Here is a 121,896-nt window from a genome sequence, read left to right on the forward strand (position 1 = left end):
GAGGGGGCGCAAACTGTGATAGAAGCCACTTGCATATGGGGAGGTGAAAGAGTTATGCAGTGTGGCCAAAGACTATGGGAGAGGGTCACAACATTTTAATGCAGGCTACCTTCTCTGCACATGCCTTGACACCCCATGACATGTGATATGTGATGACTATGACTATATATTCTGTCCCCCATGGAATACACCCTATAGGAAGGGGGGGTGGAAGAGACAATTGAACCAACTATTGAATAATTGTGCCAGGGACCTAGCAAGAGCACTACTAACCATCAACCACTTAGGAAGAGAAGGACCATATAGCCAGGCTGAGGACCAAGCTGAAATCCTCTGTGGACAAGTGCTAGAGGACATTTAAAACATGGCCAGAAAAGCACTGATTCAGGTGCCTGATGGTAGTACACCAATTCTAGACTTTGCTGACATAAAACAAGGGCCTGATGAACCATACCTGAAATTTGTGGACAGACTCAAAAACAGGTTGCCGATGAAAGGGACATCATTCTAAAGAAGCTGGTGGTGTCAAATGCATCCCCGGAATGCAAAAAGGCATTGTGTGCTCTCCCATTTGAGCCAGAACCATCTTTGACCCAGATGATCGAGACTTGCTATCACCTTGGGACACCAGAACATTTCACTGCCTCACAAGCACAAGCCATTGGACAAGGCATTGCAGAGCCTTAGCCACCATGCAGGTCACCCTACAAGGACATTCATGTCAAGCCCAAAGACTGTGCTTTGAGTGCGGAAAACCAGATACTTTATAAATAAAGACTGCCCTCAGTGAGGAGCAAAACCTGCTTCTAAGACCTGTGGGTGTAAAGGACATTACAAGAATAGCCAGTCTCACCCAAGATAGGGGAGCCACAACAGACACCAGCAGGAAACTTCCATTGAAGCATAGGATGACTCCACATGATGTTACAAATTACCCAGCTATTGATGCCTACCATCATTGAAGGGCAAGTGGCCCAGAGCTTAAGTGCACCATTTCAGGACTCCCATCAATCATGCCCCCAGGTGCCAAACTGGATGTGGCAAGTACCAAGCCAGTAATGTTAACAGATGTTATAGCCCAAACTATATCTATGGGTCAGCTTTGGCCCAAAGATCAGCTTTTAGAACTCCTAATACTAGGTAAATGCAGGTCAACAACTGAAGTATTTTTTGTCCTACTTCCAGTTTTGTCTGTAATGTCTGGACAAGAAATGGCGGTATTGGTTACGTGTCCCGATCCACCTTGCTTCATCCCCAAAGGACTAACAATTGCTCAGGCAATCCTGTTCCCTAAGTATCATCCCTGGTGATGTCAACCAAAATAATTAGTAAAAGTCAGCCTAGATTAACAGTCAAACTAAATAACAAGAAGATCACCCTCACAGGACTCATAGATACAGGCACAGATGTGACAGTAATTTCACAATCTCAGTGGCCTCCTGATTGGATGCTAACACCTGCTACAGGAACATTACTGGAGGTTGGAGGCAACAGTGACAGCCTGAAGAGTGTGCAGCTCATCAAATCTGAGGTACCCAAAGGCTGCATTGCTACCACCAGACCCTTCGTAGTGAGACCCCCCAAAATTCCACGGGGAAGGGAAATTCTATCTCAATGGGGGATGAGGCTAGCAATGGGTTTTTAATTGGAGGCATTGAGCAGCATGACACCCCTAAGTTAACTTGGAAAACTGACAAACCCATATGCATAAATCAATGGCCCCTACCTGCGGAAAAGCTTGTCGTGCTCGAGTCTCTAGTCCAAGAACAAGTCCAAAAATGACACATCACTCCCACCATGCCCATGGAACACACCCATCTTTGTGATCCAAAAGCGTGACAGTGACAAGTGGCATCTCTTTCAAGACATATGGAAGATCAATGATGCAATAGAGGACATAGGCATTTAACAACCTGGATTACCGTCACCTGCAATGATTCCCAAAGATTGGAAATTGACTGTCATTGACTTTTTTCATATCCCTCTCTGTGATGTCCTGTTTTTGGTTTGTTCCAATTTTCCCCAGATTGTATGAAATGGTTTGCCCTAAAGTTCCCTCCCTCTGTCAGTTAAATCGCCCCTCCTATGTAACTATGGTTTTTTGAATGTATCCAAGTTTTCCCCACCCCAGTTCCCTTGTCTATCACCCGGCAGTCCAGCCTTTTCTTCTAGATTCTTCTCTCCAGGATGTCGGGTGATTGGGCGGGAGCTGGGGGCCCCTCCTCTGTTCTGTTTTAATTCGCTAGATAAACTTGTCACTCAGGTTAGATATGTTAATTTACATATCCTTATTCGCTGTTTGGGGTTTACACCCCTACCCACCCCCTGCCTTTATAAGTTACTGCATTCCAGTTTTCTCTGGTCTCAGGTAGCTCCCCCTTCCCCTTGTTGTTCCTCCTTGTTCCGGTTTCTCGCCTTGTTGGACAATAAATCCAACGTTTTCCATACTGCTGCCTGAGCCCCTCCTTCCTATCCGCGCGCTCCTTGGCTTCCGCCCTTGTGTGAGGCTGCGACCCACAGGTGCAGACCTGACTCCGAGTCAGGCAGGCACCCTCAACTGCGAGCTGGGCTGTGAGCTGCCGGGTCTCCGATCACTAGCACGGCCGCACCTCTCCAACCTGATGATGGTCCACGGTGTGCATTCTTCATTCCCAGTATCAATCGGCAAGATCTGCTTCAGTGAAACTACTGGACAGTGTTGCGCCAGGGCATGAAAAATTGTCCAACCATCTGTCAGTGGTTTGTAGCCAAAGTTTTAATGCCTGTTTGCAAAGAACATATGCAAACTATCATTTACTGCTACATGGACGACATCTTCATTGCAGCATAAACTGACTCAACCCTAGATGTTGCACTACAACCTACTATCACAGCTGTCCAACACACAGGGCTCACCATTGCAGAGCAAAAATACAACAAACATTGCCTTGGAGATACTTGGGATTTAATATCCTCTCCCAGACCATCCAACCACAACCAATACAATCAAACAATCCAGAGATGCTCTATGACCTATAAAAATTGCTTGAGACTGTCAGTTGGGTTAGGCAAATGGAATGACAAATGGAGATTTGGCACCATTATTTAATCAGCTAGAAGGAGACAGACCTGAATTCACCCACACACCTGACCAATGAAGTAAAAGATGCTTTAGAAAATGTGTCTCAAGCCATTTCAACTTGACAGACTCATTGAATGGATCCAAATTTGTAATTCTTGTTAGCCATTCAATGTGAGAATGTGAGAAATGGATTAGTAAAGGATTCTTAAAACCTGATGGATAGCTCACGCAGTCTTGTACATCTGTATGCAACCTCTGAGATAAAGTGTGCTGACTTAGGAAGGCCATGGAATAGAGATGATAGTGTTGAGAGAGAGATTTAACTAGAAACAAGTTTCAAAAGCTGGCCTTGCAAAAAGACCAGATATTTTAGAATATTAGAACTGTGAACGATGCATTTTAACAAGATCATATGGGTATAATAATAGGTGATTGATGTTAGAAGTATTAGCAGCATTATGTGGCAAAAGTTAATAGGCTGGAAAACATTTATAAGACATTGTAACAAGAGAATAGGTTGGCTTCTGATAAAATGGCACTGAGTTTTACATCTTTTATGTCTCACCCTTCTGTGAGACTGATAATGAAATAAAATCTTTCAAAACACCTCTCAGTTGCCCCATCTCTGTAGAGCTGTGATTTTCCAACACTCCCAGACCATACAACCACAACCAAAACAGTCAAACAACAATCCAGAGATGCTCCATGACCTACCAAAGTTGCTTGAAACCATCAATTGGTTTAAGACTTTGCTTGGAATTACAAATAGAGATTTGGCACCATTATTAAACTGCTAGGACACACAGACCTGAATTCACCAAGACACCTGACCAATGAAGCGAAAAATGCCTTAGAAAACATGTCTCAAGCCATTTCAACTTGACAGGCTCATCAAATGGATACCAATTGGACATTCTTGTTAGCCATTCTAGGAAAGGAACTCCAACGTTATGCCTTAATTTTTCAGTGAGATCCTGGTTTACCTGACCCTTTATAAATCTTAAGATGAAATTGCTTACCACACAAACTGGGGAAAACGTTTTCTACAAAATTAGATAATGACCCAACTTGTTATAAGAGCTCAGTCACATCCAAATCTTCTTTCAAAGATTTTTCTATAGTATTTTGAAAGAAATTGAAATTGCGTAGACCCTTTTTATTCTCTCTCTCCCCCTCCCCTTTTCCATTTTTCTTTCTTCTGCTCTGTATTTTCTAGCCCTTTTTAGTAGGATGACTCATTTTTTTTCATGTTTTGTTTCTCATTATCACTAAACAGTTCTCAGATACAATGTTTGTCTCAGTTCACCTAATTTCATTCCTGACCATCTATTTTTAAAAGAACTGCTTGCAGTTCCCCACAGTGGAATGCAATAGCTGGTTCCAGCTAAGGCTTACTAATTTTTTCAGGAAATCATCTCTAATTTTAGTGAATCAACTGACAGATTCAAGTAACATGCTTAATATTAAACCAAAAAACTTCGTGCTGTGAACAGAATATAGGTAACATATTAGTCTTGTGTGAGGAGAGATAGGCTAGAATTGAGTTACAGACTGTGGGACGCATCTGCAGAATGCCATGGCACCACAAAGAAACTTATCTCTGCCTGACCTTGGGGGCAACATGGTGCCATGTGGCAGAACCCTGCAGAGAGGAGCTTGGTGGAAGCTGACAGGCCCCTGAACAGTGCGTGATCACCCCATATAAGAACATTAAGAAAGTGTGTTGCTGACATTGTGATGTGTGATAGATGAGAATTATCATATAAAGAAATACTGAGTCTTAAAGGACTGTACAAAACCAGCTTGTTTCTTTGAATAAAGGATTCAGATTCTTTGCCAGTCTGACTCAATGCCTCTGTCATTCACAGTCTTGTACTTTGATTTTTAGCCTAACTTCAAGTGCTCCTGGGAAAAACAATATACTTGAAGGATATCTGGTGTATCTAATCAAAATCATGTGTCATTTAAAAATCTATGAATACCGGGAAACCTATGCTAGAATTTGTCCATGTTATTTATTAGATGTTAGAAGAAGATTAATCTATTCTGGAGCGTGTTGCTATCTAAGAAATTCCTTCTTTATTGTATAAATTTTCTTGCATAGAATTATTTTATTTAACTTTTCAAAGTGCAGTTCTAAACTTTAAAAGTGAGCAACCTCTCTCAAGACAATAGTAATGCAATCAGGAGTAACAGAAAGAAAATAAATGGCTTATAAAGAATTGAATTTTCATTTTATGTCTAAATTCCACCACATATACAAAATGTGCATCTCAATCATATCAGTCTAACATATCAACACCACAGCTAACACAAACACACTGAGATAATGTACGGATTTATAAATATAAATAGGCAATTACAGTACTATTCCACTGGATCATATAACTATAACATCCTTAATCAAAGCATTTGGCATGAGAACAAAAAATATAAAAGAACCTGTAATACATTCCATGAAAAAAAATTACAGCATTTGAAACAGGTATTTTTAATAATTTAGTAGTGACACTGATGAACTGCAAGGTTTTATGTTTCTTCATATGTTAACATGAAGCATTATTTACAATCAATGGAGGAAACTAATGAAAGTGTTGAAATAGCACAAGTATATTAGTGTGAAAAACTATCATAGGGATCCATAAACTCTGTTTTATCTTGTGAAAAGCTGTGGGAATCCTTAAAATTAGAGGATTTTGGGAAAGTTGCAGAAGGCAGGCCTTAGAGACAGCAGAACTGTGATTGGAGCTAAGCAGTAGCCATAAGATTTGTCAGCAGAAAAATTATATACAAATTAGAAAAATAAGGACAAATAGAACAATGGTCTTTGAATTAACGCTTGTCTAGAATAACTCCCTAAGCTACAGAAAAGTATATCTAGCGAGATACTAGGAAGTTCTAAGCTTAATAATGGAGCTCTGTGCATTTTGTTTTAAGGCTCACAAGCAGGTATTGTATTCAAAATAAGCAAGCATTGTTTTAACCAAAGGTAGATGTGCTTGTAGTGGTTGGATAGAACTACTGTCAATATGCTTTTGCTTTGTGTGATTAGTCAAAAAAACTTTTAAATTAAGTTGTAACATTAAGGTCATTGTCTGCAGCTTGGGATGTGAGCTGCTGGCATCTTCCCATTGTCATAAACATGTAATGAGAATGATCCTAGAGAATAAACAGCTTGAGACACGTTCCTCAGCAGTCCCATCCCGTTCGTGATTTGTACATAGACAATAAATGGTTCTCCTCAGTGAGGAGGCCTAAATGAATATAAAAAATTAAAAAAAAAACCATTTAATAAGATTTCACTTCTTACTTTCCATCTTATATTGCAGGAGCAAGAAAAGACCTGGCCCTGCTCTGGCTTGTATGCAGTATTGTCATAGATACACTAGCATGGTCCATCACTTCCACCAATAAATAAACAAGATTCTCAAAGACTGCTTGGCAGGATTTACTAGCTTTGTAGTATTGTTAGCTTCATAGATCTTTAAATAAGTAAATGCTTTTTAGCTTAAGAATAATATTCAGGGCTGCACTGAGCATGCATATGTCATATTGCAGAGTCACAGAATCAGCAGGATTGGAATGTACGTATTTTCCATTGGAAAAATCAAAGGGTAAAACTGCTACAAATCTTTACTCTCACCACTTTTAAAGCCAGTTCATCTTTTAATTTTCTTTTTCAGAGGGCATTTGTAAATTACACAAGTGATCATTCTATTATGTAGTAAGGAAATTGATATAGTCACCTGCTAAATGCTACAACAAATGAGTATCATTACATACCTGAGAAATAAAATGCAATTTGTCCCTTAATTAGAAAAGAGGTTCTTTTAATGTGACACCTCAGTGTTTGGTGGTATTGTCAAAGGTGTTACTGAAACAAAATCCTCTCTCAACACAAAGACCATAAAGATGAAATTCAGTCTGAATAACCAGCCCACATGTCTACAGCTACAAAATTTTTAATTCTAAAAAATCAGCATTTATATTGACGAAGAGATGTAGACAAAACCCCCAAGCTTCTGTTTCAAGATGTAAAAGCACAGATAATTAGGAATGCTTAATTTAGTACTTTTTGTTTTCCCTCCTCAGTGACTTCATTACTAATGTTCAAAACCTGTACTGAATTCATCCGTTGCCTGGAGAAGTCATAAACTGCTGTACCTGTTCTTTATTTTTGGAGCTCAAAGGTGTTTGATTTCAGTAAGGGCTAGAGAATATCTCAAGGATCTGGCCCAAAGTACCTTATAATCAAGCACAGGTATTTTCCTGCTGAGTTCAGGACTGTCCAACACCTCCACCAAGGATGGGCACCAAGTTTCTAGCAAGCAGACTTCTTCTCAGTATATGAAATTTGATTTGACAAATATTTTGCCATTGGCACTCAACTGTTACAGCATTTACTGAAAGCAAGTAGCAGTAAGACATGAGCTCAGTGTAAGTAGATTGCTATAATGAAAGGCTGTTGGTGAATCTGGGTGTTTGTTTTTACTGGTTGGGCTTTGCTACTTAAGAGGTGGCATCTCAAGTCCCATGTCTTGTGTGTGACAAGCCATATGAGCTCCTACAGGCATTGGCATCTTTCCTGTTCTTAGAAAGCAATTAGCACACTGGAATGCTCAAGGAAATAAAAAATTACAACAATTAGTGCTATCTTCTCTTTTATCAGTAACTCTCCAATATGAGAGGAGTCACAATGCAGTTATACCTCTAAGGATTACCAGTGCAAGTAAAAGCTCTGGGGACATACTCAGCTGTTGCAGGCCATGGTTCTGAAAAATACAAATATCTTATGTTGCTAATTTATGTGTTTAAACATTTGAAGCTCCATTTCAGGGCAAAAAAAAAAAAAATTGTGAAGGCAGCCAGAGAGCCAGGGTGTACTTGCAGAAAAAAAACAGCAGCAAGTATTGATTTGCTATTTTTCTCCCAAATTAGAGCTGAAATCATTACCTTTTTTTTTTTTTTAAAGGGAAAGAAAAGAACAGAAGAAAAAAGATCACTGCCACTATGCCTTCTAAGAGAGAACAAAGTATAAAGATACACCTCAGAAATCAACCTTTTTTAGGTAACAGACTACTACTTTTAAGGCCTAATCACAGGTACTATTTCCATCCTTTGCAAAATAACACTACAGCTGGTGAGCAGGCACCACTCCTTCTCCCTCAGACAGTATGTATGGTCTGCAAAGCTATGCTTCAAACTATGCACCCTGTACTGAGAGAGTTAATTTAAATTTGATAACAAATAGCTCTGCTTTTGGAATGAATGTAGCCTGGCAACTTCAACTGAGAACCATTTATAGGGCCTCAATTCTGTATGCAACCTCTTTGCGAAATAGTTTCACGTATCTGACCCAAGGCCTGTGATGCTGTTGCCATGAAATAAAACTGTACATAGGCACTGGTTTATTTCTGTGGAAGCTTCTTGTTTCTGTATTCCCCTGCCCCAGGTATACACATAAAAAGACCACACAAAATTGCTTATTCTGGACTGGAATTTTGCATTTCTTTAATAATCTCATCCACTATCATCTGAATAAAAATTTAACACACCTTATTTTTGTATCAACATTTAACCTGCATGCTCAGGTTTTATTTTTTTAGGAATTCCAGCCAATCTGCCTGGCTACTTTGATCAAAATTGCCACTTGAAACCAGAGAGGAAAACAATGGTTTAAACACCCACGCCATTTCATTTAATTTTTTCCTCTCTCCCCCAAAATGGCTGCTTTGTCTGCGCACGTGCACCAATAGCAAATGTCCCTCTATTATTGTACAACCAATTTGATGTGTCAAGTCTTCATATGCTAATGGGGGTACAATTTCTCCATTTTTCACAGATACATGGCAAGAATTGCTACAGACAGTGAAACACAAGAATAAACAGCTTTTATTTCAGATGTGATAAATTACTTTTCATTCAAATAACATGCCACACATGCTATTGATCATTATTAATTGTTTCTATTAATTGCAAGTTAGCCTTCTGTTTTTCTGTAAGAATGGTTAGAAAATGTTTAGCAGATATAGCTAGAGTTGATGAAAATAATTTAATTTCCTTATTTTGCATCATGATGCAAAGATAATTTTTCTTCAGTGTTCACTGGTTATGAAAGTTTTTGGGCATAATCATTTTTCCCTGTGAAGCATATATAATTTTTTAAAGTGCAATAGATGAGGTTTTGAAACTTGGCTATTTCCCTTTATGTGTCAACAAAATATGCTATAGTATGGATGCCTAGAATCCATTACTTTGAAATAATCCTGGCAAAGGATTCCCTACACATAGCACAAAGCATGAAGAAAGAAAATAGCACCCAACATCTTTTTATTCTGTTGAAAGATCAATATCTATTCAGAACCCCAAAAAATTATAATTTAATTATAATTATATAAATTATTATTTGTAAATTATAATTAATTATAATTTATATCTAAATTATAATTTGTATCTTACACCTGGAGTAAAAAAGTAAAATTTGTATTTTATACCTGGAATAAAATACAGCCTCAACTGTTTTTAGAGTCTGTATTTTATAAATATAGAAAAAATATTTGGCATGGGAAAAAACCAAACATGTTTGTTAAGCAAAGACTATTATTTAAAATCATAAATATTGGTTTGCATTTTTACAATTAAATATATGTGGGTTTATGTAATATAGTGAAGGATTACATCTGTGTCCTTGATTTGGAAATGAAAATACATTTATATAATTATGTTGTTCCACAGTCAATCCATAAATGTAAGGAAATTCTGAGTTAAACACAAGTGAGAGTCCAGATGAACATCCTTAATTTAATTAGCCACTGTCAGATACCTGTGCCACCCCACTGAAGTCCATTCTAAGTCAGTGTACCCTGCCCCAGCCCAGAGACAAGAGTATGGTCACCTGCAAATAAATGACATGCCTAGGAGCTGTGTATGTTGGGAATTTTCCTTGCCTAGGAGCTTTGTGTGTTGGGAGGTAGAAGGTAAAATATCAATTCCAGCTAAATGTTCACAACATTAGGTCACTGAAGACATAGAATAAGGAATTAGGCAATGCAGAAAATAAGGTCCTTTTATATGCCATCAGATAATTTATAACATGTCACTCTGTGTACTTATGGAATAATTTTAATCAAAGACTAACTTTACATTGGATCATTTCTTTGAAATACAAAGCAGTGTGAAATCCTACCAATTCATAACAAGCAACTGTTTGCTGGGAGTTTGTGCAGTAAAACTTCATTTAAAAATACATGAAATATTTAAAATAAGAAATACATTTCTTATTTTAAATGCACTTTATTAAGATTGCACTAATCTTGAGGATCAGGTACTTCATAAAAGAAGTTATGGACAGGAGTTGGTCAATGTGGTAACTGAAGAGGGATATTTCACATCATACTTCAGGCAAAAGTATTAAACTGACAATCATGAAAACTGCAAAATTACAAGAGAAATGAGGATGAAAGCCTTTGCTGATCAGTTGACATGTAAGTCACTCCTTTTCTGCTTCATAACAAAGCAATCCTTACAAAAAATCATTGCCCAGGCAGAACCCTCAAAATTAAATGTGTATTTGTGGAGAGATGCATCCATGTACTTTTAGCCTTCCAGAAGTACAGACTCTCAGAGTAAGCTCTCCTGTTCTGCCTGCCCACAACTGGACTTTTTATAAATACTTTGGTGTTGCTGATATCCTCCAGGTGTTACCCAAAAAGAGTAATTTTCTGCAACTTCCTTTTACAAAGCAATTGTGCTGATGTATGTGGATGCCAGACTGAAAAACTAATTAACCAGACCACTCCTAATTTCCTCTGAGAAATTTTACAGGTGTCTGAAACCACAATGGTCAGAGCACAAAGAAATGTCATAATGTCAGGAAATGTGAGGAAACTGAAGAGAAAAGGGCATTTGGAATTTTGGTGTCTGACCATGTTCCAAGTAGCAGCTGCAGAGCTATCTACACTGCCCTCAGGGTGTAGATATGACTCATTTTTTCATTCCATGCTCTTGCAGTCAAGCTTATTAAAGGGCCTGGTTCTGCAAACACTTTTGCACTTGCTTGACTTTGAGTATGCAAGCAATTTTATTGGGGTAGGTAACTAGTAGTTACTGTAGGTAATTAATTTGGGGAGCAACAAGATTGCCAACATTTTGAGACTAATACGAGAACAAGAATGAAAATCTTAAAGCCTCAAAACTATGTTGAAAACTGCTTTTCAGCATTTGGAGTTTGGTTCCCAGCTGGTGTTAAAAGAAGAACAGTTACAAATTGATTTTTAAACTCATGCTGAAACTTTTTATTTTATTAAGATGTGAGCATTAACAGTAATGCTTACAGTAAAAGCAGTAACTAGTGATACGAATACCACGGATAATATTTTTTTCTGGAACTGGTGAGGGATCAGCTCTAATTATTAGGTAACAATTAAACAAAGTAGCACATGCAAGAAAATATTTTAAAATCATTAAATTTTAGTTAAAACTTCAATTAGCTATTACATAACAACATGAAATACCATAAATTCAAATTTTCCAATTTACTATGTAAGATGAATTAAAAGCTTCCATTTTTCTTAACTTTTTTTTCTGCTAGTAACTTCTTGTTATCTATTCAAACGCAATTTCATACAGTCCATAGTTTTGAACTCAGTTCTCTGTGTTCAAATTCCTGCTTCATTGCAATTAGCCTCTTATTGAAAATATGTAAATGTGCACTTTATTTCCAAATACAGCAGTTGTCTTCTATTCTAAATCTTTTTATCTCTTAACATTCAAGGAAAAATTTGTTGGCTGTTGGGACTACCTTTTAAAAGGAATAGTTTAATATGTTATATTGAACATGAAACAGTGGCTATGAGGTATCTTGAGTCATCTCTATGAGCTATTTGATCTCCCATATTTAACTAATGTATATGAAAACCAAGCAAAGTGATCTGTGTTCATGTAACAACACTCTGTCCTCAGCAACAATATTTTTGTTAAAAGTAAGGTCTCAATTAAAAGGAAATAAATTGAGACCAAAGTGTACCAAAAGACAGGTAATGGACTGCAGCCTTTAGGCCTTCATTCTTTTTTCAAAAAGGCGCCGGTTCTGCGTGTCAATTACAAAACATGAGAAACTTACCTTGGAAGTAAAAGTTTCCACTCATTGCTAAATACAAAAAAGAAAAAATACAAGAAAGACATATGGTGTTGGATGGCCTTAGAGAGTCTTTCACCTGAATTCAGATTTTATAAACCATACATCTCATAAAACAAAAACCAAAGTTTTCATCTGACTTCAGACATAGTAATGCCACATGTGACAAGAAAGAAAAGAAATGAAAGACAGGATGTTAGAATGGGAAATGAGAAACACTGAACCTCTGGGTCTCCCCAGGAGAAATCATTCTCCTTGAAATGTGACCACTGTTAGCATCTCCCCCACTGCTCTGTAAGTGAGGAGAGAAGACAAAGGACTCCCGCATGATTCAATGTGAATCAAGCAAAGGCCATTTATTGTGCTTCTAAACATTGTTTATATTTACTTCTTATCTTGGTCTACACAATCACGCATTGTTTCATTGGTAGCTCCACTTTGTCCACATGTCTCTTGATTGGCTCTGCTTTGTCCATGAGGCAAACATACATCTTTTTCTTAATCTAATTAGTAGATGCTGTAAGTGTCATTTTACTCAGGTTGACACCCCTATGTTTGTCAGCAACTTTTCTACTTCTTTATTCTTGCAACATCAGCTTTTTTATCCACAAAAATGACCTCGTTCCTTAGTTCCAGAAGGTTAGGCCAGTTCATTTAGTACATGACCACTGTCCTGTAAATATGATCCTACCCTGTAGCATGTAAGGATGCTACCTGAATGATAGGTAAGTTCTCTTAGATTACTTGTATTCACCTTTAATTTTGTAAGCGAAGATCTTTGGCATACTTTTGAATAACAAGAAAACTAACAAAAAACCCAGTGCACTACTTTCCTGAAGGCCAGACATGAAAGGGGCGAACTTATGATTCTAGACTTTTAATATTGCTTTTTCCTAAGCAACAGGAAATAGTGCTAAATTGTACTTCTCAGTATTTCTCTAGCATGTAAAACCATTGGTGTAATATTTATAAATTACTGGCAAAATTATTAACTTGGTCTTTCCAAGTGAAAATATGAACCATCTAAAGTAATTTTCCTCAATTTCTTCTAAACAGTATTTACACTGTTTGGCTTTAGAAAATTAGTTTGGATGTTTTAAATCAACCCTATAGATATTTAACACTTTTCATTGACTGCAGAATCAAAATACTGCTATGTTAGGTGTGTTGATTTATGTCTGAACCTCATGCTGTATGAGGCCTTTTCTTCAGAATCTACCAGCAGTGTACCCCAATAATTCTGTCTCTTTGTTTTTTTATTTAGTAGATTTAAATCCAAAATTCAGATGACCACAACAACCAGGACACATAGTATCTGCTTGAGATACAGACCTCAATGAGGATCTGGAGCCTGACGCTAAGAGGTGGGTGGACCTAGTCTGCCGTAATGATTTGGGACCCATTCTTAACCCGTTTCACAACCCACAGTAGATTTTTTGTACTTCAGTCATCTCAAGCTTGGTGCCAGTGGAAAGGCTTGTGGTATGCACCTTCTGTAACCCACCAGGAAAATGTCTCCAAGGGTACCATTTGGTGAGACTCAAAATAATTAGTTTCATTTTCTGTTTTCACTTGCACTGCAGCTGCTGGAAGAATGGTAGCATAACTTACCTAAGATTGAGACCATCAGCACTTGCTTGGCAAGTGCTCTTACTATATATACTAATAGGTTGCTTTTCAACCAATTACTAGAGTCTTGTTATTGGAGATGAGTAAATAAAAATGTGTATATAGCATGTTCATATGGGAAGTGCAATATTCCTTTTTTAATGACTATAAGTGAAACTATTTTGTGTGTGTGCCTGATTTAGCTCATTGATTATTCTTATAATGTGCTTTACTGTGTTTCCATGATGGTTTTTTTTTTAAAGAAAGAAAAATACCCCCCCCTGTTTGATGATTTACAATTTCATCTTTTGCTTAGAAGCTGCTGGTGCTGTTGGAGTACACGGGTCCTAGGCGACAACTGTTACAGATCATCCTCAAATGAATGAAACTTGGGACTGTGCAAGGTATATCTTGCAACAGCAGTATACCTGCTAGGTCACTCCTCAACAAAGTCCTCATTTATTTGTATTTACTCAATACAAGTAACATTTTTGCACAAGATGTCTCAATATTTGCTGTATATATTATGAAAAGCTTTTGCCAAACACATCTGTTCTGTCACATTATCAAGTTGCTCTCCTCTCAGTCAAAAATGATGACATTTCCAACTTAAACATCCCATAGTTGAGGGTCTCCTCCTGGGAGGAAGCAGACACTTTGCCCATAGATTGTCCAGGAGTAATTGCAATATGCAATTAATACTGCTGTCATGAAAAAGGCCATAATTAAGCAACAAAGTCAGAATTCCATTAAAATAATTGCAGAACCTCACTCCTTTTATAGTGGTGTTGTGACAATTCTGGTATAGGAAATATATCCAATATAATCTGAGTATGTAATTTTATGTTGTAAAGACTAATTTCAAAGAAGAAAATCAGAACTTTTTTCCCCAAATCTTCTCCTAAGCTTCATCTTATAATATTTCCTGCATTGTATTCATACCTGAATTTTATTATTTCTGTATTTAGATCCATTTCTTTGTTCATATTCATGGGTGGCAATGGAAGATCAAAAGGTGAATATTTTGAAATACTCATTTTTCTCGCTGCTGACAAATGGAGTCTTTAGCAGACTGCAGTATGATGTAAATTTCATGAGCCAATTCGTCCTATCAGAGTAGTTTGAATCTAGCCTAATCTAAGCTAAGCTAAAGCATCCCACATAGCTTCATTTGTTCTCTACTGGCAGAAAACCTTAATGCTTACAAGGACAGTCAATGTACAATACGCTTCAAAAAAAAACCCAACATGGTTAGTATAATGGTTAATATAATGGTTAGTATAATGGAATCTCTGAGCATGACACCATAACTAAAGATATTAAAACATTTATGAAGTGGAGGTAGTTCTTCATCTATGCATAATTTTCTGACCCAAATTGTTACCAGACACTTGAGTGCTGTAGAGAGAGGGGAAGGAAAGAAAGAAGGAAAATAATGTCATTTTGCTCTATTTATCTTGATCTACTTTTATTTTTCTTATATATACAGAATGTACATTTTCCTAGCTATAGAATATCAACTCTGCAAATTCTGGATGGAAAAATAATTTCCCATTTTTATTTAGTTCCCATGCAATAACATTCACTGTATAAGGTCTGGAGCTGAGACCAAAACATTCAGGAATTCTGGAAGGACCAGAAAGGTAGATGGAGAAAATCCTCTCCAGCAACATCTCCAAGACATGTTTTGCTGCCACTATGTAGAATGTTCAGCCTCTGAAAACAGAGAATAGTACATACAGTGCAATGATATCACACTGGGTACTTGCAGATGAAAAAAAAAGAAGAGATTTTCAGCACTGTCATCCTTGTTATGACCCACTTCCATGAAAAAGGAATCAGGATAAACCAACAAAAAAGTGAATTACTAAGTTTCACAGGAAGTCTGTGTAATGTTTTTAATCTTATTTCTTCAGTTTCAGAAAACCACATAATTGTAGTTCTTCATGTTTCTATAAAACTGCACAGTTGTCTTTAAAAAAATCATTTTGAAATTGAATCTTCCTTTTCATTGGAAATATCAATTCTGCTGCTCACTACACAATTGTCATGGTTAAGTGACAGAAGGAATTACCTGGAAAAATTGAGTGATTCTTTGCTTCAGCTGACAGTGCACCTTTGCTATTGAAAATCCAGATTTTATCTTCCTGAAAAAATCACATTTTTCTACCACAGGCAATCTAGAAATGGAGCTCCTGAGTCTACCCTGGCTGAACGCTTCCATTATGCAACCTATGGCTTAAATTTGATTTGCTAAGCTTCTCTGCAGTTACATTTTATTTTCCTTTAAATCTTTTCTTTATCCAGCTGGTGTACATATGATATTAAATTAATATAGAAAATTATGTTGCTATCTCTGCTATTTTGTATATATATGTCCAAAGAAAAGTAAGGCATGACAACTCTAACAAAAGACCTGTCCCTGAAAAAACTGTGTTTCACCAGATAAGTTCTCCTGGTCCCTGGCATTTTGTGGGATGCACTACTCCTTTTAGGTGGTATTGGAAAAAGGAAATAAAAATATATGTTATACATTTGTGAGGCAAAAAGACAACTCTTTCCTTCCAAGAAGATTCATAATTATTCCAGATTATGTGTTTCCTACTTCACTTTATTCTCTGGTCAAAATACCCCTCATCTTGCTGGATTAAATTTCAGAGATGTGTTTACTTACCTGTGTAGTGATATCACTTTGTTTCATGAGCTCAATAGGAATGGAAACACTGATTCCTGAAGTGAGAGGAGAGATGTAGATGAGCTGGGGATGGGGACAACATGCATTCTCGACTTTTGGACTGCATCTGGAGCTAAATGGTCCTTATTGTTTTCTTCAGCATGGCCAACTGATGTTAAATGTTTCCAGTAACCTGACACTACCGTAAGTTCAATTATCCCATGGCAGCAGGATTTATCCCCTGGTCTGCACATGGCCAGGGAATGCAAGGTGATCTCTGTGCCAGACTTGATCTGTGATTTAGTGGAAGATTGGAAGATTACAATGTATGATCTATCCATATTGATCATATTCATATAGATTTTAACCAAGAGCCTGATTTGTGATGTGCCCGACTCTCATGATTTGGCTGGCTTTGGACAATATTTCAGGCACTGTAGAAAGAAGTGCAATTCTGGAAACCAAGTGACTGTATGAAAATAAGAACTTTGGAAATTACCAGAAGAGACAACCCTTTTTTTATCTTAAAAAAAAGGGTTTCTAGTCTTTATGGCTGCAAGGAAGAGCTGGATAATGTACCCAGATACAGTCTAGTAACTTGAACTCTAGATAGAAAAAAAATTGAATTATATTTTTAATTCTAAATTAATCTTTAAGATCTTATAATAAGGAATTAAGAGATAACTGATTCCTGAATTTCAAAGTATCCATTACCACTATTGGCATGTTTTCTCCACTCCACAATTTTCCAGAGACTACAAGAGGATTTGAAGAATCTGCTGCAGACTTTCATTAAAAACTTTTCCAGTCAGTGGAGAAAGATGACCCAGTTTTAAGTGTGTCCTTGCTCTGAAGCACCTCCCACATCCAGGGCACAGTCAAAACCAACAAAGGCCCTATAACAAACAAACAAACAAATAAACAATAAATAAATAAACACACACCCACTCCCAAAGTTATAATTCTGAAAAGAGTGGGAAACCCCAATATTTCAGATTGGGTTTACTTGTTTTAAAGCACTTCTATGCACATATTGTCATCGATGAACCAGCAGAAGACAGATGTCTTTATAGCCTCCAGAGAGAGGATGGTATTGACTCTTAAGAATGTCACAGACATCTTTTCATGAAAATCCTTTCCTTAGGATTTTTTCCTCCTAAGAAGCTGAGAGGCCTCAGGAACAAAATGTAAACAATGGTTATCTGCTGCTGTGGAATGCAACAGGTGGATCTTTGACTGGCCCATCTTGGATGTTTATAATTAATGGCTAATCACAGCCCAGCTGGCTCGGACAGAGAGTCTGGGACAGCTGCCTTTGTTATCATTCTTTCTTTTCTATTCTTAGCCTAGCCTTCTGATGAAACTTTTTCTTCTATTCTTTTAGTATAGTTTTAATGTAATATATATCATAAAATAATAAATCAAGCCTTCTGAAATATGGAGTCAGATCTCCGTCTCTTCCTTCAACATAAGACCCCTGTGAACACCATCACATAAGAATTAAGTGCAGGGAACTAGATGTCCTTTGCCTGATCACCTGGCTTGACCCACAAAGTTTCAGGAGGCTTGCCAAGGCTGTGCTGTAGTCAAGGAGAACTAGACTGAACTGAACATGAGCAGTCTCCATGACACAAAATTACATCTAGATTTCTTATCACTGGGGAAAAATTGAACTTCATCACCCACAGCACCAGATCAAATAAGAGCATGTAGCCATGCTAGCCATGTAGCTCTCATCAGAAAGCTGAAATTGCTCTACGGAAAAGGTAAGAAGGACTGTGATTTTTGTCTCCTCAGTATCACTACTGATGATCCTCAAGGACTAGACCCTTCATGAGAGAAGCAGTGGATGTCCTGGCTTTTCAGGACATGGGGAACTGTGGGAATCCTTAAAATCAGAGGGTTTTGGGAAAGCTGCAGAAGGCAGGCCTCAGAGACAGCAGAACTGTGATTGGAGCTAAGCAGTAGCCATAAGATTTGTCAGCAGAAAAATTACATACAAATTAGAAAAATAAGGACAAATAGAACAATGGTCTTTGAATTAACGCTTGTCTAGAATAACTCCCTAAGCTACAGAAAAGTATATCTAGCAAGATATTAGAAAGTTCTAAGCTTGATAATGGAGCTCTGTGCATTGTGTTTTAAGACTTACAAGTAGATATTGTGTTTGAAATAAGCAAGCAGTGTTTTAACCAAAGGTAGCTGTGCTTATAGTGATTGGATAGAACTACTGTCAATATACTTTTGCTTTGTGTGATTAGTCAAAAAAACTTAGTAAGTTGTAACACTAAGATCTTTGCTGCGGGGATGTGAGCTGCTGGCATCTTTCCATTGTCATAGCCATGTAATGAAACTGATGCTAGAAAATAAAACAGCTTGAGACACGTTCCTCAGCAGTCCCATCCCGTTTGTGATTTGTACATAGCCTCCCCGGCCGGCTGTGATAACATATTTTAAGAAGAGAAAATATTATTGTGCAGTTACAGATATGCTGAGATAAGAGCAGAATGAGAATATATGAGAGGAAAAACTCTGCAGACATCAAGGTCAGTGAAGAAGGAGGGGGAGGAGGAACTCCAAGCACTGGAGCTGAGATTCCTCTGCAGCCCATTGTGCAGCCCATGGTGAAGCAGCTGTGCCCCTGCAGCCCATGGAGATCCACCTGCAGCTGGTAGAGGAGCCCCACATTGGAGCAGGTGGATGCCTGAGAGGAGGCTGTGAGCCTCTGAGAGGCCTGTGCTGGAGCAGATTCCTGGCAAGGACATGCAGACCTGTGGAGAGAGGATCCCACACTGGAGCAGGTTTCCTGGTAGGACTTCTAATCACATGGGGAACCCAAGCTGGGGCAGGCTGCGTCTGCAGGACTGCACACTGTGGAAAGGGACCCATACTGGAGCAGTTCATGAAGACCTCCTGTGGAAAGGACCCCATGCTGGTGCAGGGAAATGACTCCTCTCCCTGACCAGTGGCAGAAACAACCTAGGATGAGATGAACATAACCCCCATTGCTGTCTCCCTGTGCCACTAGCAGGTGTGGAAGTGAGCCCTGGAAGGATGCAAGGGTTGGGGGAAAGGTGATTTTAAGATTTGCTTTACTTCTCATTTCCTGTTCTGATATTGATTGGTAATTAATTCAGTTAATATCCCCAAGTCAAGTCCATGACAATAATCTGTATGTGAATCTCTCCCTGTCCTTAGCTCAAGTCAGGAACACATTTTTCCTCTCTCCTGTCCACTTGCAGAGGGGAGCCTAGAGTGGTTTTGGTGGGTATCTGGCATCCAGCCAGGGTCAGCCTACCACACCAAGGCAATTACACCCTCAAAAACAAAAAAAGAAAATCCCCACTTGTGAGTTTTACTTTGCAATGGATTTCAGAAGGTCCAACTTCCAGTGAAAGATACTAAACTTGAAACTAGCTCCAGTTTTAGCATAATTCCTCTGTGGGTAGTTAGATATCTCAAAAACACAAGCCCAAATTACTTCCCCATGTAATAATTGAAAAGCGTGCCTTTCCTCTGACGTTGCTTTATCTGTGATTAAAAAAGAGCTTTTCACTCTAACATAGAGTATCAAATATTTTAGTTAAGCATCTGGTTACTTTCTTAACAACAGTGTACTTTCTCAACACAGACATGGTTCAATCACCTTACCCCACTTCCCTTTTTAAAAATCTAAAGAACAGTAAATATTTGGAAAAATAAAGAACTATGCACAAACTGAGGAGAAGGAGAGGAACCAACAACAAAAAATTAAATATGTTTCATGTAATTAACAAAGTTATCCTCCTGAAAAGTTTTTAACTAGCTAAAGATAAATGTTTCCTCTGAAATACCATTTTTATTTTTGACAGAATAGTAATTCTTTTCCAGTAAAAGAGAAAATAGTACTCAATCTCAATCATCTGTTGTTTTCTGACCAAAAAGTTAAGAAAATAAGTTGCTTTTTCATGTGCATGATCATTCATAGTACCTCTAAAAAAGTTCATATGAACTATGACAAGAAGAAGAAAATATAAACAATTTATAAGATTGTGGAAATAAAAAAGATTACCCCATTCAGACAAATTTCAATTAAAATCTTTTTGAATAGAAAGGGAAATTGTAGTTTCTGTATATTTTGCATAATAGAGAAATGCTATTATACCTAGGAAAAAAGTTGTAGTTCATATGGAATAAACAATTTATTTTTAAAAGTTTAATAATTCAGGAAAAAGTATACAAAGCTTTAAATTTTGCAACTAAAAATTTCACCCAGAAGCAATTATTTTAAAAGGTACAGAGACCTCACTGTATACCTCGGCATGTATAGATTACCTCGCAAAAAATCGAGCTGTCTACTGTGTAGGTGATACCTCAATTGCTTTCTTTTTGTTTTAACAACTACTTGAAGGATGCTGAAAAAAAGTTTAAAAATACCCTCTTCTACATGGCTCAAAGAGTTATTGCAAATTAAACATTATTTAAAGAATTTATCAGAAGCATGAAAAGATTTCAAGATTTTTTTCATTTTGACTTCACTATCTTTTCATGGGGAAATATGAACTCATAGAGGAAATACCAAAATATAGGCAATTTTATGATATTTAAGAGTAGCATCTATTACAATTTTAATGTGCTCACTAGTTGTTCGGGGGGTGGATGGGTTTCTTTCTTTTTTTACTTATAGATTTTTTTTCCCATAAGTTGCTGGGAAACTAACTACTGGGTACTTATGGGTACTGAAGAAAAAATAAGTGGTCAAGGTTGGGAGGAGAGTGTAGCATCTGGCTACACTTCTTTTTCTCTGGGAGCTTCTCTCCGAGGAGTAAGATACCACAAGATTTGGGGCAGATAAAGGATGGAACTGGGGGCAGCTGAAGTCTCATTTTCTCTGGGCTTCAGAGGATGATGGTCGGACGTGCGGCTTGGGGAAAGGAATTTGCTGTCACCACCATAACCCAGCTGAGAGCTGCCTTTCTTCTCTTGCTGGGCCCTGCATCCCCTGCCCTGCCAGGACGCCCCACAATTCCAATTACTGCCACGGAGTTTCTGATAGATCTTGTCCACCAGCCAGGGATTTCTCCTCATTCCTGCCGACCCAGCTTGCTGCTTCTGAGAGTCCTGCTGGGGCACTGGGATCGACTGCCCCAGGGGGTTTGGGAAGCAAAGCCTCTCCTCCATCCCTTTCTTTTCTAGGACAAAGCTGCCATTAACACGTCCCTCCCAAGCCCGCACTGGAGCGCCTCCTGCAGCCATGTGGGGATCACTGCACCTGCCCTGCCCACCGGGAGCCACCAGCGCCCCTGTCGTCTGTGACCGGAACTGCACCAATGGGGAAAGTGCCGGTGGCCAAGAAGGACACTGTTACTGGGTTTCTGGTTCTGTTTGTTGTTAGTGACATAGTCATTGTTGTTTTGTTTGCCTTCTTATACATACTAGTAAAGAATTGCTATTCCTATCCTCATATCTTTGCCTGAGAGCCCTTTAATTCAAAATTATAATTCAGAGTGAAGGGGTTTACATTCTCCATTGCAAGGGAGGCTCCTGCCTTCCCTAGCAGACAAACCAAGACAGATTTTGGCACCCAATGTGAGGCCCAAGGGCACTGAGAGAAAAAGGGTGACAAAGGAGTAACAGTTCCTGAGTAACCTATTTTTTTGTGTGCTGGATATAGAAATCTTGTTAGGTGGAACCATGTGGTCTAGCTTACCCTGGTTTGGGTAGCATCTGATCACGGCTGTATTTCTCCCATTTGCAGCCCCTTATCTAAATATGGGTCCTATAACTAAGGCCAGTGTGGCTGTTATCAATTTTGTTTTATGGTTGATAAGGTGAGGAATTTGTGAATTTTTAACTTCCTCTGGAAGGTGGGCATATAGATACATGGCTGCAGACTAAGTGTATGTTTTTGGGATCAATTAAAGACTGGTACCTACTGTGAGGAAATGACAGTGGGGAAGTTTTCTCCCAACCCTTCAAACACTTCTTTGTGCCTACTCCACCAGCTTTTGAAGGGTTTGATTTTCCTCTAGATACTAACCAAGTGTTGCTGATAGGCCTAGTCTATTTAGCATTCAGAGATAAGGTGAGGTCGACTTGGATAACTACACAGACATGTTTTGACTATTTAGAATTCAAAGAAGAAAAATAATAGAATATAGGAGACAATTGTATATCAGGTAAAGGACATAAAATCTTTCGCACATAAACAGTTTTATCTAATCCCACTTAACGTAAAATCGTAAAATCCAAAAATTGCTTGGCCTATTGAAACATGGGGAATGATCAACACCTAGGCACAGAAAAACATCTGCAGTTTTTGTGAAACATATGCTGAGCCATTATCTGTCCTTATATGTGATGAAACACCTACAACAGAAAAGGCATGGCAAAAATGATGAATAATATCCTAAGCTGTTTCACCTGCCAATGCTAATGCAACCCATGACATGAGCAAAGATGTCAACTGCAGCATAAACAGAATTTAAATGGCCAAACTCAGATATTTTTATAACATGTTTGCCCTTCTTACAAAAGGAGTAGGTCTCTAAGACTGGTACCATAATATTATAAAATATGAGTCATATAACAATCAGGACAAGAAGAAATAATTGATTTTTTTCACTTTGTGACAACTTAAGTTATTGCCATGGTGCCTAAGCACCTTGGAAAAAAATTGACAAAATAACACATTAGGTACCATTTTTATTGCCAAAGCAGCCATTAGGGAATCCACATTGATCAATTAAGGAGATCTTTGTGAATCATAAATTCATATTCCCAACAATCATCCTTGTTCCAAGGTACAGCAACTTTTCCAGTTTTTCCCCAATCCATCTGTAAAAACTGTTGTACCTTCCACTGGAACAGGAGAACAAATTTGTTTCCCCTAAAAAGGAATGTCCCTAGTCAAAGTCAAAATAGGATGAGAAGGTAAATGATACATTATTTAACCAGTAAAATAAGATAAAGCAGATTGCAATTTATTATTATTTTGAAGACCCCATTCAAAATACTATTATTATACAGATATCACAATATTTACAGGATCATGGCCTAAGATTTTATGACAACATCTGACCCTTGATAATGATATCTGCAAAAACCTCATAATCCTGAAACTGTTTTTCAAGATCTGAAAGATAAATATACCCATTCTAAAATATATAATTTATCTTCCCAATCATCATTCCATTGACACAATAGACCACATTATATTTTTGTTCTTTCACAATAAATAATTACACACCAACAGAAGTACTTATCCTGCCAACAAGTTTTCATGGCAAGGCTATTTCAACTTTTTTCATGACCTTTTTTTACTATATCAATCAAATATCTCTCATCAGTAGAAGTAATCCCTGACAATAATTCAAACCGAGGTTGCATCTGATAATAAGTTATTCCTAAATATGACCTAATCCAAGCTATTGCATCAACCAATTTTTATACATCAGTAACAGTTTTTACTTCAATGTCTAATTTTACAGATTGAGACATAATCCAAGTATTTGTTATTATCAACCCCAAGTATTTCCAGGGCATCTATTTTCATACATTCTCTGAGGCAATAATGAAATCTAAAAGTTTTCAAATTCCAAATTTGTTACAGCACATTGTTCAAGATCTCACAGCTGTTATTTATTATCAGAACCCAACAAGACATCATCCACGTAATGATTGCAATAGTAATTACTAAATTGCTCTTGCATCTTTGATAGGCCTGTGCCACAAACCATTAGAACTTTCTATTGATGTTTTTTATTAGATTCAGCATGATTTAAACAGGCATGGTAAAAGCAAATTTTTCCTTATCTTGTTCAGCCAATGGAATGGTAAAAAAGCAATCTTTTAAATCAATGATAATCATCTTCCATCCCTGTGGAATCATTGTAGGTGTTAGAGGACCTGGTTGTAAAGGTCCCATTGTAACCATTACAGCATTTATCTGCTGTAGATCATGCAAAAGTTTCCATTTTCCTGATTTCTTTTTTATCACAAAAACAGGGGTATTCCATGAGCTAAATGACTCTTCAATATGTCCTCACTCTTCGATATGTTCTGCTACTAATGCTTGCAGGGCAGTAAGCTTTTCAATAGGAAGCGGCTACTGGTCAATCCAGACAGGTTTACCTGTTAACCATGTCAAGGTTACAACTGGACGCTTAAGGCCTTGCATCACAGCGGTCCCTACTAAAAATCCATAGTAATTTGAACACCCCATTGGGATAAACAATCTCATCCCCATAAGTTACATGGGGCATTGGAAACATAAGGCCTGATGTTAGCTTGTTAGCCATAAGCATTTTTTACATTAATCACAATGGCAGACAGACCTCCTGTAGCAGAGCCACTGAGCCCCATGATTCCAAAACCTGCTTGAGTGAGAGGCCATGGCTGAGGCCAAAAAAGTTGTGAAGGTCTAGTTACATCTGCTCCCATGTTATTAAAACCTGTTATTATTGTGGTATCTGGATAATGTTCCTTGGCTGTAATAATGCATTCCTTTTCCAAGCATTGATCTGTCACTTTTTGAGTCCTAAATACTTGAGGTAGCCCTGTAGATCAAAGACCTCCTTGGTCCAGGTTCTTCTATGTGGAGCAGCAACACAGAGCTCTGAGCAGCTCCCAACACTTTTGAGAGATCTGAGAGAGGTCAAAGGCAGCCATCAGCCAATGCGGGGGGCGGGGGTTGGGGAGGTGGGGGTGGGTAGAGAAAAGGCACAGGATGGCTCCAGCCCTCCCCACGGACTTCCTCCAACTGCAGCAGACATGGCCCCCCCCATCAAGGTGCAGCTCCCACCCCCTTTGCACAGCTTCTGGAAGGGCAGCAAGGATGAGGGAGAGGTCCCGGGGGTTTTGAGGGGGGCCCGAACAGTGTTGTCTCTCCCTCACACCCACAGCACCCTGTCTTGGGTGTCGGCAGCCACTCATCGCAGGGTGGGGAGAGGGAAGGGTAGAGGCTTCTCCAGGAAATCTTATCACCGGCATTTCAGGCAACAAAAAATTACAGATTTAATTAGTCCATTCTTCAGTTCAACAGGGAGTGGGGGGGACAAACATCTCAGCTTGTTCTTCAACTTGTCTCTTCTGTGAATGCATTTTGGTAGAAGTAACATGTTTTAACTTAGCATTCAGTTCGATTAATTGCTGTGCCAAAGAAAGACACACAGGCTTAATATAGTCCTTCAGAGACATACCGAGGAGCACCACCTGTCTCCCATGACAACAGACCCCAGAAAAATCCCCACAAAAGCAACTCCATCAGACTCCTCTGGTAAAAACACATTCTCAAGCTGAATCCCATCTTTCTGCTGTTCCCCATTAACTCCCATTTCTTGTTCTGTCTTCCATATTCTGACACTTAATATTAAAGGCAATACTAGCATCACTTTAAAAGTCCTATGATTTTTCCACAACAGCACACCATGAAGGGCACGATTAAAAGCTTGAAAATCCTTCTTCTTCAGCAAAACTTTGAAGCAGTTTCTCTTCTCTTATTAACTGATTCTCCATTATGTTCCCCAGTGGCTCACTTTTATTACAGGTATCAAAGTTCGGTCTAGACCTACAGCAGCTCCCCATGCTGCTTTACAGTTTACTGGAGATCCCCATTGTTCCCAGTGGCTTACCTGCATTCCAGGTGTCAAAATCAATTTTGTCCAGACTAACAGCATCTTCCTGCTGCTCTCAAAAGCTACACTGGGGGCCTGTCTCCGGCTGTGCCTCACCCCACAACCCAGCTGTTGCAGGTCTCCCAGATGCCATCAGCCCTTCTCAGCTGCTCCCCCATCACTTTGGCTGTCACCATTTGTTGTAGTTGAGACAGTCATAGTTGACATGGAGACAATACAAAGCAACACTCCATTTTCAGAAGGCTTCAAACCTGCTTTTGTTCTAGCATGCATGCTTTTTATACATTCTTAAAAAAACTCCTAAGTTTGCACTTTACTCATTGGTCAGAAGAGACAAAGTGCTTATTGGAATAGACAGTTGCAGGTTTCTCTTATTTACCCTTCTTTCTTGGTTTCTATGTCAACAACATTGGTAGGAAATTCTTTCAAGGGTAAACATGGATCCTCTTACCAAACTTCTTTCTGGCTCACAGAAGTCGTTGTAAAACCTCTTTATACACCTGGATTTGGTGGGGGTTCTGCTGAAGGAGATACATGAGATGGGACTTCAGCAGGTCGTGGGAAATCCTCCCCTTGCCTCAAAGAGGGAGAGTGTAATGGTGGAGCAGTGGAACCCACAGACACTATAACCATACAGGTTCCACCTGTCCCGCAAGAGCAGTCGCAGCCAGCTGCAGTCGCCCCTGTGGAAAAGCAGAAGTCTAAGATCAAACCAGCACATCCAGTTAATAATGATGGGAAACGAGGGAGCTCACAACCCACAGGGGAGCAGGAGTCTGAGATCATCATCGGGTCCCTGTTGTATGACAGTCCCAGTAGTATGTGAAAAGACATTGTACAATGGGGACGTGAGGCTTATTCAACCTGGTTACTTCAGGTCTGGGACCTTATGGATACAGGTGGGCAACTGAATGGTGGTGAGGTAAAGAATTTGGGACTCTTGACCCAGGACTCAGGTATGAATCAGATTTCTGTAAGGGAGCCAGGCTCCCTCTCCCTCTGGGAGTGGCTTTTAATGAGTGTAAGAGAGAGGTTTGTCTACAGGGAGAGAATGCAGGAGCACCATCATAGAATGTGCTGGAAGAGCCTTGAGGAAGAGATCCAACAGCTGAGAGAAGTGGCAGTATGGGAGGTACTCTTTGGGAGGAACAGGCAGCATGATAATGACCCTGACAAAGTCAAGTCACAACAGGGCAAATGTTGTGTAACCTGGCAAAGCTTAGGGCCATCCCAATACACCACTTCAACAATTACAATTAATGCCAAGGACAACTGAGAGACAGTGGATTCTGTCACCAACAGGCTCAGAAATTATGGGAGTATGATCAATGGCCCGATATAGGTTCATGTCTCTGCTGTGGTTAAAGGACTTCAAAGCAAAGATGAGGGAGATGCGGGAGGAGATGAGGGAGATCAGTGCTGCACCAGGGCAAGTTACAGGCCCCAAAGTCAGAGCCCAACATTCCCCAGCTAGAGACACAGGGTACACCTCACAAGCTGACCTGTGGTTCTATCTGCGCAACCATGGGGATGACACGAGAAGGTGGGATGGGAAACCATTTCTATCCTGAAGCACAAGTGTGTCAACTCAAGGAGGGAAACAGTAACCAAGAGAATTCCACTAAAGTGAAGGTAGCCTCCGCCTCCCATGACTGAGCTGCCAGGTATTACAGAAGGGAGGATGATCTGTTGGATCCCCTTGAAGGAACCTCTTGAATGAATGTTGGAAGTTGAGGTGAGCCTGACTGGGAAGGAGTGGCAGAAACATCCTATTGTGACCGGCCCAGAGGCCCCATGTATTCTGGGCATAGGCTTCCTCTGGAATGGCTATTACAAAGACCCAAAGGGACTTAGGTGGGCTTTTGGAATAGCTGCTGTAGAGGCAGCATTTAGCAGTTGAACACCTTGCCTGGACAATCAGAAAACCCATCTTCAGTAGGACTCCTGAAGATGGAGGAGCAACGAGCACCAATTGCCACCTGAATAGTGCATCACTGGCAGTGCTGGACAAATTGAAATGCAGTGATTCCCATGCACAAAACGATCTGTGAGCTGGAGAGCCAAGGGGTGGTCAGCAAAACCCACTCTCCCTTCAACAGTGGCATTTGGCCTGTGCACAAGTCTGACAGAATGGAGACTGACTGTGGAATATCATGCCTTGAATGAAGTGACTCCACTGCTGAGTACTGCTGTGCTGAACATGATGGAACTCCAGTACAAGCTGGACTCCAAGGCAGTAAAGTGGTATGCCACTATTGACATTGGTAAAGCATTTTTCTCCATTCCTCTGGCAGCAGAATGCAGGCCTTAGTTTGCTTTCACCTGGAGCGGCATGCAGTACACCTGGAACTGACTGCCCCAGGGGTGGGAACACAGCCCCACCATCTGCCATGGACTGATCCAGGCTGGACTGGAAAAGGGTGAAGGTTCAGAATATCTGCATTACATCATTGTGTGGGGGAATGCCATAGATGTTGTTGTTTTTTACCTTGCTATACATACTAGCAAAGAACTGTTATTCCTATCCTCATATCTTTGCCTGAGAGCCCCTTAATTTCAAAATTATAATAATTCGGAGGGAGAGGGTTTACATTCTCCATTGCAAGAGAGGCTCCTGCCTTCCGTAGGAGACATCTGTCTTTCAAACCAAGACACTGGTGTAAGTTTACCAGGATTTCTGTTGAAAGGTTGTCTTTTCAAAGATTCTTTGTTCAGAAATAATACTGGATTTGTAGTGTGTCTTGGACATGATATATTATAGCACTTTTGTAGACCATAATGTTCTTAGTTATATATTGAAAGCTTGATTTCTTTTTGATAGTTTGACAGTGATACTACATTTTTATATTATTCCTAGTATTTCACAGATTTTTTTCCTGGAGCTGCCTAAATGCAAGCAACTCAAATCACTGGATCAGAGCAAAATTTTTTGAGCTAAAAAGCTAAGATACTCAGGCATGAATTCAAGATTTATTTTTCAATTCCAAAGCAGAAAAGGCACACAAAATGAGCATAAAAACTGCAGGAAATGTTTCACTTTCATAACCCTTTGTTAGATCCCTTCACAATTTAGATTGCTGCATGTCTTGCCTCCATGAACCAGCACTTAACAAATTCAAACAAGTTTTGCTTGTGATCCTTAAAAGCTTTCTACTGTGTTTTCTACAGGCTTTTTTTGTCTCCCTCCCTATCATGCCTTTCTGCATATTTCAGGTTCAGACCTGGTTCACTGGGGCAAATGGAAGAGTTCAGTCACATGGAAGCTGTTGCACAGTAGTTCCCTTATTTCCCTCACTGTTTGAGCTAGGCTGGCTTAAAAAGGAGCACACCTTAGCTTTTCAGAAAAAGATAATTGAAGTTCACCTGTTTTTTTTTTTAATATAACTGGACCCACCCCAACTTTTCATTTTAGACCATCTTAAAAACGCACTTACACTGTAATTTCTACATCAGAAGATGAAAGCAGTAGTTTTCACTCATGTCACATTTATTCCTATTTTTGTGCTGTTTTCCAGGAGAGTATGCTGTATTTTATTATCAGTGATACCAGTTAATAGAAAGGATTCCTTTATTGTAGGTCAATTAACATGCTGTCAATTTTAACTAAGCAAAAAAAAAGTTACGCAACAGTGAGAAAATAGGTTTTCAGGGATCTCCCGAAATTAAATTCTTCCTTGAAGCAAAGCTATCTTCATCCATGTCACTGGTGAATTTTTGTTGCACAGAGAGCCTGTACAACATCCTGAACACTTACATACTCCTTATTTTCTTCAGTAATATGTTTATTTATATTTTGTCTTTGACATTACCTAAGTTTCTTTAATCATTTTTCCAGGTGAGATTCCTTGTGATGTTTCATGGCCAGATCACTGAAGCCTTATGAGTCAAGGACTGCTCTGCTCCAACTTTACCTCTGAAGGAATACTGTCATTCTCAGCAGGCTAGATAAATACAACAATTTTTTCACCTACTTTTTACTTTAGGTTTCACAATTTCTTCTTCCCTTCTCAAAGAGAAGATGCCCAACAGCCCACGACCTTCTGTTCTTTCTCCTCTTCCTTGTGTGAAGAAACCTTAATTCCCAGTCCATTCCTGAACTAGATCTATGAATTTTAACAGAGGTACTTTCTCTCCTCAGCACCTGTCAGAATAGCCTGATGCAAGAAAGCTGAGACTCATACAGAAAACGTGAGGTACATGTGCATCTGTGTTCTGGTAGGATGCTGAAAGTAGGAGGTCATATTCTTATTAATTGCATTTATAGCAAAATTATCATTACTGAGCAAAATTATTATTAAATAGTCATGTTCCACAAGTCTGTCCGCAGTGATTTTGTGTTTATCAGGGCTTGACATTGGCTAGAAGACAGGGACCCATGAAAAACCAGTCACTCATTCTCCTCTGCAATAGCTGAGCAGAGAAGGGGGAAAGAAAAACCAAAAGGCTTATGGTGTGAAATAAGGATTAGGAGAAAACGCTCTAAGGGCAAAACAGGCTCAAAACTTAAAAGGTATGAAGCAAAATTTATTAAAAGAATTAAAAGAGGATAATGAGAACTAAAATAAACCTTTAGAACACCTCCTCCTCCTCCCCCCCCACCCCCCACCCCCTAGCCCTTCTTTCTTTCCCACTGGCAGTGCAGGGAGAGAGACAAAGCATGGGGGTTTTACTCAGCTTGTCACTTCTAAAAATCTTCAGTTTGCTTAGGAAGAGGAGTCTCTTCTGTTATATTGTGGAGAGACATGGGAGACAGTTCTTTGAGAGCTTCTCCAACGTGGTTCTAATTTTCAGGAGTAGCAGTCCTGCCCAACCTGCTATAACGTTAGTCACTCCTATTGTATTGTATTTTTGTATGTTTCAGTTGTAATGGTTTTTACTTTGGTTTGTTCCACTTTCCCCCTGTTATAATGGTTCTGCCCCTGTTGCATCCACCCTCTTTAGTGTCAATCACCCTGCCTCCTCCCCCTGTTCCCTATAAACTGCGTGTCACTCCTTCAACCCCTCCCCAATGTCCTGTCTGTCACTTGACAGCCCATCCCCTCCCTCTAGAAACTTCTACCAAGGGCATCAAGTGATAGGTTCTGGCACTGGGGCCCCTCCCCCAGATTATCCCCATTGGTTTCCCTAAATGCCTGTTCCCCTGCTTCCCACACCCTCCTGTAACCCCATTAGCAGATGGGTGAGTCCCTCCCCTGTTTACTCCCTCCTTTATAATATCGTGCACAGCCCAGTCCAGCATCTATTGTTGACTGGACTCCTTGGGTTGTGGATTGATTTGGTGCTCTTCCTCAATAAACCCAGACTGAACCCTCAACAGAAGTCCACTCCTTCTACCTTTCGTTGCACAGAGCCTCGCCTGTGCAAGGCGAAAACCTTAGTCGGCCTCCCGAGGAATGGGAGAGTGTCCCTGCTGCTTCCTGTGTTGGAGCAAGCCAGGGTGACTCCAAGGGGACACTCAGAGGGCCGCAGTGACACACTCTCATGGGCAAAATAGTCTTTTCGAACTACGTGGTATGGGTCAGTTCATGGGGTGTAGTTTTTTAAGGATGAATTGTTCTGTTTTGGAAGCAAGGGTTCTCTTTCTCTTCTCTCTCTCTGTTTGAGTTTCCCACTAGATTACAGCTTTTCAGCATCCACGTGCTTCAGCATGAACACCTTTCCTCACGGGCTGTGAGTGTACCTCTGCATCCCCACATGTACTTCACAAATTACAGGGAAACGTTTTGTTATAGTCCTTACCATGACTTGTAGAAGAATCTCAGCTCTGATGCCTGGAGTACCTCCTGCTCCTCTGTCCTTTCGCTGACCTTGGTGTCCCCATGTTGCTCTCATGTGTCTTCACCTTTTCCTTTTCTCTGACATAGGAAAGAATTGGGGTCCGTAGGTTTGGTTGTTATCAAGTTCTGTGAGTTGAAAGATTCTTACAGGGTTGATCCCATCCAAGCTCTGCATTGGGGAATTGCTTGTCATGACTTTTGCTGCTGGCCATGTGGTCCTTGCCAGCACAGCGCAGGTGGCACCAACCGCCGCAGTGCCAGCTCTGTTCAGCACCTCTCTTCATGTGGGGCACTGAAAGGAGCAGCTGCTGCTGCTGCCTCTGTCCTTATGCCCTCAGCATGGCTAGTTAAAACAGCCAAGCAAGCACAGTTTGCTGTGGACTGTGCTGAGATAGCCCTGGCCACATGGGCGCTCCCAGTGCTGGCTCCAGCTGCATGGTCCAGGCTGTGTGGCAGCTTGCGGCACCAGGATGGCCCCTGTTGGCATGGCCCCTGTGGCCACATTGGGAAGGGCCCTAGTGGCCGCCTCACCACCCCTTGGAGGAGAAGAAAGAAGAATTGCATGTGATTTTTTTCTTTCTTAAGTATGTCATCACAGAGGTCTTACCAACTGCTTTAATTGGGTTAGCAGCATGGTTATTTTCAGAGCCAGCCTGTGACTGACTTTGCCAGGCACGGAGGAAGCTTCTAGCAGCTTCCCACAGAAAAAATTACTTCCATGGTTGGTTTCTTCCCTCCTTGCAAAAAAACCAAGTCATGCAAAACCACAACCAGTGTGCTACACTACCATTTGCTATTTCTTATTGTAGGAGTGGTTGGTTAGGGAGGAATCATGACCAGACAGGTAAGGCAAGGTAAAATACTTAGGTATTTCCTTTTCTTTACCCAATGCAGGGGTTCCCACTGGATAGGCAGAGGTCATTGAGATCATCTTCAGGCTGATCTAAGTCATACCAAACCTATTACAGTCCCCAGACAGTTTGTAGCCGGGGCTGTGCTAGGCTGCCTCATATTTTATTCTAAATTTGCAATTGCTGCAGTTGTGGAGATCATACCCAATTGTTTTGTTTGAAGAAAAGCTGAAATAGGAAGTGCCATTCAAAGTGTGACTTTGAAGGAATCACTATGCAAGTGGTAAAATGGCATTACTTAATGAATTAGGAAAAAGGATTGGAGACCTAAAGTCTACTCCAGGACAGGGAGAGACAGACCATTAGCATTTGGATGTCTTCCTCTTCAATTTTTCATGAGTAAATAGAGGAATTAATCCCAGAGAGTTGAGGTGGTTAGATGTTGAAGTGCGCTGTACCACGGTAAGAGTCCTGGCCTGGAGAAAAGCACAGGAGGATATTATAAACTGTGGAGAGTTTTGTGGATAATTGGCTAGCTGAGAAAGGCCACTTCGATGTGATACCGTTGGATAAGGATAGGGGAAACAAGCTGGGGATTAAGTAACCAGTGTCCAATCACTGACAGAGGTCATGGTGACCTTCGCTGAAACAGGAAGATGGGGGAGAAAATCGCTTGCCAGAAAATGAAGATAGCCTAGGTAGAGAAGCTATAAGAATGTAAACATAGAAACAAAATAATCATTAGAGCATAGAAGTAGGTGTGGTTGATCTAAGTGTGCTTTAACCAATAATGAGCTCAGCTTTTGCAATATGTATAAGCTTCATTAACACCAATATAAATATGTGTGAGCTATCAATAAACTTCGGGATTTGCTGTTCACGCATATTGTGTGAGGCAATTCCTCCGCCGATCACAACAATAAACAGCTGAGACAGTCCTCCAGAAACTCCATTCATCTTGTCCATTGACTGCTGCCCAGCCTCTACTCCAATGAGAGCATATCATGGGCCTGAAAATGGCAACAGGATAAGAGCAAAGGTTTTAGTAGAGCAAAGATTTTAGAAAACAAGATAAGAGCACAGCAGGGAAGAACATGACTGGGCATGATGGAGAAGGAGGGAAGAACCCCCAGTGGCAGGGGGGTTATACCTAGATGCTCTTTAAGGTCCCTTCAAATTCAAATTATTCTGTGATTTCATAATTCTAAGAACTTGCTGAATCCTCACATGGAGTCAACAACAGAAAGACATGAAGCTGCAGAAAAGGCAGAAAAGACTGTAAAATCAGCACTTGAAAAGGGAACAGAAGCACAGTAATACTAAAGAGGTAAAAAAATAATATTTGAAAAGACATGCAGAAGAGAGAAATCACTTGGCCTTCTTAATTCCATGGCAAAAAGAACATGAGACTTCAGAGACAGAAGATAGCGTTTCTGATCTCACAGAAGGCAAAAACTAATGATGAAATGACCAAGAGTTTACAGTATAAAAGACCCTATAACTGTAGACAATAATCCAAATACATATTACACTGTCAGAAGTAAACAGTAAAAGCATTGCAGAATTGAGAGACACTGTCAAATTGCAAGTCTTGGGAGGGGCACAATTGCCAGGTGGCGATCAACAGGGAAAAGAGATCTGGTGTGGAAAATCACAAAGAAGGATAAGTTCCAACTGGAGGTGAGGTTGAGAGCACATCACTGGAGTAAGATGTGAGAACCAATGAACTATTTTAGGACAAATGATAATATAAGGAGTAGGAAATAAGAGGCATGCTAGCTGACTTGATGATTATAAAACTAACAAAGGAGATATTGCAGGACCCAAAATTAAAGGGGGTGTGAGCAAATCAAATCAAAGAGGAGTTAGAATAAAAGATGTGTAGTGATGCCAGCCACAATGGAATACAATCAAAACAATTAAAATTCAGTCTTTACAAAATTATATTTTCTGACTGCTTCTGCAATAAATGTTTTAATCCAAGTCACTCTTTTACATTAACTGAAGATCACAACATCTTATTCTTGTTTGACAGATAGACATCTAACATAGACAGGTTGTCAGAGCTACTTAGAAGGCAGAGAGGTTTGAGGTGAAAGTGGAGACTGGCTGGCTGAAGAACTGAGCACATTGGCCTGGAACTCTCAATTTTCTAAAAACTGCCAAACAGTTTACCCTTGTTAAAAGGAGATAATTTAAAAATATATATGTTTTGTTTTGAAATGCTAAATGTATGCTAATTTTAACACAGTCTTTAAAATTATCCTTATTCTAGGATTTTTACCCTATGCTAAACTCAGATCTAGTATGAGATGCAGAGAATAATAGAGAAATCTAGGTTGGAAGAGGCCTTTAGAAATCACCTGATCCAACTTCTTAGTCTTTAAATTAGGTTATCCAGGGCCTTGTCAAACTAAGACATGAATATTTTTAACAAGGTGGACTCTACCACTTCCCTGAGCAAACCATTCCAATATTTCAGAGTGTTCTTTGTATGTTTTTCTTCTATCCAGGCAGCAGTTTGTACCCTTTCCCTCTTGTCCTGTTACCATGCATCACTGTGAAGCAAGAACAACTTTTACTCTATAAATACCTGTTAGATACAAGATTCTTGGATCTTCTTAACTTCATCATGCCCTGGCAGAGCAAACACAATTCCTTCAACCTTTCACCATATGCCAAGTTCCCCAGCACTATGATCATCTTGTTCCCCCCAAACTGGATCCGCTCCAATTTTCCAGTGCCCCTCAAAACTTACAAAAATCCTTTTGAATGTGAAAGTGGGAACAGATTGTCTGCTGTGAGTTGATGAAGAAAGGATGCCTTTGTATTCTAATCCCAGTAATTCTTTTTGATATCTCCGGTAGCAATCTGCTTCTTCATTTTTACCATCAGCTGTGAAACCCCATAGCTTCTCCATGTCCTTTCTGAGTCTTTTCTCCTCTGATAGCACAGTACATTGAGGTTTCCTGGCACTGAAGTCCCCTCAGTGTTTACTTACATCATCATACCCCATTCTTTACTCAGCTTTGTTTCGCATGTTCAGCTAAGATGCAGCATGTGCTGAGTCTAATGAACAGCATGTTAGCTTTCTTATTTCCTAAGGGGTACAGAGTGCTTCTTTTCTTTGCAGAGAACTGTTTGCTTTAAGAGTTTGGAGAAATAAGTTCACACTTGGGAGAAGATTCCTTTCTCAAAAGGTTCTTTATTGGATAAATGTAAAAATGTCGGCAGTCCATGAGAGTTAGAAATTAAAAGGTTAAAGGTGAAAGTAAGAGAAGACAGGAATGGTGGAATTCTAGCAGAAAGCACCATCTGCGTTCATAGCAGCTAAGAGAAATTGTCAGCAAGAATCCAAATCTATAGTTCAAAAAATATGATATCACAGGATACTTGTGTCTATGATACTAGTCATAATCGATTGCTCTTACTGATGACCTAAAGAATATGCAGAAACCAGGGCAAAAATAAAAATAGAAAAAATGGAAGATGGGGGCATGTTCTAGGTTAACCTTCAGCAAGAATTTCTTTTTATTCATTATTTTCAGAGCTGAGATTTAGAAGGAAAAAACTGTGCACTGGGTACTTGAGTGGACTTTGAATGGAAGTAGGTTTTCTTTCCAACTTTTGGGCATCTTTGTTTAAGAGAAGCTGTTACAGCTGTGATTAAGCACAAAATGTAATGCCAATGTATTCACAGGGCTGTTTCCCAAGACAACTAAATGCATTTGTTACCCATATTTGGCACAATTTTAATACAGATAGGAAATCTAGGTTTGTCCTGGTTCAGAGCAAATTTGGGAGAGAATCCCCAAAGGGGCTCCTCTAGGAAAGCAGATTCAATCGGTCCCTCCCCGGGTTGCAGCTGAGCTCACTCAGTCTCTGATCAGTCCCTCCGGTGCTGGAAATGTCGCAGGCCAGGCTCGGCCTGGGCCACAGATGCTAGCTGATGGTGCTCTTCTGGGTGTTCAGTCCAGAGCAGGTTTCAAGAGGTCCAAAGAAAAGGGAAAAAAGAAAAAAACCCACAGTCCAGGGAACTTCTTTGCCTCAGCTAGCTAAACTAACTAAAAGCCAAAAGAGAGCTCTATCCCGCTGTCTTGTCCATCCGCAGACAACACAGTCCAGGAGCAGGATTGTGGAGGAGTGAGTGCAGTGTCTGAAAACAAACTGTGTGCTTCTTCTCTCCCCCCTTCACTCTCCGGAACAAGGCTTAAAGGTGCAAAACTTATTATTCAGCATAAACAGAACAAGATGATGGGGGATAAAAGCATCATATAGTCAACCCAGGACAAGGTTCAATCAACACAAGGTTGTCAGCCTACAGAGGAAACAAGAAGTGATCTGGAACTGGATAATAAAACAGACTAAGATGGAAACGTAGAACTGTGTATATCTGGAATGAGAAAATGTAATTTAAGATATGAAGAACTGAATACAGAGTTTCTTCTTCCTTATAAACGTGTGGTTTTACAGGGAGAGTTACACCACTTTAGTAAGCATACCAGGTCAGAGATCTTCAATGCACAGAGCGATGCTCTTATTTAATACTATGATCTTATAAGAAGTGACTAAAGGCTGCTGTGAAAGTAGGTAAGCCCATATGCTGCCACCAAACTCAAAAAATAGACAATGAAGCTGAAGGCAGCTCCAAAGCCAAAGAGGGACTTACAGACCTCTGATGTCCTGGAACATAGAAGAAGAGAGTTTTCAAGGAGTGTAGAAAAAGGCATTTAGAGTGACTGCCTAGAGAAAAAGAATGAGGGTATTTTTTTCTAGGTTCTAGGAAAAAAACATATCAAAAATAGAAGAATCACGTGAGACAGAACGTTTTTTTTGTGGATTGTTAGCTTTGTGATGAACCTACACTACATATCTGTATTAAAATTCTGCCAAAGCAGAAAAATTTTAAAAGGCTGAAGGTGGAGATGTGAAAGTAATATATTTAGTGTAAACAAGAGTAAAAAAGAAACAAAATTGGAATATATGGTAGGATAATTCATGCTATTAATGTATGGTATAAAAGTTTGTAAAAATCCAAACATATGTCTCTGATCACCTCGGCCGAGAGCAGCTGTCTATTCAGATTACAACAAATTCCCAGACACAAGCTAAGATAACGATCGATGCTTTAATGTAAGAACAGAAGCTTCCAGGGCGATGATCACCGGTATCTTGAGTCGTTGGGAACCACCTAAGAGCGATTATCGCCTTGCCAATTGCATCAATCAAGAGCCAGCAGCGCCGAACTTACACATCTGAATACACGGCTTCCCTGGAGCCCACTAATGCTGACTGCACACCTGGAACCGACCTTTGTCCAGCTCTGCACATTGAAAAGAACAGCGATGAATGTGAAGAGTTACAAAAGAAATTTGGTCACCTTTGCCTCAGGCACAATAAACTGTATAAAACCTCACCATAAGAAGAGGCATTCGTGAACGGGGGAGACTCTGACACACAAGGGGTCAGGTCCAGGTTCACCCAGCACCGATCCCAGGCTCGATGTTGTCGCTTTGGCTGTGGTGGCATTGGAGACCGAAATTCAGTCGTGCAGATAGATTAATAAATCCTTTTGAAATTTTTGATAATTTGACTCATGATTGATCATTTATAACAAAATGACCACTTTTTACCTCCCAAAACCGGGAAGCAGTAGATTCTGTCCCCTATTCCTGATGGTTAGTAACTTACAGAAGGTTTTCTGTTTAAGTCTTAACTTATCATCCAATGTAAATAAAGATGGCAAAATTAGACCGTACTGCAGTATTTTCCTAGATTTAACCTGCAATCCTGCAACTACTGTACTCATTCAGGTATATGTACTGGTGTATGAAGAGGGCTGTGCTGGTGAAACCATGGAAAGATTTGGTGCATATGAAAATATCTCAGGATTGTTGGTAGAAGGAGAATGAACAATCTTCACAGTGAGGGAAGATAGCTGAAGTGTCTGTTTTAGAAGCTCACTGTGTAGCAGAAGACAAAACATAGGGTACTCTGGATATACAAGCCTGATATTCTAAGCTAGGCTTCTGCAAGATCTAAAAATATTTGACTGTGCGCTTGAGTAATATCCGTCTAATATTTTTACCAAACTAGGTAACTGTCTCGGTTTGAAAGACTGTCCGTAAAGGAAGGCAGGAGTCTCCCTTGAAATGGAAAACATAAACCCCTTCCCTCCAAATTACTTTAATTTTGAAATTCAGGGGCTTTCAGGCAGACATATGAGAATAGGAACAACAGTAATTTACTACTATGTTTAACAAGGTAAACAAACAACAACAATGGCAGTGACCACAAACAGAACCAGAAACCCAGTCCCAGCCTTCTCGGCTGCAGGCACTTTCCCCTTGGGGCAGTTCGGTCACAGCTGGCAGGGGCGCTGGTGGCTCCCGGTGGTCAGCGCAGGGGCGGTGATTCCCCCACGCCTGCAGGGGGCGCTGTGGTACGAGCTCATGGAGCACGCTGTAATGGCGGCTTGGCCCAGAGAGGAAGGGACAATGGCGGCTTTGTCCTAGACAAGAAAGGGATAGAAGAGAGACTTTGCTTCGCAAACCCCTTGGGTCAGCCGATCCTAGTGCCCCAGCAGGACCCTCAGAAGCAGCAAGCTGGAACAGCAAAAATCCCTGGGGACAGTAGCTGAGATATATCAAACTCCACAGCTGTATCGGGAACCACTGGACGTCTTGGCAAGCAGGGTGCGGGGCTACAGTATAGCGAAAGCCTGGAGCAGTGGCAAAGAAGTGGCGGGGGCTGACCAGCGGCAACCCAGCTCCCAGCAGGGCAGGGAAAGGCTAGCTCTGGATCCCGGGATTTTCCCCTGACGCACCTGAGCAGATGATGGTAAGTCCCTCTTTTAGTGAGGCAGGCTGTTAATAAGGTTCCAGTACAAAAGCTGCTTTTAAGAGCAGAGCTCCGCTCGTGGTAGAAGAAAGGCAGCAGGAGACGGAACCCTGCAGTGGTGACGAATTCTCCCCACAGCGACCGACTGCAGCCTCTCTTCCCTCTGAAAGCTGAGAGCCAAGGGACTGCACTCAACCTCATTTTCCCAGTCCAAATCTCGGGCCTGAGCTCTGACAGCTTCTTTTGTCTCTCTTAAGTATCCAGTCATTATTGTCTCCTAGCAACATGTAGGAGGAAAATTCCTTAAGAGGAAAAAAAAATCAACAAAAGTACAACTCCTGAAACCCAGCAATAACATAATATATGACCACAAATGATTAGGGACTTCTTGAGAAAGGAGTTTCCCCATCTAACCCTGCATTAACCTAAAGTTTGCCTCTCTGGAACTTCTACATACACAGCACCAAACAGTAAAACAAATGCTGTGAAACCGTAGCTGTGCTGGGATTCTGCTGTCCTACAAGACATACACTGGCATGCATGAACACGTTGACATGTTTAATGTGCTTGTGCTGACACATCCAGGAAAGTGTATGACATCTGTGATTTTAGCCCTCCCTCACCAGTTATTTGCATATCGTTGTCTGAGGTCATCAGGAGTGTGCATGAATTCTATGTATTTGCTGGAATATACAACACACATAAGGCTTCTCAGATGCACAATGGGGAGTTCACCAGCTACACATGATTTTACATTTTTTGTACCAATTTTAGAGTTTCAAATAAAACAAAATGGATTAAATAGGACACTGGATCAATTTGTGACTACAACTGAGGAACCTGGGATCCATAAACCAGTGAATGGATATCCCTCATCCATATGCAAATTCCAATTTCCAAGTTTCTGGGAATATTTCCAATGATAGTCCCTCTTAAATAACAGCAATGCAAGTATTCAATACAGGTCACTAATAGCTACTAGAATTTGCATTATTTTTAACTCTTTCAATTAATTGTTGAGTAATTTCAATTAAAAGTCAAAAGTGGAATTGCTAGGAGAAAACAAAATGCAAGTTTTTCTTTAAAGCAGTGTATCTTTCAGTTAAGAGGAAAGAATCCCATTTCAGTAATGCAGCCTTTACTTCACTGAGCATTAATAATACTTGACAAAAATCCTATGAATCTGATTCAAGTTTTGGGTCATGGATATTAAATCATCTATATATCTGCCAAGTTACACCAGGATAAAAAAAAATCTCTAAAACACACAGAAGGAGCAAATGTGCTTACAAGGTGCAGAAACATAAAGAAATTGTGTAGAAATCCGATCTTATGAGAGATTTTGATATGCAATGTTATTTCCCAAATAATCCTAAGAAAATTCTGATGCAAATCTGCCATGCTATTCACCTCACTAGAAAATTTAGTCCCTGAAACAAACCAAATAATAATTGTATGTGAATACAAAACAATTGAAATTGTTCACAGATACTTTGCATTTTTTCAAAACAATTTATTGTGAGAAGAGTTAAGATTTTAATTTCTTCTGGACAATAAACTGACCAAATTAACAGACAACGTGACCATAGCGTTCTTTTAAAATGCACGGAAAGATTGGTGACAAATGTATTTACTTGTTCATCTCACATGGTGATGAAATAATTTCAGCAAACACTATTTATTCTGAGATATTATGTTGCTTTCAAAGTCAATTTTCATCTATGTTATATCTAATATGCAGAGGACAAGGACCATTTTCCTGGGACTGGACAGATCAAATAATCAGTTCATGAGTGGAACACCAATAATATACAAAGTCTAACAGTGTATGTGGTACACACAGAGAGTTACAGAATTTTTAAGTTCATCTAGAGCATCAGCAAAACTGACATACTCCATAAATTTCAGCTTTTTTTGCACTAGTGCAAATTTTCCTTTCTCTTTAAAGATGTTTACCCTAATAAAAAGCTAAAATTGTATCTTGCTGCTCTGTCATATGCTTATTCAAATGTAAATCAAGCGTTATTACCTCCAAGTTTAGTTTTAAGACAGTAAAAGTGTTGAAAGGAACAGTGAAACTTCCCTAAAAATATTTTTTCTCCATCAATGTGGCAAGGACATTTCTGGAAAAATGATACATTCACATCAGTGAATACAACATTAATATAAAAATAATGTTTTTCTAATAAATCTGGATAAATCTAGACAACATGTATCTATTCAAAGTCTTATCTTTGAAATAATTCTGTAAGGAAAAGTGAATTGACTCCACTTTAAATTAAAAGTTTCTCATGGGAATGGAAATTGATACAGTAAATTGAGGCAGCTTATTGTTGTTGCTCCCCAGTCTTTGACTTACACAACTAGAACTGTTTCTCTGAGCTCATCTCTCAGTGCTTGTGCTTAATAATCTTTCAATGTTAAGGCTTCCTTTTGAAAGTTAAGGCTTCCTTTTCAGTTTTGTGTTCTTTTTAGTATGCATTAGATCAACTAAATGAGAAAAGTCTCTAAATATATTTTATATGGACAAACAAAGCAAAATCAGTTATTACTGAAGTTATTTCCTGTCTCCACCCAGTAAAAAGTAGAGTCTCAGGCTCAAGCGAAAGATGAAAGAAAAATGCACGTTAATCAATTATGAAAAAGAGAATGCTTCTTTGAATGAGGAAAAGCTGATTGGAATTAAGATAGGCTTTGTTCATATCTGCAAGTGGCATGAAGAATACTTTTCAGTGGAACAGAAAAGGGGGATTTGGGAGTGTTTGCCTGCTTAATGCTATAGTTCTTCAGAGCCCATGTGAAAATTTGCTGCTAGCTATTAATCATCATTGTGTCTCTGCAAAGGAGCTGTTACAATGATGACTATATGTCATTATATTTCCACTCTTAAGTAACGAATCAGAGCGCTGGGAAAGTTGGATAAGAGTGGCTGGCAAACTTTTAAGCTGTGGAATCTATTTAAATAAATTTACATCACATTTGCTATTTTTGCTGGTACGGGAATCATACTTAAACATTAAACAATATGCTGTGTTCATAGGTCCTGGTCTTTTATTCTCCTGTCTCTGAGCCTACTTTCCAGGTCAGCTTTTGCCAGTGCTGGCAGCACGTTTTTCTCATAGCCTCTCATTCTCATAGCCTTTAGTTGCTTTCAAGTTAAATTAATCACAATGAAGGTTTTATGCATGACAGTTTGGAGAGCAGAATAGGTGGTGTCTGAGCCTGCTGTGTTGCTGCAAAATGGGTTCATTCTCTGCAAGCCAGCTCAGTTACTGAAGCCTTACTGGTGGGACATTACAGTGAACATCCAGATGATCCCATCAAAATGAAAACAATTAGCTTCAAACTGCAAGAAGCCACAGGGTCACCTTTTGTTTCAGTGAGACTGCACCATTTAATGTGCTGAAGTGGATTTCAAATTTACGTTGATTTATCCTGTTGTACTCTTCTTTTATGGTCTTTATTTATAGATGTGTAAAGCAATTGGGAAAGTTTGAGTCTCAAACAGTTCAGGAATTGTATGAGAATTGTATGAATCTAAACCATTGTCTTATGTTTATTCTACAAAGTACTAGACTTGAAACATGTCAGGCTTAATTCTGTTAGGCTGAACTGCCTAAAACAGCCCTGAGGTTCCTCAAACCAGAACCTGAAAGTTTCTCTTCAGCTAACCATCAGCAACAAGCCAACAATAAATAACCCCAAAAATGTTCAAGATGCCAGTATGGATGTCTATTACAAGAATACTGAAAAGAACTGGTAACCATTTATAAATGGAAAATTATACAACCATTAAAAATTAGCTAATTTTGAGCCTGTATCGAGGTGCTGCAAGTCACCTATTCTTGCCAGGCATAGCTGGTCGTGTTCATTGCTAAGAACCTTGTAGGCCACTGAATTTAATAGTACAACACAGCTGCTAATCCTGCAGGGTAAATATTACTTCATTTTGGCATTAACTTAGCTATTAACACAATGATAGTTTCTTATTTTTCCTTATCAGGCTCTCCTAGCACTACTACAACAAAACAAGCCAGTTGCACACTACCTGATTTTACACTAAGAGCCAAGTACCTGTTTTTCAGATTACCCAGGAAAAAAGATTCTGTTGTCTTGATTATATATTTTGGTATTTAGTAGATAAACCCATCAAATAATTCTTATTCTAGATCAAAACTTATGGCAAAGATTATTTAGAATAATATGATGCTTCCACCCTCTTTGTCTATTGCCTTCCTTTCCACTGCCCTCTTATTTTCTTTCTAATTTTTTCTCGTTTTAATCTGCAGGAAAAAAATATTATCAAAATTCCTCCCTTGTAATCTGCTTGGTGTGGCTTTGTGTTTTTGAAAGGTAAAATTAAATTGTGCCATCAGGCCTTTTATGTCTTAAAATTATTTCTGTTTATCAAAGGACCAGATAATGTATTTAAAATGTCTAGTTTTGAACAACATAAAATGCATTTATTACAGATACAAAAAACATTACAAAATCTGGACTAATTGCAGTTTGAATTTCAGAAGTCTATTTTTTCCCTACTGTTTATTAACCTTCCTTCAACAATGCATGAGTACAGCTTGGTGCAATTAGTAGGCTACAACAAAAATGAAAATAATTAGTACTACATTTAAGGCCAGGTATAGACTTCTTGGTCAAAAAAATGACGGAATAAGAATATTTGACTTCTGGATATAATTTATTCAAATTATATAGGATATTATATATTCAAATGTGCAGTGCTATTCCTAACTATTGGATACAGATTTTTTCCTTATCATGCATTCACAAAAAGGCCAGACATTATTTTTGCGATATTGCCACAGCTAGACATTCCCTTTATCCATGAGTGATCTCATGCAAAGAAGTTGTGATACGTGATGGTGTTTACTCCTTATTTAAGTAAAGAAGTGTAATGAGTTTTGTAGGTAAGGAGGCAGGTTAATCTGTTAAGAAAAGGTTGCATGAACCTGCCTTTAAAATCACATGAAGAACCTTTGCTTCATGTATTTTAGTCAAGAAATATGGCTTTGTTGTACTTCTTCAACCACCAGTGACATAGGTCACAGTGATTTTATCAGTAGAAGATTTAGGTCTACAAAATGGAAAAAAGCCACTGAAATAAAAGGTTTCTCAGGACAAAATGGAATACAAAAAGAAAAGAAAATAGAAAGAACCAGAAAAGCAACACAGCCTTGAAGCCAGTTTAGTTTGAACACATGACCACTATAAATCATGAATGTCCTAAGCAAGAATGTACATGGTTGTGTCAAAAAAAAAAGAGCCTAATTTTAGGTCAATAAAAATAAAATATTTAAATTCTCTTAAGTCAGTTTTATAATAATTTTATTGTGGTTATCATGGCCTCACTGCAAGAGATATAGTTTGCAGGAAGTTTGTATCTCTTATGTGACTGGCATGTTAAGAAATGTTCACAAATTTGAAAGCTTCCCTTTTCTTTTATCCTCTCAGTTGAGTTAACAAAAAATTTTACATCTCCTGTAAAGCTGTGTAGGGGTTTCAGAAGACGTTTTGCTCCTAATTATCCTGTTTATTATATAAATTGACTCTTGCAAAACCTACTGATACCAATAGGGATTGCTGGCTTCACAACATATCCAAACCAGGCGAAAACAGACTCAGAAGTCTTGAGAGTTTTGGTATTTATTAGCATGGCCTTGTAAATCATCCATAATTACGGAGAGTGATGTTAGAACAATATCCATACTTAAGCTAAGTAATCTTGCAATGTTGTAACATATTTGCATTTGCATGCACATGCATACAAAGTGGTGGAAAATTTCTTGTGCAAAAAACCTTACTGTACTACACTGATGGTCTTTGCTGTTGTGCTGTTATTTCATAGTCCTTTAGTATTGCTTTCTTTTTTCTTAATTTTCCAAGAAACATAGTGCAAAGAGTAGTGAGAGTAGATTTATCTGGGTCCAAGCCCATTGCTGTCCAAGCATTTCTTGGAGTAGAGTCACTATGTTGCCTAAATCTTGCGAGCAAAGCCAGATGCACAACATAGCTAGTGTTTCCATCTTCTTGGGACTCAGAGGGGTGTTCCCTGTAATGAAATTCATATTTTAATTTTCTTTTGTATTTTGCAGAGTGAATTTGAGAGGGACGAAGCATGAAACATCACTTTGGCAATTAGTATCCTCACAAGAATATATGATTTCTACCTGGACCCGGGTTACATTGAAACCCATGAAATTGGAAACAACCCAGAAAAGACATGCCATTCCAATGAAACCCAAATATCTGGTAAGGCTGAGTTGAAGAAGTTGACTAACTCGTTCTGGAGTACTGAGAACTCAGTCAATGCCTAAATTCAGATATTGAGTTTCTAGCAACCTGCAGGACATCATTGACATTGTATATACATCAAAATATATTGTCTTAAAAAGAACTGGAAGAAGTGAAGGAAAGGTTAATTTAAACCTTTTCAGCTGCATTGGTGTAGTGTGATGTGAAGTCAAGTGCTTATGCACTTGTAAACACATGGAAACAAACTTGGGAGCCCTTGGGTGCATGACCATGATTGATTTACAGTAAGTCTTTCACAATACAAGGGAAAGATCACACGAACTAAGTGGAATTAAATAACCTCACTTTAATTTATAAGCATTGCAAAGGAATCATCTACTACTAGATACTGTAGCTCTAAGGAATTTGTGGTTTATCTTTCAGCTGTACATTTTTTGACAAGTTAAAGCTGGGTGCCTGTTTGAGCCATAACATTTATATGAGTTAGGCCTCTGGTTACCAAGGTTTTCCTATGATGGCTGTGACAGAGACAAAAGCTTGTCTGCCAGAGCCAGATCTTTTTGGCCATCACTCAAGTCTCTCCAGACCTGCTGCTAGACACTTTACCAGGTATCTGATCTGGTCATTTAAAAGCTGCTAACTGACCCAGAAACAGTGGAGAGATTCGGATTGTATTTTGCACTGGAGATCCAGATTAAATGATTGAGACCTGGGTAAGATCTGGTTGATAAAGTGTAAAGCCAACTGGAGGTAGATGGAACTCTCAGCAGAGAGTAAGTCAGTGGTGTCTGTTACAGACGAGTAATGTGATGGTTGGCTCTCACAATTAAGAGATGGATATTATGTGGATGTTAATAGAAATTTTATAGATGTATAATGATGTTATTGGAGAAATTTTGTAGATGTATTGGAATATGTCTTCCCAGAGTCCTCTTTCGCCTTCCCCTTGTAATAGCCTTGGTAGTCAGGGCATTTGGGGAGGGCCGGCCTGCTACTAGGAGGCACAGCATAATGACACCGGACCTCCAATCAAGATGTAAGAAAGTAATCTCCAGCAATGGATGGCAGAGTAGGAGTTGACTGACAAAACTTTGGGAGTTTGGTTAAGGGTTTAAAAGGCAGAGCATACGTTTTGTGGATGAGCACATGGCTGCTGGTCACGGAGACTCCGAGCGCTGTAATTTTTCCTTATTCAGTCCTTTGTTGTATTTTTGTTAAGGTTTAGTAAACCTTTGAAATTTTAAAAGTGAGCATTGTTTCTCACAAACAGGGGCTCATCCAGGATAAAAATCTCATCTCTGTGACCCTGGGAGATTTTGAGAGGGAGGTGCAGCTTGCCAAGTTTGGCAGCTCGGTCGGCTTCTCTTCAGGTCACTGGATAAGTAGCAGGTTTACACCCCAAAAACAGCAAAAGACTAAATAATTAAAAAGAAGAGGGGGAAATTAAGTACCATCCTGATCATTGTTTTGGCCAGATTGATTGTCTGTGATCTGGGTGTACAAATATCAGCTTCAGACAAGTAGTACATGGGATCCCTCCTGGTTGGAGCTTCAGGATATTGGATGATTGGACATATAAGGCGGGGGGGGAAGAAAGTGGGGACCCCGTGGCCGATGGGACATGTGTGGAGGAGGGGCAGAGAAGCTGCAAGCTGGATGCGTAGAAGAGTAAAGTGGGGACCCTTGGGCCAGTGGGACGTGTATGATAGAGACATATTAGATTTAAGGGGACCCAAAAGCCTAGAAACACCAGATTGAGGGTCACCAGATTTAGAAGGTATTGGAGTGATGGTGACAATCGCTGATCAGAAAAGACTGCCCTGTATCAGGGCGGAGAGTCATGGCAGCTTTCCCAACCCGCCGGCACACCTGCTCCATGTTGGGCGGCACCACGCACACCGCTCAGCGTGGTGGGCTTCTGGTGCGCACTCAGTGCGTTAACTTGCAGAGCTTGCCAACCCAAGCTAAGAGGGGGTGCTGCCACTGGTAGTGGTGGCTGGGAGACACTGAGTGCGGGGATGTCCAGTGCTGGCCCAGTGGTGCGGGGTTTCCTGGGTGGGGGCCGCGAGTGGACAGGTTTTCCTGAGCGAAGAAATGCCAGTGGGACCTGGTTCATTTGAGACGCGGCCAGCAGGGACCCAGCACAGTAACTTCCAGTTTTTGCCAACCCAGTCTGAGGGTCGGGAACTTCTGATTGTGCGAGAGGGACAAACCACGGGATTTGCTAGCTCAGTGGTGGTGGTGTGAGCGCTGGGGGTGTCGAGACAGCTTGGTTGTGCTGGGGTGTCAGAGAGTGCGGCACTTGCACCACTGGGGTTTGGAACTTCTGGTTGTGCAGGGGCTTCTCCGTGACTCACCAGCATCCAGCCGAGCGGATGCGGGGGGGGACATCCTGGGGGAGACGCTTCCCTGTGGCATCCGGCGGCGCAAAGCTGAGCAGGTGCAAAGAGCACTGGGGTGCCATGTCGCCAGCTTTTTGGCAGTCGCTTCATGTTAGCAAGCTGAAAGGCAGTGGGAAGGGGGAGTGCGAAAATGGCAGCACCTCCCCTTTAACACCCTTCAGCATAAAGCCATGGGACTGGGGTACCGAAGCCCTGCGCTGTTGTCCCCAGCACTGCCAGCTCAGCGGGGAGGGGGCAGTGGCTTGGGGGCATGGGGCATGGTTGCACACAGCATGCCTGACGATCGGTGCCATTTGGAGGGAGCCCTGATGCTGTGGGCTTGCCTGTGCGGGGCTGTCTGCGGTGACTCAGGGATGCTGGGAGCAGTGGCGCTCAGCAGGACTGGCCTAGGAGCTCTGGGCTGAGGAGACTTCGCTGTAGTGTCCGCTGGCATGTGGAGCCATGGGGCCGTGGTGTTGGACTGGAAGGCTTCTCTGCGGTCCGCCAGCGTGGAGCCGCACAGGCATGGGGGTCCATGTGGGTAGCTTGGCTGCTGAGGTGCAGAGGCTTCCCCTGACCTGTCGGCATAAAACTGTATGAGTGCGGGACCACGTGAGCGGCTTGGCAGCTGCTTGTGCTGCTCTGCCAAGGGTGCTGAGGTACCAAGCCGAGGCAGGAGAGGAGCAGCAGAACCAACCTAATGGTAGGGTCCCCGGACAGTAAGCAGGTCATTTATTTGCTTTTGTTTTCCAAGAAGAAGGTAAAGCTTCTTTCTGTCTTTCTTTCTTTCTCTCTTTCTTGTGGCTAATCAGCAAGGTGGGCTCTGTCAGGAGAGCCTGTGGTTAGACTGATGAGGATAGGACTGGGAGCAAGTAGAAATGTGTAGTAGAGATGTGACCCCAACACTGAAACTATATGTAGTAGCCATGGTGTGAGTCAAGAGTAGATGTATCGAGTTTTAACTACCTTGCACCCCACTATGTCCCAGCAAAGTCCTGGACTCAAGAAAAATGCTAGCTCAGAGTGTGCTTTGTTTTCATCGTCCCATTTACCACCTCATGCCTTCTTGTTTCTTTCTCCATGAATACTAATTTTTGATCAAGTGTGACTCAGAACAGTTGTTTTCCACACAAATTTAAAACTAACAGGTGCTACTTCTCTTTCAAGTTAAGAGAAGTGCTTGAGTGTCAAAAGCTCAGATATTTTTCCATGCATGATGCAGATACCTTTCCCTCTTTCAGTCTGAGATGAAATCTTGATGAAAAACTGTTTCAAAGTCACTGTAACCCCTGCAGAGAGGCCTGGATCTTTTCTTACCATACCCCCAGGCGACTGTGAGCTGTCCTCCATAGTAACAGAGGCCACAAGTACCCCACCTCAGTTAAGAAGGTGCCCCTTGACAAAACACAGGCTTCTAGGGCAGTGGAGTAAGGCTCTTGTTAGTTCCTACCACATCATCCCATGATAATGTAAGGGGTGAGAAATGTTGTGTGTGCTATGTACTGCCAGTGATTCTCAAAAATCCTTCTAATCCTCTCCTTTGTGCTGGTCTGGCTCCTGGAGAAGACAGGACAGCAAAAGGTGCTCAAGTTTTGCCTTTATAGAGTGAGAGGCAGGAAGCAAGAATCCAGAGTGGTCTCTCTTTGACCTTTCCTTTAAGGACATGCCTGTCTGTTCCCATCCCAAAGGCACAGAGGATGCTCTTTAAACTGTGCCACAATGTGCCACCCCAAAGGCACAGAGGGTGCTCTTTAAACTGTGCCACAATGTCCCACCCACACTCCCCTCTCTTGTCCCCATCCCCACCATGTCATGATCTCACAAGGAGAGATTCATAGGGGCATTGGGGCCAGGAGAGCTGTGGGAGAATACTGTATACATGTGTGCTGGCGTGCATGGCTCTGTGTGCACATGTGTTTTCTAGTGTGCCCAGATGTGAGTGTACACGTCCTGCTTTGCACAGTGTACATGTGTGCTGGTGGGCACAGCACTGTTCACATAGATAAACTCATGTGTACACATGATTTGTACACTGCTGTTTACACATGTGTTAAATTGCACAATTTCAGGTGTGAGTGGGTCTCTGCACAGTTCTGTGCTTGTGAGTGTGAACAAGTTCTGCAGGTGTGAGCATGGCTCTGTGTGGGACATGTGTATATTAATGTGTATGACACTGCACACGTTGGTGTGCAAACGCTTTACGCGCAAGCAGGTCTCACGCTTGTGGGTCCATGTGTACTGGTAGAGATTGTACATAGGTGAGTGTCTGTGTAGCACATGTGTGCTGGTGTGGCAGGCTGGGTGTACACAGGTGCTACTATCAAGTACTGTGGTGCACAGGAGCTTTTTGCAAGTGAGCAGGTAACTGTGTATGTGCATCAGCTCTGCACATGTCCCTGTGCGCACACATGGGCTGGGGACAATCAAGGACATGGCTCTGGATACACAGCTCTGTGCATCCATCTGCTGTCCCACCTGGGAAAACAGACATGTGTGTATATGGGTGTTTCTTTGTGTGGCACTACCTAGCTCTGCTGGCTGGAGTGGCCCCTGGCTCTCTGTGTACGCGCTGTTCTTGTAGGGAGAGAAATTTGCATCTACATATAAATTTGCAAAAAGGTTAAGGTTTATATAAAGTTGTGTACGGTGAATTCCATCAAATTTAAATTTCCATTAAATCCCTATAAACAGGTGTTTCTGCAATCGCTGTGATCCACTGCTGTTCTAACCCACATTCCCTGGAAACTGCTGCCATCAAAACGGGATGCTAAGCCAAGTATTTTAAACCTCTCTGCGATTGTAATGCTTCCTAGGCCACGCTGTTCTCTTGTGTCAACAGTGGTGGGTAACTACTTTAAGACTCAATTACCCTTTCAAATAATGAAACATATCAGGAGGCTGTGCTATGTGCATTGTCTTCAGTTTAACCCCTGGTCGGGAGGTCCCTTTCAGGTACTGCTAACTACTGAATCAGCTGTGTGAACTGCAGAGTGAGAGTAGAGAATTAAAGGCCTGATAAAAGAACCCAAAGAATAGGCTAGGTGAGAGATAACCAAAGAAGCTCGAAGATGTCCAAAAAGTAGTCAAGCTTCCACCAGCCAGCTCAAGGACTGTTTTAACCTAACACTTTGGGTGGGGAGTTTGAACCATATTAGTTATTGATGTAATTGTCCTGTTTTAATGGATGGGAATTACAAGCATCTGTTGAGGGGAAGTACACAGGGAACTGTAAGGTATTGGTGCAGTTTCCTTAGGAAACAATTAGAGTAAGACAGGAAATAGAGGGCAAGAATGGGTTGTCCCCTGTGTTCGCCACTGTGAAGATTAGAGCCCTGCTGCAGGCAGCAACCCTGTAGGCATGGTAAGGGGGGGCAAGAAGGCCTTATCATTCCTCAATTGTCTTTTAATACAATAGGGACTAGAGGGCAAGACTGAGTTGGCCTTTTTACTCACCATTAAGATAGACCTGCAGTAGCAGGGTAGCAACCCCATAGGCACTGTAGATGGGGGTAAAAAATCCATACCAGACCTCTGAGATCCCATTTTGTCCATTCCAAATAAGTGTGTCTAAGGAAAACGTGAGATTTTTTTCTTCTTTTCCCACTGTCCTTGCCCACATCAACAGATGCTAGTATGACTCATTAAATATATATATTTTTTGAGTAGTCAGAGTAGATAATCTGAGTAGAAAATGGGAGTTAATTGTTCGAGCCAAATAACCTATAAAAAAGAAAAAAGGGGATTTGTTTTAGATGAGTAATGTGATAGTTGGCTCTCACAATTAAGAGATGAATATTATGTGTATGTTAAGATAAGTTTTGTGGATGTATAGTGATATATCCTCCCACAGTCCTCTTTTCCCTCCCCCTTGTAATAGTCTTGGTAGTCAGGGCATTTGGGGAGGGCCGGTCTATTACTAGGAGGCATGGCATAATGACACCTGACCTCCAATCAAGATGTAAGAAAGCAATCTCCAGCAATGGATGGCAGAGTAGGAGTTGACTGACAAAACTTTGGGAGTTTGGTTAAGGGTGTAAAAGGCAGAGCATACGTTTTGTGGATGAGCACGTGGCTGCTGGTCATGGAGACTCCCAGTGCTGTAATTTTTCCTTTTGTCCTTTGTTGTATTTTTGTTAAGGTTTAGTAAACCTTTGAAATTTTAAAAATTAGTGCTCTTTCTCGCAGTGTCTCACATGGAGACAACCATTGCCCTCCAGGGCTCCTTCACATCATCACCAGAATATCTGTTGTTACTAACATTACAATATATATGTTTTCCTGTTCTGAATATGTGGGAATCTTTAAAATCAGAGTGTTTTGGGAAAGATGTAAAAGACAGGCCTTAGAGACAGTAGAACTGTGATTAGAGCTTAGTAGTAGCTATAAGATTTGTCAGCAGAAAAATTATGTAAGAAGTAGAAAAGTAACGACAAATAGAACAATGGTCTGTGTATTAACACTTGTCTAGAATAACTCCTTAAGTTGCAGAATAGTATATCTAGTAAAATATTAGGAAGTTCTAAGCTTAATAATGGAGCTCTGTGCATTGTGTTTTAAGGCTTACAAGTAGGTATTGTATTGGAAATAAGCAAGCATTGTTCTAACCGAAGGTAGGTCTACTTACAGTGGTTGGATGGAACAATATGTTTTTGCTTTGTGTGATTGGTCAAAAAACTTTTAAAGTAAGTTGTAACATTCTTTGTCTGCTGCCTGGGATGTAATCTAATGGCATCTTCCCATTGTCATAACCATGTAATGAGACTGATGCTGGAAAATAAAACAGCTCAAGATGCGTTCTTAGTGGTCCCGTCCTATTCGTGATTTGTACATAGCCCCCAACTAGCAATATGAATACAGGGCTTCATCATTGCCAACAAAGCCTAATGAATCCTTATACCAGGCTGGTTAAGATAGCTGGGATGTAACTAAAGACTCTTGTCACCTGCTGCCTATTCATTGGTTTCTGTCAAACTATGTAGTCTTGGGCTGGCTCCCAATGAATAGGTGTAGATATCAAAGAATCATGGCAACATTTGACACTAATTGGCACCCATGTCAACTGTCTTAGCTGCTTTCAGCCTCTTAATGTGGTCCCTCCCCATGAGGGGGATGAGGCATGCTGGTGGTAAGTTTGCTCTCTGCAGCCTCTCCTGCAGGAGCTCTGTGACAAGTAGTTCAAGCAGACAGAAAAAAAAACCATAAGGAAATAGTTTTGTATGGTAAACCCTGTATTTTTGAGCAGAGTGTTTAGCAATCAATAGCTTTTGATATATATCTAATGCAATGGCAAAAGTTTATGGTGCCTTGAGATCTGGGTGTACATGCTTCAAGCCCTTGATCAAGTTTGACAGATGAATAATGCAATGGTTGACTCTCACAATTAAAATGCAAATACCGTGTATATGTTAAGAGAAGTTTTATACATTTATAGTTGTGTTTTCCCCCTCCTTGCATTGTTATCATGGGGTAACCTGGGTAGTCGGGACATTTGGGAGGGTCAGCTTACTGACAGGTTACTCTAGCAGCACCTGACCGCCAATCAACATTTAAGGAAGTAAACTCCACCACTGGACATGGAAGAAGGAGTCGATAGACAGAACTTTGGGAGGGGCTAATGGGTTAAAAGGCAAAACCTCCATTGTGTGAATGAGCATATGGGGGGGAAAATCCTCTGCTCCCAGCACCATAATATTTTCTCTATTCAGTCTTCTGTTGTATTTTTGATAAAATTTTAATAAACCTTTTAAATTTTTTAGGAGTATAATTTCTCATAATGGTGGGGGGCTTCCCCCAGGATTTATACCGCACCCCGGTGACACTAGTTTTCAAAGGGGGCGCCCCCTGCTACAAATTTGGCAGAGTCTATCAAACTCTCCGAGGACCACTGGTGGTTGCAGAATGGAAGCCCAAAGACAACATGAGGCTGGATAAAGAAAAGAGGAGAAGGGGAGGTGAGTACCATCCTCATAACTACTTTTGCCAGATTGTGACTCTGTAATTCCAATATATAAAAGTGAGCTTCACACTAGTACTATACTCGATCTGTCCTAGTCCCTTGAAGCATCAGAATATTGAACGGTAAGAAGAAAAAGGGAAGAGTGGGACGTGTGGTGGGGAGGAAAAGCAGAGATCCCCCAAAGAGGACCCTGTGGCCGGCAGGATGCGTGAGATTGAAGAGTTTGTGAGGGGTTTGCGGCAGAGGTCGCCCATTGGGGGAATCGCGTTTGTGTGGGGACGGGGACCCGCAGCGGGATTCCCAGATGGCACACACAAAAGGGGCTGGTGTGCTCCGCATGACTCAGCGGCCTGTGCAGGGTGCAGTGGCTCGTGCAGCGCTCAAAGCGGGGGCTGCCTCTGGGGCGCATGCAGTGCTATAATTTCCAGAGACCGGACTGGAAGCGGGGCGACCGCCGAGGGGTTTGTGTCGCCCAGGAGTCATTGTGCCAGTTCGCACACCGCCTACCCGAAGGGGCCCACAGGCAGACTGACGCCGAGCCGAATCGGGGTGGGTGGAGCCACCGAAGCCGCGGCTGAGCCAGGCCAGGGGTGCGACCACAGCTGTCAAGGCGAATTGGGCGAGGGGTAGGCCACAGCCGAGCGGAGCCAGGTGGGGCTGGGAGCAAAGTGCCACTGGGGACCAGATGAGGGGGGGAAGGGCAGGGACAAGTCTGGTGATACAGAAGTCCCTAGATCATAAGTGTTTTTCTTACTTTTCAAAAGAGAAGTACAGTTTGGGGTTTTTTTTTAAGGTTTTTTCCCCTCTCTCTCTTCCCTTTTCCTTCTCTTTACTCCTATCCTTCTTTCCTCCCCCTCCCTTTTGCCTTTCCCTTGTAAGAGAGGCAGGCTCTGTCAGGGGAGGGCCTGTGATTGGTCGGTCAGGATGGGACTATGGGCAAGTAGAGAATCCCTAAGGGGAGAAGTGGAAATATAAGAGATACCAATAGGTATCTCCAATACCTCCAGATAGCCCACTAGGAAGGAAACTAGCCCAGAGGAAATATGACCCCAATACCAGAGATAAAGACAAACTCCAAATGAGTCAGTATTGCACAGTAGAATACACCAAAGGGGAAATCAGGAGCAACCATGTATACTGGCCGAGATGTAGATCAGACAAAAGCTAAAGATCTCGGGCAGGCATTCAACATCTGTGTAAGAGCTAAGGAAGAAAGTGACTACCCTCCCTGCTGGGAGGGGGAGACCTCATCCTCGAAGGTGATCCTGTTTAAAGTATCATAGAATGAGACCCTTTAAAATACTTGCCCCCTCCACCTCCAGTAGCCCCAGTTGCACCTCCCCTACCCTCTGTTGGGCCTAGCCAAAACACCAGAAACAGGGTGGCACAATGAGAGGAAAGCAGATCAGAGGATATGATTATATCCCAATAGGATACCTAGGATATAGAGCAATAGAATTATATCCCCTGAGGGAAGTACTCTGGTGGGAGCTGCAGGGAAGAATTGGATTTGTAGTTGTACCTCTAAGTTCCTCTGATGTGAAAATATTCAAGAAATAATTAAAAGGATTACTAGAGGACCCCATTAGATCAGCAAAGCAGTTACACCAGTTTCTGGGACCCAATATTTATACATGGGAAGAAATGCAATCAATAATGACCATGCTATTCACACCAGAAGAAAGACAGATGATCTGGGTGGCTGGGATACAGATATGGGAAAGGGACCTCCAGGGGACCTGAAAAGGTCCATAATGTGCCCCAGTTGGGACCACAAGAGCTCTGGGGGAAGGCAAGACTTAAAGGAGTATAGAGCATTAATTACAAGATATATCAAAGAGGCAGCTCCACAAAATCAAAATGCTTGTAAAGTTTTTGATGAACAGCAAAAGAAAGAAGAAACCCCAACAGAGTGGCTAGAAAGATTGAGGAAGAATATGAGGCAACATTCAGGACTGACCCAGATACAGTAGCTGGACGGATCTTACTAAAGATAAATTATGTCACTCAAGATATATGGAGAAAGTTAGAAATGTTAGATAGTTGGCAAGAAAGGAGATTAGAAAATCTTTTAAGAGAGTTACAGAAGGTATATATGAAGAGGGAGAAAGAGAACATCAAGGCAAAAGCCAAGGTAATAGTAACCACCAGCACGTAAAGAGCAACCCATGTAAGGGAGGGGGACCCTGAATGTGAGAAGGTGGATGGAGGGGGGGTGCAGCTTCTTGGGACTGGACACAAAACGGATAGTTTGGGAAATGGGGAAACCTAGGACCAGTTTGCTTTTACTGTAAAGAGAATGGGCATATCAGAAAGAATTGCCCCCCACAGGGAAAAGGACCTGAGGATCTATGAGACTGAGCAAAAAGGAGAAGTGGGAGATTAGGGGTGTCAGGCTCTACCTCCTAGGGACAGAATACCATCAGGAGCTCTTGATAACTTTAGAAATAGGTCTCCAGGAAGAATTTAAAAGAGGAAGAATTTGAATTCTTAGTAGACACAAAAGAACTTGTGTTTGTAGAATTCCAAAGGGTTGCAAAAAAGGTCAAGATACCATGCTGGTAGTAGGTGCAAAAGGGAAAGGATTCAAAATTTCACTTATAAAGCAAGTAAAGTTTGAAGGAACAAATAAAATAGGAATTGGGATTCTATTAGTTCCAGAAGCAGGGTACAATTTATTAGGATGGGATTTACAGGTGCAGTTGGACGTTGGAGTACTCCCAGAGGAAAGGAAAATGGTAGTTAAGCTTCTCCAATTAAGGGAAGAATATGAGGAGAAAAGTCATAAAATGGTGTGGGCAAAATTGAAAAAATGAGGTAAATTGAATATGAAACCTGTAGTAATAAAAGTAGTTAATGAGGACCATCCAGTTTCCAAGGAGGAAAACTATTGTACATTGATGGATCTTAAAGAGTAGTCCAGGGGCACCGGGTATCGGAGTTTGCTATAGTGGATGAAGGGTTGGTAGCCACAGGAAAGGGAAAGTTACCTTCCAAATGGTCAGCTCATGCATGTGAGTTATATGTCCTAAAGCGACCTCTGGAAATATTAGTACAGAAAAGGGGAGCAATATATACAGACTCAAAATATGCTTTTGGAGTAGTGCATACATTGGAAAAATTCAGGAAGAGAGGGGGCTATTAAATTCAAAGGGAAATTCACAAAAATATACAAAAAAAATTTATTTAAAAGTGTTAGAAACTTTATAATTACCAGAGGAAATGCCAGTAGTGTATGTTAAGGGATGTTAAAAAAGGCTGATTCAAGGGGAATGAAGGAGAAATTTAGCAGATTTAGAAGCTAAAAATGCAGCTGAATCAGGGACACTCTCCACACCTGGCACAGAGATGCAGGGATTGAAGGGTAATTTACTACTAGAAGAGGTCACCTATGGATTGTTAGTATTCTGAGGAGTAAGAGGTGACAAAAAAAAAGATTACATTATTAGCTGAGAACATTTAGGAATATAGTTAACTTTCATCATATAATCAGTCCCACAGAAGTCAACGAAGCTTTCTGTTAGCAATTCTGGGCACTTGGTGGTCTTTTTATTTTGAATCATTGAGGTTTATGTGAAATGCGTTCTGTCTAGAAATATGTTACCTAAAAAATATTTTTGTATTTATATTGACACAATATACAATTACAGTGTGAATTTTATGAGTGCCAGAGACTAAAATACCTTTTACAAATATACTGACATTCATAATGAACTAATACCTTGCAAACTACTTGTGTTTCTCTCACATTTACGTTTTTTGTGTCCAGGCTTAGCCCTGCAGGCAATTATTTACTTCAGTAACTTTTCCACGTAAGGCTTCTCAAGGCAGTCTGAAGGCCTATTCTCACCTAAAGGACAGCTGTTCAAGCCCTTCCCTAAGGTTGCTAAGTAATAATTTCCACTTGCAGGATTTTCACATGATACTTATAACTAAAAATAAACTCCTTCATTAAAATGCACAGACTACCAAAAGCAAGGGTGTCCTAAGCTCTCCTGGTAGAGCTTTCTTTGGATCTCTTGTCCCCAAAAGAACAGCCACATACATCTGTGATTCTTCTCTGCATAGAAGAATGCCTCCCAATTAGACTTCAAGATCCTAGAGATTTGCACCACTCAACCAAGTGCCTTATTGTGTCCAGCTGAAGTAAAGCCTGGATATGAACAAATGAGCAAGGGGCTACTGTGAAGTGAATTCCAGGGACCCAATGAGAGCAATAGTGTCTCTGAATGCAGATCAACCTAACACAGCTGCACGAGTAGGGAAAACCAGAAGATGACCACACAAAAGGAGAGTCAGAATGTGGGAGGGTGGTTGAAAAATAGGGATGTGGGAGAAAATGCAGTGGGAGGAAAAGGAGAGGGGAAAGGAAACAAATTGAAGAAAACCAGAAGGCAAGGAATGAAGGCAAAGACTGACAGAAAAAACCCAGCAGTGGTGAGCTAAGAGTAAAAAACAGTAGTAGGAAATAGCAATTTACATCTTGGAAAACTAATAGAAACTTTATAGGACTTAACAAAAAGCTGAATGATACACACAAAACTATGGGGATGGACAAGTCTGTATCATGGCCCAGTATTTAGCACTAATCTTTTTGTTAGAAAGTTGAACAAGATAATTGAAGTTTCTGCTGGAAAACAGAAGATCTAAAGGTGGACCACACAGCTACACAGATTTCTAGACTGGTGCCAAAATTGAAAGGGTGGCAGGAAGTTGCTGTGGCCTCCAGTATTTCATGTCCTCCTCTGTAAATTTCCAGACCAACGCTGGTAGGGTTGACCTTTGTTCTTAGCTCTTAAAAAGTAATTGTTTTTGCCTGACAAATAGAGTACAAAGAGGATATTTCCAAAATATCTGTCACTGCAGAAACACTGAATTTCTTTAGGGAACTGCAAAATACCTATCCTCAGCTTCTGTGCTACTTTGGACAGCAATTATTACAATCCTTGCTCAGCAAAACACATAGCTGATGCTTTTTGAATTTGCCACTTCATTATTCTTGAGCAGAGCTCATTGGATGTGGATAGATACAACTGAGAGTAGTATTAGATTGTATATTAGGAAAAAATTCTTCTCTAGGAGGGTGGCAAAGCACTAGAAGAAATTACCAAGAGAAACTGTGGATGTCCTGTGAGGGTACAGGACCTGGTTGGATAGGGCTTGAACCAACCTGGTCGTGTGGAAGACATCCCTGCATATGGCATGGGAGTTGGAACAAGATGATCTTTAAGGTGCCTCTGAACCCAAGCCATTCTATGATTCTATGATCAAACTGCCCAATGCCTGTTTTCCCTCCTTTATCTAGTTCTTCACTTACTCTATGCAGTCAGTTGGACTGGTTACTCTGGAAAATATCAGTATTGTTCTGTTCAGGGTTGTGAGAGATTGGAATGTTAAGGGTGAATGACTTAAAGTATTCCTTCATTTGTAGAGGCAGGAGGGTGCTTTGCTGAAGCCAGATTTGCACTCATCACTCAACTGAGGGAAAGGCAGAGACTTTTTTGTGTGCTGCAGTTTGAGCCAGGTAAGGGAGAAGTCTGGTAAGAAGTAGATCATGCGGAGAAAGGATAGTGCTTTTTATCATGCCAATCGTTTTACAGCTGGTTCGGTTGTAAAACTCCCTCCCTGCCTCGCCTCACCTCGCCTTGCCTCGCCTCACCTCCCCTCCCTTCCCCTCCTTTCCCCTGTAGGACTGAGATTAATTCGTCTCTTCTGATGGGGAATAACTGGCTCAACTATGCTGATGACAGAGGTAGCTAACATCTCTTAGAAAGACTCATAAATCATCAAATACTCCCACAGTGCCCCCTAGACTTTCCTCCTGAGGTCTGCCACCAGAGGACTGCACAAGTGTTACAACAGAAACACAGTGCTGAAATAGACAGTATACTTCTTCTTCCTCCTGCCCAGGGAAGGTACATTCCATCTAAACCTAAATGTACATTAACCAATTCATAACTGTGTTTCATGGGTTTTTCCGTGTCCTGATGGATGAAGATTGTGATCATCTCTACAAATAGACACCAAAATTGCAACAATCAAGGCAAGATCCATGGGTGGTGATACCTTTCCACTCTTATCCTTTCTTTCACTTTCTTTCTTTTCCTTATATATTTTTGTCACTGTTCTTTTTATGCTTTTATGTTGCTGTATTACTATAGATAATGATAACAAAAATGCCTACCTGCTTTCCACTGTAACCACTAAAATAAACTCACACATATATATATGTATATATATTTATTATACACATCAGTCATTCAGTGTCATCTCACTTGCTCTGCCCCAAGGGATCTTTTAAAAAGAACCTGGGTTACCTTTACCTTCTGGGGCAGGTGATAACACAAGTTCACCCAGGACATCCTTACAGCCACTGTCTGGTCTCAACACTTCTATGCCGTTACTTACATGAGGGTTTTTTATGCAATGCCCATATTGAAAAATTGAATACTTCCGTGGTTTTATAAAACTATAAAGAAATTTTACTGTCTGTATTTATTTCAGTGGGCATAGATCTCCTTAATCAGAATGAATCTGTCCTCATGAGGCAGACCTTCTTCACAAAGAAGTCTCTGGCATGGCTGAGAACAAAATATAAGTCCTATATATTTGTTGAATTATTTTCCTTATTCTAAAAACCATTCTCAGTGCAGAAAAATACTGTTCAAAAAGCTACCAAAAACCAGGACAACAAAGTTCTATTAATTTTCTCTTCCACTTAGCAGATCAGTTAAACCTATGCATATCTTTTAAGTGTGAGTAAGTTTATCCTGCTCATGAGTCTGTAGCAGATTAGCTTCAAGGTACTCAGTATCTTGCAAAGTTGCTCTGGTGATTTTGCTAGCATTATTAATATTCCTTTCAAAGTCTAATTGCAATTTTCACTTACCTTGTGTGTCGCTGACTAAGTAAGTAGTGCTGGTGAAAACTATTCACAGGACTACTACAGAATTAAGTAAAATATAGCATATTCAAAACTTTATTAAAGGATTTGTTGTAAACACATGGCAATATTTCATCTTAGTAGTTTTTATTCTCCTTTATTCATTAATATTCCTAGATAAGGAGAAATGAAAACACAAAATTTACAAATCCTTGCTGGGTGTGTTTTTCCTTAAGCTCTGTAAGAATTAATCTGTTCTATAATATACTAGGTATTTTTATATTATATTTGATATATTCATTTTTTATAGCAATAGTGTAGTAATACATGAAAAGCATGAAAATTTGCTTATGGAAATAAAAATTTGATGCATACTCCATGTATTTATATGCATATTTATATGTGTGTTTATTGAAATAGGCACATATTTATCGATGTATATATGTACGCATGTATTTTATATATTTATACTGAAATTTTAACATAATGTGAACATGGCAAAATTATATATAATATGCAATATATATTTTAGTGTATGTGTATGTATATATACATGTGTATACATTCTACATGTTCTACATGTACATATTGGATACTGCAAGCATTGTATATAGAGGTATGTATGTTGCAGACATCTTTTCACTAAAAATCCTTTCTTTAGGATTTTTCCTTCTGAGAAGCTAAGAGTCCTCAGAGACAGAATGTAAACAATGGTTTTCTGCTGCTGTGGAATGCAACAGGTCCATCTGTGATTGGCCCATCTTGGATGTTTATAATTAATGGCCAATCGAGGACTGAGCCATCTCGGACAGAGTCTGAGAGAGCTGCCTTTGTTATCATTCTTTTCTTTTCTATTCTTAGCTTAGCTAGCTTCTGAGGAAACCTTTCCTTTCCATTTCTTTTTAGTATAGTGATAATGTAGTATATATATCATAAAATAATAAATCAAGCCTTCTGAACATGGAGTCAACATTCTCGTCTCTTACTTCACCTGAAAACCCCTGTGACCACGGTCACATATGTATATATGTATTTATTTATAAACACACCCTTTCATTAAAAAAAACCAAACATAAAATAGGAGGGGAGGCATTATCAAAATATTTATTTTGAAAAAGTTTCAATAATGTCCCCAAAGGATTATGCTTATGCAGTCTAATTTTTCTCAAAAGCTGTTTAAAGCATAGAATACAAAGAAATATTGGCTAATTCTCCTGAGAATTTGAAGGCTGCAGTATTGCTAACTGGCAAGCAACAGATTTTTCAAAAATAGTGGCTATCTTAATATTCTCTCTACAGATCTAGCACTAACAATCACATATTTAAATGAATGAGATAAAAGCCCTGTATACATGAACCAAAGAGGATATTTAATTTCTATATGATACTGATATGTGTTAGGACCTCATGACACACCTGTAGCAGATAGTATAAGCTGAACAATACTTTCGTGTGCTGTTTTTATTTACATTATAATTGCATATTTAAGTAGAAACTCTTAAAAGGACAAATAATCACCTATGAGACAATGCAGGTGTACTTTGCATAATTCTCACACATACTTGATTGCATTAGCTACATGTCTAAGAATATATATAACTGTTCCGTAATGGGTAACAAACTTAGATTCTGTTATTACAAATTTCACTTGTTTATGTAAAGAAAATGATCATCTTGTAGTTGCAAACTATTATTTTCCTTACAGACAGACATCATTTAACTATTTGACCCTACCTTGAAAATGGTGCTGCTCAGTTTAACAACAATCATGTTTATGGTACTGAATAAGCAGCCCCAAAAAATAGTACGAAATCACTGGGCTTCTGATTAGTAAACACAGTACCATGATATAAGGATTACTATTACTATATATTACTAAAAGTAGGATTTTTTTTTGCCTGTCATCTCTCTGAATCGGCAGAATCATTTCCCAAAGAAAGACATTTTATTTTGATAGGTCTTAAATCAAAAAAAGCTTGGTAAAACACTAGACCATTATATGCTGGAAAGGTACCACTAAGCCTCAACAGAAAGGCAGTTCTTAATTTTTGTGAAATCAAATTAAATTAATGATATGTTAATAACCTCTCATTGGCGTTATTATAAAGCAGAGCAATAGGGCTCAGGAGCTCAGTCCCTGAGTAGGGACTGGGTGCCCGAAGCTGGCTCACTCATGCCAAAGCCGTGGGGCTACCATCTAGCAAGCATGGTGATTATCAGCTCTATAGGGATTGCAAGCTCTTAGGGTTTCAGCTTTGCTTGCTAGGTAGTGGTGCCCTGGGCTTGAGGCTGCAGCAGACGGAGAGAGAGGAGAAGGAGAAGGCGCAGGCTGTTCCTCGGAGATGGCTTTATTTGGGGAGGTCCGTGAAGGGTCTCTGCTCTTCTTCTTTCTCAACTAATGGGGTACAGTATGCTTCTTTTATAGGGTTGGAAAGGATCCAAGCTTGACCAATGGTAAGGGGTTAACATGACATTGCCTTATAGGGTTACAGAGATAGGTTAAGGGCGGAGGACAGGGAAACAGGAATTTTCTTTTGCTGTTTCAGCATTCCTGTTGTTCATATTCTCCATGGTGCTTTTCCTAAATCTCTGGGGTTTACTACAATATATGATAACAGTACTAAAAATTGCAAAAATGAAACAGAGCTTATATTACCTGAGATCACAGAGGGTTGTAAGGGAATCCTTGTGAAATAGGTCTTGTTTTGTGACTCAAATGTATTACAAACGCTTTTTCTTCTTGCCACCAAGTCAGGAGAGAGCCAATATTTAGAAACATCTTGAAATACAATTTTTGGTAAATGTAACATACAAACAATATTTTAGCCTATTGGAGACCTTGTTTACATGCCACCATTCATCCTAAAACTATGTGGTTTTATATACTTCAAATATTTACACAGTTTGTTATGGTAGCAGAGCATACTTTGAAGGGAACTGAACTTTGCAAAAACATCTTAAATCATCCTTATACAAATTTTGGCAGTACAAAGCACAAAATGTAAAGGATTTTTGGTTTTGTAAAATTGCTGTTTAAGAATCAGATACTTCTCTATACAAAAGACTGCTTACGGCCTTCTGCATCGTTGTTTTATGGTAAGAATCTGCCTTCATCAAACTTTTACCTTGGGTTTTAGGATAGGGATTTATTATAGACCTTTCTTGTAGAGGCTCTACGCACACCCTGTAGCTTGGCAAATGGATCATTCAATTAAGATTCCCATGTCTTCTTTAGAATATTAACATTTAAAACAGATTTTACCAGCATCTTATGGTAGATAGATAGTTAAATGCAGCATAAAAAAAGGGAAACTTCACATTGCATCTGTGAAGAACACACTCCTCTGCAGATGACTGAATACTTACAGGAATGACAATAATTGCACCATCACGCCTGTCAAACTTCTTGGACACTTTCAGGTAAATATGAGCACAAGTCTGTGCAAGAAACACTTGAGAGCTGTTTCCAGGGTTTGGCTTTCTCTCACAAATGCTCAGCTATAAAAATATGAAATCCCTGACACTGAAATAGAAATATTTCTTTGTGCACCCAAATCTACCTTTATCTTCATAATTTATGACTATAAACATTTAAATTACCTTTAGATTACAAATTTTCTAGTGATACAAATTCAACAAATGGCTATATGTTTTCTCCCAATTTGTTGTTTTGGTGATGTATATTCAAGTACACAAGTACTCACGGGTTTAGGTGAATCTTTACATTTAAACATGCCTAATGCAGGGCCAGATCCTGAGTCTTTGCTGAGGAGGCTTTCACAAGCCATATTACACATATTTCCATTGTTTAATCCCAGTCTTTCCCTGCAGACAGTGTAGTTTACACAGTCGCAGACCAGGGCTTTAACTTGTCAAACTGCAAACACAGAACTTCCATTGGCTCCACAACAAATAGGATATGCAAAAGGTTCTTGTGTTGGGACCATGATTAGGTCACCTTGCTTTGAACACGGGATGAAATGGAACTGGAGAACTAGAATCATGGAATGTCCTGAGTTGGAAGGGACCACAAGACAAAGTCTAACTCATCACTACTTTCTGATTTCTGTTCTCATGGTGAGCAGCATTTGGCCCCAAAAGAAGCAGTGGTAGATCAGTGGAGTAGCCTGTAAAGAAGCATAATTCAGGGAGAAAATCTTGGAACCTGGTCGAGGAGTAACTTGTGGCCACTATGTGTTCATATTGATCCTGAAGAGTAAATTGAGTTTAGAAACACAAAAAGATGCACACAATTGTTCATCCAAAAGCATGCAATCATATTAGTAGAGTGTGAAGGAGAACTTTGGATGGAAGCTGTGCAGTATCAACAATATCAGTGTTTTGAAAGCATAGGTTTGAGCACTGTGGATGTTGACAGAGTTGCTGCGAATGCAATTGTAGAGAACTGCAATTTGCTGGGCTATATGGTCATCGTAGGTTGTCTAAAAAAGCCACATAAAACACCACCTTGCTCATGTTGTGCTCCTGCCTGTAAAAAACCTGATAAACAACAACAACAACAGCCCTCTACAAATGAAGCATCAAGTGCAGTGGTCCCTCTCTGGTGGAATCACAAGTGTTAAAGAGGCCGAATCTTTACTTTAGGGTTTGTTTCCTTGTTAGGCTCTAATAGCAGTTCTGCCCCAAACACTGAAGTCTTGATGAGAACATGGTATGACAGGTTTGGCTTCTTCCCATGGAGCTGGCACCCCTGATACCAGAAGCTGGCATCTGCTGCAGTGGGGTCGGGAGAGGCTATTCTGGAATGGGGTCTGACTGTCAGTTTCCCACCAGCAACCAACTCCTTCTCCAAAGGCACTCAGTGAAGTGGAGGACAATGCCAGTTGTTGTTCCTATTAGTGAACTGGTGGAAAGAGGAATCACTGTTTGCCCAAGCATTTGTGGTGGTCAAACACTGCCAATAATTACTTCTAGAGTCTCTGGTTAATTCTGCTCTCCATTTTAACATAAAATGCTATTAAGCCAGAGGCAGGAAAAACTTTCTGTCCCTCCCAGACTTTTTAAGAGATTTCTTGAATGTTTTCTGGGCCTCATCTGAGGTGCAGATATGAGGATACACTTGAATCCATGATGGACTCACCTGGATCAGGTGAACATTTGCTGGAAATGCAACCCTTCTGCCTCCAAAAAATAAGGAAATTTTGAAAAAGCACACCTCTGATTTCTCATTCTTGGATTTCTTTACAGCTGTCAGTAATAGGAAAAGATGTTTCTAATTAACATGTGTATCCCTCAGAAACTTATCTAGGCTAAATTTTTCTGGCTAAGTATGGAGTGCTAAACTGCCAGCAAATTGAAAACATCACAGGAGTGGTGCAAGGCAAATTGCTTTGGTTTTGTAAAATAAGCAAAACAAAAGTGTTGCTGAGACAGTTTGTAGGATGCTGGTAATAAATTTTGTCCTCTTGACTGTTCAGTTTTCACCCATCCGCTTCCATTCACAGTCCTCCCATGCAAATTGCTACTAGTGCTATGCAAAATACCATCATAAATATGCATAGTTCTGGATATTTATGGTAATTTTTCAGGATTATCCAATATGACATTTGTGGGACAGGAACATACATCAATTTAAATGAGTGACAAATATCTTATCCTTTTTATTTCAATAGTATTTTTAATATTTCCTGGAACTCTCCTGAGAACAGTGTGAGCTGGGAGGAATTTGAACAAAATATTTTAAAATTCAAATACTTTACTAGTGTACTACTTTTTAAAGCTTCAGGTTTTTAATGCATATCTGGTGTGCATTATCTTAATGCAGATTATTTATGTGCAATGAGAAAAACTGTTCCTGTAGGTATTTTATATGTGATTGTTCTATTCCCTATAGATTAAAACAATCTCATGAATTGGTCTAATTTCTGAAAATGAATTTGATCTGTCTAATTACTTCAATAATGATTACCCACGTGATAGAACAATTGAGCAAGATTTTCCTCTCATTTTTATTTTAACCGCAGAGAGATACATTTGCTGCTATGGCAAACTGCAATTACATTCCAGATCTGTTGTATGTCATAGATGTTTGGATACATTTTTAGTGGAGAAATTAACTGAAAAAAATTACTGCTTAGTTACTAATTAGGAGCATTTTTGTTCTTGGTATTTTGTGTTTGCCAGCACACCAGCTAGATCTTCAAATTCATGGTTTCAGTTAAGATTAGTAAAGTTACTTGTAAATGAAGGTGCAAATCATTCTGAGACCTCAAAGTATCAGTGGATATTTACCACACAATAGCATACAACAGAAAGTTTGAGAAAACTAGGTTTTTACAAAAAACTATTTAAATTGCCTGTTACATTGCAAATCACAATGTTACTGGATATTGTTTAGAATTAATTAATTTGCAAAACAAAATCTTTGTTATTTACACTGCTAAATGCCTCCAAATATTCACTAGTAAAACATGCAATATCATTGTTCTATGAATCTTTCAATCTTAAGAGAAATTATTCTATTCTCATATGGTTAAACAGAACAAATGTTGTAGACCACATAAAAGGGAGAACACAATTTTAATTGTGTATGTTTTTAGTAAAACTTATTTACTGTTCATATATTTCAAGAATACATTTCATTGTGTCTCTTAAATACATAAACACACCACTGCATTTGTACTTTGAAAAATATATGTACTTTTTGCTTTATTCATTAATTGTATGGTATTTCCATTAAAAATACAATACCATTAATGAATGATATTACCATTCATTAATGGTATGGTATTTTTAATGGACACCAACAAAATCCTGTCCTCCTTGTGGAACAAGAGTGATAGAGTTCACTGAAAGTCTTTCATTATTGTGCAAGGTCTTAGATTTAATTGGGGAAATTAGCCAGAAGGTAATAAAAAAATGTGAGAAGTTTTCACTTTGCATTACACAGGGATGTCAAATCAGGCATTTTACATTTATTTGTGGACATGTATATACCCAGTGTAAACCTGACTGTGACACACTGCAAATATAACTTACAGCGGTGTTACTCATATGAAAGGAGGGAATATTTTGCACCCAAGCACTCAGGCTCATGGAGGTGCTCACATATCTGCACAAGGGCATCGGTACATGAGCCTCCCAACTGCACAGACCAATATGGTCCCCCCAAACACTGCATTTTCAAAATGGCTAAAATTTATAATATGCCAGAGGATCTTTGAAGATTAAATTGATGTCTTAAACATGTGCTTCAGAATATATGGATATGCATAGATGTAAGTATAGGAATTTTCTCTGTTTGAATAGATATTGTGTGACTGTGTTCACAGGGGTTCTTGGATGAGGGGAGAGACAAGAATGTTGACTCCATGTTCAGAAGGCTTGATTTATTATTTTATGAGATATATATATTACATCATAACTATACTAAAAAGAAATGGAAAGGAAAGGTTTCCTCAGAAGCTAGCTAAGCTAAGAATAGAAAAGAAAAGAATGATAACAAAGGCAGCTCTCTCAGACTCTGTCCGAGGTAGCTCGGTCCTCGATTGGCCATTAATTATAAACATCCAAGATGGGCCAATCACGGATGGACCTGTTGCATTCCACAGCAGTGGAAAACCATTGTTTACATTCTGTCTCTGAGGACTCTTAGCTTCTCAGAAGGAAAAATCCTAAAGAAAGGATTTTTCTTAGGATTTTTAGTGAAAAGATGTCTGTGACAGATATTGAGCTTTTATCAGCCACAGAAGGAGTGACCAAGGTTTACCACCATCTCCTCCCTGTTCACAAAGGTTCTATGCCCAGAGACCTCTGTACAGTCAAGAAAGAGTCCTGCAAAAACATTTAGTGTCTTACAGACATGGGGCCAAAATTAATATCAAGGCATGGCTTCTGGATAATCTATTTCATCACAAAGTTATTGAATAAAACATAATAGGAAAACACTAAGGCTGTGTCTCTGTGTGCTCTCAGGGCATATTTTTTCCTGTTAGCATACAGTAGCTCTTGTAGGAGCAGCACAGAGACTGAGCTGGTGTTTGTCCTCTGTTCTCACTCTTCAGACCAAGCTAAGGTTCAGGAGCTGTTTAGAAAAAAACGAAGATTTGGAATCCACATTTAAGTGGATATGTCTGCTAATGCCCTGATCCTGAAAAGCCACTAAACAGGTAACAGAAGGTATTGGCATAATAGTTCCTGGGAGAGCCTTTTGGAGAGCAGCATTGGTAAAAACTGTAATGTGTTACTTTAAATTAGTAAGATGTCAAAGCATTGTACTATCTCTCAATAAAAATGAAGATCTGGTGTTACCGGATAACATACACCAAGCCCCAGGATTCACTGACAGGGGCTTCTCCCAACCAGATCTCTTATGAAGCTGCAAGCATTTCACTGGCCAGATCCTGAGGGGGCGTGGAGTTCAGACCAATGAGAAAATCCAGACTGTGTCTTTCAAAAGTCTTTATAAAGGGTAGGCTGGCGAAATAAAACCCTCAGTGCCACATGAATGTCTGGGGACAAGTATCTCTGCCTACTTGCCCCTCACCCCTCCCCACATGCAACCTAACAGTCTGGTTTATTTAAATTTTCTTAAACTATTGGATTATGTGTTTTTATCCCTACCAGCTATTAAGACAGGAGTGCTAAGCATCACCAAAATACTTTATGAAGTTATTAGGTGACAAAAATCAGAGAGTTTTTCTGTTATAAATTCATTACCTGCACACTCACATTTAGGAGTTACTTGTATCTTTCATGCTGCTTGGGAAACACTAATTGATGCATAGAGCTGGTGGAAAATTGCTTCTCCCTACATAAAGATAGAAATATGTAAAATCTTTGTTACATATCTCTTCAAGATTGTTTTAATTTCCCTCTAAAACCATAATTAAGAATTTTATTTATGGCAAGTAAACTTCTGGAATTAAACAGAGGCTTTTTCAACTGGAACATTATAGATGTTGAGAGATATTTCTTTTGAATTGCCAAGAAGCAAAATACAATATTTTGATGGCAAGAATCTGCCTGGTTATCACATAAGATAAATTTGTAAGGAATATAACAAAGATATTTACTTACTACTGCCCCTAAACCAGCTTTATTTATCTTAGAAAATTTTTCCATCTATGAAGGGAAAACAAACTTTCCTTTGAGAGGTTTGTGAACTAAATAAAAAACGTCAAGTCTAAACCCCATGTGGAAATCCATTGGGTTTTATACTGGATCATCTTCAGGATACAAATGAGGATGCAGTAAAGCAATTTAAGAATGGAGGATATTTTTAGATTACATTAACTGGTAGAGGGGAAGGGAGGCAGTGAAGTAAGATATATGAATTTTTAATTCATATTTGTACTCTGAGCTCATAGCTGTACTTGGAGCTTCCATCATGTCTGAAACTGGGAGCTGACATCCAGGCAGTGTAGCACGGCTGTAAAAAAACACTCTCACCAAAGCACAGAGGAGGGGTTCTCTCTCTCTCCTCTATTACTGCTGCTAGCTATTACCATGCTGATTCTATTTAAAAAAAACAAAAGCAAATAAGCAAATAGCTGTGGGTCAGAGAGACATATCTGGACAGTCCGTTAAAGAACACTGTCAATCCTTCTGGTCCAGAAAGAGATCTTTTCATTTCTGGTCTTTCAGTCTACCCATTCAAAAATGTGACAGAAAAATAAACTGAAATGAGCTGGCACTAAACACTTCAATTCTCTACTGCTTTGTTGTTACACTTATGACCATGGTTTAAATCATCCCCTCCTCCACCATACTTTTGCTGATTTCACCTCATTTGCATAACTTATTATGCATTTAGCCTTTGTTCTGATATAGAGTGCAGGATGGTGACAAAGCAAACCTATATACAGAGTAAACATTTTCAATTTTTAAAGTTTTCCCTCTATCCAGTATTAACATTTGATTTTTCAATATAATTCAACACTAAATCAGATCTAAGGTCTTGCTGATAAAATAATTACAGATTTATTATTGCTTGAGAAAATAAGAAGTCAATGTCTAAACTGCCTCCAAAAGTCTTTCACTTTTAATTTTTCGGCTGACAACATTTTAGGCAAACACTTTAGTGGCATGTAACAATTAAGAATGTTTATTTTATTATTAAAATAAAATACTACTATTAAAATTTTATTTTATTTTATTTCTTGTTTATTTACAACAAGTGAGATATCTGCTATATGCCTAACTATATATGTAGCTTGATAAAGTAATATTGTAAACTGCCTAATTTGACTGATACGGCTCAACATGGACAGCCAGGTTTCAATTCCAAAGATTTCTGTTTGCCTTGCATCTGAAAATAGGGAGACTCTATCCCCTTACTATGTTATTACTTTCTGGTTGTTTTTATACTTGCAGCAGTTTGTTCAGTTTGTGTTATGGAAATTTCAGTCTGATTCATCCAGTTTTCCACTGATTTCATGGATCTGCCAGTGAGAGGGAAGGTTTCAGAATAAGTTTTTTGGTTGCTGTCCAGAAGTAGGTGTACAGTCCTTAAAGTCGTCCCCTTGAAAGGGAAAAAATGTCCCTCTGGCTGCTGCCAGAACACAGCTGGGCCCACCTTGCAGGAAGCATGAATTCTTTTAAAAAAGAAAAAGTCTTTTCCTTCAGTAGAATTCTAGAGTGTAAAAAGGAAGGAATAATCTTGATGAAGCTTGAACTTCATCTTGTGATTCTGTAATATTAAGTACCTTCCCTGCTGAAAGATTCCTACATGGGGTATTAACCATTTTGTTAATTTCTAAAATTTGGTGAAAATAGTGGAATTATTCAAATACAATATCATTAATTTTTTTTCTAAACAAGATTTTAGTAGTGCTCAATTGTTACAATACCACCATCATCACCTTCCCATTGAAACGAGAATGCAAAAAGGTATTTTCTTTCTCAAAGGAGGGTGTTCTCACATCATTCTTAAGGAACATGATGCTGTCCTCATTACCTTGTTAAAGAGCTTTTCCAGTGGTAAATTTGGTTACATCTGATCAACATGATGCAGCAAAAATATAAGAGCTCCACAATATAAGAGAGGAAATATTATCTCTAAGAATTGTTCATGCCTTTCTGGTAGCTGCCAAAATTAATTCAGGCAGCTTTGTTTGTATGTCACTATTTTGCTTAAAAATATGCTTTACACATTTTTAAGCAAAATAGTGAGATACATAGTGCTTTTAATTGTTACAATTATTTTGTTCCGATTGTTTCTTCTGCTGTGTAATCTGGTCATTTTTCATATATGGAAATAGCAGCTGTTTATCATTTTCATGGCACGTTTTTTATGGGAGACTTTCTAGAAAAGCTTACAGATACAGTCTGGGAATATGCATATGGGGAATTGTCAAAGCATCACTCAAACTACCAAACTGTCAGTGAGTTCTGCACACACATCCATACCAATGTTCTGTGTGCTGTCTTTCGCAAACCAAACCTTATCAGGCAATAGTAACTATAAATGATATTTTAAGGAATCTAAACGACTTTGTCATCTGATGCATACTATTGTGCTAGCTTCTGTCTTGCTATGTGTGTGGTTGGCACAGAAATCACCACACTGAACAGGCAGTCTATGCAACATCTTCCTCTGCAGAAGATAGGAGTTCCTTCCTGGCGCAGACATCTTTTCACTAAAAATCCTTTCTTTAGGATTTTTCCTTCTGAGAAGCTAAAAGTCCTCAGAGACAGAATGTAAACAATGGTTTTCCACTGCTGTGGAATGCAACAGGTCCATCTGTGATTGGCCCATCTTGGATGTTTATAATTAATGGCCAATCAAGGACCGAGCTATCTCGAACAGAGTCTGAGAGAGCTGCCTTTGTTATCATTCTTTTCTTTTCTATTCTTAACTTAGCCTTCTGAGGAACCTTTTCTTGCTTTTCTTTTTAGTATAGTTATAATGCAATATATATATCTCATAAAATAATAACTCAAGCCTTCTGAACATGGAGTCAACATTCTTGTCTCTCCCCTCATCCAAGAACCCTGTGAACATGGTCATACCTTCCTGTTGGCTGCCCACCATGAGCCCTCACCAAGAGGTGACCATCAACATGACCCGAGTTAGTCCCCCCGGGTGTCTCACTGAGGAGACATAGTATGAAGGATATCCTGTAAACCACTGGTTTTACAGAACTTTAATGTGAGTTACCTAGAATCCCTTCAAGATCTCACTCTAGACACTTTTCCTATGTAGGGGAAATAAGATCAAAGTCAAGTGTTATGGATAGATCTTGCAGGAGTGGGTTTCATTGAAAGAGATTCAAAGGTCAATTCACACTCAAATATGAAATAGTTAACTTACACAGTCTTTTGCAATGGTGCTGTTTCACACAAATACATTGTTCAGGATGACAAATCTGCAAGTATAGGAAGTCTAAACTCCTGGGAGCAATGTCAACAGGGTGCTTTTCATTCATTAGATACTTATGAAGCTGACAGAAATCAGCTGTGGAAGATTTCTGAAGAAAGCATGGTTATGAGTCATCACATCCCAGCTGACAATTTTGAAAATAAACTAGAGATGAGGAAACAGACCTAAAAGTAACCTATTCATACCTTGCCTTTCCATACCCATCTCCAGGACAAGCCCACAAGACAGGGAGAGCAATTGTCTTCATAGGCATGAAGTTCTGAAGAGTTTCCTTGAAGACTGTCAGGTGCAGAAATATATGAGCTTCCCATGGTAGCAAGAAGGTAAGATTGGAGACAAGGTGTTTTGAGATTTGTTGGTTTTTTTCCCATTGTTGTACTCTGACTGGATTGGTAATAAATGAAACAAATTTCCCTAATTAACTGTATGTTGCTATGGTGAAGCATCATACCAAATATCTTTGCAAATTGTCTTCCCTTATCTTTGAGGTACTTATATCAAAGACAGATTTGATATATTTTATTATTTAATAAATAACTAATACTTTTTATCTAAAATAATTATTTCTAAATCAATATCCCTATTTGGTTATATAAGTAACATAAGATTTTCTCTTGCTGGGCTAATAATATTTTGGAATGAGACTTTTAATGCTCATGGCTGTGAATGATAATTTCCACATCATGAGTGTTTAGTAATTGTTTAAAATTTTCTGTTAGTGATTGTTTTCTCCAATAAACTACTTTCTAAGACTATTCATACACAGAAGAGCAGAGACAACTACAGCAAATCACTTAAAGATATGAACAAACATTTCTTGACATTGATGGGTGTTCACCAGCCTCTAATGCAGAAGGGAAGCAATAGCTATAGGCATTCAAAGTCATCTCTGAAGCTTTCAACAGATTTCAAACAGGAAAATAAACCTATTTAGGGTTGGTTTTGGCTCATTCATCAGGTAGAGTGTATACTTGAACTGACTCACTTGCTCTGATTTGCTGTTAGTTTTGGGTGGCTCACCACTGCAGTTGCTTTCATCCTACCTTATGTTGCTGGAGATGGTGAGTGGAAGTATTGTTTCAGTTTCAGCTGTCAAAATCTGATTTTTCTTTATATATGTACAAATATTCATCCAGATCCACGCATTTTCATGTGTTGATGTTGTAATCAAATACAGGCATTTTCTCTCTTATGGAAATTTAAAAAAAATTCCTAATCTACTTTTTACCAAAATGAAAAATTAAAAAAAATTACTATTTTTAGACAAGTATATGCTAAGATTTTTCTAGAAGTCAGAGAAGACATTTTAAGTCAAAAAATGTGTCTGTTTCCCTGCTCTTCCCCTGTGCTGATGCATAAACTGCAGCCTAATATTGGCCTGTATTTAAACTGGGCCTTTGACACTTTTATACTGATTTTTCAGAAGTCCAGATTGATGGTGGCTGAGCTGTAAAAAAAGACTGTGCTGCAATGATACTCAGTGGATTTGGAATGAATCCAAATTAAACATCCATCAATGATTTTCTCACAGCTTTAGCTTTGCATGATATCTTGAACAGACTATATAAGCAATGAAAAAACTGTATTTAATAAAAATATTTTACTCCAGAGAATGAGCTAAAACTGAAAAGATCATCACTAAAAATAAGAACCAACCTTGCAATCTTCAGACAGATCTCTCCAAGGGTATTCTTGTTGCCCTATGCCTTTAAATATGCCATGTTCTGTCCCCTACTTTTATTTAAATACATACATACATGCATATGTTTGCATATGTTTATAGCACTCCCGCTATTGCAAAGGGATTTATATATAGCATCTAAGGGTAAAACCCCCAAAACACCATGAGCTTTAGAAAGTTGATTTATGGAAGGAAAATACACTCAGATGTGATTTAAGAAAAAAAAGGACTCTTTTCATTTTTTTTCTGTCTGGTGGTCATTTTATGATTGGTACTCTATTTCCTAATCCTCTGCTTTATGCCCAGTACAGGTTGCTGTATCTCTAGGGTGGGTCTGGGAGAGTGGGAAGCCTTGGCATTCTGGCATGTCTTTTTTTTTGAAGCCTCATTCCCATGGCATTCAGGGTGCCGTGCAATCTGGTTTTATTTTGCTTGGCTAGCTTGGCTTTTTTGTTAGTCCAGGCAAGGAGCTTTCTTATCCTTCCATGTCCTTGTAGAGGCTGCAGCAACAATCCTTTGGCATCTTTTTCAAAGTGAACTGGACGGTTTGGTTTTGGTCTAAGATTAAAGAGGATTACTGGCAGGAGAGGGGTTCAATTGGAACTGGTGGGAAAGGCAAGGGGCTGCTCTTTTTTGGCTCCACACCTCAGAAAAAGCCCAGCCACTGAGAGAAAGCACACAAAGCCCACCTGCTTCCTCTGCTGTGAAGAGGGGAATGACACCAGAGTCACCAGGTTCACATCTGTTTGCCTGAACTGCTATTTGGATCTCATATTTGTTTTCCTGAATGCCCATGCCATTTTCTACCCACTATGTGGCAAGCTGCTGTTGTTTTTTCCTTTCCCTGGCGTTTTTGGGTTTTGTTCCAGGGTCGGGGTGGGGGGGGGAGTAAGGGTCTGACATTTCAATATCTAGCATTTCTTTGCCTTTTTCCTGTACCATGTGGGCAAATTGTCAATAAACAGCTGTTTATTTGGGGTTTTTTCACTTTCATTCACTGGTATTCATTTCCTGTTGGCAGAAAGGGGTTGTTGGATCCTTTTAGAGGGAACACTTATTTCAGGGTGTTTTCTCCTCAACTTGTCTCTAAACTGAGACATGTCTCCATTATGCTCAGAAGAATTCTTCTCTGTTTATATAAAGCCTTGTTCCTCAGTATGATTTTCCCTTCACAGCAGCCAACAAATACCCACTTTGCAAATAAAATTTTCATAGGATTACGATTCTTGTAGAACTGCAGGGCTACCAAGCCCACCCCAACTCCAGATGCAGAGCCCAGCAGCCCACCTACCCTAAATTCCACTCATGCATATCTTGGAGGCAAAATATATGTGATACGTCTCCAGGCACTGCCCATGTACCGGAAAGTGTCTGACCACAGTTATTGGTTACTCTATTGGCTCAAATGAATGCAGCCTATGCTACAGCTTTGAAGGTCCTACCATCAACCTCCGCTAACTGACTAACTAAGAAAAACACTATGTGACAGTATCATAATGGTTTCAAAGGAAGCTTTCATTCTTACTCTGCTAAATGTTCAAAAACTCAACTGCACAATTCTCTTCTAGTGAAACTTTAAGACAGAACTCACAAAGTGACAGTTTTCCAAGATTCTAATGCAAGAGGGGGTTGTCTTTTTATTTTTGCCATATATGCTCCACTACCTTACACACTTTTTCTGTAAAATGGTGGCAAAACAACTAAGATGTAGACCCTGGAAGAAGAGGAAGACTATCACTTTTTGTGCTGATCAGTTAATTAAAACTGAAGAGCATCTATGATACAAACAGTAGGTAAAGAGATGTTTGGGTTTGCTGCTAACATTTATTTTGCCACTCGCTCTCATCCCAGTTACTGAAATATTGCCCTTTCTGAGTAGGATAGCCCATTTTATGACACAATTTAATAAAACAAAAAAACAAAAAGCCTCCCCTCTCCCCCCTCAAAAAAACCCCCAAAATCAAAAACCACCAAAAAACCTCAAAGCATAAAATCATCAAGTGATGGGTCGTAGTGGTGGTTGTGGCAGGAGAGTGGAAGATGCTGTTGACAGAGCTTTGCTCAGGACCCTTACTTTCAGGAAAAAAAAAAAAAAGAAGTCACCTTATTTAGAGCATGTTCAACTCTCCAAACATATCAAATTGACCACCAGGCTCTGGCCTATCAGACGTAAAGCTAGAGGAGATGCCAAAACGAAGGAGTTACATAAATAAAGCTGGCCTGGATGCAGCCTGCCTAAATTCTACCTAAATCCTTCTGCCTGCCCTTATAATTGGCTGCCTCTATTTCTTATCTCTACAGAGAAAGTCAGAACTATTCCCCTTCACCAGGAATGGACAGTTTCTAGATTAGGACACTCAGTCTTGCTCAACTTGCAAAGTTGATTTGCCTCATTGCCTTATTCATGATTGCTTCATTCATGAATCTCACAAATTCAAGATTCATCAGGCCATAGAGGCAAAAAGTAGAGCAGCTAATGCTGCCACTGTACAAGTTTTATGATTTCTAAAAAGTAAAAAAACCCTGTTTCTATTATACAAAAATGATCTATTTTTTCAGAATATGAAACACCACATCAACTACACCCACCTTACTGATCCAAGTCAGCTGAGCTGAACATAAAATCTGTCCCATCCAAACCCTTTTCCAGGGGGAAGGCACCTTGATGCTATTGGCTAGCTTGGTGAGTCTTTGCTGTATCCTTAAAAACTAGGATGTACCCACACTAGAATTTACACTGAAATCTCAAAGCTTTCTTGAAGAAATGGTTGCATAGAATAGTAAGGTAATATGTTTTCCTGTGTTCAGCTTAAATCAGGTTCTTTAATTAATTATTAAGAATACCTTGAGTTGAGGTATTTTCTATTCTCTCTTTCCAAGAGTCTTAATTGTTATGGAATACTGTTTTTCACCTTCTTCTAGATAAGCTACCTTTTCTGTTGTCTTTAGTCCCTTTTTACTGGGGAAGACCAGCACCTGAGGTACATATATCTAAAATAAGACTGAGGTGAGCAACGACAGCAAACTCAGTCTGAGATCTTATGGATGGCTTCACAGATAGGAGGTAGCACTAAAATCCTGAAGAGATTAAGCATTTTGTTGAACTTCATATTAATAAAATATTTCTTAAATTAGATGCTACTTGTATTATAGAATAATGTACGTTTTAATAAAGACTTTCAACAGCATAAGCATTTCATTCTTCTAGAATTAGGGACCACTAGAAATTACAGAGGCATTTGCATATATACCAATCTGAATACATACCCAATTTTGTGCATACTTTCTCTTAAAGAGAACTGTATATATATAAATATATGTATTGTTACATATTTTAACTTATCAACAGATATGCAATTGAGAGAGTTATTAGGAAGTGCAGCAACTTTTGTCTTTAAGAAATGTTTAGATACCTATAAATCTTCCTAGTACATAAGACATTTATTATCTTTGAATTAACTTCTGTAAACATGAGTTTTGACAACTGAGAGGAATTACTGACATTGACAGACTTGTGAAAAACATTTTTGTTCACGCTTTTTCCTAATATCAGTTTCATCCTTTGTCTTACGTATTTTTGGAGTGAGGATTTTGATATTAAGAACCTAGATTTTCAACCCCCTGTTTACAGACTTCTCATTGAAATCAGGTCACACCTTTGGAGTAAATGGAATTTCTGAACATGAAGCATATTGTTTGCAATGGGTTTAGCATTTTAATTTGTTTTCTGATAGTAACTTGAACACCCTGATTTTTTGGGGGGTGCAGGTTTTTCAGGTTGCATAATGCCAGTAATGTTGGCAAGTTATTCCTCCTCCCAGCAAAGGTGGCAGAAGCACAATGTACATATAGCATAATTAAATAATTGAACATAATTAAACAATAATTAAACATAATTAAAATGGTACCAATTTTGTCTTGCTGAAATTATTAGGAGAGGCAGTATTTTATTTTACACTACAGAGATCTTGACAAACAGTGTTGATCATTTACTCTTTTCAACACAAAAAATTTTTTAAATCCTCACAAGAGAGAAACAATGAACAATTAATGAACAATTAATTTCATAATAATTGATATCTTTCTAAGGCCAGACTACTATCCATAATGAGAATGCCATACATAACTTATGTAACCTTGATGAAACAGAATGAGACAGATGTACCTCCAGGTATAGACCAGGGCATATTTTCTGCTTCTTTCTAGCTAATACCATTTAAAGAAAATGTTTTAAAAAAATCATTCCATTGGAAAAAAATTCATTTTCATGCATATCACTTGGCAAATTGTACTTGTCTTGTCTTATTTATGTGCGTAATCCTAATGTAGCTGATTTTTGGCATCATTTTATGTCAGGTCCACCCTGACAGAAAAGACTTGTTACCAAAACCTGTTCTGGTGAAGAGTTAAAGAAAGCAGAATTTGTGAATTTTCTAGCAGAAGGCTTAGTAGTAATATGCTACATAATTTTACTGCCCACATTATCATTTTAAATTGTCTGATTTTCTGATAGTGAAATTTCTGAGGTTTTAAAGGCTCTACAAACTAACCAAAAGCGACACCACTCCTGTGTTTGCCATTATGCTGAGTATTGTTAGGTAAATAACTAGTTAGTTAACCTCCAAGAAGGTACTTCATTATGGCAGAAGTCTGGGCTATCATTGTTAATAAAACCTGGACCTAGAAATTACCTAGAAAAGCTTTTGGCTTCACCAACCAAATATACCTCAGAAGAGACTGATGTCCTCGGGTTTACCCATTCCGACTGTTTCCTTTGGCTCCAGGCATGGGGAACCCTTTCAGCAGTTGACATTGTCAATGCACAGACAGTTGGACATACATCCCTTCAGATTTCTTGCCTTTCAACAGTATTACCTCAGTTTGGTAGAGGAGATCTCATGCTGGTCTCATTCCAGGAATAATTTCAAAGACATCTCAGCCATTCTCCTCAAGAAGATGGGTCAATAGCCATGCTCTGAAACACAGAATTTTTAAGAACATTAGAAAAATGTTTGCTATGATGCTTAGTCATTTTTTAAAATTTAAATCAAACTTTAAATGACAAAAGCTCCTTTCTTTGATTCTATGTGCAATACACTGATGCAGATGTGGTGCTCCTCTACCAAGAGATGAGTCACGAATTTTAGAGGTAGAATGACACACAAATGCTTACACAAAGGTGTTTCTGATATTTTGCTTTGACATTCTTGTCTTAATAAATTCATTTGTACTAGAGTAAAAGGGCAAATGAAATAGAAATATGCAGTCCCTAAGAAAATGAAAAGCACTTGAAACCTCCTAGTTTTAACCCGAGTTCTGATAATATCTTTTACTTTACCTATAAATAAACTCTACCTCTGTGTATACCTCTATTGATGTGAAAAGGGAATAAAAACATAATTTGCAGTTTGCCAAGGTGACTGTGAGGATTTTTACTCAAAGCAGCTATTCTGTTTTAAGGCATTACATGATAGGTATCACTATTAGTGGAGGTTCATGCAGTAAATCTCTTTTAGAAAAATATTTGCTAGACAAAAATATCAGCCTAGAGAATGAGCAATACATAAGATAATTTTGCAGAGGTGAGCAGTATCTGTTTAACTTGGTGGGGTATTTTTTGCACTTAGCTTGCTACCATTTTACCAGCTGAAGTTCCAAACTATTTGAATCTAACCAAAAAGACCAGACTAAACTCTTTTTCAAGGGCAAAAATACAAGCAACCTGGACTGAACCTGTCCCATTTTGTCTCAAATACAACTTGAGCTTGGCTTTCCTTTGTTGTTTCCATAGCCTAAGAATAGGTGATAGGTTGCAGACTGTTTCAGGCCAGTATCTTGTCTCATTGCCTCCTCACCAGAAAGCATCACATATAGGTTGATGGCTGACTCTCACTTTCTGGCAGCCAGGACAGAGCAGGTTGTGCCACACAGTATTTAGATACTTAGTGAGGATGGAGCTAAAGATCTACACAAGTCTTACCTGTCTTTAGCACTAAGCCAAATATATCTGCAGTCTTGCAAGCAGCCCTTGAGGAACTGGGGAAAAGAGATGGAGGCTTTGATTAAGGAGCGTGGGAACACAACTTCCAGTAGCAAGTCTATCTGATGGCACCAAAACTCCCGAGTTAGCTGTGTGCATCCCGTGCACATAAAACAGTAGTGCTTCAAGACATACTCCAAAGTAGATGAGATAAATAAAAGAAGAAAGCAAGACTACTGGAATGTTAGCTGCAATCTGTGGCTAAATGTTGAATATTGGAAAGCATACCACAGAGATGTAAGCATACAAGGAAATTTAGGGTTATGAAGTATTATTTTTAGAGTGCACACTAACCTAAATGATATGAGAGCGCACATATTTTCCACAATTTATTAGGTAAAATTATAGGAACATTAGTATTACATATGAATATTGCCTTAACATAATATTTGTGTGCTTTGCATGTCTGGTAAAAAATAAACTTCTGATAGAAGGAGTGCTGAATTATTTTATGCCTGTGGTTAGCACAAGTTGTTATTCTGAAGCTGCAACAAAGTTCAGACAGTCAAAAGAGAAATGGAAAGACATAATTTATAATTTAAATGCAGTGCCATTCATAACCTCAAGATATTAAATGAAACTGTGAAAAACATCTTTTTTCAAATTTCAAAGATACGTAAACATATTATAGGCAAGGACATTCACTGCCAGATACTGTCATATCCTCCAGATACTGTCATTCTCTGAAGTGAATACATTTTGCATTTTAAAATATGTAATGACATGAAATACAACAGCACATTTTTGCAGAAAGTATTTCTCAAAAGTGCTTTGCTAATCATGTTAGAAACATACTAGTTGCTGGCTTTTGTTTCTTTTCTTTAAAAAGTTAATCATATCCAAAGGCTGCATTATGTAGTTAGGTGCTGCTAATCATTCACCTTATCAATTTGACTATGTCAAATTAAAGGTTCTTATCATTTAGCTGTCTTTCAGGTTGTGTCAGGCTGCAATGCAAGATGTGCTTGCAGAACAACCTTAAGAATAATGTATTGTACATCCCTGATGTAGCTGTTTCATAAGGTCAACTTCCTCATTTAGGTTCATTGGTATGACGAATGCATGTAGAGTTAGGCATGTGCATTCAGCCCTGAGCCAGCAAATATTAGCACAGTGGCAGGGAAGTGAATCTATGCAGAAGTCCCCTGTATTCAGTATGGGGATACAGAAACCTGCCACGGTTGGAAACAAGATGTTTACAGGACAGGAACCTTTGAAATAAATTAAAACACAAAGCAGTTCAACTCTGCTTTCATAACAACCCATTAAACATACACACAAAAAACCTGTTTACTTCATTTCCTAGTAATGTAATTTCAAATAGCATCAAAAGACTATGTTGAGAAAAAGAAGGACCATTCAAAAGAATTATGTCTAACTCACTTTTTAAAAAAAGAAATGCAGGATAAATCACTAATATGGTATTCTCTTTGTTGTGTTTATCCTCAGATGATTTCTACAACTGTGTCATTCTACATAAAGCACTTTCCTTTTGTGAGGACTGCAGTCCTCACAAACATGTTCCAGTAGCCTACTCCTGAAAATAAGTTACTATCTCATTGGAGTAACTGCTTCTTCAGCAAGAGTTGCAATAGGGTTACACTTGAGTAAGGGCTGTCTATAGTGAAGAAATTTTCTATGTGCATGAAAAACCTTTCAAGAAGAATTTAACAAGCAAGACCTCAGTACTGCAATATTGCATTTAGTGTTATGCATATGAGCCATCTAAATACCCTATAGGGGACCCTTGAGTGCATAAAAATTTGAAAAATTGAAAGTGAGCTTTTTTTGATGCACAAGAAGAACAGAATTTTATTTTTTTCAATGTTATTGCTGTTGTAGGTTTCTTCCTTTTTTTCCTTTTTCACTCCAAGTCTTTAGTTAAGTGAATTAAGCCATACAGCCAAGATAACGGGTAATTTTTGTTCATTCTCACTGCCAAAAAGAAAAAGGTAGGGTGAAAGAGGTAGTGGGGGCAGAGGAAGAGAGAGAAGAAAATTGGGTCCAGTCAGTAGATCAACAGATACGTATGGTTAAGTGTAAAATCTACCCTTTTATAAGTTTAAATACGTAAGTATAATGCTTATATGTAGACATATTCATGTGTGTGTATACATATATACACACACATTAATTTGGTATATGCTAGGTTCCAAAACACTACAATTTCTCTCTCATGAAGGAGAAACACAAAGACTTATTTCACTTACTAACAGCATTTAAGGAATTGCTAATTTTTATACCATGCATATGTTATTCTCCTGCTATATGAACTGAATGAGGAAAGTTAAGTTTCTAGAGATTTTTCCATATAGTATGAGAATTTATTGAAAAGTTAAGCTCTTGTTACAACTTCAAACTTCTGAAAACACAGTGGTCAAGTCAGTATTTTCCCACACACAGTCAGGCTTTATAAACTAAGTGTTTCTAAAACTCCTTGACTAAATATGAGAACAATTTTTAGAAATTGATAAGGGTCACACAAAAAAGGCTTTCTTTCATTAACAATTTTAGCTGCAAGTGCCACCTTACAGAGCCTGGTGAGACAGAAATTATAAACAAGCTTGAACAGCAACTATTCAAAATGCTAGATTGTAATTTTTAAGACTGATTTTTAAAAAGATCAATAAAGGTAATATTTTCCAGTCCAAAGGAAACAACTTTCCCATTTCAATGGAGGCATCAAATGTGCTCTTGCCAGGCTGCTTAACAATCGTCATTCCATTACCAGCAGGTTGAAGAGTTACATTACTCATATCCTCATCTCCTGGGCAAAGGCCCCATAAGCATCCTCCAGCATGTCAGCACCCTGCTGCTGCTGCAGACCCTGAGCCTCCTTCAGAGCTTATTCTTGCTCTGACAGCAGCCTCAGGCCCTTGCTGAGCACCCCTTCTCCTGCTCACATCCTAACTGCCTTGCAACAGCCCAGCTCCCAGAAAGCCCTGTTACCCAGGAGATCTGGCTATCATCACACATCTTCTATCACTCCAAGTCAGAACAGCTCTCCTTGAACTCCATGGCCTGGTGTATCCTTGATTTGTCCTCCTTTTGTGCTGAAGCACCACTTACCCCTCTCACAAGCTTATTAATTATACCCTCCCTCCCTTACCCCCCCTCTCCCCAGGTGTGATTTCAGGCACTCTCCTGAGCTCACCATTTCCAGATGATGCTGACAGGTGTTAGTGATGCAGCAATTAGTCCACCACTAGTCATAGTGTGCTGTGGGCAGCTTCTGTGTGAGGAAATGGCTTCCTGGCCTAAAAGCACTAGACTTTTACAAGCAAAAGAATGCCTTCCAGCAATTTAATTGAGTTATTGATGCTGACTCTTGTTTTAAATATTTTTGTTCTTCCTCCCAAATTCTGCATCAAAACATCCCTCTTTTTCATTCCATCTTTCCAAAATGTGTTTTCAAGATGACACTGCAAAAACTCCTGCAAGCAATCCCCTCAATCACCTGTGACATTTTCTGAAGCTTCACTTGCCTGCTTACTCTGAAAACACAAGAAGAAAAAACACCTGAAAATAAACTCCTAGTAAGATGACTGATTTTACTTTTTTTGCTATAATCTCAATTGTAACATAAACAGCAAAATGACACTAGGCATAGATAATTTCTAAAATGAAAAGAACCCAAGCATTCATATATTAATACTTGAAAATCAGATTTCTACAAGCTCTGTTTTTCCATTTATTTCAGCAGCAGAAATAAGTGCTTATCATTTCTGGAAAATGGGTCACATTGGACAAGAAATCTAAAGCAAGATTTTCCATGAAATTTGGCAGGGTGAAAAAACCCCAAACCCAAGCTCTGCTATCTTTGTTTTCCCACAGAACATCATTAAATCCCAGGCTTTAGAAGTACTACATCTCTTCTGTGTAGAATGAAAGATACCAAAATTCTTATTAATTGTGTGTCTGCTACTGCATGGCAGTTGTAGCAAAATATTGCAAAGTTGCAAATAACAGTAAAATGAAAGACTCTGTGGGAAATGTTTATAATATACGCAGAAGGTTGTGTAAAAGCACAGATTGTACCGAGGAAATCAGAATAAAAAGTTGTAAGGACTAGGCTGGGAAAAGTGCTGTTTAGTGATACAACAATGTGTACTTATCTGCAGTCAAGCAGAGTACTCATATTTCGCAAACTCAGTGAAGCTGGGCCATGTCAGTGACTATGATAAGAGATAGGTGATACCAGTGGTAGTTTTTATGCATCAGCAGCTGGCTGAATAAGTGGGCATTAAATTAAACATTTAGGTGAGTATGTTAAAGAATACTTTGGTTTCATTTCAAATAAATTACAGAGTTGTATATTTTTTCATATTTATTTCAAGGGTAAGGACACAGGAGAATTCTGTTGTACAAATAAAAACTGTAGAACAAAAAGGAGCAAAGGACTCCTCTTAGTTTTTAAATTATTGCTTAATTTTATGAAGCCCAAGCTATATTTGATGTTGGAAAATGGAAAATTGCAGATTTTTTTCTCTACTGGAATTTCAGGATCCAATACTACAACTGTTTTACTACTTGTCAGATTATTTTCATTAAATAGAAGTATCTGACTGAAATGAAGAAAAATCAAATGTAAGATAAACAAAGTGAATTCTCGTATACTGTTGAAAAGTTTCCTGGGGCAGTAGTGGGCTCCTGTTCTTTTCAAGATAAAACATTTTAAGGAACAATCCCTCAGTGGCATAGAAAGGTGACCTATTAGGTCTTCGCTATGTTTTATTTCTGTGGAACTGAACTGATTCAAAGCAATAGATTCAAAGCATTAAGAAATCACAAATCCTAGTTTAGGGCAAAAACCTTATTCCATCAATGTTTGTGTGATCTGTGAAAATGCGGGTAGGTAAGTCTTTGCTACCATGACAGAAATGGAAGTACCATTTCTGTACCATTAGCAAAAATGCTAATGTTGGTGCTTTTACAAATATGTGTTAATGCAGATGTCCTAGTGCAGAGCAAACTATACATCTGTTTTAAAGACTCCTACTTTCATGAAATAAGAAGCATGAAATTTCATTAAATAATTTAGGTAACATAACAAGAAATAAGGCAATACCACCTGCTATACAATACAAATGTTGTATTAGAATATAAAGCATCCATGTGAAAGTACAGTCAAATGCCTGAGAATTATCCACTGTACTAACTTTATCTGAGCATAGTACTGTTTTACAGAAAATTGCTGTGAAGGAGCCACAATGGAAACTTATCTATTCATTACTGAATTTTTTTTCATTTTGAGTACTTTCTGTATAATTTTGACAATTAGTTTATCACAGAATACTATGAAAAAATATTTTTAAAACATCATTATGCTAAAAACCCCAATTAGAATAGTCATTCCTGTGATACAATATGAAGCAACAAAGAAATCTTGGTGTGAAGTCCAGCCAACTAAGTTAATATCATCCCTGGATCTGTAGGTTTACAACCAGAATCCTCAAAGAGAAAAGTGAAAAGTGCAACAAGCAATACTGCTGTGTGCATTTCATTACAGTCATTGTTCTGATCTATGAAAAGGAGGTTGCACTCTTCCTTCCACCTTCCAAAAGTAAAACCCTACAATACTGTAGGAGCAAAGAAGTGGTTACATAGAACAATTATCACCCTGTTCTTCAGTGTTAGGTTTTTATTTTGATAACATTCTACCTAAGAATATTGTAAGAAATGTCAAGTAAAGCTCTTTGGCCCCATGCATGCTCTTAAGGTGTCACGGATAGAAGTAGAGAAGGGTTTTTAACAATATTGAGGGCTAAAGATTGGAAACAGTGCAAGAGCCTGATTGTAATTATGGCCAGAAACCCTCACAATGGCACATCACATGTACTATTCATCCTGCTCTGCACTTTCGTAATGTTGCTTACACATCTATTTCAAAAAATACCACAAAGAAATTTTCAGGGGTCTTCCCTGAAAGTGGGTGCAGCTGCTTTCCCAATGTAACACTGTTCTTTCTATGTATCTGAAAACAGTATCTGAAAATCTGTATTTAATGGGACAAGTTTAGGTCTTTTCCATAATCACTGCATTCCATTTTCAACTCCTTCCCTTAATTAGATGTTTGCAGATAACATTTCAACACATACCTGATTTGCTATATTTGATTTTCCATGCATTAATTTTTTCCCCTCATTCATCATATATTTATGTATCTCATAGTACTATAGGAGTTGGAGATACAGTCACTTGAAACAGAGGTCTAGATTACATATTTGTTTCTAACATAGTGATTTTCTTATTGCTATTATCTTCACTGAAGATATTATTCATGATCCCAGTACATCTCTATAATAATAGTCTCTGTATTGCAAAATTAATTGCAAAATTATTACAGAAACATGCTGTTTCTGCATTCCTTTATTGTTAGAATCTGTTATTTTTATTTCAGAATGTGTAACTAAGTCTATAAAATGCATTTTTTAAGGAGAAATGCCTAATCCCTATGCATATAGCAAAAATAAAGGCCAAAACCTGAACAAGAGCAGTGGAAAGATGGTAAATTATATATTCTAGAGCAACATTATTTGTCTCTCTCCATCTCTTACCATGTGAGTTATAATGCTTCACAGTAACATCTCACCTTAAAGAAAAATTATATAGCAACCTAAAAGGTTTTTGAGTGATACTGAGGCTGACTTGGCCTTTGTGGATAAACACATTTCAGAAACTCTTCCTGAGCCTTTTGACACTGACCAAACACTGTTTCTCAACATTCTAAACAAAATGGAATTCGGCATTTTGGTCAAGAAAGGGTAGTATGAATGTGGGTAATACAAGGTTAACAGATTTTTTTTTTCCTTTTAAATTTTAAGTACTTTTAATTTCACTTTTTTTCCCCTCTATTCTGTGAAAAAGGGAAAAGGTAGAAAATTAAATACTTAGCATCTCAGCAAACCATTGGTGTGACACCAAACCTGAGCAGGACCTTGGGACAGCTAGAAAAGGATTTAGTTCATCTAATGGCTGTGATTTCTGTTTATGGACACTTTGTATTTGACTGTGTGTTGTGTCAGTAGTCTGAGATCCTCAACAGACACTTTCATTAATTTTAATTTTTTTTTATTTAGTACATAATGCAGATAACCCAAATTTCAAAAAAATATTACTTCTTAATCAATGGGAAACATATAGTAACAAGAAAAATGCTTCCTGGGTGTTAAAAGGACACCAGTTTATTCTGAGACATGACTTCCTAATTTAAATTTAATTAAGAAAGATCAATAAATGACATCCTAAAAACAGTGCTCACAAGACAATAATGTCTTATTTATGTGTATATTTGTACATAAACAGACTTGATTAAGAAAACTTAAGTATACATATTTTTTTGCAGAAACTGGACTGAGTAGAGCTGAAATTATTTAATCCATCTTTAAAATCTCCCATTAAAACTACTATTCTGTGTTTCAGTATGCATATGCACACATCAATGTGATTCTTGAGATATTTTATACTCTGCAGTATTGTAAATTCACCTTGCCTTTTACTGCTTCTATGATAGTTAAGCATACATAGGATGCACTGTAATTTTGGTCCTGTGATTCTTGTCACAATGGATAAAAGTCTTTAAATAATGATTCCAGCAATATCCATTTCCCACTCACATAAAAAAAAAGAGCAGGTTTTTCTCTTATTTATGCCAATTTAGGTACTAAACCAATTTAGAAGAGTTGGCTGGAGTGACAGATAACCATATAACCACACAACACAGAGTTACTTCACTGACTTAGGAGAAAGATCATTCATCATACTTGAATGATAAGTGTAGGAATGTAAAAGGGTGTTGGAAAAAAGAGGAAGAAGAGGTCTCTGAGACTTGGGAAGAGGAAACAAAATGCATATTGGAAACCATAAAGAAAAACTATATGAAAATCCAACAGAAAAGAAACCAGAATAATAAAAGAAAATGCATGCAAAAGACTTGCAGGAGTCTTCCTCTGTCTCAAAAGAGGGTTGATAAAATTTTGCAGAAAAGGGCTACAAATGCAGAGCTTACATCAGATTTTACAGAAGAAGGGGCTTTATGCTTTTACAGTAGTCTTAGAGATAAATAGAAAGCTTAATTTTTAAATTCCAATAGAGTATTTGATCTAATAAATAGCCTTATCAAAGAAAGAATACCTTGAAAGTACCTTAAGGAACCTTGTATAAATCATATTTTCTGAGATTTAACAAACCATAGTGCTAATCTTATAAAATTATTGATGTATAAAATATCAAATTTAAGATATCTCCAGTTTATAGATCTGAAAGATCATCTTGGTTTATGTTCTATATAAGAATACAGTTTCTCTGAGGATTTTTTTGTTGGGCATTTTTTCATACAAAACCTTTAATCACAATCCTAATGAATTTGTAATCACTGTTGTGCCACGTGTAATTTCCCTTAGTTCTGTGGGAATTAGGTATCCAGTAGAAAAAATAATTGGAATTTAAATCCTTGATCAGATTGACTTGACTCTCCAGCTGCCCAGCATTATCTAAATTGAAGAAAAATAATTTACAAATAGCAAAGGCCCATGATGAACTTACCAGCCCAGAGGAAAAGTTTTGCTATTTGACTTGTTGATTGTTTATCTGTATGCAGTTTACTTCTCATATAACATAACTGTGGCTAATTGAGTTGTCATAAAATTCCTAACACTCTGCTGGAGTTAGGATAACATCCTGGTTATCACTTTTGGAAGTGACTTCTATATATCAGTTATGTAGCTTCCCTTAAGAAACACCACTTCCTCTCATCTGGTTTAAAATATTCCTTTCAGGTTTTGAGAATTATCCCATTTATTAAAAGCAGTCTGCCTTGCTTTCTATGGCAGGATTTATTGTATAGCACCCATGATTTTACTTTTGCAACTATTCACAGGTATTTGATCAAGATTACTTAAAGGAGCAGTTAAAACCCCAATATATAGAGAAATATATATTTCTCTATACAATATATATATATATATATATATACACAATATACAATATATATATATTTCTCTATGCATATATATTGATATATGTATAGAGAAATATATATTTCTCTATACAATATATATATTTCTCTATACAATATATATATATTGTATAGAGAAATTAATATAACACTGCTTTAGAGTTTATGTGCTAGCAGGTTACTTTAAAATATTAATGGATAGGCAGAATTGACAGGTTTTACATGTAAGGGACTATACTAATGAAACCAGAAATACTATGGAAGCACTGAATTATAAGGAGTATGATTTACATTTTATTCCAAAGCAAATATTATCTATGTGTAAAATTTTAATGTCAGAAAAAAATACAAAAGCATCTCAAACTTTAAATGGGAGTGATTATATGAAAAAATTGCTGTTTTTTTAATAAGTAAATACTAAAAAATCAATGCAAAATGTATTTTCATAGTAGACAATACTTAAATCCAGCTTAGTTACTGTTTAAGAAATTTCTTAAAGTGGCCATATGCATTTCAGCAAACACCAGTAATTTTAGTCCTTGGTGTATTGATATTTAATAAGTATTGTTTTTCTCAGTTTCTTTTGTTCAAGATTATTAATTCCAAAACCTGAAATCCTAATAACTGTCCTTGAAAAACAGCTCTGAATCTCAGCTACATTTATATTGTCATTCTGTAACCCCGGTCCATTGCTAATTGGGTTCGTTTCCGCTTTTACCTACCAGAGCATTTTCTGGGTTCTTCCCTTATGTTTGCTATGTAAACCCACTACAAGCCTCACACCCCTGCCAGTAACACTCTCCCCTATGCAAGATTTTTGGTTATCTCAAAATTTATAATACAGTGATATTTGAGTATTTTAAACCTCCTTCTTATTTTTCCCTGGATTTCTTTATCTATCAAAATATTTTCCCTCCTGCTTTCAAATTTGTCACTTCTGTACTTTCCCTAAGTGTGGTGGGTTTTTTGTTTAGTGTTTTTTTTCTGTAAAATGTTATGCTCAGTTAAAAAATTTGTCTCCTTTTAGCACAGCAACAAAATTATTTTCAGTCAACCAAACTGAAACAAATTAGGCCTAGGAGAAAATAGAATAGTCCTAAGCCACTGTATATTTTTTTGTCATGGAAGCACTCATAGCTGTGTTTAGTTCTCTAATCCAGTTTTGTTCAAGGGCATATACTGTATATATACATTATTTGTTTTTACCTAAAGACATAGCTAAACTAAGTGGAAAAAAATAATGTTAAAACACTGATCTTAGTGATGCATTAGTTAAAGTTTGTTCAATATTTTGAATAGATCACCTGGTAAGTGTGCCAAGTATTTTTTTTGGCCATTACTATAACCAAAAAAAAAAAAAGTCTTTTGAATTCTTCTGCAGGAGGCGCATAGCCTTAGGAAGTCAGTGTGATTTCCTCACTTTATTTTGAGGAAATCAGAAAGATGCATCCTCTGTTTTCTAGGCTGTCATACATTATGCCATGAATGTCACAGCCTCCACACACTTAGGGCCACATCTGCCAAAGGTAAAACCATTTTTAGCAAACAATGCTGTCAAATATACTACAGGACTGAGTCTATATAAGACCTCCATGAGAAGAAATGGACTGTCATTCCTAACCTGGTGAAAAAAGCTAATATTTTTATTCCTCTATCTATGCATACACTATCTCCTCAAATTCAGATTATTTTAAAGTGTTTTCATTTACATATGAATTATAAACCACTAACTTACAGGAATATGTAAATTAAATAGGCATCTAATATTAGACATAAAACTCAAAATTTTTATCTTTAAGAGAAAACTTAGGTGCTCAAGCATGTAACCTTTACAAGCATAAAAATTCTTATGTGAATATATCCTATAAGGTTTTACTTATGCTGTTGTAAATCTAACGTAACTCCTCTGACCTTAATAGCTTTACTCAAGATGTACCCCTTGTACAGATGAGATTAGAATTTGGCCTTTTAACCTCAATTAAGCTCCATGCGCACATAACATCATACCATGAAAGTCAGGATAGCTGAAATAGGTCGTCTGCATGAAACACTATCAGTAGGAAAATGTTTAGACAGTGATTTTTAGAATGTTTAGGACTAAGATTGCCTTAGTTAAGTCAGTGGCAGTCTTACATATTCATCAGCAGTGTCCCTGGGCAGAATGCTGAATTTAGAGCAAATCTGGGTGTATAGTTCCCAGAGCCAGTTTACTTAAGAAAAAGTTACTTAGAACATATGCTAAAGTAAAGAATGAGATTAGGGGCAATGTTGTCTTTGAGGCCTTTCTCTGGCCGAAGAATTAAAAAAATACTACTTTTTCACTTATGGCCTAAAGAAGACCCAACAGCCAAAATATCACCTTTAACTTCTATTTCTGAGTATCACTTCTATTTGGTGTCAATTCTTCTTTCATTTTCCAACTTTCATACAGCTACCTCTCTATCAGTATCCAATTTTTATGAGACATCAGGTACTTTCTTCTGTAGGAATCTCACAGTGATGTCCACCAGGCAACTGATATTTTTAGCAGAAACTACTATTAGCGTCAGTGGGAAATTCTAATTAAAAATCCATGTCACAATCTGACCCAAAATGAGTGAAAAATTCTTTGTGAAAGTCAAAAAATAAATGACATTTTAATTCAAAATTGGATGCTTTGGATGAGCTCCTAGAAGTGTACACTGAAGAGTATGCATCGTCTTTGGCTTTTGACTACTTTCCAGGTACGTAGGGAAGAACAATCAGATTATAAGTGGATTGAGAAGCAGAAAAAAGAAATTCATATCAATTATCTGTGTGGAGATTTTTGCCCTATTTTCTTCCACACATTTCATGCTTTGTAAAAAAAAAGAAATGCAATTATCCAGTATTTAATTTCGATTGTTATTACTTTAGAGGTATAGTTTACATTCTTAACATATCCCTACATACTTTTAATTTCAAACAACTGTTTCACCACTGACACATTGACAATATCATATTCACTGGCATCTATTTTCATATTGTATGTTGAAATATTTTTTTGTTAACTATTCAAAAATACCACCTTTTTTAAAACACTATTTTGATTTTGTTTAAAATTAGTAAATTAGATATATATATATATATATATATATACATATATATATATATATATATATATATGCTGATTTTGGTACCTTGTAGCTTCATTTTTGAGATTAATTTTTAAATTGTAAAATCTACTGATACTTGTGAAAATTAGAAAAATCACTGTTGTGTAACAATGAACCTTTTATTTTCCACATATTGAATTAAGTGTGGAAGTAATATTAGAATACCTAAACCACTAGTTTGAAAGATTAATTTGGAAATTAATCTTTGACACAAAATACATTCAGCAGCAACAAATTTTTAAACCTTTTTATTTACTCCTGAACTGGAACGTCTATAATTTTAAATTGCCTTTATGCCAAACATGGAAAAAAACTTTGCAAAATGTTGCACTTCAAGTGGAAAAATAATTTCCCTCCTTACTTTAGACACTGTAGTCTTACATGAGCATGTTTCTGACAATATTTTTCACTTTATTAAGTTAATAAGCATCAAGCAAGTAAGCAGGATTTATTTTGTGGTCATGGTGTTTGGTATTTGGGTTTGGTGAGGGGGCATTTTTTTTTGTTAGTTTGCTTGCTTTTGTTTTCTTAAAGATGGTTGTTTTCTTTTTTATAATTTAGGCTCAAGTTCAGAACAAGCTTTTTCAATGAATTAAAATGGCCACATTTAATAGCCACAACAATTTCAGACTTGCAATCAAAAAACGTAGGGACTCTGCTCATTGAACGAAAGTGCTGTGCAGGGAGAATCAAACATTGTAAAACTAATTCATTAGAACTAATGTAGAAATTTGTGTCTGCACTACTATCTGTATAGAATAATAGGTGGGAATCTAGAAATGCTGGCTTTAGCTCAATTTTTACTCACATGAATTACCAGAAAATATTGCCAAGCTTTATGGTGACTGCCATGATTAAAATCACTTTTTAAAGAAAGATGCAATCTTTCTTAGCTCTTCATTTGTATAGGCTGAGAATCTGCCAGATTTCTGAGCAGGGGAATCAATAGGTTTGCTTAAATTGCTCGTTGTCATAATAGAATCTTGCTCTTTATTACTCAGCTACATTTTATTTTTTAGTCACCTAATCACCAGTCTTGACTTAATTCTATTTTCCAAACTAATAAAAGTGATGTTTGAAGTAGAAATATAAGTGAGGAACTGTAAAAAAAGGGAAATTGATGCTTAGTTTTCCGATTAACTTAGGCAAGAATACATCTACACAAAGAAATTAAATTTAAAGTCACATGCCATGTATTAACTCAACAAAGATATTTTTACTTGAATTTAGTATTTATTATATTATACCTAGTATAAACTAGTTATGTTAACTAGCATGCTCAATTATAATTTTAATTTTTGTAATTTTAAATTATTTCTGATTTCTTTCTTTCATTTAAATCTATTTCTCATTCTTTTCTTTGTGAGAAATAAGTGTTTGTGTTTCTAGAACACAAATGCAACAGTAAAATTATCTACATTCTAGAATTAATAAAAGTAATAATAAATTTATAAAAGTAATGATGAATTAAATAATAAATTTAATTTAATAATAAAAGTAATATAATAAAAAAAGTATTTAATAATAATAGAAGTAATTTCCCTCTTATTTCTTATTTTGGCATTTTAAAACCAATTGTAATATCAAGTATTCCCATATGCAAATATTGCACCATGTTTCCTTAAAAGTCTTGCAGTGCTGTTATTTTCCTTTGTATAAAAGATTGTTAAGTGTACAGGCACTTTCAGCCATGCAACTACAACAACATGTCTAGAACTTGATTAGACAGGAGAGAACTAATCTTACCTTTGATGCCATGAAAGAATATTAGAATGCAGAGTGATATGTTTTAATAAGAGTAAGACCAAATATTTTCGTTTCTTTCCTTTTTTTTTTCCCTGAGTAATATCAAAACACTTCAGCAAACATGAAAATTTTCAATAGTAGTTTTTTTTCCCTCTCCAGATGTGTTCTCAAGCACTTCCATTCTTATGTTCTTCTCTTCTGACCTCATTCAACAAAAACACAGTGTTTGTCCCCAGTGAAAGGAAGAATTCTTCAGTAAAAGGCAGGATAGAACCATGTACAGCATATAGCCAGGGTATCTGATCTGATATCCTGCAGCTCAGCATTTAGGTTCTGTGCTTGACTGTTTTATCATCAATATTGCAAGACTTTAGATATTCACACAGTACATTTCACAGTTAGGAGAAAGAAAAGCCACTTCATTGCTCACTAGTAAACTACAACAATATTTACAAAGAGCAAATCAATACAAACCTTGACATTTAATATATGTCCAGGAACATTTTTTTGACATGCTGGATTTGTGTATAATAATAATAATCACAAATGCAAAGTAGAATTCTTTGGTTATTTTAATATTGCATCTAGTAAACTAAAACTTAAGAGTATGTCCTTCTTACTAGGGAAAGGGTATAGTTCAGTATACAAAAATAGTTTTTATCTCTGTGGAGTGTTTAGGATAAAGGCTTCAGCACCAAGAAAAAATAAGGAATTTTAAACTTGACTCAGTTGTAAAATAATCCCTACTTTCTGTCTACATAAGGAATGCACCATCTAAGCTCTCCCAGACTGATGGGAGATTTGACCACCCAGTAACAGAGCTGACTGATTGCCCAGTATTTAATTGTACTCATATGAATTTCTTCTAGGTGCTCCATCAGAAGACTGAGATTGTCGGATGGAAAGTGGAAGCATACCCCAGCTCAACTAATGGCAGTCAACTAAAGAGCTCTCACTTATCTATTTTCCCGATCTGCTCTGGTTTTATGGAGACTGGTATTAAAGCTCAGAAAGGAACAGTCAAGTTTTATCTGTGGGCTATTCTGTCAGAAATTCCTGATATCCTACATGATATTTCACTGATTGCTAGATTTGGGTCAGAAAAGAAATTTCCTTGAGGGCACATTGACTCTGTCTTGAGATTTGATTTTATTGTTCTTTCCTCTGCATTTGAGAAGGGAAATTATGGTCTTTCAGCTGCTGAATGTCTATTACAAGATGCTGAACATTCTCAGCTTCTATTAAAATTAAAATCAGCATATCACAGAAGCATGAAAGTTTTGAGAACTTCAGTTGATCTACCTAACCTATCTTCACTGAAAAGAGAGTTGTCACCTAAATGTGCAGCTAACATGGGAAAAAATGCAGTTACCAGTACTCAGAATGATAAAACATAAAATCAGACCAAGATCCAAACTGGCTCCCAAGCAGTGCTGAATATGCTCTTGAGCATATATGTTCTTTGAGGCCATGTCTGAACAGAAGACTAATTTTGGCAAAATAATATAGCAGATGTTTACCAGTTATTCATAAACAATGCTGAATATTCCTTAATTATACATGTATAAATAAACTCCAAGTTAGATAACTGCAGTAGCAACTCAGCTGTGCCCATTATTGACTCAAGATGATGGCACATTAGGAATTTCCCAGTGAAAATATGTACATTTAAGTCTTTCATGAAGAATTTCAAATTAAAAAGAAAAATATTTTGAAAAAACAATAATTCCCTCAAGCTTTCTTAATATATAGAAAATTACTTTTAAAAAGACATATAATTTTGGAGGAAGGTTATCTCTCAAGGTCTTCTGAAAGACAGTTACAGAGTTGAGAGATTACCCTGCTTAAAAAAATAATAAAAGCCTCCAAATAGTGAGCTTCACAATGAAGTGTACCTTATATTATTATTAATAAACATTTATGAAGAATTTTACAAATGAAGTGCCTTCTCTCCATCTATGTATACCTATACATTTTATACATTAATGTAAACATTTGAGACTACACATATAATTCCTGACATACACATATATACATGGTAAGCATTTAGTAAGGATACTGTATTACTTTCAATATCTTCACAAATAAAAATAGGAAAAGGGTTTTTTTTGATCCTGATTTATAAGTTAAGATCAACAGATCACATTTTGATATTGTAGAATCTCCATAATGTTATATTTTATTTCATTACTACTTGAAATTTACATTTTATGGAATATTTTAAATGGCAATTAACATACAAAGACAAGTTTTAAAATATGTTAGAATTCTTCCAGTATTCTTAACTGATTAAAGGAAATTTGATGTTATTTCCTTCAATAGGTTTTTTGCCTTTGTGAGGAAGACTTGTTTGTTTTGTGAAATATTGACTAAAATGTAGTTTACCGATCTATAATCTGCCCCAAATTTTCTGTACAGAAAAGCTTATAACTAAGCTATACACACATTTTATACCTAGCTAGAAGAGAAATCATGTAGCAAAACCACAAATTGTGTTGTTTTGTTAAATTTACTCAAAGTAAACTTTTTCTTTACTTAGTAAGTTTCAGACCTTAGCATTTTGGAACAGCAGTTCCAAAACTCTACATTTTGTTGTAATAATCCATTTCTATCCAAATCCATATATATTAAGTATAAATTTATCTGGAACTTTAACCTAGATTGTAAAAAATAAATTTCACAAATGCATTGTAGAATGAGTCTTCATGGTAAGATTATAATAAAACTTATTGTAAATTAATGTGTAAATACACTCAATTGCTGTATAAAGTTTATTCTTAGCTTTGCAATGCTTTACATTCTGACTTACTGAAGAGCCTCTCATTTTACCCATCATGGCACATTTTTTTCCTCTTTAAGAACATACCCTTTATAGCCTTTCCTGCTGTTTGGTAGAGTGAACCAACCAGAGAAACTGGATGTACATAATATATGTGGGGCTATTTTTTGACAATCTTACGTCCACAATCCCTACCATATTAGTTAGGTTGACCTTAGAAAACAAACTTTCCAACCTTAATCCTCATTTAAATACTGAAAAAATGCATTAAAAAAAATTTAAAAAAAAATTTTGTTGTTGTTATTGTTGTGTTGTTGTTTTGTTATTGTTACTGTTATTGGCAAAACAGGGCTGGCAAACCTGAGTGGAGCAAATAAATAATTTGATTCTCTTCCCATTTTTAAATCACGGCAAATACAAATTAATTCTATTAAGTGTCACTAGGGACAGCTAAAGTCAATAGGTCAGACAATGCCCTGTTTTTTTTTTTTCTAACACTGATGCCCTCGCTACAAAAAGATCATCTTCTCACTTAGTTACCCTAAAGGACAGCAAAGCTCTCATCCCAAGACCAGCAGCTATGCTCTCTGTGTTTAATTCTGACAGCAAAATCATCCTCTGCACTGGTATGGAGGAAAAAATAGCAAGCACAGAATATCTGAGGGGGAACAAGAAATGAAATGTGGAGAAACTGCAAGAGACAGATCGTGTGAAAGCTATGCCCACACTTTCACCAACCTTTTGTGACATCTAATACACACCAAGATATAGTTGATATAGGCATCATGAAATGTCAAGGCAGTATTTGAGCAAAAAAGACTGTATGAGAAAATGCGTAAGACAACCCACTGATTTTGTCATGCCTAGTTACTATTGGAAATTATAAGGAAAAAAAAAGTTAAAATAGATTTCCTTACAATTCAGAATATTCTCTGATACTGTGATTCTGTGATTTAGTGTTGATGGCTCTTTTTTCCCACTTCTATTTCCTTTTTAAAAAACATATAATTTTTTATTATTTTTTAATGTGGCCTCGGCCAGGTTTCGGGGTATACCCATTGGGCTGCCACAGGGTCCTGGATAGTGCAGTGCTGTTCAGCAGAAACTGTCCAAGTTCCCAAGCAGCTCCCAGGCACAGGCTACCTTAGCAAGCTTAGGTGATATCAGCTCTTTTGTGATTATCAGCTCATTTTGCAACTTCAGCTCTTTAGCTTGCTAAATGCCTTAGGCAGATGCAGGGAGAGAGAGGAGAAACGCTGTATTAGGTTCTGCAGGGGTGTCTTTATTGAATCTTCTGCGAAGGTTCTCAGGGACAGCTCTTCTGCCCAACTGGGCAAAAGTAGGGGTTTTTAAAGGATACAGGAGTTTTAGAAATTGTCCAATAGTAGGGATCAAAAGGAAAGTGACCTAAGCCCTTTCCTAAGTCAGAAAAAGGAGCTTCTAAGGTCCAGTCATCATGACTAGGCATTTCCTATCTTAGGGTGCTGACCGCCAGGGAGGCCTTGCAGGCCCTGTGCCTGCTACAATTTTTGAAAGGTCTTTTTTTTTCTCTCTAATTTGGCAAACAATGACCAAAGAAGTTCTGCACTAGAATAAATTCTCTCTAGGTAGTTCATTCTATATTGTACATAAAATATAATCTATATTGCATATAGTCTATGTACATGTGTGTATAATTATAGACAGATAGATATATGTATGTAATTATAAATGATGGACAGCAGTGATGGTGCCAGTAAGACATAGAGAACAACTCAGAGACACCAAGTCAGCTCTCATAGCATACTGTCAAAGTGCTTGAATTTGGTGGGCTGGATTACATTCTTCTTATTGAACAAGGCAGATAAACATTCCTGCTTTGCTAAAACTGAAAGTTAAGGATGAAACCAGGACAGATCTCTCTGAAAATAACCTGGCCTGGTATTCTGTCAATGTCTACACAAATACAATAAATATTTGACACTCAGTAATTTTAACGTTGTACAGACATTCATAAAGAGATCTTGATTTTGCAATAGTACCAACATCATTCATTGACTTCAGTAGAAAGATGCAAGCATCTTTAAAAGACAGTGCAAACTGCCAAACCACAAAAATTTAAAGATACCTTTTTTGACCATTGTATTTGTAATCATGTTGCTATAGCCCACAATATAATGACACACAATATGTTGTATTTGTACTTCATGCACTCACAGAAAGGACTAATTCATACACTGTGTTACCAAAAACTGTGAAAAAAAAGACAAAGGCAGTAGATATCTATAGAATGTCAAATAAATGGGAGTAATGTGCCCATATCTAATATAATTAGACCTTTGAGATCAACACCTCTTAATTTCTGATTTTTAAAATTTATATTTCAAGATAATATTTGTATTCCTATTACTCCAGTGATGGTGTCTGGGCAGCAAACACTATCAAAGTAAGTCTCTATTATATGCACTTCTCAAAATGAGCATGCAGACAAGCTGTCCACATTTATCTTTAGAAAACATTTTATTTGAAGATTAGCCTGAGGTGAAAATATCACCTGGAATCAAATCTAAATCAAAACTATCTAATATAAAACTTTAGAGATGAAAATAAGATTGAAGAGCTGATCTAGTCAATCCTCTCAATTGTAACATACAATAAGTTCTCTGGAGTATTCTTTACTCTGGATTTAAATGGATCAGTCTATGGAGTCAACATTATTTTCTTTCAATCTAACCCACCATCCACCTCCTCACTAGGAGTTTTTTAGATACTCAGACAACAATCTCCTGTGCTTACATTCTTAATTACCTTTCCTAGGTACATAGTTGATCACATCAGCATGGCCCTAATGTTACATGGTGTTTTGTGTTTTATTGGCCAACTTTTGGTTAACCTTAAAGAAAACTCTGGGTGTATACAAAAAATGACCAACACAATGGCTTTTGGCTGCTGAAATTATTCCTTATCCAAACACCCACACATATTTCCCTTGATCATCAGTTAGTCACTTCTCATAATCTTTTCTTTTGAAGCAATGCCTCCATTCTGTTATTTTTATAGCTTTTTCCATTTTATTCTCTGCATCTTCTCCATTTGAATTACTATACATCTTTTTTAACGGCAAGTTGTATTCTAGATAGTCTAATATTCCTATGCCAAAAGTATGGGGTCCCAACAGGATGTTTTAAAATACACTGCATATGAGGGGTTGCAGCCATTTCTTTTTTTGTGTTTGTATTTTTTTTAAATCACATTTTATCCTTGTAACTTGTTCTCTTCACCCTTTGGTCTCTTTCAATTACTCAGTATCTGTATCTATTGAACATTTATTTCTGTTTCAGATTTTTTTTCCACTCACATACTTATTGCCATTTTTTTACTTGTTAAATCTTACATCTAGGTTTCCAGAAAATACTGATAACCTGTCTTGATAATGATGATTCTTTTACTTTTCCTACAAGTTTTCATAGCATCTCAAAATATAGTAACCTGAGTTGTTTCCTTAGCACTCTCCAAATTATTTAATAAATATGTCCAGATTTAAATTCAGTATTCTTATACCTAGATAACAAACTTTCTTAAAAATACTAGTGTCTGTAATTATTTAAGGGGTTTTTTTGAGAGGGGGAATATTATTAATATTTTTTAATTATTAGAACATTAAAATTGCATGCTCTTTAGCTTATTTTTGGGTTAACTCATCATTTTGTACTTGAGAATTCAAATGTTCTGTGGTCTTTAACACTATGTAACTGGTGGCAAGTTAGACACAGAATTGGGATTCACCTGAGGGAGCTAAGCTACAGGGATGAAACATTAAAAACCAAACAGTTTAAAACTGAAAATACAGAAGATTGTATCCATTCATGAGAAATACCAATTTTATGTATGATAGCATGAACCTAAGACTCTGTTTTAGCAGCTCCTAATTATAGGAGATGCTGAATTTAAAAGACACCATAAGACAATAAAGACCGCCTGGAAAGCAGGGACCTTACAGGATTGGGCTCAATGACTGGGAGCATATTTTTTATTTTTTATTTTTTATTTGATAGGCCTGTATTTGATAGACTACATTCCTACAGATACTTGAATATACACTGCTTAATAAACACTTATAAAAATATATACAAGCTTATTTTTTTATAATTGCAAGTGGATTGACATTTTTAATTTCACTGAGAAATTAAACCTTTATGTTATATATAGTATCTTATGTTTCTTGTGTGTATAGCCAGGGAATGTTTCTGTATATTATATGTTTCTAGGAAAAATGTGATGAAATGGCTGACTTTCATTTCTATGAACTGGCATATATCCTCAATGATACTCTATCCATTTTGCAGGTGTTGAGAGACAAGAGCAAAACAAGCGAATATTTCTAAGCAAAATGCTTCAAAATGGTATACTTTTGAAGAAATATTTCAAAAATGTACCACATTTATGCTCAAAATTGAGACTTTCCCTGGGAGAATTTACATGTTTCAGCATTGTCTATCAGCAGCATTTAGAGCAGGAGTGGTACCTTTCAAATGCAGCATTTAGAATTCACCACTTGTCATTACATGTAGCTATATGTTCAAGAGGCTTGTAATAGTAGCCTTTAAATAAACTGCAGACTGTTAGAGGTTTTCTGTTACCCTTTGAAATTCTTAATGATTAGTTGTATCCAGTCTTTTATGCCACACTTAAGGTTAAATTAAATAACTAAAATATACCTACAAGAGAAAGAAAGACTTTATAAATTTTAATTCAATTTCTGAATTTCAAGGTTTTTCAAAATAATAACAGATGTTTTGATTTTCTTTTGTTGTCACACTAGAATGTGACATACACTTAAAAAAAACAGTAGATTTTTATGGGAATAATCAGTAAGCATGACACAAGTAAATGAGCTATTTTCTATGCATGGCTGGCAAAAGTGCTAATTAAATAGTTGGTATTCAAGGCTATGCTCCTTCATTGTTTAGTGACATACAAATCGAGTGATGTGTGCCAGCAGACATTTTAAGTTGAATGTTTTCTCCTCTATCTTCTTTGCCATGAAATGGAGGCACCATGATAAGAACACTAGTGTAAGCAAAACACTGAAATATGCTTTAGTAATGTTTTAACTATGTAGTGTCACTAGTAGTCTAGTTTTCTAACGAATTTTTAATTTCTTTCCTCACATGAGGACATTATGAGTTATTACTAATGCATATTAGATCATATACAGGAATCGTTTTGTCACTAAATTTACATAAAATGGCTAAATGCCAATGCACCAAGTGGGGCTTACTATATCTGGTACAGTAAGTATGCCTCTGCAGGTTTTCTGCAATCAATTTCCAGTATTTCATCAGCAGCCAGACAAAGGTCTTTTCTGAAAAGGGAAAATAAAAGCTATTGTGCGTACCCTGAGATCTGATGATGCTACAGGGTGATTAGAACCCAGTCTGGAATTAAAATTTGCATGAGACTGAAAAGAAAGTTCTTTTGCAGATATAGCTAAATGGACAGCCTAGTGCTTCTAATAACCACCAGGCTGCTTATTGAGGCTTTCCACATTTAGTACTGAATACTGACTTGAAAACACACATAACCCATTGTTTTAATTTTGCAATTACTGATGTATCTCTGACACTCCTCTTAAATCTACAGCCGCTGAAATCTTGCCATCTCCTCTCTGTTCCTCAGTGTAATTTAAAACTGCTGTTCTTCTCTTACTATAACATACACTCACCTTTCACCCATATTAACTCTTCCCTTCTTGTCCTCTTTCTAATAGAAATTCCATATATTAGCCAAAATATATTATAATTGATAACAAGTTTACAGTAAGAATGGCACCATTGTTGTAATATTATTAAGCCAAAACAAACTCCTTACAGCTAATGAAGGAAACTTGGTTCTCTCACTCTTTTTTATTTTTGATATCTGGAACATTTTTTGATCTGGTGCAAAAAAAAAGTGCTATTTAAAAATAAATGTATGCTTTTCCCTACACTTATTTTGAATTAGTCTTGATAAATAATTAAGTAATTCATAATATATTATTTAGATGCAATGGTTTTATGAATTCCAGAGGTATTTCAACTACAATTATAATAATTTATTTATCAGTAAAAAATTTACATAATCACACTTCCAAATCCAGCAGACTGAAGAGACATCAGAAGGACATCCAGGAATGTGCATAATGACTGTGGGCATTAGATTAACTTAATAATATAGTGCTGTGCAAAATGTTATAATATATTACATAGCTGTATATGATGAATAATTTTTAAAATATGAAAGCAAATAATCACTTTGTCTTTTCAGTTTTATTTTAAGCAAAAGACAATATTTGCACACAGACCAGGAATTAAACTATTCTGTAGGAAATACTTCCTACAAAACTGGAAGAAAACAAACTAAAATATAATTTATAATATCATCCTAGAGTCTCTCTCCAACTATTGTGGGAAATGTCAATTTAATTGTAGTATCATTAAATGGTTGCTTGATTTTTTGTAGTTTAGTCTATCTCATTAATCATCAGGGATAAAGAACAATGCAGGGAAAAATGGAAGTTTTTGATACTGTCAATACTCACAGTCCAGGGACAGAGGTGACTTACTTCTGGTAACTGTGTTATGGATCTGTGTTATGGAATTGTGTTAACTATGAATATTGCCTCAGCACATGAAGTCACAGAATCAGAGAATCGCTAAACTAACTAAGCTGGAAAAGACCTTTTGGAGACAAATGAGGTAGACCATGTGGATATGATGGAACATAGTAAACTCACTTCATGACAGTGCAAATGCTGATACAGATTGTAGGTTTCCAGATTCAAAGTTATGAGTTTGTATATGCCAAATGTCCATGTAAATAAAAAAGGATCTGCTTAGCTGTCATATGAGCCCAGCCATATAAGAATTATGGGAATTTAGAGGAAGACATAAATTCAATATTCATAAATTTCCTGCAATATATTTATATCCAGTGGTAAGATATTGGTAACACTTAAAATCCCAAGTACTCAGCTGAAGAGGAATCTCTACAATGTATGCTTACACTAGTTACAGCCATAGAGAGATTGTCTATTTTGAAACAATTTTCCAAAGTGAAAAATAAGTGAAGAATTATCTCTTGCTCTCTCAGCCTGTACCACCACCAGCTGTACCTTCCAACACACCTAGAGTGAATTCTGACATGATACAGCAGCAATTGCTTTCTGTGATAGAAAATAGCAAAAGAGAGTAATTCATATATATGTATATATATATGTGTATGTATATATAAAGAGAGAGAAAGAGAGAGAGAGTGCTAATTTAAAAAAGAAAGCTAATTTTACCTTTTCTGGTCTACCACAACTGCTGCTGAATTAGATGACAGGAAACTGTATATGTGCAACACCATCCTTTCTGTGCAGGTTTTCTGTTACTGACTCCAGCTCTCCCATACAAGGTTACTGTAGGTTAGATTCCAATTACATTAAACCAGTACTGTTATTCTGATGATAATTATATTATTTTATTACACCCTAAAATCTTGTTTCTTAAAGATAGTATTCTACATGACAATAATGCTGGAGTATTTTTTATGTTAATGTCCCTTTCAGCCAACTGATATTATTAACAGAGACATATTTTTTAAAAATCATTGTTAAATAACTATTATATGCCCCTTTTAATTGACACTTGAGAGCTTATTCTGAAGGAAAAATTATCCCATTCAGACTATACAGGTTCTTTTTCAAAAGGTGAAATGCTGCTCCTATTTGAATCACAGACAGATTTACCAGGTTTTGACCCAAAGCACAAAATATTAATTTTTCCCAACAAACTATTCTAAGACTTTAAAGAAGACAAACTGCTGACTGTCTCACATACTCATTTACTTATAAAGTTCATTTTGACCTGGCTACTACTTTCCCCATGCTGAGGTACAAACGAGAGGTCAAAAGGTTAAGCAGAAGGGGATTCCTTATCACAATTCCCTGTGCACTGGCAGTTTCCTTACTTTATTTATTATGTTGGTGTGCTGATCTTGCTCCCTTCGGCAACCCTTCTCACCCACCTCACAGTACCATCAAAACCATAATAGTAATTAAGCAAAAATATCTGTGTTCTTATCACACACTACACTTTGGCACAGATATTTGAATAATCAGCGTTGAGGAGGAGTGAATACCCAACCACTATTAATCTTGGGCCTGTCCTGGCCAGTTCCAAAAGCTGGACTTAAATGATCTTTGTGGGTCCCTTCCAATTTAGGACATTCTATGATTCTGTGCTTCAGATTTTAGTAATAGCTGAAGGAACTGAGAAATATGGCAAAAAAGCATCTACACCTGAAGGAGAAAGATCAGTTTTGCCCTTAACTCAGTGCATCCCATACATTAAATATAAGTGTTTACCATTCTTTAAAATGTGTTTTTATGGTGTAGGCCAGGCACAGAAATTTCAGAGGCAGTTATGGATTTTTAAACGAACAGCAAAGCACCTTGGGTATGAGGTGACAGCAGGGGTCTCCAAGGAACCTTTTAGTGGCGTATGCAGAGCAGGTGGGTTGAGCCGTACCTGACAGTGCTGTGGAGCCAACATGGTATCATTAGACCTGTGTAGCATGATTTCTCCTTAATCTTTTCTGTGACTTACAACAAGTTAAAATATCCATGCACGATGTCATTAACTGGCTTTAGTAACTACTTAAGACCTGGACTTCGTTGTTTTGGTTTTTTTTTTCCGAATCTCCTTTGTCGGAGGAGCACACCGGCGCGGCGGATCAGTCGCGATAATACTTTAGTTACTCGGCAACGGGGCGGGGGGAAGAGAGCTCTGACTGCCTCCAGAGGCGGCTCCTCGGCGGGCAGCGCTAATTAGAGGTGGTCACTTACAGCAATTAATGGCGGTAATGCAGGCCTGCGGTCGGAGAGAGGGCAGGAGCAATGAGGCCGGGCGAGGGGGTACCGGCTCGGTACGAGCGGGAAGAGGAGAGGCACGGAGCACGCATCGGCGCAACCCGCCGCTTCCCACCCCATCCCATGCGCGCCGCCACCGGTCTCCTGGAAAACTCCAATCAGAGCGGTCGTCGAGCGGGAACGGAGCCCGGCGACTGGACTGCGGCATCCCCTCAGCTGGGCTGAGACTGCGAACGCTGGGGATGCTCTTCGGCGGCGCCGCCGCGGATCTGGGTCGGTGGCTTGCGCTTCGAACCAGCAGGATCAGCTTGGGGAGCCCTGGAGGGACGTGCGGCCTGGCAGGGAATCCGCGGGCCAAGCGCAACCTCTTCGTTTGCCAGGGGAATTTCCGTCCCCTCCTATCCCTGCCCCACCTCCGCAAGCATGGATTAGCATTATTTGCACGGAATTATGGGGGAAATAGTTTTTTGAGCATTAGATTTAAAGACACAGACTGAACATTCCCTTTCCACTGCATTACTGCATACATCCCTAAAATAAGTCTGTACAGCTTGGTCTCAGCCTGATCTCCACAAAGTGGATGACACAAGTTCATCCATGTCAGACTCTGACATTCACAGGGTCACACCAGCTTTACACCATAAACTATGGATGTATGTGTATACATACACAAATGTATGTCTATAATTATATGTTTATACACCAATGAGAGCTTCAGGAAGAACAAAACAGGCACTATTGACAAGCAACAGCACAATCAAAGGGCTCCTTTCTCCTCTTTTCCCACTCCCAGAAAAGGCGATAAGAAATGCCCTAATATTTACCTCATGCACTTGCTATTTAATAGAAAATCTAATCATCAAAGTCTGACATTTTCTTTCTTCTAAATTAAAATAATGGAGGATGTAAGGGGTAATAAATATGCTTACTCCAGGGTGAGCAATCTCTGGAACTGGGGCATGTTTTAAAAATTTTAGTGGCCTTTTAAAATAGTGTCCCTGTGGGACAGCTATGCACATATACCTCTCCTTCTAGCCAAAAGAAGTCAGAAAACTGTTTTTAATTCAGCTGGGAAGGGAAGGATCTGGCTAACAGGCAGTGTGTCCTTGGCTTCTCTACAAAACAAAATATTTCACAATTTATTTGAAACAAAAATAATGAATCTACCCTATGCTATTGCATATTAATGGAAAGTTCAGGAAAGTAGAGGTGTGGTCATGAATAGATCCATTCATACAAACTACACATCTTTGGTTGGTGAAAGGAACTCCCTCCTCCAACAGGTGCCAGCTTTTGTTCAGTAGGCAGGGCACTAGTGAAGGACTGGCTTCTCTTTAAACCTCCCCATCACCTGCCTGCTGTTGCCCTGCTTCTGCTCCCGATCCAGATGGCCCCAGCTGCCTCTCTTTCATGAGTGGTTGCATGAGCAAGTAAAAAAATAATTTATCTAGCACCAACACCTGCCCAGTTACCCCACCAGTCCTCTGCCTGCCCCATGCACCAGCATCCCCAGTATCCAGGGCTGCAGCGATGGAACTGCTGAGAAATGCAGCAAGTGGAGCTGCTGAAGAGATGTATTACTCAGCACAAGGGTAGTTGCTCATCATTTCAAGTTTTTATGCCAGGAACTGTATTGTGCTTTATGAAATGCAGACAGAATCATGGTCACCTAGGTTTAAAACACATTCTAACAAAGCACACAGAAGTAACTCTTCACCATGCCTTTGAGCTGTTTCATAGTCTTCACTGTGCATGAATCATAAGCAGAGGACTGACCTGAACAGCACTCATAACAGAAACCACTATAAAGTGAGGTAAAAAAAGTAGTAGTTAAAAAATGAGAGAAGTGAAAACTGTCCTTCTGGTACCTGTGCAAACACTGAGATGCCCTGGTGGATTTCCTCCAGCACCTGAAGAAATACATTTCTCATTGCTTTGCTTGTGCCATTTCTGCTTAACATTAAAGAAGGAATCATCTGCTAGACTCACACAAAGTGATCTGTGTACTGTAAAGTGCATCTACTAATATTTTATCAGTCCTAAACTGGAGGGTTAAAATAAATACGTTAGTTTGCACAATTTATTTTTCAAATTTCGTAAGAAGCAGTTTGGTTGCTTGAAATTTTCAGGAAATTATTATCCAGCTCTTTGTGCCGAAGTCATTGTAAGAAAGTTAAAGTGTTTGTCTGGCTGAAATAACTTGTAAATGAACTCATTTTTTTCCTCTGCCTTCTTTTGTTGTATTTCATGCATTGTAGGCACTAGCAATGATATTAGTTCTAGCGTGGAAAAATATTATAATTGAGATCTGGTAAATTATTTGCAGACTTCGAGTTTTTCTTTACACCGTGCTGACATTTAGTACAGCCCCGTTGAGGAAAACAATGCTGCCATTCATAGCTTTAGACGTAGATTTCAATCGACTTAAGCGGGTATAATGAAACTTGGTCATTCACCAGTTACCCATAATGTGTTCTCAAATTTTCTCTCAGCAAAAGTATAATGACTCAGTATTGTGTGGTTGCATAGACAAGGACACAGAACAAGAGACACCAGTTTTGTCTGACGGTGTGAGAAAGTCGTCAAGGGATCTTTTCTTCCAGATGGTGTTAAATTCAGCTGCCTTTTTAACATTGGCCTTGCACAGCAATCTGCTGTTCTGTTTTCACAAAGAATAAGCCCCAATCCCTGCTAGTTAACATGCATACTCACACAACCTACAACTACCTTCCAACTGTTCTACAGTGCACTGGTATGCTAAATAAACTTGATCCGGTCTCCTTCAGAGCTAGAACTGGCTTGGAGAGAAATGCCCACTTATAGTTCATCTTTTTGGGTTTGGGTTTGGTTTCATTTCCCTTAACATAAAACTTTTTCTTTGGTTGATAGAGTGACTTTTTTTTCCACACAGGCTTTGAGGGAACAACACGTAAAAGGTCGATAATTCTAGGGAAGGATTACCTTTCCTAGTTACTTGCTGCGTGAGCCTGTTAAAGCATAAAATTGAGGGCCTGCTACCACATTACCACATTTCCACATGCTCTCTTTCCCCAAGTCAGAAGTTTACTGTGTAGAAAAAAAGGTGCAGAGAAATGGGTCTCTGCTCCTGAAGAAGAGGAGTAAGAGCAGTAGTAGTAATAATAGCCAATAATATTTTATTATTCATAATCACGTGACATTATTAAGATACAAAACAATTTATGATGACAATGGCAAACGCGATTATAATGCTGCTGTTTTTCTCTGATGTTTTCTTTCACAAATTTACAACGAAGACCTAGACGCAAGCAACATCTTAAGTAAATTAAGTAAATTAACCCCATTCATGCCTAAGTAAACAAGGGGTTTCCCCAGAAGACAGCTTATCGCCTTAATTGAAGCTCGTTAAGAAACAAGGCCCCGCACTTTGTCGTGTAATGTTAATTGTAGTAGACAATGGCTCGAGGTAAATAGCACCCTTAGACATGCAGTTAAATGAGAGGCGGGCACTCTGCTTTGAAAGCCCGGCTGCTCAAACACAGTTCTGATGTAAATAAACACAGCTCTCCTCACCGGGCGCTGCAGCAGTAAAACTTTGAGCATACGTAGCGCAGACAAAACAAAGGTTTAACCTGAAAAGAGCCTAGCCGGGGTCCCAGCCGGCACTGCTACAGCTACAGAGAGGATGGTCTAAATTTTGAGGCAAAATTATTTGGTTTAGCTACTCGGTGCTCCTGCTGCTTCCAGAACACGCTAGCTGGATCTTTGTTCCATCATTCTCACAGTGCAATGTGTGGCGGGAAGGTAAATATTCCCAGTATAAGCCCCAAACCAATGTTTTTTATTAGCAGTTCAACAACGAAGCGAAAAAACAAGATAAAATTAAATAATTATAAAGAGCGGCGAGCAAAAGTTTTGCCCCAGACGGATGGAGACCGCTGACCCACCTTCCCTTATTGCTGATCTTATTTTAATCTGCAGTGGAGAACGTTCGGTTACTAACTCAGTATCACATTCGAGCGTGCCTCTGGACAAACCTTTAGGTCGAGTCCAAAGAAAATATGTTACCCTAAGCAAAAAAATATGTTACCCTTTCACTGCAAGAGGTGCCTAAACAGCCGTAATTATGAAGATAATATTTGTTAAAAACACAGGACTGTTTGCATCCCGACACATCTGCCCTGACCTTCCCTTTCTCCATCGGGACCAAAACCCGCGTCCCCTCGCGACCTCCACTGGAGAAGGGCGCAAGTTCCGCCCGGGCGCAAGTTCCACCCTTCTCCCTCGGAGGGCACGGCGGGGTGCGGCGCAGGGGAAGCGGGCGTGTTCTGCAGCCCCGTCCCTTCGTCCAGCATTTCTGGGATGGCAGTGGGTGGGAAATGCTCTCGCGGGTGTCGGCGGTGGGCTCCCCCGGCCCCGGCCCCCGCCGGGCTGTCTGTCACCGACCGCCGGGGCACGGCGCTGCCATTTGCCCCGAGCGTGGGAATGGGAGCACCCAGCCGTTCACATCTCCTGCACATCGTTTAACGGAATCAATTAGGCAAGACAGACCCTCCGCTTCTCCACCTCCTCCTCTCCCCTCCTCTTCGTGTTTTTGTCAGGTCTGTATACGTCCTAATTATTTCGGTGTAGGATGCTAGAGCTGTTTCCAGGATAGACCTGATCATCCTTAAACAAAAAGAGAGGAGGCGCACACGTGGGTTTTGGAGTGAATATCACTTTCATTTCCAAGCTAGGTGCAGAGCAAGGCGTAGAACATTTTTCCACACATTGACGGGGGGAGGGCGGTCTCGTCTCCATCATGTCTTTCTGCTTCAGTAGCTTCCTCAAGGAAACCCTCTCGAAAAAGAGAAGCATCTATGCTGGCGTTTCGAATAGTGGAATAAAAATCGGCCATTACTTTTTTCTCCATTTTTGTGCAACTCCGCCGAGTTCTAATTAAGCTTGTCTGCACTTCGGTGTAAACTTTTTCTGAAAGCTTGCTTTCACATGATTTGAAATTAACCTCAATGCTTTGTCTCAGATGCACACAGACAGGTTTTGGGTTGGATTGTTGTTTTTTGTTGTTGTATTTGGGTTTTAGTTTTCCTCAGTTCAGTAGTCAGCTCTGTATCACCAGCACCACCATCTTCATCACCAACTACCATCTTTATTTTTCAAGGCCATTTCATTGCAATGAATTACTTTGCAAAATGAAACTCATCATTAGGTTTCTAATAGAAAAAAAATATCCTCTTAGTCTGGTTTAATGCTGACTGTTCTTAGTTTCTCTTTATTTATTTATTCAACAGCAATAGTTGCGCATACGTTGTTTACCATCAGTACCATGTTCTCTCTGCAGCGGGTGAATATCCATTCTGTGCCATGTGACAACTTCATATTTTGGAATAAGTGCGCCATCAACTTTGTATTTTGGAATAAGTATGCCATTTAACTTTCTCCAGTCTCATCTTTAGCTCTAAAAATGTTAGATTCAGTAAGCATTTCTGACCCTTTTCGATTTTTACTCTCTTGCAGCAATCTTTAATTTTCACATGCTGTACGATGACCTTGAAGGAGTTTTTACTTTCGGTTATCTAGCTTTATGAAGACCGAAACACTCATACAGCTAGATAACCAAAGATAACAACTCGCTTCCCTCAGAACTTTTTTTTTTTTTTTGTCCTTGCTACAGTCCAGATTCTTTCTGGCAAAAGTATTGTTTCCTCCATGAGCACTAGCGCTGCTTTAAAATGTCATCCTTTTATGTAAGTATTTCTGTATGTATGTGTAGCTACAGAATGACCCCTTGCCTTCAAAGTTTATTCCTAACTTTTTGTTTCAGCTAGTAATTTCCGGCAAGGGTAGACATCAATTCGTCTCTTAATACTAGAAAATAAAACCAGCTATTAAGTTGGGTCAAGCTGCATTAAGAGAAAGGAGCATCCATTCCTTTACAGGCCCCTAATTTGCATTGTGAATCGCTTCGTTTCCAAGAAAGACACCTTAGCCTCTATAAAGATGAAAAGCCTTCGGCAATTTCCAGCGCAGTGTAAGGAGGAACAAGAAGGTGGGGAAAATCCATTTCAATAGAAAGTAAAAAGATGATCCGAGGATGCGGCTCCTGATCCCCTTACATTGTACACGGCATAGAGCTCTTTGCCAAATGGTGGCAGCTTGATTGCAAATACCTTGCCTGCGTGTGTATTTTAGAAGGGGGAGATTCGCCCTTTTTCGGAGCTCCTAAAACCAGGAAGAAGTAGACGGCGGTCTTGCCGGCTGCTGCCGCTCCCGGTCTGAAAGAAGGAGAAAAGGGACATCATTGGAGGGCTTTCAGTGCCAAAATGCGGGCCAGCCCGGCAAGGTCAGAGGTCCTGGACCGCGGGAGACCAAGATAATGATGATGTCATGAGAAACTACGAGTACACACGGCTATTGATATGCATGAGCCACCAGCGGCCGGCGCCGGGACGGAGTCTGGTCTGGCCTCCAGCGTCGCCGCCTCCGCCGCCCCGGTGCGGGGGATCCGCCCGCCGCCGTTACCTTTCTCCTCCTCTGCAGCACAGACCGCTCTAAAATCCAGAGGCCGGGCGAGAGGACTCTCCCCGGGGACGGTAAGCAGCCTGTCCGACCCCAGGGAGCGCTGCTGCGCTTCTCTTAGGGCAGCCCCCGCTGGTGAGGAGGGATGCCGCGGCGGGGAGCGGGGCCCTGCGCTTGAAAGCCGGGAGGGGGGGCTGTGCTACGCAACGAGTCGATGTGTAATTACACTGACAATTTGCCCTGTCCTTGTGTGTCTATGAGGGATTTTTTTTTTTTTTTTGGTTGGTTGGTTAGTTTCTTTGGGGAGAGAAGGGGTGTGCATTTATTTTTACTCCGCATATCTGTCGTGCTTGGCTCCCATCGTGGTTCAGGTATTTACAGCAGGACTGTTGTGCGAGGCGTTCTCCTCTGCCTGTCTGTGCAGGAAGCTGTAAGCAGCAGGCTCAGCGTATTCTGTAGCTTCTATAACCTCTGTTCGCCCTTCTTCTCACCCCCCACTCCCTCCCAGCCTGTGTGTGTTTCTGTGTCTGTGTTAGAATGCAACACAGGTGAACATTGCAGCAATATTTACTAAGACCATACATCATCTGACAAAACACCTTAATAAAAAAGCTGATTTATCGTTTCTTTCTATTGACCTCGTACTAAGAGAAAAAACTGCATGCTGGTGTTACTCATGGAACCGACAGAGAAAAGTCTTGATGAGTGATGTAGAGTTTTAGAATTTAAGTCTCTCAGCTCCTCCTCCTCCTCTCCCAGCCCCCCCGCTAAAAGAACATTGTACTTTGAATTATTTAACAATATAATTTGTATAGAATTTTTTCAAGTGCAAACATTAAAGGTCTCTTGAGTATATGTGATAAATTGAACCTTCTCACTGTGATCTACCATGTTTACTATTGAAATTAATAAATGCACTTCAACAGCCCTTGTGTGCTGTGTTCAGTGAGATACATAAAAAAAAATTCATCACAGACAGACTATAGACTGCTCAGAACTCTTAAAGGAATACGAGGTTAAAATTCATGCTGCTACTTTTCTAAGCTGCAAAATAAAATATGTGTCCAAGTACAATCACAGTCTATAGGTCACACAGCATTTAAATGCATTTGTTTGTAAATTAACCTGCACTTACATACATTGCTAATTTTTAGGTCGATTTTTTAAAATTCAAGGGGTTAAACTGAAGTTGCTGATGCTCTATGTCGGCTACAGACCTTGCTTGTATGATAAAGCTTATGTTCCCTTGTGTGTGCACAGGGGAGCCATATGCATATGTGTCAGTCTAGGCGCATGTGTCTGTGTTTGTATTAAAATATATATGCAGGTGTATGTGGTTACGCTGTAAAACAACAACTGCATCAACAAGCCCATTTTTATTGCAATTACTGAAACATGAAAATGGGGGAAAAAAATCCCATTTGTATGACACAGCCCAAAATTAATACTGCCACCAAGAAGTAGCACACAGACATTGCTAATCTACTAACTGCTGAATCTGAATTCTGCGGGGACATTATCAATTTACTTGTGTTTTCAGATTCTAAGACTTTGAAGCTAAGCACTTCTGTTTTAAACAGGTATTATCTATCCCGGTATAGACTGTTTTTTTGCCACCAGGAAAAAGAACAGTGTTTTTTTACCTGGGATACATAAGACCTACTTGTGGCAGTGTTCTTTGATGAAAATTCAGAACCTGGCACAAAAATGGTTAGAATTTTTATGATGCTGTGTTATGTCTTACTGAGCTGCTTCACTATCTCTTGGATTGTTCAGGCATAACAGGGTCAACTGAATCAGATATCTGAAGCAACCAGAGGCATATGATCACCTTGATTAATATACAAAGTTCTAATGAGTTTATACGAGTTTTTCTGAGTTGGCAGATAGGCAAAAGATTTTTTTGTGGCAATTACTAGAGGCAGTTTTTTTGGTGATCAAGCATGTGTTGCACAGGACAAGTTTGTGAGCTTATGCATTAAATTCTTTCAGTCAGAGGCATGAAATTACAAGTGATCCTTGTGTATGTGTGGGTGTCTGCATCTGTGCTTACATAGAAGTGCATATGTACATATGTGTATATTAACACAGATGCATATGTACATGTTAAATGCAGCCATGTCACCAGCTGTCACACCACCAGATTTAAATGCAAGATATGTTAATGTAAATTGGTGTTTTTTCAAAGAGACAAAGCATATCTCTAAAACACCAAGCTTTCTTTTCACTGCCTCACTTACACACTAACTTGGGAAGTAACTGCAATACACCTGACATATTTTGTTGATTAATCATTGGAGCCTAAGCACATCAAAAGAGGCAATGTGGTGGTTATGACCCAGCTGTTCATTAGTCTTATTACCAATTACATTTTCAAGCTCTGAGACATCAAGAGCCTCAAAATCATAATGAGTTTAACTTTTTTATTATTCTGAATATGAAAATATATTCAGCAGTTGTAAAGCACTTTTCTAAAACTGGACTGTTGCCTAGCATGTCGAAAGTTTAAGAAAAGCACAGTTGTGAAAATTCTGCCCAAAACATCACCTGGATTGTCAAAAGCAGCTGTTAACACTGCCCACTCTCTTCCAGTTTACATAATTGTGTAAAATTTACTTATTCCAAAGTCACTGTAGAAATACCTGCTTATTGGAAGTTATGGAATACAAGACACTAACCTTTTCCTTCTAGCTCCCTAGCAGATTTCTGCTAATGGCTTGTAGATTGTCATACTTGTTTTATAATCTTTTTTTAGGTCTCCAGATGGCTGTGATGTAAAGAAGAAACATCCTGTATGGATTTCTTAAGAGCAAACCACCTCTATTGACTTTAAAGAGGAATGCTTATGATTCTCTAATTATTGCAATCAGATCCCCATCCTATCTCCAGCAACACCACCTTCTTTGGGAGGACACACAGGAATCCCACTTAAGCTGCTGTGACATACATTAGAAGTGTGTTGCATAAATTCCCTTTTTGCACTAAATTATGACAAAATTCATGTAAGCATTGTGGCATGCCAGTACAGTCCAAGCCATTTTTCTCTGCAGAGCAGCATCCCTTTTCTCCCATTCAGGTAAGTCATTGAACTGCCTCACCCTCAAATGAAGGTGGCTTATAATTTCTTTTGTGACCACAATTTCATTTTACAAGCAACAGATTATACTTCTCTTACATTAAACATAGAGTATGCAAAAAGGTACAAATCCAAATTCAGATATAAGAAAAGACAGAGTATAAAGAATTCAAAATCACAGGAAAAAAAAATCAAACCCCCAAACAGTCAGTTTACACGTGGAAACCATGTGCTGTTAAAGGATATGTTTTCTGTCGGTAATGTATACAATATCATCTGACTTTTATTAAAAAAAAACCCCAAAGATTACCATTTCTTGTTGCAACTGTAACTATCTGTGGTCCAAATTGTTTAAACCTCAACAATAGCCCCCTAAAAAGCAAAGGATCATAATTTAAACATCTTGTTCCAGAAATATATATGAGTGGATAAATCCATGTGATTAGAAGGCACTGAGTATATTAACTTTTGGGATTATTAGATAAATCGCTAAAACACTTGACCCTAGATTAAAGGTGGAAAAAACTAGTTACATTTCCTACAGATGATTTAAGATGAAACAAAACAGATGTGAGTGATATACTCCTGTGTCTGCTAAAGATGATAAAAAAGGGTTAAAGATGGCAATCAATACTTACTAGAAATATATAATATAATATAATATAATATAATATAATATAATATAATATAATATAATATAATATAATATAATATAATATAATATAATATAATATAATATAATATAATATAATATAATATAATATAATATAATATAATATAATATAATATAATATAATATAATATAATATAATATAATATAATATAATATAATATAATATGTGTATTTTAAACTGCATTCTTATTTCTGAAGAATTGCACTTAAAAATAAAAGGCTAAAAATATTATCTGGGGCTGCTGAACAGGAGGGGTGAAAACTATAGAGACAGATATCGAATGGAACTGTAGAGGCAGATCTAGAATTTTTGTACTGTAAGCTGCCAGTTACTTAATAAAGGTTGGAGGCTCCACCTAGCCTTCAGTTCAAAACAGGCAAAATATATTATACCAGCATTTTCCTGCCAGATTTCCCACAGATTTCCCACATTTCCTGACTGATGATGTCCTGAAATCAGAATTACTAGGAAGGCATAGTCTCTATTTACAGCTCTGCAAGCTTATCAAGGGCCGCGGGGGTAAATAAATACAATGTAAGTTGCTGGTTTTCATCGTATTATATCAATCACAACAGCCTCAACTAAAAAATCATTATTGTTATTGTTATTAATGTTGTTGCTGCTGCTGTTGTTATTTCCCAGGCAGCAACATTGTTCTTAGATGTTGCGATGAGGCAGTTTCACCCAACGGACACGAGTGGACTGCGGTTGTTGAAAGATGACATTGTTTTGCTGGAAAGGATAGGGGGATGCACAGGGGCATCCCTGGGCCAGGGTGAGTGGCCGGGCGGCTCTTCACTGGCCCTCCTGCAACTCCATTGGAACTGTCCTGTCCCGACACTCCCTTGCCAGATGCGTTCCTGTGCTGAGCAGAGCCATTTTGGCAGGGATAAGTTTTGGAAAACCCAAGAAGTGATGGTTGCTTGCTCTGAGTGACCCACTGTGTGGGAGGCAGCGGATGGACTAACTGCTGCGAGCAATCCTTTGCACCCTGACCAGCTGCAAGATATGTCTCCGACTTATCTTTCCTCTCCCCTTCTTTTTTATTTTCCCTCTGCATTTCTTTCCCCCACCGCCCTCCACCCCCCTCCCACCCCACACACTTTGTGGGGTTTTTGTTTGTTTGTTTGTGTGGTCTGTTAACTGCTATTCTTCAACTCTGTGTTTGCTTTTGTGCCTGCACATCTTCCGAGGGCAACCAGGCACTGCAAAAAAACTCCCTGAGAAGCCACGGCTGCTCAGCATCCTCTGGCAGTCTGCTAGATAATTAACATTTCCCACAATTAAATACAGCCCGACGACCAACAGGTTTAGCAACAGACACAAAATCGGCTCACCGGTGTAAGCCGCTGTGTCGAGTCATAAACCCTGCCTTGTTAATCAAAAGTCCCTTGCCGAGAGTGAGCGAAGGCAGCCAATCAACCTGCTCCAGCTACCCGAGGAGGCTACCCAGGAAATCTCCATCTGTCGGGGATTCAGCATCCAAATTTTGCAGGGAATTCAGGACACACACACACATACATAAACACTGCAGTACTTACATATCTTCGCCTTTATCAGGGAGTGATTTTACCCCACATGTAGGGGGATGAGTTGAGCCTCTGGTGGCAAACAAAGATTCCCACAGCCAAGGCCCCTAGGAGCAGAAAAACCTCTTTCAATTCTCCAGAAATTCAAGTGTTTCCCCTCTCCATCTCTATTTAAAAGTGTCCCTTAGATCCATGGTGTTGTTCTTGTTCCAATGACTCTAAAATAGTTTAAAATCTTCCATCCATGAAAACGGGGGAGAAATGGAGAAAGTTGGCTTGGGTTTGCCATTATTTTTTTTTCTTTTTCCACACTTTTTCCCACGCCCTGGAGTAGAAAGTGAACTGTTGTATGTGAGGTTCTGCAAGATTTTGGGGGTTTGGCCAAGGTCTAGTCCAGCCTCTCTGCTGAGGAGGACGTGCTCTGAAATTCAACCAATTTACCCAACGCTTTTGTTGCTGATGAACTGAAGCTCTATTGTTCTTCATCCATTGCCACGGTCTTTTTCAGTTCCTACTATACGTTATGCATTGCCAGAGATAATGAATTTGCACCAAAACCTCTCATAGTCCCGTTCTGACAGACAGAACAAATTAGCAATCTCTAGTGCAGAGAAGACCAATAAGTACTTTTTTCCTAGAGAAGAAGGGAAGCTTGCATTTCTTTGGAAACATTAAAAAAAAAAAAAAAAAAAAAAGAAGAAGAAGCAAATGGTCGAGCTTCCTAAGGTGTTTTCCTCCAGTTAACTTCTGAAGAACAGTTTCATCTGAGTCTTGTTTCGGGGAGGCACTGATATTTTGTGCAACTTTTGCCAAAACCAAGCAGCCGGTCAACAGCAGGCAAAACAACAACAATAGCAACAACAACAACAACAACAACCAAAAAACCCCCACCAAAACAAAAAACCCCAAAAAACAAGCAGGAAAAATCATGGTGTTAACAAAAAACACTCTTCCCACTCCTGTTGTCAGGCAAACTTGTAGCGTGATCTCTCGTCACTGGAAGGAGGATGTCCTAAAGCACTGCCATTTCCTTCTGCCCCCTCTCATCCATCTCTCCGGGTTTGAGAACAGCATGAAAACACCAGTAAAAGCCCCACCTAGCTTTTAGGGTGCGGGGGCCGACGGGAAGAAGTTTGGGTTAGCGCCGGAACGGAAGGTGTGCTGTGAGGGAGGGGTGGAAGGAGAGATGGAGGAGGAATAGAGGGATAGAGAGAGGTATGCAGGGTGAGGGGATGGCAGGACGGCTCATCCCTGCTCGAGCACCTATCTAGGGGCGTGTGGGGTGTGACTGAGGGGGGCCGATGTCGTGCTGGCCCCTCACTCTGGGTCGGTTATACACGGCGTCCCTCGGAGGGGGGGGGGGGGGGGCTGCCAGGGGGCTGCTGTTGGCGGTGGGAGGAGCGAAGATAATTACTAAATACATATATACATATATACATATATACACATATACACACCCTACAGATGCCCTTACACAGACACATGTGTGTATGCATGTGTATGCATATGTATGCATCCATCATCCATATAAGTATTTATAGATATGATAACAAGCCTATGTTCCCCCCGGCGCTTGACTCCAAGGAGAGGGAAGGCGCTCTGCCATTCTCAGCTACAGACTTCTACGGAATGTTTCCACGGGGAGAGCACCGCAGAAGCCCCAGGCAGGCGGGCATTCCCTGCCGGCACAGCCTTCGGAGACCTGGCGGACAAAGAGAGCTCTGTGAGGATCCAAACGCAAGCCCCGAGCGAACCGAGGGAATTCAGCACGAGTGCCCGGCTGAGCGAAAAAAAAACAGAGTAAGAGTCGACAGCGGTCCCCCAATCAGAAACACATGTTTCCGCTTCTTGGAGAGGGCATTTAAGTTTAGTTAAGATACTTGAAGGGAGATGCAGTGCGTGAGTACGCGGTGTGCAGCCCTAGGAACGGCTGTGTCGAGGTCCACAGAGATGCTCGGGAACAGCTCATAGAAGGTTGAAAAAGTGTAAATAATGTCAGCAGAAAAGGAGAGAAACTTTGGTCCTAACAGAGAACATCACTCGTTTCTAAGCCACCGGCTACATCTCACCCTGCCGCCTCGTTGTCTGAAGTTTCCCGGGAAGTTCTCCCAAACATCATGACACACCGCAGAGTCTCCAAAAGGGGAAGGGAAAGAGGAGGACAGAATGCTCTAATCTACACCCCGCCAGTACGGTATCTGTAGTTCACCGAATCCCCGCTTACACGGCGTCTCCTCCCGGTGGAGTGAGAAAGCATCACTGCAAAGCCGTGAGAGCGCCTTGGACTTGCAGATCAGACGGCAGCGGTTGCGACCCGAGATGAGGGCTACCCCACCCCTCCGGCCGCCAGCCTACCTTCCCCCACTTCCTCTCTCCAAGCCCAGTACCTGCGACGCACTACAGAGCAGCGCCCGGATGAATGCTGCCCCCTCCCCGGCTCAACGCTCCTCTGTCATGCAACGCTTTGGGTAGGAAGGAGGGAATTTTCTTTTTATCTTTTAAAATTGCTTGAAAGTTTCTATTTACGGCTCGTTTCCTGATGAAAAGAAGCAGAAAATAACGTCCAAATACCACCACTACTACTACTACTACTACTACTACTACTACTACTACTACTACTACAATTACTACTATATATATATATGTATATAGATATAGATACAGATATAAATTGAAAGAAAAAAGATAGAAAAGGCTGGACGGACTCTGCTGCAGTGCTGCGGCGAGGTCGGCATTCTTTTGGGGCCAAGCGTTGGGTTGAGCAGCACTGCTTCTGCTGCTAGAGCTTATTTCATGGGGTAGAGTGCGGGCGGGAGCCTGCGCGCCCGCGGAACAGCGCTTAGCATCTCCGCGGCTGTGCCCTCGCCCCGAGTCTCCCCATCCCCTCTTCACGTTCAAGACTTAGCGGAGAGGTCGCGTCTACTGACGTCAGCTGAAGGCATTCTGTACATCCGTCTACACTTACATACATTAACGAAAGTAGGGCAATAAAAAAAAATAAAAAGAAGAAAAGAGTATACAAATCCCCCTGTTCGGAGAAGAGACCGCGGATCCTGGGAGCGATCGTCCCTATGTGAGAAGATCCTAATTAGCGGGAATTAGTGGGGCCTCCCCTTTTCTTCCAAATATCATCATCATTGTCAACAAAATAAACATCCCCGAAACGAGCGATCGGGGCCGGGCGGCGGCGCGTAGAAGAGCCCGTATGGGAGCGGGCGGCTGCGGTGTGTGAGCCGGAATCCACTGTTGTGCCATTCTTTTCTCCTCCTCCTGCTCCTGTTTGCTCCAGCGTGTGTTACTTTTAATACTGATGCGTGTGTAAGGTATATTTGCATTATGTTTAATTTACTTAATATTGCAGCCTACCACTTGTCCTTTGCTCCTGTCTTTCTATTTCTTCAAATATACTTCTCCTTTCCCCCATTCCCTCCTATTTCCCCGTGTTTTGCTGAGACTGAAGTGTATGTGTCTTTATATCCAGTTTCTTCCATGCTTCTATTCTGTATAAGATTACAGA

The 121,896-nt window shown here is 38.8% G+C and overlaps 2 long non-coding RNA genes across 4 annotated transcripts; one reads left to right on the forward strand and one right to left on the reverse strand.

Annotated features, from left to right (window-relative positions):
- Window positions 1-35,906: 35,906 nt before the first annotated feature.
- Window positions 35,907-119,016, reverse strand: LOC136569301 (uncharacterized). Of its 3 annotated transcripts, XR_010785332.1 has the most exons (5): window positions 118,392-119,016; window positions 79,951-80,050; window positions 39,548-39,863; window positions 38,139-39,232; window positions 35,907-38,044 (listed from the first exon to the last, which is right to left on the reverse strand). It is a non-coding gene; the product is annotated as an uncharacterized lncRNA (long non-coding RNA). The 3 variants fall into 3 exon arrangements; XR_010785330.1 differs by having other exon boundaries at window positions 37,831-39,232; XR_010785331.1 differs by lacking the exon at window positions 118,392-119,016 and adding an exon at window positions 106,579-106,986 and having other exon boundaries at window positions 37,831-39,232.
- Window positions 110,839-117,935, forward strand: LOC136569302 (uncharacterized). The gene is made up of 5 exons (XR_010785333.1): window positions 110,839-111,182; window positions 111,923-112,002; window positions 112,521-113,174; window positions 115,856-116,176; window positions 117,493-117,935. It is a non-coding gene; the product is annotated as an uncharacterized lncRNA (long non-coding RNA).
- Window positions 119,017-121,896: the final 2,880 nt, after the last annotated feature.

The sequence above is a fragment of the Molothrus aeneus genome, chromosome Z (genome assembly GCF_037042795.1).
Source record: "Molothrus aeneus isolate 106 chromosome Z, BPBGC_Maene_1.0, whole genome shotgun sequence".
Taxonomy (NCBI): domain Eukaryota; kingdom Metazoa; phylum Chordata; class Aves; order Passeriformes; family Icteridae; genus Molothrus; species Molothrus aeneus.